Source organism: Felis catus, chromosome A1 (genome assembly GCF_018350175.1).
Source record: "Felis catus isolate Fca126 chromosome A1, F.catus_Fca126_mat1.0, whole genome shotgun sequence".
Lineage (NCBI taxonomy): Eukaryota > Metazoa > Chordata > Mammalia > Carnivora > Felidae > Felis > Felis catus.
Genome location: NC_058368.1, coordinates 238339531 through 238464668, shown reverse-complemented (window position 1 = coordinate 238464668; position 125138 = coordinate 238339531). Strand labels below are relative to the sequence as shown.

The 125138-nt window shown below is 59.3% G+C and overlaps 2 protein-coding genes and 2 long non-coding RNA genes across 7 annotated transcripts; 2 read left to right on the top strand and 2 right to left on the bottom strand.

The window, feature by feature from the left end:
* The first annotated feature begins 9397 nt into the window (after positions 1-9397).
* LOC109492418 lies at positions 9398-14768 on the top strand. The gene is made up of 2 exons (XR_002146266.3): positions 9398-9835; positions 14274-14768. It is a non-coding gene; the product is annotated as an uncharacterized LOC109492418 (long non-coding RNA).
* Positions 12419-66414, bottom strand: LPCAT1 (lysophosphatidylcholine acyltransferase 1). 4 transcript variants are annotated; one of them, XM_019813062.3, is made up of 14 exons: positions 66284-66414; positions 40256-40398; positions 34760-34974; positions 30998-31110; positions 29386-29446; positions 28780-28838; positions 26998-27032; positions 25795-25849; positions 23763-23845; positions 19850-19975; positions 19088-19241; positions 16723-16821; positions 15341-15479; positions 12419-13115 (listed from the first exon to the last, which is right to left on the bottom strand). In XM_019813062.3, exons 2-14 carry the CDS (start codon positions 40396-40398, stop codon positions 12931-12933), a joined length of 1467 nt encoding a protein of 488 aa, XP_019668621.1. In that variant the 5' UTR covers positions 66284-66414; the 3' UTR covers positions 12419-12930. The 4 variants fall into 4 exon arrangements, with proteins under 4 accessions (XP_019668621.1, XP_023095568.1, XP_019668620.1 ...); XM_023239800.2 differs by lacking the exon at positions 66284-66414 and adding an exon at positions 57899-58134; XM_019813061.3 differs by lacking the exon at positions 66284-66414 and adding an exon at positions 55667-55723.
* Positions 66415-73256: 6842 nt separating this feature from the next.
* On the top strand, positions 73257-108780 carry LOC123380599. Its single transcript, XM_045039279.1, has 3 exons — positions 73257-73388; positions 75124-75198; positions 105365-108780. Exon 3 carries the CDS (start codon positions 106811-106813, stop codon positions 107966-107968), a length of 1158 nt encoding a protein of 385 aa, XP_044895214.1. The 5' UTR covers positions 73257-73388; positions 75124-75198; positions 105365-106810; the 3' UTR covers positions 107969-108780.
* An 8986-nt stretch (positions 108781-117766) lies between these two features.
* On the bottom strand, positions 117767-121382 carry LOC123380598. Its single transcript, XR_006586607.1, has 2 exons — positions 120772-121382; positions 117767-120194 (listed from the first exon to the last, which is right to left on the bottom strand). It is a non-coding gene; the product is annotated as an uncharacterized LOC123380598 (long non-coding RNA).
* Between the last annotated feature and the right edge of the window lie 3756 nt (positions 121383-125138).

Sequence of the window (125138 nt, the reverse complement as noted above, 5' to 3'; positions counted from 1 at the left end):
TGTCACCCACTCCACAGCGCACGACATTGGTCCACATCGCCAACGGTGTGCTGAATCAACCAGGTGAGCAAGAAATAGAAAATACCAAGATGCCTCAGTGAGACACAAGCATACTAAGGATCGGGAAAAAATAGAAACATAAATATTCCAAAGCTTGCCATCTTGGTGCAATTTCTAGGGGTCCACAGTTTGGGACCGGGCAAGATACACATCCAAATAAAAGCTAGCTACATCTGGCGATCTACTTCTAAGGAAGAATCAGCATATGTGGTGAATGTCTTTGGGTTTTGGGGTTTCCAGTTGGGAATGCATCTCTGACCCATTTCCTGAGTTACCCCCAATGTGTTCAATTTCGAGGAGAGCCCAGAGCAGGAAGGGTTCCGTAAGGGTGTGATTATTCTCAGACTGTAGCATGTATTGAAATCCCCTAAATAAACTGTGTTTATGGTGCATTAAGCACAGATCTCTGGGGCTCACCCTCAGATTTAGATTCAGTAGGTCTAAGGTGGAACCTGAGAACTTTCATTTCTGACAAGTTCCCGGGTGGTACTCATGCTGTGGGTTCAGGGACCCCCTCTCAGCAGAACCAATAGGGTGGGAGGGGTTTCTAGAAGATGGAGCCTCTGGTGTGGAGCGTCTGTAGGTGACCACAGTGCAGACACGTAGAGTTTTGGAGAATAGCCAAATACTCTTCTTAAAATACGTATTCTCCTTTTGAATGGGTGTGTTCCTGAGTCATGCAGAAACTTATGGAACTCTAAGTTAGCACATAACCTCAACAGCCCATCATAAACCAACTCACAAACCCATAAAGTTTGGTATTGACAGCAACCTGCCATCATGAAATGGAAGCTATATCTACGGAATCATGCTCGAGTAGGTGCTGAAGACACACAAGGCTGCACGGACGAGGGACACACGAGGGTGCACGGACGAGGGCCCGCTCTTGTTGCACGAGTGTAGCCCCTACCTCTAGCTTCATGGCTGCCTGAGGAAGCACACGGGGATCCCATATGTTGTAGACTACACACTGACCCCACCAGGAGGTGGAGGGCTGCAGCATTGCAGGGACACTCAGAAGGCACCGGTGCAGGAAACATTCCCAGTGGGCAGAGAAGCAAGCAGTGTGTCAGGTTGTTACTTAGCCAAGACGGAGGGATGGCCAGAGAGAGGTCTCAATTGACTCATGGGCATTGGCTAATGGTTTGGTTGTATCGTAAGAGACTTCAAAGGAAATTAAGAAGTTGATGACAAAATCTTTATTGGCAGACTGCATAATTATGCAGAAAGTCTTAAGGAATCCTAAAATCAACTACTAGAATTAATAAGTGAATTTTGCAAGGTCGTGGGGTGTAACATAAGTCAATTGTATTTCTATAGACCAGCAGCAATCAACTGTAAAACACAATTTAAAATAATTTCACTTGCAGTACCACCCAAAACAAACGCCTCGGCCTAAAATATGTGCAGATCTCATAAAAAAACCTACTCTGTGTTAAAAACTAGAATACGTTGCTGAGAAACTACAAAGGCTTAAATCAGTGGACAGGTATACCATGTTCATGGTGGAAAGGCTCACTATTAAGATGTCAGTTCTCAAATTAATGTACAGATTCAACTGGATACTAACCAGAATTCGATCTTGCTGTTTTTGAAGAAATGTACCAACAGATTCTAGAAAATACATGGAGATGGAAATGACAACTGCAACCAAAACAGTCTTAAAAAAGAAGAATGAAAATGGGGGACAGAGGAACCACCATTCATAATCCCACCATCCTAAGAAAACCGATTTTACTGTTTCTGTCATTATTTTGCCACTTGTGTCCTCTTTTTAAAAACAGCGTTGTTTTTGGGGTGCTGGGTGGCTCCGTCGGTTGAGCGTATGACTTTGGTTCAGGTCATGATCTCGCGGTTTGTGAGTTCGAGCCCTGCGTCGGGCTCTGTGCTGACAGCTCAGAGCCTGGAACCTGCTTCGGATTCTGTGTGTGTGTGTCTCTCTCTCTGCCCCTCCCCCAGTCGTGCTCTGTCTCTCTGTCTCTTAAAAAATGAATAAATGTTAAAAAAGAAACAGATTTGTTGAGCTATACACAACAAACACATTTCAAGTGTAGTTTGATAGGTTATTGGTGTGGCTGTGGAAACATGAGCACAATCGGGATGATGATATGTTCGTCCTTCTCAAGCTCCCCCTTCCTTGGTGATCCATTTTGATCCCACCCCATCCCAGGCAACCTCTGATGCGGTAGCTCTAGATTATGTTCCCTAGAATCTTATATACTTGCAGCTATACAGTAAGCACTGTTTTTTAAGATGTTCTTTTCCACTCAGCATATTTGAGATGACTCTATGTCATGGTGTGAATCAGCAGTTAATTCCTTTTCTTGCTGAAATACTATATACTTCCAGCATTGCCCATGCACCCTCCACCTGTTGATGGGCGTTAGGATATTATAAATAAGATTACTATGTACATTTGTGTACAGGACTTTGTATGGACATATGCTTTCATTTCCCTTGGGTGAGCACTTAGTTGTGGGGCGGCTGAGTCATCTGGTAGATGTGTGTCTATTTTAAAAAACTGCCAGGTTGTTTTGCAAAGTGGTTATACCATTTTACTTTTCTGTGAAGCACGTATAAGAGTTTCAGTTGGTCCGCATCCTTGCAACACCTAGCATGGTCAGTCTTTTTAACTTCAGCTGTCCTAATTGCTGTGTAATAGTGTCTCCTAGTTTAAGCTGTCATGTCTCTAGCGACAGAGATGTTTCAGCAATCTCCCTGTGTGTGGCTGCCATCAAGTTCTCGTCCGTGTCTGTTCAAACATTTTGCACGTTGGATTGTTTCATTATTCTCGAGTTTTAAGAGTTCTTTACATGCTTCAGCTATAAATCCTTTATCAGATGGGTAATTTGCAAACCCTTTCCCCAGTCTTGGATTATGTTTTCATTCCCTTCGTGGAGTTTGTCAAAAAACAAGACACTAATTTTGATGAAGCCTCATTTACTTTTTTTTTTCTTTTATGGATCTTGCTTTTAAGTGCTGTATTTGGGAAATATTCGCCTAACCCAAGATCACAAAAATTTTCACCAAGTTTTTCTTTGAAATGTTTGAAATTTCAGGTCGCACATTTAGGTAGATGACCCATTTTAATTGACGTGGTCGAGATAAGGACAAAAGTTCGCTATTCTACAGGTGGGCAGCCCGTAGCTTCTGCTGAGTTTGCGGAAAAGACATCTTTTCTCCACTGACCTGCCTTTCCACTTTGGTTGAAAAATTCGTTGCCCTATATGTGGGTGTGGGGTTATTTCTCAGCTGTTTCCTTGACCTGTTCCTCCATTTTGTTGTTGGTTCCACTCTTGCTATGGACAAATCGTGTCCCCCCGCCCCCAAAATGCCCTAACCCCAGGGTGACTGTATGGGAGATGGGGTCTTTAGGAGGCAAAGTTAAATGCGGTCATCAGTCCAATTGGACTGTGGCCTCGTAACCAGGGATGACCCCTCTCCCCGCCCACCACGTGAAGACACAGCCAGACATCGGTCGGCCCTCTGCGATCAGGAAGAGAGCTCTCACCAGGAACTGAACTGCACAGACCTTGGTCTTGGACTTCCCGGCCTCTGTGCAAAAATAACTTGCTGTGGTTTGAGCCATGCAGTCTATGGTGTTTTTGTTACGGTGGCTGAGCTGACTAGTACAGCACTATCTTGGTCACTGTTGTGTTGTGGTGCATTCTTACATCAGGTAATAAAAGTCACACAACTTTGTCCTCTTTCAAAGCTGTTTTGACTATTCTGGGTCATTTTCATTTTTGTATGAATTTTAGAGGCAACATTCCAATTTCCATAAAAAAATCCTGCTGGGATTGCTTTCGGTGGAGGCTGTCACTCGTTCGTGACCTTTGTTCTTTAAAAAAATTTTTTTTTTCAACGTTTATTTATTTTTGGGACAGAGAGAGACAGAGCATGAACGGGGGAGGGGCAGAGAGAGAGGGAGACACAGAATCGGAAGCAGGCTCCAGGCTCTGAGCCATCAGCCCAGAGCCCAACGCGGGGCTCGAACTCCCGGACCGCGAGATCGTGACCTGGCTGAAGTCGGACGCTTAACCGACTGCGCCACCCAGGCGCCCCACCTTTGTTCTTTTTAAATCTAAGCATTTGATGCCATAAAGTTCGTAAAGTTTGAAATATTTTTGTTTACATTCATTTCAAAATATTTCCTAATTTCCCTTTTGACTCCCTCTTGGAACCATTGTCATTTATAGATGTGCCAAATTAGTCTCCAAATATTTGAGGATTTTCTGTGTATATTTTATTCTTTTCTGGATGTATCTCTTGTATTGGTACCTAATTTACTTACTTTCTCATTGGAGAACACACTTGGATCCTTTTAAGTTTGTTGGGACTCATCTTATATTCTAGAGTACGGACGATCTTGGTAGGTGCTTCACACGCATTTGAAAAGGTACATTCTGTGTCACTGGGTGATAGGCAAACGCAAACAGGGCAAGCTGGTTTTACGGTTTCTGTCGTCTGTATCCTTGTGCACTTCTGCACACTCGTCCAATCCGGGTTGGGAGGCGGGTGCCGAGACCCCAGGTGGATTGTGTGGACCCGCCCGTTTCTCCTGCGGCTCTGCGTGTCCCGGTCCCACCGATCATGAAGCTCTGTGTGGGTCACACACGTAGGACCGTTCTGTCCTCCTGGGGAGCTGAACCCTAATAACCTCTGCTCCGAAATGGACTTTGATGCTAGGACCATCACTCCTCCTTCTTTCCAGTAGCGTCAGCATCTGTCCTTTGCCCTTTAACCCATTATTTCAAGGGTGTTTCTTTCAGGCATCATGTAGTTAGGTCTTGCTTTTCAGCCCAATCCTTAGTTTCTCCCGTCACTGGGGTGGAGCGGGTGTTGAGATCATCTACGTTTGATGGGAATGTTGATATGGTTGGGTTCAAACCTACCATCTGCCATCTGTTTTCTATTTTTCCAAAGTGTTCTCTGTTCCCTTTTTCCTCCTTTTCTGCCTTCTTTCGGGTCGAGTCGTTTTTTTAAAATTCAACTTCCCCTCTTGTTGGGATCATCAGCTACGTCTCTTTGTTGTGTTACTTCGGCGCCTGTCCCAGTCTTCCGTTGAATGATGTGACCCCCTCCTCACACCGGGGGAGGACTCTGCAGGCACTTGCTTTCCCCTCCCGGTCGTTGTGACGTTGTGGTCAAACGTGTGGCCTCTGCACGCTGGGGACCCAAGCACGTGGAGTCGGGTTTCCTTCAGGCCGTCGATTGTCTTTTAAAAAGATTTAAATAATGAGAAAAGAAGTGTAATTCTCATCTCGGGACCTCCTTCTCTGTCGGTCCAGATTTCAAAACCGTATCATTGTCCTTCTGCTTTAAGGACTAACTTTAGTATTTCTTTGAGGTAGGGTCTGTGGGCGATGAATTCTCTCAGCTTTTTTAAGTCTAAGGACATCTCGGGGCGGTGGGTGGCTCAGGCGGTTGAGCGTCTGAATCTTGATCTTGGCTCAGGTCATGATCCCAGAGTCCTGGGATCCAGCCCCTCGAGTTGGGCTTGATTGAGATTCTCTCTCCCTCTGTCCACCTCCCGACCCCCCCCCCCCCACCGGCCCCACTCACTCGTGTGTGCTCTCGTTCTCTCTTTCTCTCTCTCTCTCTCAAAAAACATTTATTTCTCTGTTTTCTCTGATATCTTTGCTGAGTAAAGAATCCTGGGTTGGTGGTCTTCTGTTTCCCCACCCTAAAGCCCTCGCCCCACTGTCTTTTAGCCATCATGATGTGCCTGGTATAGTTTCTGTCATGGTTCCTGTGCTTAGAGCTCACCGAGCAAATGGGATCCGTGGGTTTGCAGTTTGAATCGGATTTGGAAAGTTATTTCTTTAAATATTTTTCTTTGCCCTTTTCCTCTGGGGACCCAGCTGGAGCTCCTACTGCTCACTGATGCAGGGTTCAATTCTTTCTTTTTTCTCTATTTCGTTTTGAGCTGTTCGTATGGCTTTATCTTGAAGTTTACTTGCCGCGTCTTTTGCGATGTCAAATCCACCCTTAATCCCAAACGTGCCTTCGCATCTCAAACACTGTCGTTCTCTTCTCTAGAATTTAGATTTGTGTCTTTCAGAAGATATTTTTAATTCTCCACTGAACACGTTACATGTTGGCTCCACAAGGTTTCTGAGCAGGTGATACGGTTGTGTAGTGAGACAAGCTGTCAGTGCCTGGTCCGCAAATCCGATCACCCGAGCCACTGCCAGGGCTGGTTCTGTTGACGAGAGATCTCTTTTCCGCTTTCTCGCATCCCGGTGATTTCCGACTGGATGGCAGGCATTGTGAATTTTACCGTGTCGGGTGCTGCACAATTTTGCATTCCTGAGAGTATTCTGGCACTTCTACTGGGGCTACAGGTAAGTCACTTACAAACAGCCCGCTCACTCTTCCAGGTCGTGCTTTTAAGCTGTGTTCGGCCGGGTCAGCGCAGCGTTTGTCCAGGGCTGGTGCCTCCTCAGTGTTTCCTCCGTGACGGCTTGTTCCCGGAGGGAGGGTGACCCAAGGCAGTCTTGGTTCCTCCATAGCCACTAGTTGCAAAACTGTGGACACGTTAACTTCTATTCACTTCAAAAGAATTGATCGGCCCGACCGGCCCTTGGCGGTATCACCCGGCAGGGACTGACCCCACGTTCGGGGAGGAGCCCCGCTCGGCCCCCGGGAGACACCCGGTCTCCAGTGCGGTCAGTTGGGCCGGGCTGCAGCCGGCGGAGCCCGTGTTCTGCAGCCTCGGTCCCAGGAGGCACATACTCCTCACGGTGCAAATACTTCCAAGTTTATGGAGATGCACCTCTAGCCCAGCATCGCGTCTGTTTTGTCCGTGGCTTCACACGCGCTTGAAAGAGCAATTCAGTCAATTTAGTAAATGGGGTTGTTCGAATTTCCTCCATAATTATGTCTCTTTCCCTGGTGGTTCTATTGATTACCGAGAGAGCTGTGTTAAAGCCTCCAACTAGATTTGCTGATTTCTTGATCTCTCCTTTTAATTTGGCCAGTGTTCGCTAAGTATATTTCGAGCCGCGTCGTTAGGTACATATACCTTTGGGGCTATTGTGTCTTCCGACTGAACGGGGCCCTCGATGGTCATGAAGGTGACCCCTCACCTCCACACTCACTGGGACCACAGTCTGACCACACAGACTTCCTTACGGTTATGTTTGCACACTACGTGCACCTCCCATTTAAACATTGTCAATATACCTTTAAATAGCAATGGTTAGGTTTTTAAAAAATTTGGTCTGGCAACTTATTTAGGAATTTTTTAGTCTATATTTGATATAATTATTGGGATGGTTGGATCGAAATTTACCGTTTGCTGATTTCTGTTTGTATCGTCTCTCCTTTGTTCCCTTTTCTCTTTCCTGCTTAGTTTGGATAAAGTATTATTTAAAAAGATATTTTACTTCTGCTATTGGCTTCTTAGTTCTACATTTTGGTTTCTTTGGGGGCTTAGGATGCACATCGATCCTATTCTCCTTTCAAATCCTTGCAATCCTCGTGCACACGGTCTCGACGTGCACAGTCCTCGTGCACAGGGTCTCCATGTGCATAATCCTTACGCACAGGGCCTTCACATGCACAATCTCGTGCACCGTCCTCATGCACAGGGCCTCCACGTGCACAGTCCTCGTGCACAAGGTCTCCACACGCACAGTCCTTGTGCACAGGGTCTCCATATGCACAGTCCTCGTGCACAGGGTTTCCACATGCATAATCCTCGTGCACAGGGCCTCCACGTGCACAATATCGTGCACAGTCCTCGTGCACAGTCCTCATGCACAGGGCCTCCACGTGCACAGTCCTCGTGCACAGAGCCTTCACATGCACAATCTCATGCACAGTCCTCGTGCACAGGGTCTCCACGTGCACAGTCCTTGTGCACAGGGCCTTCACATGCACAATCTCGTGCACAGTCCTCGTGCACAGGGTCTCCACGTGCACAGTCCTCATGCACAGGGCCTCCACGTGCAAGTCCTTGTTCACACAGTCTTCACGTGCATAATCCTCGTGCACACGGTCTCCACACGCATAATCCTCGTGCACAGGGCCTTCACATGCACAATCTCGTGAACAGTCCTCATGCACAGGGTCTCCCCGTGCACAGTCCTCGTGCACAAGGTCTCCACACGCACAGTCCTCGTGCACAGGGTCTCCACATGCATAATCCTCGTGCACAGGGCCTCCATGTGCACAATACCGTGCACAGTCCTCGTGCACAGTCCTTGCGCACAGGGTCTCCACGTGCACAGTCCTCGTGCACAGGGTCTCCACGTGCACAGTCCTCGTGCACACGGTCTCCATGTGCAGGCCGTGGAGGTTTCCTTTCTCTGGCTGCTTGGACAGTGGCCTCTCTGTAAGTGGCCTTTGTTTGTTTCTTACAGTGCGGCTTGCTGTATGTTACGGTTACTCTGCTTGTGGCCTCTTGTGTTTCTGGGATGCCTGAGTATATAGATTTGCAAAAACCCTGGCTGTTATTTTGTCAAGTAATTTTTTTGCTCTGATATTCCCTGTTCCAGGACTCCATCACAAGTGACAGAACACTGAATGTTTCCTTCTGTTTTGGGCCCGTGTGTCCCCGGGACCGCACACTGCTATTTTCTTGAGAATACTTTCCCCAAAGGGTCTGGTCTCTGGAACTCGGTCCAGGGCAGGACACACGGGGTGGACGGCGGCTGCCTCTTCTCCCAGCCAACGCAGCGTGTGGACACCTGCACAGGGCGGCCCTGGAAGGGGACTGAGAGGAAGCAGAGTTGGTCAACCCTAACCCCCGGGCCGATGTGGTCACGCTGGTTCCCCCTTGACAGAAGCAGGTCCCGGACGTGGCCCCCGAGGTGCTGCCGCTCCCTGGAGTTCGGCCGATCACCCTGGATCCTCCTTCACCGAGGGAGGCCGCGTCCTCATTTGAATACGCTCCTTCCAGGGATGCGTTTGTCTCCTCTACCCTGGGCACCTCTGCCAGCACCGTCCGCACACTGAACCGGGGGCTTCCTTCCGCACGGCGTGTCGTGTGCGACACTAGGGGCGGGGCTTTGCCAAAGGAAGCCCGGGCGTGCGCTTGCACCCCTGCTCTTACCGAGCTCCCCCAGCCCGGAAGCAGCTGGCCTTGCTGGACGAAGGAGCCCCGAGGCACCAGGACCCGGCCGGGGGCGGCACCCGTGATGTGGGCGTGTCCCGAGGGCTGTTTCCTAGCAGGAGACACTCCTGTGACCCAGGCAGGGCGGCGGCTCTTCTGACACCTGGTAGTAACGGGGGGGGGGGGGGGGGGGGGGGAAGGGGGCTGGTGTGGTTTTGTCTCATGGCAGGTGCCTCCTCCGGACAGACCCCCCCCCCCCACCCCCCCCCACCCCCCCCCAAGCCGATTCCAGCTGCGCGTGGTTCTCTGGCCAGGGAAGCGGGAGCAGCGCTGACGTGTTTCCTGCGCAGACTCCCCGCCCCTCCCTGTGCCGTCCGCCCGGCGGACCGGCTCGCCGCCCAGACACCGCCAGGTCTGCAAGTGGCCTGTCCCCCGGGGCGAGGGGGGGACCTGCCGGATGCCCTCGTTCCCGGGAGGCCGGTCACGCACTTCCGCTTCTCTTCGCGGCTTTGGGCTCCTTCGCTTTGAGGTCATGGTTCCTAAGGATGGAGCGCCACCGCCTGGGGACACAGCTGACCGCCCCCCTCCCCCGCACTGAGCTCAGTGGCCCCCAGGACGGGGAGGGCGGAGCCCCGTGGCCCTCTGGGCACTTTCATCACTAAGATCCTGGCTGATAAAGGCTCCAGATACCTCGGGACGGAGATGCTCGGCTAGGTAAGGACACTCACTTTCCGGGGACGGCGGGAGCCAAGGCCACGTGCGTGCGGGTGGGAAACCCCGTAAGCGGCCACGCGGACGCCTTCCTGGCCTGGTGTGTGCGCGTGCCCGGCGTGTGCTTGTGCGACGGAGCACACGCCGCAGGTGGTTGGCCGTTCACTCACTCCCCCCACTCCGTGGACTCCCCGTGCTGTGGGTGGGAACGTGAACGGCGGTGGACGTGAGCTCTGTGTTCCGTTAGACAACATTCGGGGGGTGACCGCGTCCGCGTTCACGCTGCCCAGGACTGGACGCGAAGGTCCGCGGGCGGGTTAGTCCCGGGGAGAAGGTAACGCGTCTGTTTGGAGCGGTGGCTCAGGGGCAGCACCCCGGACGGGAGGCGTGTGCGGGAGCGGACAGGGGACAGACGGGCAGTGCCCGTCGAGCGTTCGGAGCGCCGCTCCACCAGCCGAGGCCAGGGGTCTGGCGCTCTCCCACCGGCGGCTCCGGGGGGCGCAGCAGGGGCTTGGCCGGGGCCGCGGAGACGCCTCTTCTGCCCCCGGTTCCTGATGGAGACTTCCCGAGCGTGCGCGTCCCCGTCAAGCCCGTGCCCGGCGGGGACGTGAATGTGCCGAGTACCCAGAGGCCGCGGTAGGCACACCCCGTTGTCACCGCCACGGTTCCCACAGCCCATGGCGGCTGCTGCTTCCCGCCACACCCGGAAGCCCCCGGCTTCGAATGTGACTTGAACCCTTTGAGAGGCAACACCCAGTTCCGACAAGAAACAGGGCAAAGAAGTAAAAACCGTTTCACGGGTGAGTGCCACCTCGGGGCGCACCCTCCCAGCCCACCCGGCGGGGCCGGCTTCTCTGGTGCGTCACACCGAGCAGGGCCGTGGCGCATTCCCCCGTCCTTGGAGCGAGCGGCCACTTAACCGTCTTGTTGCGGTTACTTCTGGGGACTGTCGTGACCTGGCCGTTTCTCTTCTTCCACTTCTGAGCCCTTTACGGCCTTGAGAAGAGGCCCGAGCGCCGGACCCTTTCTCGTGGCTGCGCCACGCGGAGCGTTTGCGAAATCCCAGGAACCGACCCACCAGGCAGGCGGGCGGCCGCACACGTTTGGGTTCCCCGGGGTGTCAGCCGCTGCCCCCGGCCGGCAGGAGCGCGTTTGCGACAGAATTTCAATTCCGGGGCTTTCCAAACATGCCCCAGAAACCCCATCGTGACGGGTTCTCGGTCGTGGCCCAAGAACCGTCTGCGGTCGCGTTTCCAATCAAGAACGACACGTGACAAGGCGCGTCCTCAGGTACGTACGACTTTACACTTTATTCATTCCAGTGGAGACCAAAGCTGTTTCACGGAGCCCACCCCGGACCCCCGGTCCCCGCGGGGCCCCGTCGTCTCCGTCCCCACCTCCCACAAAAGGGGTCCAGCCATATCCACGTTCTGAACGCCCGCAGGTGCGAGGCCGCACGGAAGCACAGGAGGAACAAACATCCATCCCAAGTCTGCTTATCAGAGGCTTTTTTCCTGAAAACGCGCACGGCATTCCGTTCAAACAGCCCTTCATGCGCAGACGGGGAGGGGCCTCCCCTCGGGATATCTTAGTCTGTTCACCTCCTTCATCCGTCACTTGTACGTTTTCTCTCTTAAAAACAAAACTGTATGCATCTACAGTCACATAACTGATCGCCGTGAACCGCCAGGCTGTGTCTGGCCACCGCGGGCGCCCAGCTGGCACTGTCACGCTGGTGTGGTCGGGGAGGGGGCACAGCCGAGGCCGGGGGGCTTTTCCTTCACTCGTGGCCGTGGCCGTGGATGGAAATGCGCACCGAGAACTCCTGGGGAGGTTACAAACGCTTTTTCCTGTACTTCGGGCCTGGCGGTCACTTCCTACACAGAGGCCCAAGAACAAAATACAACTTACTTAGAAATTCAGAAGAACTTTCCCCCCAGGCAAACCCAGAGGCTTTGCTTCAGGGAACGGAGTGGAGACCACGGGGTTTATGTTGTGCTTTAAGGACAGGTTTCCAGCTGTGTGTCCAGGGAGTGATCCAGGCTGAGCTCCGGGGGGGGGGGGGGGGGGGGAAGGCGACAGGAACCTTCCCTTTCCTGCGTCTGCAGGCTGTGCTCCTCCCCTCGGGGTCACCAGAGGCCTGACGGCCTTCCCCAGACCTCCTGCCATCCGCACGGGCTGTCCCCCCGGCACCGGCTCCCGCGGTCTGCACACGGTTCCCTTCCCCCACAGCTCCTCCCCCTGCACACGTGGGACCCAGCACCGGGAGCAGGGACGAGGGTCGGCTTCCCAGCGGGCCCGGCCCTTCAGCCGGATGCAGCCCCCCCGGCGGCCCAGCACCACCGTTGAGGCCGCTGTGTGCACGGGGAGGCAGATCACGTCCCGTTACACGGAGACACCAGGCTGGTAACGTCTGTAGAAAAGAGGGGTCTGAAAAGGGTTAAAGAGGCAGATGGGAGCTCTGGGCCACGTGTGTGGGGGACCCAGACACGGGTGGACCTGGTGGAGAGAGGCCGGCAAGAGGCTGAAGTCAAAGCCCCACACAGCCTCGGACCTGATCACAAAACGGCCCGTAAATAAATATCCTCTAGCCCTGAAAGGAAAAATGAAGTAGAAAACAAGTTTTGTTTTTTTTTTTTTAAAAAACGCTGTGAGCTTCCCGAAGTATCTAAACGAAGTTTATAAAACGCCCGCGAGCGCCCACAGATACAGAAACGTTTAAAATTAGATGCGGCCCAGCCAGCCTGTGACCCCCAAGGTCGGCGGACGGTCTGTGCTGGGATGGAAACGCGCGTGACGCGCCCTGGTCTCAAGCGTGTGTCGCGCGTGCACGTGGAGGCCCGTCCGCCGGGCGAGCCGCCGAGAAGGGACACGAACGGGGACGTGGCAGAGACCGTGGTGGAAACGAGCCAGGATGGTCCGGGCGACGGGGACAGGCACCCGGCCACGCGGCCTCCCTCACGCGGGGCTGTCCACGGAGGAGCAGGGTGGCGAGCCCGAGTCTTGTGGATGGGCCTGAGGCCGGCGGGCGCACGGCCACGTGGAGGCGGGTGGTGACTGGGCCACGGAGACGCCTCATCTTGCCAGAAACCTTCATCCTAGTCCAGTTTCTTCCGGAAAGGTTTCCTCCCAACGCCCGAGTTTTCAGGGCTGAAGTCAGCGCAGAAGCCGTTGGGGGCTGGAGCTGGGGGCGTCTGCGGGCAGCTCTCAGGACGCGTCTGGTCAGGGTAGAGGTAGTCCTCTGCAAAGTCGGGGAACGCTTCTGCAAACCTGCGGAAGTCGGCTGAAAAGACGGGCGCCTGGGTTACAGGGGGACAGACGTCTGGAACCTGGGGCCCCCATGCCTGGTTCTGCATGGGCAACCAGCTTCCATCTCACACCCTCCCGGGAGGGCTGGGTCCATGTGTGTGGGGAGGGCTGGATCCATGTGGGGGGAGGGGGGAGGAGTGGGGCCCATGTGGGGGGAGGGGTGGGGTCCATGTGGGGGGGGGAGGGGGAGGGCTGGGGGTCCATGTGGGGGGGGGAGGGGGAGGGCTGGGTCCATGTGGGGGGGGGAGGGGGAGGGCTGGGTCCATGTGGGGGGGAGGGGGAGGGCTGGGTCCATGTGTGTGGGGAGGGCTGGATCCATGTGGGGGGAGGGGGGAGGAGTGGGGCCCATGTGGGGGGAGGGGTGGGGTCCATGTGGGGGGGGAGGGGGAGGGCTGGGGGTCCATGTGGGGGGGGAGGGGGAGGGCTGGGTCCATGTGGGGGGGGAGGGCTGGGTCCATGTGGGGGGAGGGGGGAGGAGTGGGGCCATGTGGGGGGAGGGGTGGGGTCCATGTGGGGGGGGAGGGGGAGGGCTGGGGGGTCCATGTGGGGGGGGAGGGGGAGGGCTGGGTCCATGTGGGGGGGGAGGGGGAGGGCTGGGTCCGTGGGGGGGAGGGCTGGGTCCATGTGGGGGGAGGGGGGAGGGCTGGGTCCATGTGGGGGGAGGGGGGAGGGCTGGGTCCATGTGGGGGGAGGGGGGAGGAGTGGGGCCCATGTGGGGGGGAGGGGTGGGGTCCATGTGGGGGGGGAGGGGGAGGGCTGGGGGTCCATGTGGGGGGGGGAGGGGGAGGGCTGGGTCCATGTGGGGGGGGAGGGGGAGGGCTGGGTCCGTGGGGGGGGAGGGGGAGGGCTGGGTCCGTGTGGGGGGGGGGGGAGGGCTGGGTCCGTGTGGGGGGAGGGGGGAGGGCTGGGTCCGTGTGGGGGGAGGGGGGAGGGCTGGGGTCCATGTGGGGGGGAGGGGGAGGGCTGGGGTCCATGTGGGGGGGGGAGGGGGAGGGCTGAGGGGGTCCATGTGGGGGGAGGGGGAGGGCTGGGGTCCATGGGGGGGAGGGGGGCTGCGCATGAACGGGGCTCAGAGCCATTCGGCTTTGCCGCCCTGGGGAAATCTAAGGCGAACGTGCTCTTCGAGGCGCAGGCGTACTCCGGGTGCTTGGCACGTGCAAAGGAGCCGCTGTTCACCCAGGAGTCGGCTCAGAGGCAGGACAAAGCGTCCACACCGTGACCTGATAACCTGCGAGGCAGCCGCCACTGGTGACCCGTCTACGCGCTGGAGACACCAGGGTTGCCCTCCCGGCCAATCACCTGAGTGGCTCTGAGCCCCCGCGTCGTCTACCAGGCCTGGGACCCAGTCTTGGGGTGGGGAGTGCCCCGGGGCGCCCCAACGGCTTGGAGTCGCTCTAGGCCTGGGTGTGGGAGGGCTTTTCTGGAAGGTGCTCACTTGGCACGTCATCACCACGCCTCAGTGCGCCCTGACAACACCACCTGCCCTGAGGTGGAGATGCACGCGCGCACACACACACACACACACACACACACACACACGCTCACGCTAAACCAACACACGTGTCTGACATTTGGACGCAATTTAAAAACACATCCAAACAAGACACGAACAATGACCTTTCCTGAGCAAATGTCTACTGTTTTTTTTAGCGAGGAAACATTCACTTCCAGACGTGCGCACTGGCTGGTGTGCACAGGGGGCTGCCTCCTGGGGGTCCTACTGCCCCTCCCCCTTCCTCCTTGGCCTGCAGGTGGGTTTCAGGTCTGAGTCCCCGAAGATCTTGGCTGTCCCACTTTGCGTGGTCGAAAGCGATGAGCCAACCCCCCACCCCCTCCCTGCAGCGGTCGGTCCTGATGGGGCTGGCTCCCCGCCTCCACGGAGAAGCCGGATCGCGGACCCCCGTGGGCGGCCACGGCCCGGCCTCAGCACACACCGCCCGCTGCCCTCGGGGGTGGCATGGATCTGGGGTTCCGAACCTGGGCTTGAAGTCTGGCCCTATTAATTCCCCGCAGGGATCAGATCCCAAGTGGCCTAACCCATCCCCGCCAGGTCTGGGGAAGAATCTTCCTTCGGACAATCTTGTGTAGCCCGAGACACCGCGGGGCCCTGGCGAGCATGGATGGTGTCTCCCACAGCCCGCCTCCTGGGCACACGCCTGCACAATGCAGCCGTCCTCCCCCTGCGCCCGGGCTGCTCACCAAACGTGATCCTCCCCGTCTCCTCCTCGTCGATGGCCCGGAAGAGGTCGGTCACGGTGAGCTCGGCCACGCCTAAGGCGGTCTTGAGGATGCTGGACAGGGCGCCTTCATCGACGCAGCCGTCCTGTGACCCGTACATCTGGAGGCAGAGGCAGGTGTCACCCACGATCCCCCAACTGTGCAGAGGCCCTGACCCCACGGCTCCTACCCCCAGGAGCATGGAGGTCTGCGCCACACCCAGCTGCCCTAGCAGGGGGCCTCCGGGTGGTGGGACGTGTGGGTGCTCAATGAAATGGATGTGCCACCACCGTGCTTGACCTCGAGGGGGTGGCTGACCCACTGACCTTTTCCAACAGCTTCTGCTTAGGTTCTGGCGAGTGACCGAGAGTGCCTGTGGGGCTGGCACCAGCTGTCAACCGCAGCGTGAGCACCCCAGGGCTGGTCACCGTCGGTCTGCCCGTTAGCCGGGGGCCGCCCTCTCCCAGGCTCCCCCTCCTTCAGTGGCCTGAGAAGCCTGCCTGTCCAGTGGGACCCCAGCACTGAGATACAAGCACTGCCTGGCTTATACATCAGGCTCTCACGAGTCTGGCTAATAGGAGTTGCATCTGGGGGCATCTGGGTGGCTCAGTCGGTCGAGCGTCCAACTTCGGCTCAGGTCATGATCTCACAGTCTGTGAGTTTGAGCCCCGCACTGGGCTCTGTGCTGACAGCTCAGAGCCTGGAGCCTGCTTCGGGTTCTGTGTCTCCCTCTCTCTCTGCCCCTCCCCTGCTCATGCTCTCTGTCTCAAAAACAAAAACCTTCAAAAAAAATTAAAATAGGAGGCGCATCTGTAACAAGGAGCCGTTCTCAGACCCTGACAAAACTGTGTTTCTGGGGAGTGAAGCCGGCCCAGCCCCATCCCAGCTGACAGTGTCCTGGGGAGGCGGCCGGGTGAGGGCACGTGAGCCGGGACCCCGTTATGGGTGTTTCTCAGACTCTCAGAATCCCGGGGATGTGGTGGAAGGCTCGGCGCTGGCCACACAGCCACTCTGCAGCCTGAGCCGACGCGCTGACGAAGAGGCCACGGTGGGAGAGCAGACCGGGTGCGGGCTGCGCCGGATGGATGGCGTAGGGCAGCCCTGTCCAGGCGCCCCGGAACTCACAAAGATCCTACCCCATGCCCTTCTTGTGAGTGTGGACCACGAACTGCAGGAGGAAATGGATTGAGGACCTTTTGGGCGTTTTCACAAACGACGGCTGACACGAGCTTACGTGAGAACGGCAGCTGGGCACAGAGGAAGCCCGTCCGTACCGCAAGGGCTCGTAAACGGGTGCGGCAGGCCTGATGTGATCTGCGTCTCGCCGTCCCTACAAACTAACCTCATACGCACTCCACACTTACCCTGAATGCCAGTTGGATGGTGTCCAGAGTCCGGGACGGCCGGCAGACGACGGACAGGGCGACGACATACTCCCGAGGATCCATCGTGCCGTCTCCACTCTGGGAAAGAGACACATCCTCAGGGCACAGCTCGGTCCCTCCGCGTGCGAGTGTGGGGCGGTGCTGGGGTGTTAACGCTAATCCCTGGATATTAACGGGAAGGTTAGGGGCATCCGGGTGGCTCAGTGAGTTAAGTGTTCGACTCCTGACTTCAGCTCAGGTCACGCCTCACAGTTCCTGAGATGGAGCCCTGAGTCGGCACAGAGCCCGCTTGGGATTCTCTCTCTCACTCTCTCCCGGGCCCTCCCGTGTGTGCACCCGCTCTCTCTCTCTCTCTCTCTCTCTCAAGATGAACTTAAAAAAAAAAAAAGTTCCACTTGATTTGCTATTACCTGCTTACATGAAATGCGTATTAAAAATTTTTTTGTGTGTTTATGTTTTATTGAGAGAGAGAGAGAGAGAGAGAGAGAGAGAGAGAGAAATGGACCGTGAGCAGGTGAGGGGCAGAGAGGGAGACACAGAATCCAACGCAGGGTCCAGGCTCCGAGCTGTCAGCACAGAGCCTGACGCGGGGCTCGAACCCACGGACCGTGAGCTGAAGTTGGACGCTTAGCCAAATGAGCCACGCAGGCGCCCCACGAAATGAGTATTTTGTAAGAACATTCACGGCCGACTGGCCTTTACAAGGTGATCTCAGCACACACCCTTTTAGGACATTACAACTGATTCTCAAAGTCTATGAGAGGAGCACGTGAAAGTTCACGCAATGCGGTGCCCGCTGCCTAAGGCTCTCCTAGAAAACCCCAGCAGACAGCAAGGCTCTCATCTGTGCCCGAGAACCTAGGTGAGCACGTGGAAAGGTGGGCACCCAGCCTGGCCTGCCGTGCGCCCATGTTGCACGTCCCTAGGGAGCCTGCGGGCCGGGCTGCTGTTGAGTGAGCAGGCCGCCACGGGGCGTGGGATGAGCCGGGACGGGGAGGTGGAGGCCTCGCGGGCGGGGAGATTTCTGGCACAGGGGTGGGGGCACAAGGGTCCCTTGCCGTCCCCCGAAGGGAAGGGACAGGCTTCCCTGGGATGGCACCACGCCCGTGGTCCAGGCGGGGTGGCCTCCGGAGCGAGCTCAGGGGCCGGGCAGGTGAGTTCACTTCGGGCCCCTCAGCCTCTGTGTTCCCGGCCCTTTAGCTTCTGGGTCTGAGGGTCTTTGTGTGGAACGGGGAGTGTCTGCGTCGCAGGGCCACTGGGCGCCCAGGGTGGGAAGTAAGACCTAACAGCCGCGTGCCGCGGCGGGGGGTCTGCGGGTCCCCACCCGATGCACGTGCCGGGGACGCCGCCCGCTGCTGTGTTCCAACGCGACACCGTGGCAAAGCGCCAGCGTGAAAGCAGCACCACGGCTGGGGCTCCGATGACGGGAGCGCGCGCGGCCAGGACGCAGCTGCGAGCGGCCTTTCCGCGAGGGGCACCCTCCAGGCCAGCCCGCCGGTTTGTGACGGCGGCACACGGGGCCACGCACTGCGACGCGTCGGCAGGACGCCCGTTCACCGTGACCTGTGAGTGCCTGTGGCGTCTCTGACGTGCCCGAGTCACACGCTTGCCTCTCCTCGGTCCCGCCACGGGCCAGGCCGCACGGAACGTGGCACGTCGCCACAGAGGACACGCTGTGATATTCACGTGGAACGTGCCGTGCTGTTCACACGCATTTGTGGCTGAAGGGGCTGCTCGGCACATGGCCTGCCGTGGGACTGGCCGCCACGGGGGTCCATCCCTCGGCGCCAACATCCGGGAAAGAGCGGGCGTGGCAGGCACGGCCGACCGTGGCAGCCACCGCTCCCGGCGTGTGGTCTCCCAGCTCTACTCCCGGGGCCCAGCTGGTGCGGGTGGCCGCGGACCCCCGGTCCAGCCACGACACGTGACCCGACTGTGACGCATGGCTGGCGGGGGTGAGGGACGCTGTGCTGGGGGGTCCTCTCGCGCTGGACGGGAGGTCCGTGGCGACCCCAAGTGCCGATCATCGGGAAACAGGCCCGTTATTTGGGAATTCTGGATTTCTGGGGAAGGGGACACTGATATTACTAGGTTTTTGGCGGTCCCACCGTAAAACCCCAAACCACAGGTACGTTTATCAGCAGACATTAACTTAAACGTCCGACTTCTGTGTGCGCTTAACAGCACGGGAGAAAACTCTGGGCGGGCTGGTCGGACGGGCGCGGAGGGGTCGTTCCCGCCCTGCTTCCTAAGTCTCCAAGAGATGCTTCTATCGTAACAAAACAATGTACACGGAAAAGCTGGAGGTTTTGCCTCGAAACCGCTCACAGGGCTATGGCCCCACCTCATCAAACAGGGAGAACAGGTCTCGTAGTGTGTCTGAGACGGGGACGCCCAGGTACTCGGCGAACTCGGGGAGGCCCACCCTGCGTCCCCCCTGCGTCTGGGCCCGGTCGGAGTATTTATCCAGATCTTTCTCCAGTGTTTCTGGTTTCAACCTACACAAAAAGAGAAGGAAGGACATTTTTCGGTAAACTTACAGCATGCTCAGAGCAGGAAATGTACTGTTAGAAAATTCAAGACAAGAGTGAAGTTGCTTTTACAACAAGAGGCAAGTTCATTTAAAAAAAAAAAGTGTTCTAATAATTTTGCCTCAGCGTCTACAGGAACGAGGCCCCGCCAGCTGTGGGGACTCACCCTCGGGCAAGTGGGGGCGGCCGCCGGCCGCGCTGTGACGGTCCTCCGGGTGGAGCCCACGGAGACCGCTGCCGAGCACTGGGGGTCTGCAGTGGGTGTTCGGAAACCCCCCGAAACCCTGAGCACAAGGCCTTCTATCTGCTCGACGGCCCCCGCGGACCCTCCGCGCCCACTGCCATCGGGTGAGTGAGCAGGTAGCCTGACCACCAACAACTGCAGGGGTGGGGGCCCCTGCGAGGGCCTGACAGAAGTTTCCGGAAGCTTCCTGTCTGAGAAGCGGCGTCTCGGCAGTGCCCTTCAGAGCTCTCCCCGTCGCCGAGCAGACCACTCGAGCTCCGTCAAACCCGCCGCAGCCTCGAGGGAGGGCCGTTCCGGGCTGCCGGCTCGAGTGAGAAGAAGCAAGACTCACCCCAGGCCCCTCACCAGCCGGGCGAACTCGAGAAGGCAGGTGTCCGCGGGGAGACGGAGCTGGCCTTCCGCCAGGGCCAGCTGGCAATCGTCATACGTGTAGTCGGTCACCGAGACGCCCAGGGCCCTGCGGGAGAGGAGGGCACCCCGTCAGCCCCCCCCCCAAGCGGCACAGCAAGGAGCCCGTGCAGGGCGACCCCGGGAGCCCGGCGCTGGGGAGGGCGTGGGGCGGGCTGAGGGCGAAGCTGGCACCCCTCCCCTCCCCCCGTGGGACACGGGTGACATTCCTCATGCACTCCCGGCTGCCCTAAAGCTGAGAGAAGGAAAAAGCACACGGTTACCCGATAGAGTTCACGGTCCTGCGGGACGTGAGTCTCAGTCGGTGTGCAAACATCTTAGTAAATTACAAGAAAAGGCGACCTTGTCAACAGCCCCATCTCCAGAAGCCTGTAGGCTCCGTTCCCCGCAGCCCCCACATCACCCCCCACAGCGCTGTGGGGACAAAGGCCAGGAGAAGTGGCAGGTAACGTCAAACTTCCTCGTGACCTGCGGCCCACGGACAGAGGCCTGCGGCAGGTCCAGAGGAGAACACCTGCCCAGAACCCCCTACTGTCCCAGGGGTAAGGCCTCCCCAGGGGGAAAACAGCCTTAGCTTCCCAACGGCAAGGCCTCCTCTCCTGGGATCCTCCCGGGCACGTGAGAGCCCTCCTGCCAGCCTTCCCGGGTCCTTTACAGACCGAACCTCCAGATGCAGAACCGCCCCAGCACGCTCCTCCTGCCCACGGCCCTGTCCCCGCGCTTCGGCGAAATCCCCCTCTGGCACCGAAGGTCTCAAGACTTCTTTCCTGGCCGTCGGCAACGGACCCCCCACCCCTCCAAAACCCCACCAGTGCTAAAGTCGCAGCGGCCCCACCTCACAGGCCCCTCCCCTGTGGCTCCTGCCTCGTCCACACAGCAGCAGCACCTGCCGCCCCACACGTCCCACGTGAGGCGCACGGTGGCTGGTGCGCGAAGACCTACGCTTGCGGACGGCGATCCCTGCCTCTGGGTCTAAGAGGTTTATGTGCCAGCCACGTTTCTGTGGTACTCTTGTGGCCCCGTGAAAACCTGTTTCAGTTCGACAACAGGAAGAAACTGCTATGAATACACGTGGTGTCGGGGTGGGTGTGCCCGTCAAGGACAGAACACGTTTCCCAAGAAGGGACACCCACTGGACGACCACGCGACGGCAGCTGGAGAAGAGATTCGCACCGGAAAGCCACGGCGCACCTGTGGCGCTGGGGGCTGACAAAGAACTCCCAGAAGCAGGATGAACCGTCCGCATCGGAAGTACGCCCACATCGATAAGTCTTAAAAAGTGGGGCGTCTGGTGGCTCAGTCGATGGAGCGTCCGACTTCAGCTCAGGTCACGATCTCACAGTCGGTGGGTTCGAGCCCCGTGTCGGGCTCTGGGCTGACGGCTTGGAGCCTGGAGCCTGCTTGGGATTCTGTGTCTCCCTCTCTCTGTGCCCCTCCCCTGCTCACACTCTCTCTCTCTCTCTCACAAATAAACAAGAAAAAAAACTTGTAAAAACTGGACTAAAGCACACGAATATGTGAAAATTTCTAGTAAGCAGATGAGCAGTTCTCAAGCCCGCCTCTCAGGGGCTCGTCACCCGGCCCAGCGCTCTGTCCCTTTGGATCCTGCGGGCACAGCACAGCTGTCCCTTGCGATTCCGGCACCCGGCAGCCTTTAGGCAGGTGAAGCCGGGGAAGGCCGGGTGGGAGGAACCCACTGAAAACGCCCTCTGGGCCAGGACCCTTGTGGTTTCCCGAGTGCCCCCTCCCGTCCACTCCTGCATCCCCCCAAGATGGGGGTGTCTGGTGGGGCCCCAGCAGGACAGACGGACCCCACCTGGAGGAAGGAGGGGAGGATGAGGGGGTCTGAGCAGGGGCGGCGTGGTTCCGGAGCATCAGCCCTGGCTGCAGCCCTCGCCCCAGAGCCTGCACCGGCGTTCTCACGCAAGCCCACGCAGGCACCCGCCACGTACGAGCCCGTAACCGGAGCCACGGGGTGGCGGATGCTCAGCACGCCGACGTGCACAGAAAGTTAACGTGTCAAGTCCACACGGGGCACTAAACAGAAAAGCTTATCAGCAAACCCCAAACTTCGGTTACTTGGACCCTGGGGCCCCAGGCTTCGCGGCTAGCACAGTATTACCACGGTCCCCCTGCCAGGCAGCCGGCGGGTGCCTCCAAGAGGACACCGCCCCGCGAGGGGGGGTCTCACCCGGAAGTCCCGCTGGTCTAACAGTGGCAAGGGGCCGCTCTCATCAGACTGACGGTGCCCTGAGGTCAGAGGCGGGGCTCAGCCATCCTAAAGCATTGCATCAGGCTTCTGAAAAATGTACGTCTCCCATTAAAGGAAACCTCAATGGTAGAAAACTCACCAAGTGTTGGACCCTGGGCCCCTCCCCTAATGACCGAGAGGACCTCCCACCGTTCCCACAGCCCCTCGTGGCAAGACGGTCCCACGAGAGATCGTGGGTAAGGAAGCGGGTTCTGAAGCGGCTCTCCCACAGCTACTAGGATCCCCGTGTGGGGACAGGAGCCGGAATGTACCCGGAGCGTCTTAGACTGTCCCTCAGGGACCCGGGCTGTTTCCAGGTGGGTCCGGAACCAGGAAGGGGACACCCCACATCCCTGTTTCTGGGTTCTCTGCCCTTTTCCACTCAACGTATGATGCTTGTCCTCCGTTAACAGGCAGAGTTTGTGAGATACTCATCAACATTAATGGCTAATTTATTTGAACGGGAATAAAAAAGAATTCACACCCGTCAAGCCTTCGATTCTGTAGGGATTATTTACCGAGAGGCTGAAGCAAGGTGTCACCGAACGCCCTGCCTTGAGTCACATGTATCCTGGTGGCCAGCTGCTGCCTGTGTGTCCGGGATTCTGAGAGCGGGAGGGACACGGGCTGCCAGTGGCTGGGCACCCAGGGGGACCGGAGCCATCTGCTGGGCTCTGTCCCCAGCCTAGCTTTCTGAGGGGCATGTGGACACGCGGAGTTCAAATTTACCTGTGTTCAGGTTAGGATTCTGCTTTATACAGTCCCACAGAGTATGTTGCCACAGGGGTGCGATCTGTATACAGTGAGGGGACAGGGTTGACTTCACACCCAGGCCACACCAGCTCAGCAAAAGTGCCTGTGAAAACGCCTCCAAGGCCACGCAGGACCTCCCGCCGGGGACCCCGCGGAGCCCCTGAGCTCTGAGAACCCCTCCCGGGACCTCAGTGGCCACACAGAGGCAGCCCCTGCTGCCGGGGAGTAGAAGAGAGGAGGAGAGAGGAGACGGGACACGGGGGGAGGGGGTGAGGAGGGTGCAGGCTGATGTCTCCCCCGTCCACAACCGCCTGGAAGGATATGGAAACAAAAGCGAGAAACTCCCCGAGGGCACGCATGCTCATTGTGGAAGCACTTTATCTTCCAGGATTAGACTCAGGAAGAGGGAGGAAGAGGGCTGACGGCTACTGCAGCGGGTGAACAGAGAGCTGACACACAGGACAGCCCCGTGGGCCCCCAGGCGGTGCGGCCCCTCACCCTCGGGCGCAGACCCGGCACCGGGCTGACTGGTTCCTACCCACGCATCTGAATTCACCAAGTTAAGCAACGAAGCAGAGGCAGGACCGTGACCCCACGGCCACCGGAGGTGCGAAAAGAGTGGCCACGCACGCCCCTCGCCCGTGTGCACACTCAACAGGCCCTCGCTCGCTTCTGCAGAGACCGTTTTCCTATGGCTACTGGCTAGTTTGCTCCCAGGGCTCAGGAGGAAGCGGCAGCTGAGGGGCAGCCCCGGGCCATCCTCGGGCAGTGACGGGGGCACCAGGGTGGCGGCGGGGGACTGCACCTGGGGCGTGGAAGGGACAGCACTCACTCTGCCATGACGCGCCGCACGTTGCTGGCATACAGGGCCGGGTCCTTCTTCTCCTCGTCCGAGGGGCTGTACACGGGAAGGAACTGAGCACAGAGAAGGCCGAGTTACTTCCACGGGCATCACCAGGCCACCGGAGGTGACGGTCGCAAGTCTGACACGATTAAGGTCTGTCAAAGCACTTTCCGTTAGAACCATCTTCAAAGTGGCCACGGTGCACATGCACGCACGCAGGGACACGTGTGTGAACACTCACAACCCACGACTCCTGGGCAGGAGCGCCCCCTGCCTGCAGGCGCAGTGGGTGACAATCTCACACGGAATCTTCCTCTACGGATGCAAAAAAGTTACTTGTGTGCCTTCCTCTCGAAAGGCCTCAGCTGGTGTTGGGGGTAACACGACAAACTATTTCCTCATGAAAAAGCACCAGATTTGACATCCGCTGCATTTTCAGATTATGACAAACCGTCCCACGGAAGTGTGCATTCGCGTGAGCGGCGCTTTTAATGAGTGAGTCCCACGCTCTGCTGCCGCCCCACTGTGTGCAGGCGTCACTGTGCCCTCTCTCTTTATCACAGACATCTGACAGTACAAGGACATCCCGAAACCCCACCAGTCCTCATCACGTGACTTCATTCACCCGGCACCATGAACTAGACGCCGTGGAAGTCACAACAGGTGTTCACGGACACCCGTAAGCATGGCGTGAGTAAAGACACTTAGAGCGATTTCAAAAAGTCATTGTGTCTTTTGAACTCAGAACATCAGAAACGAGGCGTGAAATGGAGTTCACACCGGAGGCACGGTCCTCTGAGGCCCCTGCACCGGCTGCTTCCGGGCCACCGGCACACGAGCCACATACAAAGTTCTAAGGGGCAGGCCCGCCACCCTCCGATGCGGGCCGGGGACCCTTTGCTTCAGCCTGTTGTGATTAAGTGGCTTCTGTTCTCCTGAAGTAACAAACCCGGAGTTCCGGCCGAAAGCCAGGCTCATCAGTAAGTTCGGTGCAACATGACAACTTTTACCGGAAGGACGTTGTCTCGTTACACCCTCCACGCCATGAACGGGCCATCCCTACTCTGCAGTGCGGGACTAGCCTATTGGTTCCCTTCTTAAAAAGGAACCCTCCTCCCTCATGCACTTGGATGAAACATGCAGGCTGCACGATTGTGACTATTTAACAGAGTGGAGGGAACAGGAGTCGTGACTCGGGGACACCCAACGGGCTGCAAGCCGGGAGGCAGGTTATGTGATCCGACCGAGCATCAAACAGAAAACAGCAGTACGAGACATGTGCCACGTGAACTCGCCAGTATCAGACCACGTAAAAACGCCAAAACATAACTCACCGCGTATGTGCCAATTTGCTAACCGTGTTAAAAGATGGTTGTGGATTTTTAAAATCCTATGTAAATGGATTAAAAATCATGCAAGAGACACAATGCGATTGATGAAAAGCCACGGGAAGTACCTCTAAGGAGCTGCAAAGCAAGACAGATGCGTATAACACTGAGACACAACGTGACACTGTATAGTATGTGCCGCGACAACACGTAACACTGTGTCTGTGGAGACCCCGACGTCGTACAACACATCCGCACAGACACAACTATGACACAGTATCCGCTAACACCACGTCCACACAGGTAACGTCACGTTGTGTTTGCACGACACCAACACGACATTACATCTGTACGGACGACGTAACAATGCTCAACTCGTATACGTAGAGTCCCCAGTCACAGACTGTGAAACGCTGTATCCGTGTAGACGTCAACATACAACTTTACCTGCAGACGCTGTATCACATCTGTTGGTACAGACGTTAATACAACATTGTATCTGTATACACCCCAGTGAAGGTTGCCTGAGCTGTATCTGCACAGAGGATAACCCTGTGCGACGCTGTATCTGTATAGAGTCCGACGTAACACCGTATCGCGGTGCATCTACGCGGACCTCTATGCCAACACTAAGGTTCCTACCTTTATAAACCCCGACGTGATATTGTAGAGGACGCCGCATCTATACAAACCTCGATTTCCACTCGATTGTGAAACTGACAGAGCGTGAGCCACAGGATTTTCAACCTTAAAACGAACAAACAGATTTACAGCATTGGTTAAAGGATTCTCGATTTTGTTTAAACTACTTTCGATTCTGGAGCAGAGCCTGCGGATGCCTTCCCCTGCAGAGGGCACCACTGTGCGGTGAATTCTTTCAGCGGACGCCGAGCCTCCCTCAGCCTGACCCGAACCTCGCAGCAGTGAGGAGGATGGGGCCACCTTTACTGAACAGGGGACTTCCCTGTCCCTACTGAATGCACCGACCCTGCAGCCCTCCTTTGCCCTGCATGCCACGTTTCCCCCGAGTGTCCTCCAGCTCGGGACACCTCGCCTACCTGACGCTGTCCCCGACCTGGCCGTCCCCAGTGACGCAGACCTCTCCGGGCCCGGCCCTAGAGCTCCTGACCGGCATCACCACCCTGTTCTTTGCAGAAGTTGGACAAGGGGAGCCATCCGAGTCCTGTCCTCGGGCCATCACTCACCCTCCACAGTGGACGAGCGCCCTCTTAACCCCGTGCGCACCCGACTTCTGCCCCGTCACGGCCACCCCCAGGCCTGACCGCCACAGCCCGGAGGAGCCCCCTCCTGCCTCTCCCAGCTTCCCTCTTGCTTCGCGCCACCCACCCTCCACACTCCAGCCCCCGCAACGCTATCCCCCCCCCCTCGCCGGCGCAGACGCTGCCCTTTAGGGAGTCTTCCCAGCATCCCGTTCCAAATGCCTTGGCGAGGCCTGGGGGCCTGGCCCCACCAGCCCCTTCCCACCGCCAGACAGCAGCTCGAATGCTGGCGTCGTGGGGAGGCCTGCTGTCCTGGAGCCCCCGGGCCTGAGACGGGGGCCGTCCCCGCAGCTCCCCTCCCTTCCTAGCAGCCACAGGCGTCCGACGTGACGCTGGTCACCGAGCCGACAGGCGCAAGTGGGAAGGAGAGCCACTCCCGGTTACCTTCCCACAACGAACTTAGGTCCTGGACGCCAGGAGGGTGAGAACGGGCCAGGTTTGTACACCTGGTGCGCACAGGGGGCAGAACTGAACTGCTGTTGAACAGCAGCGGGTCACGCGTCCAGAGTTCCCACGTGTGCACAACGCAGGCCAAAGTGCAGGCCAGTCGCTTGAGGGGCCACTGTGCTCTCTGGGGAGGACAGGACGCGTGAGAGCGCGCGGTGTCTCACTTACGCTCCAGGTCCTTGCCACGTCCACGTGATGGTGTCCTGGGGGGCAAGAAAGGAGCAGGATGAGTCACAGCTGACCCAGCGTGCGCCCGCCCTCCGTCCTGGCCTCGACCTGCCCGTCTCTCGCCAAGACGCCGGCGCCCTCTTCTTCCCCAGTCTGCTCTGGGACAAGGGGGCAGGCGGGTGGCGACCACCTCCGGGCCGCTCTAGACACACTCCTCTCCTCCCACGGCTCCAGGGCCGGTGCATCCCTCGTCCTGTCCCTTGTTCAAGCCGTCCCGCAGCTTCGGTCTACGGCCCAGGAGCCTGCCTTGTGCGGGCCCTCGGGAGCGGTCCCTACCGCGTGAGGTGCGTTCCAACCCACACCCACCTGTACCCCCACTGCGGGGCCTGTGCGTGCCCAGCACCCCGAGACTTGTGGACGCCCCCCACCCTCGGTCTTCGCTGCTGTGCCAGCACTGGGCGGGGACGGACGTCAGAGGACACGCGCCCTGTTTCTACCCTGACGCCGGTCCCCCACGTGGGCTTTCTTCTGAAGTCCTTCCCACAGGCTGCTGAACACCCTCCCCTCCCCGACCCCGACCTCGGGCTTCTCCGGCCGCCGACCCCATGGCCCTGGCCCACCCTCCTCCCCACAGGACCGGGTGCAAAGTGGTCAGTGGCGGTTTTCCGGGAAATTATGCAGCTAAAGAGGACGACACAGGCCAACGAGAAGAGACTGCAAAGCAGCCAGGCCGAATGCTTCTAGAAGAACCCAGGAGAGGCAATTTGCTTAAACTAAGTTGACAAAGCAAACTTAAGAAGTGGAAAACCTAGAATTCTACACGTCGATGACAGATTCTCTGACTCTCAGACGCCGGCTGACGCACGCACCTCTCCGGTCACGTACCGTGAGACTGTGCCACCTGTCGGTTTCCGTGGCTTCCGCTTCTGACGTTTACTCACTGGCCACCCTGGGGGCCTCTTTTGTGTCCGTCTGCACCTGAAGGCACAGACGTCACCCACAACTCTGCCCCCATCCGTGCCAGCAACTCCAGACCCCACCGTGCTGCGACTCGGGAGTTTCTGTTTCGCTGTCACAAAGACACGGTGGGACAGAGACACAGCTCGCTGTGACAAACCCACCTCCTGTGTCCTCCGTCAAGAAACAGTCCAGCGCATCCAGTGCCCAGGCAGGGCCCGAGGACACAAGTCCCTGTGGCCCGGTCTCAGCTACGAGAGCCCGACGCCTGTCGAGGTACAAGGACGTCCCCCTGGCAGGGTTCTGGCAGAAGTGAGATGCTCTTACAGAGGTGGCGGCGGAGGGCACGGGGGCCTGTGACCAGAACCCGCGAGGCTTCGTCCAGCTCCCTGCCTCCCCTGAGCTGGGGGTCCGTCGGGATCCCCCAGGCCCTCGGAGCCCCACACGCCCTTCTTTTACTCTGCTCTGTCACAAGCAGAGACCTCTGCACGGAGCCAGACGCACAACAACGGCGTATTAAATACCCAGTCACTTAGTTCCTTTCCCTCCTGCGGTCTCCAGCCTTTCAGAACTTAAGCACTCTTCATTTTAGTGTTTCCTGGTAAACAGGCAGTGAAGGCTCCTGGGGACATGGGGGCCCGTCTCACATCAAACCACCAGACCGAACAGACAGGAAGGGCCTCCGCTCACGACCCACGAAAACAGGACTTCACGCACGAATACTGAAGCGTCTGGAATGTCGGGATTGACTACAAACGGTGCCTGAAACGTCTTCAAACTCTCATTCCCAAGTAAATCACCGGAATCCCCGGGAAACACGCTCACCAGTTTGTTCGGGTACCGCAGAACCACAGGCTGGACAGGAACTCCTGGGATGAACGCACCTGCGGGGGAAAGGGCAGCGTCCTAGTTCCCGGGCCGCGGGCCCCGCGCTGGCGCCTCTCATGCTGGTCTTGGAGTTAACGTGAGCTTTTCTCCCTCGCCCTCCTGGTCAGAAGTCTTATTAAGGTGCCTGGAGGGACCCTCAACATGGCTGCCAGCTGTGAAATCTCAGGGGAACCCCAGGCTCACAGCCCGTCCCCCAGGAGCGTCTCTGGCCTGGGGTGTACTTTTGTGGGAAATCTGGGAGGCACCGGTGGGAGCAAGGGTCTCCCCTGCTTTCTCGAGGAGGAATTTCTCTGTGGAATTAAGAAAACTACAGGGGCGCCTGGGTGGCTCAGTCGGTCGAGCGTCCGACTTCAGTTCAGGTCATGATTTCACAGTTCGTGGGTTCGAGCCCCACGTCGGGCTCTGTGCTGACAGCTCGGAGCCTGGAGCCTGCTTCGGATTCTGTGTCTCCCTGTCTCTCTGCGCCTCCCTTGCTTATGCTCTGTCTTTCTCTCTCAAAAATGAATAAAACGTTAAAAAAAATAAAAAAAAAACCCTACATACCAGGCTTGAAGGTAATTAGGCATGTCCTGTTGGTACATGTTCCTTCTGGAAAAATCATGATCTTGGAATGAAAAGAAAAAAAGGTGAATCTTAGACATAATTCAGAATAGAATCTATTTTCTCTGCTGCTGACATACTTCAGATGTTTAATCTACTCCGTTGAAACGGGTCAGACACAGGACGAAGGCATACACGGACGGATTTCCTCTCCAAGCACGGGTTCTAAAGTCTGGAAGTGCAGACCTACACACAACACAGCCTCCTTCGAGTGTGCAAAGGGGAGTGCTCACGAGGGGGAGTGCTCAGGAGGGTGTGCTCACGAGGGGTGTGCTCACGAGGGAGTTTACTCACGAGGGGGAGTGCTCACAAGGGGTGTGCTCACGAGGGGGAGTGCTCACGAGGGGGAGTGCTCAGGAGGGTGTGCTCACGATGGGGAGTGCTCAGGAGGGTGTGCTCACGAGGGGTGTGCTCACGAGGGGGAGTGTTCAGGAGGGTGTGCTCACGAGGGGAGTGCTCACGTGGGGAGTGCTCACGAGGGGGTGTGCTCACGAGGGTTGTGCTCATGAGGGGGAGTGCTCACGAGGGGGAGTGCTCACAAGGGGTGTGCTCACGAGGGGGAGTGCTCAGGAGGGTGTGCTCACGATGGGGAGTGCTCACAAGGGGGAGTGCTCAGGAGGGTGTGCTCACGAGGGGAGTGCTCACGAGGGGGTGTGCTCACGAGGGTTGTGCTCATGAGGGGGAGTGCTCATGAGGGGGAGTGCTCACAAGGGTGTGCTCACAGCTGCTATGAGGCCCAGGTGCTGCCGCCCGGGGACACACTGCCAGTGTGGAGTGGGCCCCCACAGAGACACAGGCAGCAAAGGCACACAGGTGAGGGCCGTGGGCGGAAGGAACCGAGCCGGGCCAGAGCGGCAACACCACACATGTGGTTAAACTCCTCCCCAGCCGGATCTGCAATCACTCGGACTCACGCTGACCCCAGCGACATAATATAAGTCCCCCCGACGTTGGAAAATATGGCTCACGTGGCCACGCAGCCGCTCTCAATCGTGGGGCTGCCCAGGGGCACAGGGACCCGAGAGCCAGGCCTTCTGGGGTTTCCTGAACATCTAGAACCCACAGAGTCCCACAGAATCCAGCCCTTCGGCGTTGGAGGGAGGATACACAGCGTGACTGAAACCGTCCTCAGCCGACACAGGCCTGCAGCCGGGTCAGGACCTTCCCGCGGGGCTCCGTCCAGGCTCTTCACAAGGAGTGGACAGGCCTCACGGACCGACGTGCCGCTGAGACGTGGGATTGTGCCAACCACGGAGCCCAGGTTAGCCAGCTTCTGCCCGGTTCGAGCTTACGGGGAGACGCCTTTCAATACAGAGGCTTCAGCAACTTGAGACAGGCATGGCGATGCTTCCCTTGTTTGAATTTTAAAATTTCAGGACCCAAAGTACCCCAAGGTTAGCACAATCCTGAATTCACACACTCCTCAAAAATAAAATGAAACAACAAATCCGGCCCCAGGGAAGGCCAGTTCTGGCCCTTTGGTTCCCCACTACCCGGCCCCACCTGTAAGTTCACATCTCTCGGGACAGATCTGCTGAAAACGTGACTGTGCTACCTGTGGCCACTTTCCGTTCGACTGTGCCCGCCTCCTGATCTCCTCCACGGTCTTCCTGCGGGAATCCTGGTCCGACCGGGACACGAACACCGGCCGGATGTACTTTATCAGAGCTGGAAGGGAAGGAAGGCACTCGTGTGGGAACAGGCCACAGGACTGGAGGAGGGACAGCAGTGGCCCTGAGGGGCAGGCCGCAGTCGATGCGTGACCCTGAGGGAACCGAGCATCGGCAAAGCTCCCTCACACGGCAGCACGCAGCCCCACACCCTGCAAGGTCCGCAGTAACCACAGCGTCCGTGGGCCTGTCCATCAGGATAAAGTGAGAAGAATGAGGCTGACCGCACCCCTGCTAACAGAGGACGGCGGGGAAGGCTCCAGGGTCAGAAGGGCCCCAGGCATGTGGCTTAAACCCCACCCGCCCCTATTATGGGCACACCGTGTCTCTTGAAAACACAGGCTGTCATCCTAACCCCAGTGACCTAGGACCGTGACTTCATTTGGAAACAGGGCGTCTGCAGATGCAAATGTATGACGAGGTGGTCCCGGAGTGGGGAGGGCCCCAGCCCAGGCCCGGTGTCCTCACAAGACGAGGAGGAGGCCACGGGACACCAAGGACTGCGGGGAAGGGCCAGGGGCTGCAGGGGGCTGTGTGGACTCCCCTCCCCGCCCCCCCACCGCCGCCCAGGACCTGCCCTGTCCACACCTATGCTCTGCACTTCTGGCCCAGGTGGAGAAATCAACACCACCCAGCACGGGTGAGGCAGCCGCAAGCCCAGCCATGCGCCACAGGCCACATGTGCCACACGGCCCCCTGGTGAGGGGGTGGGTCAGTGCTCCCACCACCAAAGAGGATGGTTGTCGGGAAAGAGGGTCTAAACGTGGGAAGATACATCTTAGAAGAGAAACCTGGAGCCCACATGTCCTGACGTGTCCACATCTGAACCCCCAGAACCTGTGCACGAAACCTTATCAGGGAAAACGTTCTTCGCGGACGTAACTAGTTACGGATCTGAAGACGAGACCACCCTAGACCATCCAAGGACAGGCGTCCTTATAAAAGACACACACACAGAGGCGGCCTGTGACGAGGGACGCGGGGCCACCAGGAGCTGGAAGAGGCAGGAGGGATCTTTCCTGAAGGCCTCCGGAGGGAGGGCGGCCCTGGGACACCCCAGCCTTGGACTTCTGGCTCCAGAAGGGGGTAGAAGCTTCCGCTCTCTTAAGCCACCAGTTTGGTAATTTGTCACGAGGCCGAGGGACACTTGCACAGCTGGGCTTCCGGTACAGGAACCAGTGCTCTGGGACACAGCTGGGGAGCTGTCCCCAGGCATTAGAGTGCCTGTGTGATACTGAAGCTGATGACATGCTCCAACACGTCACGACATCTGGGGCCACTTGTGTGTGCACGAGATATAAAAGTTGTAACAACAGATGCTGCAAAGCAACCGTAAGAGAAGGAAAGAACAGACCCAGGACAAGTGCCTAGGTCACATGGGTGTGACCTGTGCCGCCCAGCAGGAGGGGGACTCACTCCCAGTAGGAGGTGGGGAGGACTCACTCCCAGGAGGGGGGAGGAGTCACTCCCAGTAGGAGGGGGGAGGACTTACTCCCAGTAGGAGGAGGGAGGACTTACTCCCAGTAGGAGGGGGGAGGACTTACTCCCAGTAGGAGGGGGGAAGACTCACTCCCAGGAGAGAGGAGGAGTCACTCCCAGAAAGGGGGAGGACTCCATCCCAGTAGGAGGTGGGGGGACTCACTCCCAGTAGGAGGGGGCAGGACTCACTCCCAGTAGGAGGTGGGGAGGACTCACTCCCAGGAGGTGGGAGGACTCAATCCCAGTAGGAGGTGGGGGGGACTCACTCCCAGTAGGAGGGGGGAGGACTCACTCCCAGGAGGAGCTGGGGGGACTCAGTCCCAGAAGGAGGGGAGGACTTGCTCCTAGTAGGAGGGAGGAGGAGTCACTCCCAGAAGGGGGGAGGACTCAATCTCAGTAGGAGGTGGGGAGGACTCACTCCCAGTAGAAGGGGGGAGGACTCACTCCCAGCAGGAGGTGGGGGGGTTCACTCCCAGCAGGAGGGGGGAGGACTCACTCCCAGTAGGAGGTGGGGAGGACTCACTCCCAGCAGGAGGTGGGGAGGACTCACTCCCAGGAGGTGGGGGGCTCACTCCCAGTAGAAGGGGGGAGGACTCACTCCCAGGAGGAGGGGGGAGGACTCACTCCCAGAAGGAGGTGGGGGGGGCTCACTCCCAGCAGGAGGTGGGGGGGCTCACTCCCAATAGGAGGGGGGACTCACTCCCAGTAGGAGGGGGGAGGACTCACTCCCAGGAGGAGCTGGGGGGACTCACTCCCAGAAGGAGGGGAGGACTTGCTCCTAGTAGGAGGGAGGAGGAGTCACTCCCAGAAGGGGGGAGGACTCAATCTCAGTAGGAGGTGGGGAGGATTCACTCCCAGTAGGAGGTGGGGAGGACTCACTCCCAGCAGGAGGTGGGGAGGACTCACTCCCAGGAGGTGGGGGGCTCACTCCCAGTAGAAGGGGGGAGGACTCACTCCCAGGAGGAGGGGGGAGGACTCACTCCCAGAAGGAGGTGGGGGGGCTCACTCCCAGCAGGAGGTGGGGGGGCTCACTCCCAGTAGAAGGGGGGACTCACTCCCAGTAGAAGGGGGAGGACTCACTCCCAGTAGGAGGGGGGACTCACTCCCAGTAGAAGGGAGGGAGGACTGAGTCCCAGTAGAAGGGGGGACTCACTCCCAGTAGAAGGGAGGGAGGACTCAGTCCCAGTAGAAGGGGGGAGGACTCACTCTCAGGAGGGGGGAGGACTCACTCCCAGTAGGAGGGGGGAGGACTCACTCCCAGTAGAAGGGGGGAGGACTCACTCCCAGTAGGTGGGGGGGAGGGCTCACTCCCAGTAGGAGGGGGGAGGACCCACTCCCAGTAGGAGGGGAGGACTCACTCCCAGTAGGAGGGGAGGACTCGCTCCCAGTAGGAGGGGGGAGGACTCATTCCCAGCAGGAGGTGGGGGGCTCACTCCCAGTAGGAGGGGAGGGCTCACTCCCAGTAGAAGGGGGGGGAGGACTCACTCCCAGTAGGAGGGGGGAGGGCTCACTCCCAGTAGAAGGGGGGAGACCTGCTCCCAGTAGGAGGGGAGGGCTCACTCCCAGTAGGAGGGGAGGACTCGCTCCCAGTAGGAGGGGAGGGCTCGCTCCCAGTAGGAGGGGGGAGGACTCACTCCCAGCAGGAGGTGGGGGACTCACTCCCAGAAGGGGGGAGGACTCACTCCCAGTAGGAGGGGGGAGGACTCACTCCCAGTAGGAGGGGGGAGGACTCACTCCCAGTAGGAGGTGGGGGGGGACTCACTCCCAGCAGGAGGTGGGGGGGCTCACTCCCAGGAGGGGAGGACTCAGTCCCAGTAGGAGGGGGGGAGGACTCACTCCCAGTGGGGGGGGAGGACTCACTCCCAGTAGGAGGTGGAGGGGACTCACTCCCAGCAGGAGGTGGGGGCTCACTCCCAGCAGGAGGTGGGGGGCTCACTCCCAGTAGGAGGTGGGAGGACTCACTCCCAGTAGGAGGGGGGAGGACTCATTCCCAGTAGGTGGGGGGGGACTCGCTCCCAGCAGGAGGGGGGAGGACTCACTCCCAGGAGTGGGGAGGACTCGCTCCCGGTAGGAGGGGGAGGACTCAGTCCCAGCAGGAGGTGGAGGGGACTCACTCCTAGGAGGAGGGGGGGACTCACGCCCCACCTGGGGACGGGGAGCTCACTCACTTCCCCATATTGGGATGTTCCTGCTCTCCGCCTTCATCACGATGGAGGACATCGTCATGGTGACAGCGATGGCGTCGAAGTAGGAGGAATGGGGCGCCAGAGTGAGGATGGCAGCCTCAGAGGGTGGGGCCTGCTGCCCCTTCACCACCACCCAGTGGAAGCCTCCGGCAAACCACATGGTGCGCATGATGGCCTTGAGCAGGACGTCCACGACCCTGCAAAAGAAGGTGCCGTGGTCAAACCGAGGCAGGGCAGGGGGGTCGCAGGTCGGCTCCGTCACGGCTTGTGAGCCTGAGGCCGGCCCCGTGCACACGGACCTGACCTGTCAGGCCATCCAGGGTGCCGTCCAGCCTGATCCGAAACGTGCACCGGGCGGAGGAGGGAAGAAAACAGGTGGTGTGCTTTCGTCCCTCTGTGTAGACGTGCAACATTGTGACTCTGTTAGGAAAACGGAAGTGGCTGTGCCACGCTCCACAGCAGCGTAAAGACACACAGAGCCCCGACCTCACAGACTCCGGGGCCGCAAGCATTGGAAGGTGACGGATTCGCATCCTGAGCACGGAGGTTTTAAAGAAACATCAGCCCGCTAAAACATCCAAAATGCAAGTAAAATCAGGAGTGAAGTCAGGCCGAGACCAGGAGCAGAGGCCTGTGGTGAGAAACCACGGTCCCACCTCCCTCAGGCTGCCCGTGGTCCCAGGACCAGATGCCACGCTGTTAAGCTTTTTCTAGATGAGATCAGGTGGACGATGACAGGACTGAGCGACAGAAAAGAGCCGGAAATCTCATGGGACTGATCCCCTCAAGAGAGTTCTGGAAGACGAGGCCCGACGGCTCTGAGCAGCAGTCCCTTACGGGGCCGCCTTGAGCCGCCGTCGCCTGCAGGGGATGAACAACCCCGGTGTGGTTGTACACCTGCTGGGGGCCAGGCTCACACATCCCCACATCGCCACAACCGGGTGTGATCACTTGCTTACGTGTCCAAGCGCACATCGCTAAGCGCGTTTGTGTGCGCGTCTGCTACTTTTCCTAACAGGAACACGTGCAAGAATGAAAGCCAGCTGACACCTGCTGTTGCGTGAGGAAGGGGGCGCCAGGCAGGCTGTGGTGCAAGGGGAGCCAGTCCCGGGAAGCCGGGTGCAGGAGAGGGGGCTGGTGGGAAGTGGGGACCAAATCCTGATGTTTCTGTTGGACACGCACCCACCACCCCTCAGGCCAACAGGCCAAAGGGCACTAAGCAGAAGCGGGCGGGGGGAGCGGGGGCGGGCGGATGCACCACCCCTGACGATTCTCTGAGGTCTCGGGGAATGCCATCCCCAGGACACCGCCCGCTGGGAAGAGCCGGCCTGCGGACGTGGAGCAGGCCTCCTGGCCCGACGCCTCCCGGCCAGGCTCAGGCAGCAACGACAAGCCTGAGGTGCCCGGAGCGTTTCCTGGGAAGAGAGAGGCAGGACACAGACCTACACGCACAAGGGCATTCTTGCTGCATCGCCCAGGTGGGAGCCCGAGAACCCGAGACGTGAGCACAACCAGCCCCGTGATGGAGAAGAGACCGACCAGGGGAGAGGCTGCGGTCCACACCGTCCTCGAGCTGTTAGAATCCGGAACGGGGCGCTGTGAAAGGAGCCGAGGACGAGGCAACAGTCTGGCCAATCCAGTCTCTCGCTGCAGAAGCAGCCAGTTCCCCGGGAAGCTGAGGAGTGAGCAGGATTCCCCCGGGAACAGGCAGGGAAGAAAGGACGGCACTTCGGACACGAAAAGTTTAACACGAAACCAGAGACTCCTACAACTTCCTTCGGGAATTTTTCAAATTCCCAAGGACGGACAGAAGATACCAAAACTTCCAGAAGAGCAGATGGGCGACCCGGGCACCACAGCACACTCACATCTTCGCGGCCCCGGGACGGAAGGTCTGGAACCCGTCGTCTGCGCCCTGACAAGCTACCCGTCAACACCGAGGGGAAAACAAAGACTCCCGGACATGAAACGCACCTGTTTCTCCTGCTTGTCCTCTGAGAAAAAACCCCGACGCTCCACAAAATCTTGGGAGGAAAAAAACAAGGGAAAAAAAAAAAACCCCAAACCAGGCTGAGGAGACAGACGATGCCCAAACCTGCAGAAAGTCGCTGCACCCAGCAGAAGAGGAACGTGTGAGGGGGGGCCGGGGGCTCGGGGACCCCCAGGAGGAGAGCATCATCGCAGCGTGGACACGAGGGGGCAGAAGTGCAGGCTATGCTCGGGCTCAGCATCCCATTAGCAACAGGCGAACGAGAGTCTGTCACTGGAAATGAGGTTCGATGGGGCCCTAAGAGCGGGGCTGTGGCGCAATGGGACAGGTGTCCCGTGAGAGACAGACCGGAGCTGCCCGCCAGGTGAGGACCTCGAGAGAGCACGTGCGCAGGCCAGGAGCCGGATCTGCCCGATTCCAGCCCCCGCAACCTCGCGCTGTTCCCCAGCCTGTGGCACGTGGCTGCGGTGGCCCAAGGGGACTACCACCGGCCCTTCCTAACCTCGTGAGTGGGCCCAAGAGGCAACGCCGAGGACCATCCTCCACCACTGGCCCGCTGGTCGGGTTTTGCGAGAAGATGTGCTGGTTGTTTACACGACTGTGGTTGGAAGTAAGTGTGTTGTGAGACTGTTCATTCCTCCCTTCCCTGGAGGCCCAAGGCTTTCCCTTTAGCAAGTCCGAATGGCAGGATCTTACATTCGGCAAAGACCCTCCCCGACGGAGGAGCATCAGCCCGCTCAGACCCGCACGACTCTGCAAGGTGTGAAACTGCACACCTCCCGGCCGACCCCACGACTCTTCCGCACAGGCCCGTGTGCGCTAATCCGTTTCCTCCTAACTCCTGAGTCCCTGGATCAGGCACCTTGTCTCCACCTTCTCCTTTAAGGAGTTCAGTGTTGATGGTACTCGTGTTTTCCCTCCAGCACCAGACCCAGCGCAGGGCTGTGCATGGCTCGCTCGCGCGCGCGCACACACACACACACACACACACATTTGCATATACACATGCATTCACATATATACACAGGCACGTGCTTGTATACAAATACACATGCACACATACACACTCACATACCTATACATGCATGTATACATGCACATGCTTGCACATGTGCACACACATACGCATGCACATGCTTGTACACACATGCGCATGCACACTCGTGCACACACCCACATGTGCATATACACGTGCACACATTTGCACACATGCATATACATTCACACGTATATACACACGCATATGCTTGTACACACATATACATACACACACTCACTCATGTACACACCCACACATGCATATACACGTGTGCACACATACACATCCTGCACGTGCATGTACATACACACAAATGCTCACGCACAACACATGCACACTCACATGCCCACACATGTATGCATGTGCTCACACACACATATACATTCATACATATATGCACACGCACATGCTTATACACACACATGCTTGTACACACATACACACGTGCTCACATATAGGTACACATATGCACGTGCACACGCTTGGACACACGCACACACATGCTTGCACTCCCACACAGGCATGTACTCATGGTCGCACACACATAAACGTATACACACTCATACATGTGTGCACAGTGACGTGTGGTCTCCACGGACACAGACACCTCTATTTCTCGCTGCCGAGGACACTTCTCAGGCATGCTCTGGGCACACGAGGCACCTGGGAGGCAGTGGCCCATCTGTCACCGAAGGAGCCACGTGGAGCTGCACGGGGTGGGCACGGGGAATGGAGAGCAGCCCGGAGTCCCGCACTTTGAAAAGACAGAATCTGCACTGTGTGTGTGGACAGAGGAGGGGATCCCAGCCCAGGGACAGAGCGGAAGAAGGAAGGAATTAAGACAAAAATGCCGGGAAGTCGTGTTAACCTATCACGACTCAAACCTCAAATTTTTAGTCAAATCACTTGTAGTTTGTCAAAAACTACAAAAAACTCTGCTTTCTAGCTATGGATTCTCAACCTAGCGGCACTGAAATTCTGATTTCTATTTGGTCTAGATTTTGTTTGATTACACATTTGACACTAAATCCCTATTTTAGGGCTAAAACATTGAAAAACACCCTCCAGGTTAAGTAAGCTCTTCAAAGAGAATTAAGAAACCCAAAAAGTCAGAACAAGGACCCCAGAGCCAGTGATGACCCCAGTGCACCCAGGTGACCACAGTGGACAGGAATGCCAAGCAGCTGTCCCTCCCTCGGGACCTGCTTCCTGGCGTCCCCGGGCCAGGGGCTGTGCTGGGGACAGAATGGGAACAGGTCACGGCCTGCCTTTGGGACCTCTGGGAGGGAGACAGACTGTGGCTCACTTGGTACCGATGATGGTCCAAGAACGTGAAACACGGCAGGGGGTGCACACAAAGACCCTGTGTGAGGGGTCCCCCAGGCACCTGGACCGTCCCCAAGCACGGCCACGCCTTACTCATCACTGGCTCAGCAAACGCTTGACTCGAAACTGGCCGTCTTTGCCCCGCATGTCAGTGCCCTGTGTGAGCACGACAGGTGCGTGTCGGGACCACGGGCACCGAGGACCCGCCAGCTCCCGCCTGCCGGCCGTGGGCACGGTGTTCCTGCAGAGCAGAGAGCAGACACGCTCCCGGTGCAGGAAGTCGAGCCTGTCCCTCAAACCCCTTAAGGCCCAGGAGCGAATGCCCTGGGCTCCGTCTGCCCTGGCGGCTCCACCCTCCTGGGCGGTACGCGGGTCAGCGGGTGTGGCTGGGCTCCAGCAGAGCTGTTGGTAAACCGAGTGCAGCTGGACGTGGCGTGTGCACCTTTCTGCTGACCCCTGTGCGGGCCTAGTGGTAACTCTTTCTGAACAGACCGTTCAAGGGCCCCGGATGGCTGCCGAGAGGCGTTAGGGTGTGGACAGCGGGGAAGTCTCCGGGTTTACGACAGAGACGACAACTTCCAGGGCGCTGGAAATACTTCTCGAAGTCCTCCCGACACCCGCCACCTTCATTTACTAATGCGTATACTCTGCGAACAGCTTTAGGAAGAAACAAGACAATACTGTGATTTCATTTAACTTCCTGCGGTCCACGTTGGGTCTCTGGCTGAGACGTCTACAGACGGCTCTCCTTTGTCAGTATCTGGTGAGCAAACGCAAGGGACCTTCCAGGTGTACGAAGCAGGGAGGGTCGCTGGACCCTGCGGAGACCAGACCAGCGAGAAGGACAGACGCTGGCCGACACACAGCCTCGCAGGGCTGGGGACACGGAAACCAGCGGGGAATCTCTGTGCTGAGGACACGCCAACAGCAGCCTGGCCCCAAAGGACCCCCTCAGGGCAGGGGTGCGGCGGGGGCACGGCAGGGGCGGAACCGGCCACTCCCCGAGGGGAAGGGGGCATATGTCCCGGCCGGGAGAGGGCAGCCTGGCGTGCTCCAGGCCCAGGCGGGGGAGGAAGGCCGGAGGGGCCGGGGCACGCGGTGGCCCTGCAGACGGGTGACTTACTTCCGCCACGAGGCCGGGGACGGCTCGGGCTCCCTCTCCGAGGACCCCAGCGTGGTGAAGAACGTGAAGGGCCAGGCGAGCAGCATCGCGATCAGGACGAGCAGCAGCCGGATGGGGAAGAGTGTCAGCGTCATGAAGGCCATCTGGGAAGACAGAGGCGAGGTCATTCCGGAATCGGCGGACTCCGCACGGGCAGCCAGCCCCGGAGCTGGCGTGGAAACGCCACGCCTGCCCTCACACGTGGCGGCGAGTGGCCAGGACGTCCTGCCGAGGCTCTGGGCTGCACCGCCATCCCCCAACCCCGGCACCCACAGTCCCGCACCTGAGCCCCTCTGGGGCCCGCCCCGGCACACGCCTGAGCCCCAGCACAACCCGGGGACGCCTCTGCAGCGCTGAGGTTCCCCGCGGTGAGGCGGATGCGGGAGCTCAGGGAGCACTGGGGACGCCCGTGACTCTCCAGCCCCAGGACATCACGGGCGGGAGCCCAGCAGAGAACGGGGCACAGCCAGCCCACCTCCCAACGGGCAGTCTGGTCGGGGTGACACCACGGGAGGGGCTCCGTGGGGATGGACACATGGTTCACCAGAGGGGTCAGGGCAGGAACACGGTGGACAGATGGCCATTCCTAAAACCAGGCGCCCGTGCGCACAGAACCAGGCTGTGGTTCCCGCCTGGGGGCACACGCCTGGGGACACACGCTCAGGAGCCTCGCGGTCTCAGAGGGCCAGCATCTCAGCAATCAGAGAGGAAACAGGGCAGGGGACGGATGGCAAAGCTTAAACTTACAAAGGATTGATGATCAACAGATGCAACTTACAATTATTTGCAGTAACACACGCTTCGAACGTGTAGGTTTCGGCGCAGGGAGGACAGAAAAGACAGGCCAGGAGAAAGTGCACAGCGACGTCTCCCAGCTCCCGGCCGACCGGCTGCAGGGCCCACGGCCGCCCCCCTGCTCGTCCGTTACCCGCACCGGACGGCCCCGCGGTTTCTCTGCAGGCGCTCCCGGGTCCCCTGTCAGGAGCAGCACCGCCCAGCAGGTGGGAGACAAGCCGTGTGTGTGAGTTTAAACTGTCTAGTGGCCCCACAAGGTGAGGAAGTGAACGTAGCACAGACATCACATCTGCTGTCCTGTGGTTGATGCTGGTGACGACGTTTCCCATCAAGTGCGGGCTTGCTCTGGGCTGTGGCAGATGTGCTTTGCTGACAAAAAAGTACCTTCCCGCCCCTGGGTTTCTGGGAGTTGGGTTTGTTCCACGTCACGAATGGGTGAACGCGACCTGCTGTCCTTCCTGCGTCTGGTGTTTGTTTGCTCAGCCCGTGTCCACCACATGCTGCTTTGAGACATGAGAACCTTGGTCACAGCGCTGGGGTTTCTTTTTTTTAATGTTTATTTATTTTGAGAGATAGAGAGCAGAAGCAAGGGGGGGCAGAGAGAGGGAGAGAGAACCCCAAGCAGGCTCCCCGGGCTCGACCCCACAAACCGTGAGACCGTGACCTGAGCCGAAACCAAGAGTCGGGGATTTTTTTAAGGAACTGCTGAGTCTGCTCACCGATGCGTCTCTGGGTCGAGTCGGGGGCAGGCCTGACCCACAGCTTCCCTCCGGCGGATCCCGTGGCGTGGCCCCCCCCCCGCACACCAGCGAGCTGCCGCTCGGGGGAGTTTCCACGGCGATGCACACACAAGCGCTGTTCTAATTTTATTTTCATCGCTTACCCAGGTGTCCCACTTCCTGGGATCCTTCAGTGCTTCTGCCACTGAGAAAATCCTCTCTGGGAGTCCCCGGCAGGTTTTTCCTCCCCTAACCAATCTCCCACCCCGCACGCGTCTGCAAGAGAACCGAGAAGCTGCCCGTGGCACTCTCCCGTGCCTCTCGTCACCCTGCCGTGTAATCGGCATTGTTCGTGCCCTCTGCAACTTTTCGGCCTACACTGACCGGTATTTTTCTACTCTATCAGCCTGTTTACTGAACCAGTTTTGGATGGGTTTACCGTCCCCGGGGCCAGTCGGTCGGTCGTATGAATTTTAGCTCCTACAGGCACCCCGCTCTTACTCGGACTCTAACGCCCCTCTTAACTTCTTGAGGTGAAAGCACAGAGCGGTATTTTCGGAAGCGCCCCGTTTCCCGCTGCCACACTGAGAACGCCCAGCTTTCTCCAGCCCCACGGTAAGTTCCGGACGGCTGGCTGCGGGCGCCCCGGACGGCCTTTACACCCGAGGCCCGCGCGGGACGGGCCGAGGGACGACCGGGCAGCAAAGCACGTGAACAGAGCCCGCCAGGAAGTGTTCACAGTGCGAGGGTGCAGCCGCGATGCTGTTCGCCCGCCATCAGGCCTACCCCCCGCTCTGGGTCGACAAAGATGGAACCACACGGGTTCCTGGAGGGCGTGGGAGCACCAGCCCCGCCCCATACCTCTGAGAACCACAGACGGGGACGGGGAGGCGAGGGGCCCCTGGGGGGCGGCGCCCCGCTCCCTCCAGGGATGACCCGGGCCCGCCCGGTGCCCCGAGTCAGGGCACGTGTGTCGCTCCTCACGTTGTTAATGACATGTGTTCCCGTGGGTGGCCAGCAGCTGTTGGACCCGGGACACAACACGTGAGTGACCACAACTGACTGTGACGACAATTCACGCACCTCTTACACGAATCCCGAGAACACCACCTGGTTTCCGAGTTTCACGGCGAGCGGGGAGGGGGCGTGTGAGTGCCCAGCACGGGCCGGGGTGCTCAGCTCACAGACGGGGCTCGTGCACAGTGTGGTGAGTGAGCGTCACAGGCCTGCAGTGACCGCCTGGCTGGGCCTGAAGGACGGGGAGAAGGTGGACACGGGTTTACAAGGGCCACGTGAGCGACTTGGGGAAGGCGAGCACCTTCGGGGGGCCCATGGGGTGCAGGAGGGCCCCGGCCACCTGGGCTAAGACCCCGTGTGTTTCCCGGGCTGCTCCCCAGGACCCCAGGACCCTGCCTTGACCTTGCCCCAGCGCTGGGCCCACGTGCTGTCCACTGGGCTCAGCCCTGACCCGGAGAGGCAAACGGTCCCCAGAAGGGGCAGGACTCGGAAGGCTTCCTGCAGCCTCTTCCAGAACGTTCTGTGGGCTACGGCCACTCCTCCTGAATTCCAGGCTACCGGCTGGTTGGGCCCTCCTGTCCCCTTGCATCTTCTGGCCCACCTGCGTCCTTCCCAGGCCCGGCCACCTCCCGGTGCCCTCGCTGTCCACCACGCCCTGTGCCCAGCCTGTCGGAGCACACTCAGAGTTTCCAGCCACAGGACCACAAGCAGGGCAGCCGTGTCAGCCACACGGACGTTCTCAAGTGTGCTGGGGCTGAGGAAACGCGTGCTCAGAACGTCCTGGCTGGACTGGAAAACAAACAGGGCCACAAGCAGACGAAAGGGGCCAACTGGGCTGTTTCCAGGCAGTTCCGGCTCAACGTTAGGGAGGCACTGTAATTAGCAACTAGGCTGGACACGGTATTTCCTTCCGGGAGCCAGCGGGGGGCGTCCCATTCCCCAGTGGGAGTGCGCCAGGAGGCAGAGGGGGGCCCCGGGGAGAGAGCGGGTCTCCGCTCCCCACAATCTGAGTAAGACCCAGCTCTGTGCTGGACTCCCTGGATGGGGCGTGCCCGCTCCCACCGGAGCCCCCCTCAGGGCGGCCCTGGGCCAGAGGGCGGGGTCAGCGGGGCCTCAGGGAGAGAATGCTAGCCTTGCCCCCGGCAATGGCACAGGGCGGGGGCCAGGGGCAGCAGTGGCACACGGGGAGGAACGCTGCTGACCAAGCAGGAAAAGGCTGCTAACACGGGACCCGCGTCCCCTCCAAGATGCTCAGAGGGCTGCGGCCTGTCCCTGTCAGGAGCCCCAGTCACCCTCAAAAGTGCCAGGCCGGTCCTCCCATGAGCTGAGGGTTTATAACCCAGTCCCAGGGGGCCCCGCGGTGACAGTCCCTGGCTGAGTCGGTTCACGCTCCTTGGAAGCTGGCTTAGATACACGGTCCCATCGGAAAGGGGTCCCCAGGAACAGACGCTGCCCTCCAGGTTCACGGTTGCCCTGAATCACAGAGCAGCTGTTCCGGACCGGTATGCTCTGTCTGGAGTCCCCGCTGGAGCAGACCCAGGCGCAAGGAGACCCTCACAGCCGCCTGCAGGCTCCCAGCACTATTTCCTGCCAGACGGAACCAGGGCTCCTGGGCAAAGGCACTCCCAGCAGGGGCAGAAAACGTGGAAGGGGTACCTGGAACCCAGCGACACAGCGGAGATGGGGAAGGTAGGCAGAGGTCCCTGGGCCCGGGAGCCCCCGCGGCAGACATGCCACTGTGACCACGGTAAGAGCCATCGATGAGGTAACGGAACTTCACACGTGCTCACGAGTCCATCAACCAGGCGCACATGCCCCACCTCACTGGGGGCCTCCACGGACCCCAGGAGACCAGCTCCGAGTGGCACCCGGGCCAACAAGGACGAAGAATCAGGCATCGTGCTGTCCATCCCGAGACTGTCCCTTGGGACAGCCACGGGGAGAACCCGGGAGTGTCCCCACGGGCTTCTGGAACCTCACCACTCGCACACACCCATGTGAAGGGGCCTGTGTGGACAGAGACAGACATGTGAGCCGGGCGCCGTGTGGATGAACCACGTGACAAGCCAACAGAAACAGAGCCTCCTGATTCTGGATCAGAAGACACGGGAGACACGGGGGGGGCGGGGGGCGATCGGCAAAACGCAGAGCAAGACGCTCAGGGACAAAAGCCCCAAACACACCGTAAGAAAATAAAAGCAAGGAGCTGGAAGGAGGCTCCAGGGGAGGACGTGTGTGAGGCTCCGGGGTTGACGCCCGCGGCCCTGCTCGAGACACATGCGCACCCGGGAGCATCTACAGGTCAAGTCTGGGCTTTGCTTGCGGATCAGTGAGACCGGGGAGAGAGCGGGCGTCGGCGAGACCAGAGTGGCCGGAAGTTGGCGACTGCTGAGGTGGGCGAGGGTGGGCACGGGGCTCACTACGTTTTCTCTGCTTCAGTGTTAGGGGCTGAACCATGGGGCCCCCTTAAGAACTGATGCCACAACCCCCAGCCCGCCTCCCGACGTGCCCGTGCTGAAGACAGGGCCTTGGAAAGGGCATTAAGGTACAATCAGGTCACCAGAGCAGACCCTAATTCCATAGGACAGGTGTCCTTACACGAAGAGGAGACTAGGTTACAGACACGCACAGAGGGACGGCCGGTGAGGACTCATGGAAGTCACGGCACCTCCACGCCAAGGAGAGAGGCCTCAGGAGGAACCCACTCTGCTCACGCCTGGGTCTCGGGCTCCCAGCTCCCAGGACCGGGACAGATAAATGCCTGCTCTTAAAGCTGCAGGTCTGTGGGGTCAGCACCCGAGCACACTCGCTGGCGTCCGTCTCAAACCTCCCGGAGGAAGACGGTTCTAATGTAAAACGTTCCCCGATTCTCAGTGAGCTCACCGGACCCGTGTTCTGGAGCTGTGGTCACAACACCCCCGCTCAGGCTCACCTGCAGCCACTCCCTCCTCTCTGCCAAGGCCATGAAGGCCACCAGGACCGCCGACGCATTCGTCACGCAAGCTGGTCCAAGCACCTTGTGTTTCACAATCAACACAGAACCGCCGACAGGGTGCACGAGAGACAAAGACCTCGGGTGCACACGAGGAAGGGTCCCCGGTGTCTCCACCTGTGCCGCCCTGTGGCAGGCCAGGTCACTGCAGTGACACGTGTCCTCGCAGGGCGTGCACAGGCTGGCTAGGCACCGAGATACCGTGCGCCCCCAGCGCACACCGAGGGACCCCAGCCCGCGGTGCAAGCTGCTATCGGGGGGAGGGCAGGTTGCAGGGAGAACGGGTTCCAGGGCCAGCGTGCTTCAACTGCAGAAAGGATAATCACCACCATCCAAAGGACACGAGAACGTGTTCCCAAATGCACTAGAGAAAGACGCACCCTCCGTGTGATTTGAGAAGACAGGAGACACACGCGGAGGCACCTGCCGGCCGCACACGGTGACACACGGTCCTACCCTGCACTTAGTTCCACCCAGCGGCTTAGAAAGTCTCGGGGAATGACGCTCACACACGGCGAGCACCCCATCAGCCCGCAGGCCACACACGCCCCTCCTGGAGGCTGCTGGACACACAGACGAACGAGAACGCGAACGTGGGAGACCACAGCTCGGCACCGTGGCCATGAGGCTGAACACAGGGCCCCGGGGCCCAGCGGCTGTGGCGGAGGCCAGGTGCACCTGGGGTTCTGCGAACAACCGTCCTCTCCCACGAAGCTGCGCGACAAGGCGCTACGGGTGACAGCTCAGGGAGCCTGTGTGTGCAGCTGGCGGGCCCAGCTCCCCGGGAGCCGCTCGCGCAGGTGTTGCTGCTGACAGCACAACCGGTTGGTGCCACCAGGGGACACTGAGGCGATGGTCACTGTGTGACAGGTGCTGGTGGCCAGCCAGAGGGAGGAGCTTCGGGGATGGACCAGAAGGGACCAGCTCCCGGGGGAGGAGCTTCGGGGATGGACCAGAAGGGACCGGCTCCCGGGGGAGGAGCTTCGGGGACAGACCCAAGGGGACCGGCTCCCGGGGGAGGAGACAGGGCTGCCAGCTTCACATCAGGTAGACCCCAGTGTTCGGACGGCACGTTCTTCCAGAACAACAGAGCCCAGTGAGCGCAGGGAAGGGAGACGATCACGAAGGAGCGAGGCCCGGGGGGATGGTGGAGCCTGGATTAATGGGGGTGCTACAAATACAGTGAACACGGGAGAGGGTTCGGGGGGGACCACGGGCACCCTGAGCTGGCAGTGAGGTGCCATCTGAGCGGTGGCCTGCCCACACCCAGCAGGACGGGCTCCCAGGGCCGAGCAGGGAAGTCCCAGACTTGTGGACACCGGGGGGCTCCCGGCCCAGAGACCCAGCTCACTGGCTGAAGGGACGCCTCAGGACCAAGTCCCCGAAGGGCTGCAGTTCCGGGAGCCACACTGAGAGGGAACCAGCTAGCCCCATCAGGTAGGCCCGGTGGCTCAGGGGTTAGCGGGGGCTCATCTTCTGAAAAGAGCCTGCACAGGGCTCAGGGGCTGAGGGCACCCTGGCGTCTGGGGTGGGTCTTGTAGTTTCCTCACACAGCACCCTGGGGGGCTGGCCTGGGTCGCTCCAGGCTCTTCCCACGAGGAGAGGAGAGATGAGACACATGGAGTCTGCAGAAAGATCGCCAGGGCAACGTGGGATAAACAGAGGAGAACCCTACCTGGGGAATCGCTCTCTTCTCTTTGCTGTCACTTACTTCAAAATTCGAAAGCAAGTTGTTTTTGAAAATCCTGATTTAGAACAGACAGAATATTCTGAAACTGGGAAGCCAACGCCCAATGTCCCCCCGCCCCCCGAGCCTGGTCCAGGAGGGAAGCGGTCCGCAGAGCCACGTCCCCTGGGGCCACTGTCCCCCGACGCAGCAACAAAACACATACATCTACCTTTCCTTCTAAAGAACTTAGAAAACGTACAGCAACTGTCACAGGAGAGCCATCAGCTGGCAGTCCAGTGCTTCCCTGCACAAACCCCCGGCCTCGGAGCCTCGGAAGGAGAGCGGCCACGCGGACCCAGCGCCCTACAGATGCCTGCCCAGCAAGCCAACCTCAGAAAGCACATCCCCTCTGTGTCCCCACAGGGGGACGGAGCAGGGGACGGGGAGCACGCTGTGCCCCAAACGCACACGGCAGGGGTGGGGATAACCACCTCCTTCCAGTAGCTTCCTTACTGGAAAGCAGACAGAGGGAGCCGCGCCCTGAACTGTGCTGCGATGCTCCCACGTCCTCACGCGCGGCTGCTCTCACGCAAAGACTCCCCTCCACGAAAAGACAAAACACGGAGCGAGGCTAGAAATCCGGGGCGGGGGCGGCGCAGGGATGTGGGGGTCACGTCGGAGGCACAGCTCTGTCTTCACTGGGCCTCCTGCGTCACTGTCATTGTTTACTCTGGTGTCAAATCCCCATCGGACTGACCATCCTTTCCTGGCTGATGTGTGCAGGTGACAGTCTTCTCGCCCCTGGGCTCCCACAGTCCCTCACTCTGAAGCCGTCTGTCCGGCCGTGTGACTGTCGGGCCACGCTCACCGCTACACAGAAGCTATTTTTTCTCAGCTCTCCCACTCAAACCTAAAATTAAATATAGCGTTCCTAAAACCTGCTTTTTCCCTCAACCCACAGGCAGCCCCGGTCCTGTCCGTCCGGCGCCCTGGTCCTGTCTGTCCAGGAGCTTTCAAACCTCATCTCAAGCACACTCACCCAACCCGGAGTTTCTGCAAAAGGACAGTCTTTCAGTAATTCACTTTGAGTTTACAACCTGCAACGCACTCCAACGGCAGAGCTGTTTTCCCAGACACACACACACACACACACACACACACACACACACACACACACACACTGTGCCTGACACACTGGACGGCCTGGCTCGTCGGGCAGCAGCAAACAACTGTGTGGTTCCCTGTGGGATCAGAGTTGCTCTGTCCACGGCACCCCGGGGCACGCACCCCTAACCAAGGGAATCTGCACTACTTGGTCCTCCTCACCTGCCCTTTGACGAGTGTCTGAGGGCCCGGGGGCGCAGGTCAGAGCCTTGCAGGGGCTCAGGCCCGTGTCTGGTCTGTCACCAGGCACCGGGCACTTCATGGGGCCCCGTGTGCAGGCCCCCGGCACCAGGGCCCACACACAGTCCAGCTGGCGAGAGAGGCGTGAAGCCAAGTGCATGGTCAGCGGGCAGCCAGGAGGGCAGTTCAGGGCCTCCGGTGAATGTAGCAGACGGAGGCACGGGGGGCCCCGAGGGGGCGGGCAGGGCACTCGGGGACATCAGGAGACTCCAGGTCCCCAGGAAAAACCACCAGGGGCTGGGCCCCCAGGCAGGGGAGGGACGCAGCGGCCGGTGGAGAAAGGCCTGGGAAAGCAGGGACCTTGGTGTCCCTGCTGCACAGACAAGAGAATGAAGGACCGGACGGGCCTGGGGGCAGAGAGGAAGACCCCCCGGACCCCTGCCGCACTGTCACTGTCACTGTCGCCACCTCAGCTGCCCAGGCTCCCCCGCTGGCGCTCAGCCCTGAGAGCACGCTGCTGGGCAGCGGCACGATGCCCCCTCCACTGAAGACCCGCTCCTACCTGAGCACCTCTGAGCTCCCAGGGCCCCTTGTGTGCCCCCGTCTCCCCCCCAGTCTGGGCTTCCCTGAGCTCTTGTCCGGGCCACATCAGGGTTTCAGCCCAAGTGCACCTGCAGAGAGCCCTGGGGGCGGGCAGCAGCTCGGGCTGGGAGTAGGCAGAACACATGTGCTGGAGACCAAGTTCACTGGGCCAGCGCACGCATGCCAAGTGTCTATCACGAGCCAGAGCCAGCGTGCTCCCGACGCCCACACGGAATGCACACCAGTGGGGACAGCCCTGGCTGGCTCACAGCCCTGCGGGCAGCAGCAGGCGGGGGAGAGGGCTTGCCTGCCGGCAGGGGCAGGGGTGGGGAGGGGACAGGAGAGCTCCCCGCTACCTGGTGGGGTTTAAGGAAAGACAAGGAAGTGCAGGGCCCTGCGTGGGGGGAGGGGCGGTTGTGGGTGTTCGCGGCCGGCCCCTCCCGGCTCAGATGGCCAGCAATCGCCCTTGGCCTCTGCCTCTCCTCGCCCCTCCCACCCACGGAGTTTCACGCAAAATCTCATTTCCTCAGGGTCTTCAGGACCCCTGAGCTAGAGCCAGAGCTCTGTCCCCCGGTCCCTGTGGCTCCACGATGCCAATCCTGTGCCCCCCCAGACGTGAAATTCCAGGCAGGCCAGAGGCCCTTCGCGGGTCCCGGGTCACCCTGAGAACTTAGCGCCCCGGCCTGGCTCTCTTGGCAGGTGCTCAGGAACAGACCAGCGGGACAGAAGCAGAAACACCATGAAGAGTAAGATTTCTGGGCTGGACGTTCCACTCTGGGGACGAGGCTCACATCCAGAGCAGGAATTGGCCCCAGATCCCTATTTAAAGACCGGAGGAACTCAGCGACAACTGACCCGTTTCCACAGGCGTCTCACCTGTGGGGCCAGGACACCCCGTAATTACGCGTCCTCAGAAAGGGAGCTTTCCAGGCACAGAGCTCCCACCTACAGGGTGGCGGGAGCCCTCTCCCCCACAGATGGGTACAAGCCCAGGCTGGGAGCACAGCTGGAGGGGGCGGCACATCCCGGTGAGGGAGGGACTGACTGGGAGGGGAGGGCTGCCCTGCCCCCAGAGGCACAGTGCCTCTCCCAACCTAAGGGGGCTAAGGGGACGGACCAGGACCCGACCAACCAACCAGGGAGTAGGCGGGAGCAGGGAGGGAGCACGGAGAAGGCCCCTGTCCCTGTCCGCGGAGCAAAGGAGGCTCAGAAGCAAAGCACAGGGTCAGAATGCAGCGGGGCCTTTGGGCATGAGCACCTGAGTCCCTGTGCTCCGGCCGCACCAGGAGCTGTGAGCTAACCTGCCCACGAAGCATCTGCTCCTCCCACAGCTGCTGCCCCGGGACACAGCAGGGCCTGGCCCTGAAGCTCAGTCCTGACAAGTGACGCTCAGGTCAGGTCCATCCATCCGAGGACACAGCCCGCAGCTCCTAACAGCAGTGTCTCAGGTCGGGGCGTGTCCTGGCACGGAAGGGGGCACGAGGGTCCTGGGGAGCAGCTTACCGTCGCTCGCCTCACTGTCAGGACTGCTTCAGCCACGAGCAGAGCAGAGCAGAGCGCAGTCCGAGGGGCAGAGAACATGCGAGGGGCACCAACCTGCCCTGCCCGGTGGGGGCCTCAGGGCTGGCGTGCGGCAGGGAGGCAGAAGACTGAGAAAAATAGGTAACTGTCAATCCCCCCTCCCGCCCCCCCGCCAGACGCACCTGAGAGGCACAGACCCGGTCCCCCCAGCTGCTCACCCCCACAGACACACCTGGCCTTGCGCCCCAGGAGATCCCTTATCTCTAGGGCCCTCGGCAGGATCTGAATAGAAGAATCTTGAAATTCAAGAGCTGAAGCATTTCCAGAGGCTTCCAATCATTCGGCAAATATCCACAGAGCCTGTGGGGCCCAGGGTCAAGCACATCCTCAGTCCCTCGCAAGGGGCCCCTCCTGGAGCCCTACGATGCCCCGCCTCCAGCTGCAGACACCCCTGTCCAGGCACCTCCTACCCCACTCCCCTCACAGACCGAGCACCCCCAGGACATCTCCGCTCAACCTCACCCCCAACAGCTGGCTTCCCCAAAATGATGGCTCCAGAGCACCATCTGCGGGAAGCTCCTGGGAAACCTCCAGGCCCTGTCCCCCAACTGCAGGGAGCCCCTTAACCACATGCCGCCTCCAGCCCCCAGCTGTGTGAGTCCCTCTCCAGCTGCAAGGAGACTCGAGGGTACAATCTTTCCCCCCCCAGCTGTAGGGAGCTCCCAAAGCATCCTGGCTGTCTGCCCATCCAGAGGTAGGGAGGATCCTGGCTCTGACTCCCCAGAGGTAGGGAGGATCCTGGCTCTGTCCCCCCAGGTGTAGGGACGATCCTGGCTCTGTTCCCCCAGGTGTAGGGAGCTCCCAGAGCATCCTGGCTGTTCCCCCCCACCACCCAGATGTAGGGAGGATCCTGGCTCTGGCCCCCCAGCTGCAGGGAGGATCCTGGCTCTGATCCCCCAGATGTAGGGAGCTCCCAGAGCATCCTGGCTGTTCCCCCCCCCCACCCAGATGTAGGGAGGACCCTGCCTCTGTCCCCCCAGATGTAGGGAGGATCCTGGCTCTGACCCCCCAGCTGCAGGGAGGATCCTGGCTCTGATCCCCCAGATGTAGGGAGCTCCCAGAACATCCTGGCTGTGTCCTCCCTCAGATGTAGGGAGGATCCTGCCTCTGACCCCCCAGCTGCAGGGAGCTCCAGGCCCACCGTAACACTTTCAGGGTGAGGGTGGGTCTCACACCAAGCCTGGCAGGGGTGGAGAGGGGCCTGGGAGCTCGCTACCCCAAGTACCCTGGGGAAGGGGAAGTGTGGAGTGGGCTGGTCCAAGCGCTCCTGGGCACAGCACACAAAAGCCGCCGGGACAGGATGGGAGGGCGTGGGGTGGGGGCCGGAGGCAACAGTGGCCGTGGCTGCTCTGGGGGGGCGGGAGAGGGGGACTCTGAGCTTGGGAGCTGCTGAGCTCCGTGGGCCCACGAGGACGTAGAGCTCGTGAGTCACGTGGCACAGAAGTGACTAAGGACTCAACTCCTTCCTGCTGGTGAGAGACTTAGCGCCACAGGGACGGGGTTCCGCTGTGGGCCCTACGCTGGGAACATTCAGGGCCTGATCCCAACCAGGCCCTCAGCCTGGGATTCCCGGCTGTCTTGGAGCAGGGTCACTTCTGGGCATGCTCTATGTGGAGCAGACCTGCCCTCCAGGCCTCAGGGACTCTGTCTGAGCCCGGCTCTGTGCCCCCGTCCTACGGGTTTCAAATATTAACACTGCTAAAGATGCTCTTCAGAAAGACTTTATGTGGGAAAAGACATCACCACACTGATTCTGAGATGGAAGTAGGACTGGTGGGAGTAAAAAGGCCACGGTGTCCAGGCACCTGGAACACGTCCCACGCGTGAGCACTGACGGAGCCGGCGGCTCTGCCCAGGCCGGTCCCTGGCAGCTTCGTGGGGCATCAGCAGGTGTGAGGGAACCGAGGGGACCCCGTGCTAGAAGAGGCGGGTGCCACTGCTGCGTCTGCGTTTAAGGGCAGCATTTAACAGAGGTGCCCTCACTGAAGTGTGCAAGGCTACCACACGGGGAAAACACAAAACACCAGGAACGTGCAACTCGGTCACGCTGCCGCCCATCGTGAAAGGGAGGGCTGCAGGATGACTGACTGGGCCTGAGAAGCACAAGCACCGTCCTCACGCTTCAGACACACCCTTCGCTCTGGCCTCATTTGCAAAATAATCTGCAGACTTACTAAAGGCGTGGGGAACACCAGAAATGTGGGAAACACTCCTCGTCCCGACCCACTGCAGCAAACTGTGAGGGGCGGGCTCCGGGCACGGGACGTTCGGTCCAGGACGTGAAGGTCAGAGAGGCGGAAGGCCCCGGGGGCAGGAAGGTGAAGGAGCAAAGTGCCAGCAAGGCCCCAGGTCTCTGGCAGGGTAGGGGTGAAGCTCTGGGAAACACGATTTGTGGGAGTCCTGCTCAGACTCGCAGGAACAGAGCGCTCAGGACACGTCCTCGGACTTTCTCCACCATCTGGGGCGAGGCCTCTGGTGGGCGGATGCCTGCGGGGGCAGAGGGCGGGCAAGCACCGGCTTCTGCAACAGGGCGCTTGACTGGCCAGTTTCAGGGACAAAACCTTCGTTTTCTAAAACGAGACGTAAAACCGACAGTACTTTGTTCAGTACTCTGAAATTAAGAAGAACGCAAAACACGACTGCGTGCGCGCGTCCATACTTGCGTGTGCGTCCATACTTGCGTGTGTGTGCATACACACACGTTAAGACTCTGTTTCAGGACCAGAGAGCAGGCAGGATGGAAAGTCAAGTCTCTCCAATCCCGGACCCCCTTCCGCACTCCTCGACGCTAGCCACAGTTAAGTGCAATGTGCTCGCCCTTCCGGAAAGTGAGAACCGGATTACAGGCGGCTCTTGGTGCATTCGGAGAGACAGCCAGTCCCCGAGGGCAGGGCTCATGGGCACTGAGCCTGCCTGGGCGTCCGGGGACCTCGGAGTCTACTCACCTGGGACACCAGGACGGGCGTGGGGCCTCCACCCCCTGCCTCGGGGGCTGTGCTGCCCGGCCAGCGGCAAGGACGCTGCACCTTACTGGGCTACACGTGCACCAACGGAGGCCGTGCTCTCAGGCTCCCAGGGCCCCGCTCCAGAGCCTCAGACTCCCAGGCATCTGGGGGGGCCCCGGGCCCCGCTGCAGCCGGCCCTCTGTGTCTTCCCACGCGACGCCTGCTGTCCTGGAAATCCTCATTCCCATGTTACGTTCCCCCCCGGCTTTCCATTGCCACCCGCGGCTCACGAACACCAGAGTCAAGCTGCCCTCCCCTTTACGCACCCCTTCACGCTCTTCAGCAGAGCAGTCTCGTGCGTGGAGTACCCAGACAGAGGGGCAGCGGGAGCATTGGGGTGGGTGCCCGGAAGCCTGGCAGGTCAGAGAAGCAGCTGGAAGCCACCAGGCCTGGAAGTATGCGGGGTGTGGGACCCCCGGCCCCAGGAGGGCCACACCTGACTCGGGATGCAGGCTGAAACCAGGGGCACCTGCTGCTTGCCTGCCTGACTGCCTCCCTCCCTCTTCCTTCCTTCCTTCCTCCCTCCCTCCCTCCCTCCCTTCCTTCCTTCCTTCCTTCCTTCCTTCCTTCCTTCCTTCCTCCCTCCCTCCCTCCCTCCTTCCCTTCCCTTTCCTTTCCTTTCTTTCTCTTTCCTTCCTTCCTCCCTTCCTCCCTTCCTTCATCAAAACTCATGTATTTGGACAGAACTTGGAGACAAAGATCACCTGCCTCTGGGAAATTAAAACTACACACACGCCTCCCTGCAAATGTGCTGGGTCGGAGCCTGTCCCTGCGTTCAGCCTTCATGGCAATGCTCTCTGTGGATTCAACTGGGAGAGGGTGAACCCCGCAGTGTCCTCACATGAAGGACTCCGTTCCAAGGTGTAAAGGAAGCCAGACTGCTTTCTGGGAAGTACATTCTATCCCTAACCCTGGCCCAAGTCACAGGAGTTCAGAAATGAGGAAACATCAGAGCTGGAAGTGGGGTGCACTCACACCTGGGGGTTCCAACAGGAAGTAACCCCCAACACCCAGGTGACAGACACCGCTTTGGGACTCCCAAAACAGCAAATCACCACGAGGCTAACCAATTCCGTACTATTCAGTTTTCATGTCTTAACGAGTTATTTTCTGCCCAAAGAGATACTTAAGCTCCTTGCTAAATCTGCTACTAAATGACAGATGGCCTGGTCATTAGCCTGCAGGTGACTAACAGCCCCTCCCCAGCGGCACAGGTGAGGGCAGGCGCCCTCACCGCCTTCCCTTCACTCGGAATTTAGGTGAGTCTCTGAGCAGCCCTTGGCTGTCTCAGTCACTGCTGGATCGGTTTATTTACTGATTCGGGAGGCAGGCTTTGTATGCTTGCACAGGCTAGTTTCCTCTGTGGAAACCTTTGCATAATATGGTGCAGAGAAGTAAAAAGCTTCGCAGAGAAGTAAAAAGCTTCGCAAAGCACTGCTTTGTGAAAAGCAAAATGTTTCTGCAAAGCGAAACTCGGAAGTTAGCATTTACAAGTTACATACTCCAGACCACACTGGGGACAGCTGAACAGTAACCACAGCTCTGCCACCAACGTATAAATACACCACGATGATTCTGGCGAATATTCTGACACGGCCTCTGAAAGAGCGCAACCAGGCGTATACAAAGTAACCTTCCCTTTCTGAGGGGCTGAAACAGTCCACTCACCTGTTCTTTCTTGAGTGTCTTCCAGAAGCTGTGAGCCAACATCTAAAACCAGAATCTCTGCCTGGCGCTAAAGAACAGCTCCTAGAGCTGCTCCAAAGCCCGGCGGCTCCATTATCCTGCGACCGGGGCCTGAGGGGTGTGGGGGATTTCTGGCTCGGCTCTTACATCCGGCCCCCTTCGCTCGTTCACTCACTCTACAGCTAGCTGAGTGTCTACAGTGCACCTCGCCTGAGCAGTAAGCACATAGCTTGGGACAAGACAGACCTGGCCTCTGTCCCGTCCACAGTAATGGGGGCGAGGCTGCAAAAGTGACAGGGATGCAGAGGTAGGAGGCACAGGCAGGAAGACGCAGGCTTACAGCAGCTGGCGCCCAGGGGTCAGGCTGCAGGTGGGGCAGGGCCTTGGAAGCCACCCGGAAGAAGAGTCAGGGCTCAGTCCCAGGGTCGCCCTCAGAGGGTTCAGAGCCATGGATCACAGGCGCGAAGGGGGTCGGCCGGTGGGGGGGCCATTCAGGAGCCCAGAGGAAGCTGCTGCCCTCCTAACCCCCTCACAGCTGGGTAGGGCACCGCAGGCGAGGAGTTAGAGTCCGCGAGCCAAGGAACGCAGCAGAGGGGGACCAAAGACCACACAGGCAGGCAGCGACTGGCGTCTGGCTCCAGACAGACACAGGGACAAGGCCCAGGAGCCGACTGGGATGGCCCTGCTTTCTCCCGTCACCAGAAGGGATGCCACCCGACCTTCTCTCCTCTGTCCTCAGTCTCGTGCCCACCCTTCCCTCTCCCACCACAATAACCAAGTCCACCTAGAGGATGCTTCGAGAAAAAGCAGGCAGCCCACGACAACTTCAGACTGGGTTCAAGAACTTTCCACTTTGATATTGTTCCAAGTGAATAACTTTTTGCATTAAAGAAATCTAAGTGTCACCCGAAAAAGTTCTGTCACAGCGCAAAATACACTCTCCGTCAACTGGACAACAGCTAAAGTCCTAAATCTGTACCTGTTTCTATTGCGGTTTTGGAGTTAAAGGAAAGGCTGTACTGAGAGGAGTCTTACAGAAACGCGAACACAACGAACAACCAGAGGCCCAACACTGCCAGGAAGCGCACCCCACCGGGTCAGGGTGCCAGCCCCCAGCGGGTCAGGGGGAGGCGCACCCCCACCGGATCAAGGTGGGCGTACCCCACTGGGGGGCGCACCCCACCGGGCCAGGGAAAGCGCACCCCACCGGGCCAGGGGGGGCGCACCCCCACCGGGTCAGGGAGGGCGCACCCCACCGGGCCAGGGAAAGCGCACCCCACCGGGCCAGGGGGGGCGCACCCCCACCGGGTCAGGGAGGGCGCACCCCACCGGGTCAGGGTGCCAGCCCCCAGCGGGTCAGGGGGGAGGCGCACCCCCACCGGATCAAGGTGGGCGCACCCCACTGGGGGGCGCACCCCACCGGGCCAGGGAAAGCGCACCCCACCGGGCCAGGGGGGGCGCACCCCCACCGGGTCAGGGAGGGCGCACCCCACCGGGCCAGGGAGGGCGCACCCCACCGGGCCAGGGAAAGCGCACCCCTCCGGGCCAGGAGGGGCGCACCCCCACCGGGTCAGGGAGGGCGCCCACCTTGGAAACCCTGGATCGATGTGAAGGAAAAGGACCAGTGTGGGGCCCCACTGCCTCCTGCAGGCCCCATCCTCAGCCAGGACCAGAGGGCGCCACGAACAAAACTGCACACTGTTCCCTCCCGTCACGGAACCGAGAGTACGTAAAGCCGATTCCGCTACAGACGAACCCGGAGGGACCCCCCTGCACGCTCCGCAGAACACAACTTGCAAACGCAGAGGCGGACATCCTGCCGCTCCCTTCAAGGCACCTCGCGCGGACTCGAACGAGCCACGAGGTCCCCACACAAGAAGCTCATCAAGGGACAAAGTCCCATCCCGGGGGCGGGGGGGCCGCGCCTGTCCCTCGTGGGGCCTGCGAGCGGCGGGAAGGGACGCGGGACCGGGGGACCGCGCGGCGCAGAGCGACGGGGATGCAGGGATGGCGGGAAGGGGGCGTGGGGAGAAGGGATGTGGGGCCCGGCCCGGGGGGAGGGGGGGGGGCGAGCCAGAAGGGACGCGGACGGGGTGAGCGCGGCCAGCGGCAGGGCCGCGTGGGGGTCGCGGGCCGCGGGGGGCGGCGGGGTGGCCGCGGGGCCAGGCCGGCGAGACCCCCTCCCCGGCCGCAGGGGCTCGGGAGCGCACCCACCTGGGCCTTCCGCAGGGCGCCGAGGCGCAGCTCGTGCACGAAGGGGTTCCGCCCCGGGGGCGCCAGCCGCCGCGCGTCGCCGGCCCCCGCGCCGGAGGCGGGGGCGACCCGGGGACCGCGCGCCCGCAGCCTCATGACCGCCGCCCGCCGCAGGGAGCCGGGCGCCGGGCGCAGAGCGGGCGCGGAGCGGGACGCAGAGCGAGCGCGGGGCGCGGGGCGCGGGGCGCGGGCCGAGGATGCGCGGCGGCCGGGGCGGGCGGACGCGCAGGCGCAGGCCGGCGGCGGCGTGACGCGGGGGGCGGGGCGGGCGGGCGGGGGGCGCCGGCGGGGCGAGGCCTGGGCGGACGGGGGCGGGGCGTCCCGAGAGCCCCGCCCCCGAGGGCCCGGAGGGCGGCCCCGCCCGCGCCCGCGCCCTGCGCCTGACCTCGGCTCCCGCCTTCCCCCCCCCCCACCCCCCCCCGCAGGGGTTGGCGGGGCGTCCCGGACCGTCGGTCCTGAAGGGCGCCCAGGTTCTGGCGGCGCCCCTCCCGCAGTGGCCAGACGGCGGGGACCCTCAGGCCGGGCCTGGCCCCCCCCCTCCCCCCCTCCGCCCCCCCCCCCCCACCCGCGCAGCGAGGCCCGCCACGTCGCCCCGTCCTGCGGCAGCCCCCAACCCCCAGCCCCAGGCCCAGCCCAAATCCCGAGGGACACGACGAGCCGGGCCGCACGTGCAGAGGCCCGCGCCGACTCTGTCGAAGCTCCACAGGGACGGGCCCAGACCCAGCTCTTGCCGCTTTTCTTGCTTGTCTGCCCTCGCTGGGACCTGACCTCCGTGGGCGGCGGCGGGAGGGAAAGGTTTCCGGGCGCTGCTGCTGGGTCCGTCTGTGCCGGTCCTGGTCGCGAGCTGCACCCCGAGAGCTGGCCTGCCCCGAGACGCACGGTCTCCCACCCGGGCAGTGCCATCCGCTGGAGGGGTGCACAGAGGCATTTGCTGATGGGACCCAGTGGTTCAACAGGGTCGTGAATCAAAGGATTCTTTCTGGGTGGCTCATTACTCCAGTTCATGGAATTACTCCCTTGCACGAAGGGGAGGCATTTGGGGATCCTTCATTTGTGGCACAGTATTAACTGGGCAAAAGGTATCAAAATTTATAAATTTCTAAAATTAACCGCAAACTCTACGTGGTGAGCAGGGCTAAGTTTCTGCGTGTGACTGTCCTTGTGACCCTGACGGGCAGGAGGTGACCCCTGAAGCAGGCAGCGGGCATGGGTGAGGGAGAGCAACTTGGACACAGTCCAGCAGCCCCTCGGTTCACATGATGCCTGAAATCATGAGGAAGTAGTCTAAATGCTTCCTGCATTGCTCTGGGACTAGGGGAAGGCCAGACCCTACTGTAGGACTGCCTGGCCATGGGGTCTTGGGTGTGTCCATGCCCTGTGAGGCTTCACAGCCCTGTCCCTGGCTTGGGCAGCAGGTCAGGAAGCGATCAACCCTCTGATAATCTAGCTGATACCCTGGCCAGCTGATACGGTGAAGTGTGACCTTGCTGGGGGCCCTCCTGTGTTTAGATGGAGAGAGGAACACAGGACAAAAGAGAGGCCGGTGACTCTGCGGTGGTCCATGACACCCTCCACAGCCTCACCTATACAGAGGCGAAAGAGTGGGGCGAGGTCCCCAAACTGTTTCAAAGCCTCACGCTGGACTGAGGCAGGTGACCTCTCCTCCAAACCTCGCTTGTCAAATCTGGAGAAGGAAACTGGTGCAGTGTCCACATTTCTGCTGTGCGTGATGGCAGGGTAGCCCTTGTGGGCTGCGGTGGGCGCTGTTTCCATTGCCTGCATGGCCGTGGGCACACTGCTGACCTCTGAGCATTCAATTGCCAACTGCCCTGATCACAGACACAAGAACCCAGCTGGGAGCTGGTGGAACAGTGTGAGAAGCTATCCAGGGACAGGCAACAAGGAGAGGGCTTTTCCACTCCTTCCCAACAAGCAGATCCATGGAGAAACCCCAAAGGCCAACAAGGGGAGAAAACAGCCAGGAGAGCAGGGGTAAGGAGTGGAGGGCCCAGATGGGTGGGTCTATGGACAGGAAAGGTGAGGAGTCCAGGGCCCAGAAGAGTGAGTCTGTGGAGAGCAGAGGTGAGGGGTGGAGGGCCAAGAAGTGTGAGTCTATGGAGAGCAGGGGTGAGAAGTGGAGGGCCCAGGAGGTGGGTCCATGGAGAGCAGGGGCGAGGAGTGGAGGGCCCAGGAGGGTGGGTCTATGGAGAGCAGAGGTGAGGAGTGGAGGGCCAAGAAAGGTGAGTCTATGGAGAGCAAGGGTGAGGAGTGGAGGGCCCAGAAGGGTGGGTCTATGGAGAGCAGGGGTGAGGAGTGGAGGGCCCAGGAGGGTGGGTCTATGGAGAGCAGGGGTGAGGAGTGGAGGGCCCAGAAAGGTGGGTCTATGGAGAGCAGAGGTGAGGAGTAGAGGGCCAAGAAAAGTGAGTCTATGGAGAGCAAGGGTGAGGAGTGGAGGACCCAGAAGGGTGGGTCTATGGAGAGCAGGGGTGAGGAGTGGAGGGCCCAGGAGGGTGGGTCCATGAACAGGAAGGGTGAGGAGTGGAGGGCCCAAGGGGATGAGTCCAGGGAAGTTCATTGTCTTGCACTGCTTCACACTTTTTTGCTTCAGTTTTAATCCTGTGATGGAATATTCTAGAAGTCCCAGAGTGTTCTGGAGGCTTGACTAGGAGAAGCTGGGCTTGGGCAAGGGGTTATATGCAGTTTTCTTTCAGTGAAAGGAAAAAGACATTCATCTCTGGGACTTAGTTTCTTAGTTTGGAGAAACTGCCAGCTGGGCCCTCGGACTTGGACTCGGAAGGCAAATCCCGCGGCGTTCTCCAGGAACCTTCTGGAACACACCCTGGTGCACAGAGCTGCGGGCCAGGCTCTGGGAAGCGCTAGCGGTGTCCCTGTGGCTCCTTGTTCCTACTCCGCTTCTGTCTGAGGAAGGCAGGTTCAGAGAGAAATGTTTCCACAGATGGACCGAGAGCACAGGACATGCTTGCGGGCGTGGGGCTGGGTGTTCTGGGTCTGTTTGCGGAGTTTTAGTTATTTACAGATTTCAGAGACGTTCTCCTCTGTTTCCTTCTGATACTTCTTTTCAATTCTGCCTTTCATGTTGTTTCCAACCCATCCGCACGTTTTCTCCTCTACACCGAGACCCCGTAGTCGACACCATCATCCGCTCGCCTCCCCGGTCTGTGGCTCCTTTGGGCACGAACACAAGTGCTTGTGAAGCCATTTCCGGATGCTCCATTTCACGGTTTGTTAGTTCCTGGTGGCACCACACTCTTCTAACCGCTGCGCCTCTGGAATCGTGTGCGCTGGTGACCGGTAGGGTGAGTTCCTGTTGCTCTTCTTAAGTTTGTCCTGTTTTGCTAAAAAGTCCACTGGAAGCCTTGTTCTGGAATGTGCTAAGTGCACACTTCACGAGAATGTGTTGTAAGGGTACCTGGAGTCTGTTTCAGGTTGGTGCTCTAAGACACACAGACGTGGACGTGGGACAGAGGATGAAGTTTTCCTCGTGCTTCCCTAGGCATGGGGATGGGGTGCTCCCCGGGAAGTACCAGGGGCCGTCAGGAGGCAGTGGGGCGAGGGGGCAACGCCCTTCACTGCGGCTTCCCCGGGGGGTGCAGAGGAGGGCGGGTGAGCAGGGTGGGGGGTGGGGTAGAGAGCCCACAGAGAGGAGGGGTGAGCTGGTTTGCACGTGAGAGGCGAGTTACTAGCTCCGGGAAGGGCCACCCTCCAGGGTCAGCAGGCCCGATGTCAAAACGCAGAAACGGAAAGGCCTGTGTAAGGCAGACCTTCGGGGCCTGCGTCCAGAGGGGTCCTTCCACAGGCCGGCAGGACAGACCAACTCCTTGTTCACTGGCAATGCCTCCCCCATCACGAGAAGGCGGGAGCCCCTCCGCCCGGCCCCTCGGGCGTGGCCCCTCCCGGAGCGGCCTCCCAGCCCTGCGGGCAGGTGGCCTCAGGTCTCTCCCCTCTGCTGTCCCCTGTGCCCGGACGCCTTCTTTCAAAGCTCCGCACTTCCTTCAGGTCTGGCTGGTAAGACCTGGGGGTCCTGTTAGCCCCGGCCCCTCGTGTGCGTATGGCTCTCAGTACACCAGTGCAGCCCACGCGCATTTTACGTGAAGTTCTTTTGTTTGGAACAGGATAGTTTCCAAGACACCTTCTGTGAGTGAAATAGGGCCATTTTATAGGTAGTCAAACTGAGGCGTAACAGACTGAGGGACCAAGATCATAGCCAGGGCCACAGAAGGCTCTGGCCTCATTTCCAGGGGTGTTTCTTTCTGCCCACTTGTCAGGACTCCCCGGTGGGCACTGTCCCGTGGTCATCCATTTCCACAGGCAGCTTTCCACAGAGCGGTCCTATTGTTACAACACTTGGATTCCAGATAGAACCACTTCCCTCAAATATGCAGACATCTGACATCAAATAGGGATGTAAATGCTTGATGTTATATTTTATGTGTAGGTTTTGACCATCATGGAGGTGCAGTTTTAAAGGGCCCCGGAGATTAAAAAACTCATCCACACGGCACCCTTCTTAGCCACGTCGTCTGTTTTATTTTCCTTGACGTTAAAAAAACCGATCCTCGTGTAAAACATGACCTGAAGTGATGATCTCTTCCATGGGTCTTTATCAAAATTTAAGAGGGTTTTGAAACTCAGAGGCATGGAAGCATTTTTTTTTTTTTTTTTTTTTTTTTGGTGCTTGAGCACATCTTTCTTCACACTTTGGGCTTGCAGAACAAATGTTTACATGTAATTCCGCTTCCCCAAATGTCAAAAACCCCACAAATATGAAAACAGTTATTCTCAAAGGAGCCATCCCGCATGAAAAACAATCGCTTACAGTAAATTCTTTCTAGTTGGCTTTGAAAAATGCTGTGTCGAATTATTTCTGCCAATTTGCAGAGACAGCGATCTTGTTTAGTTGGGGGGAGGGCGAGTTTCCAAGGGGGGAGATTCGCCGTGAGGCAGGGGCAGTGGTCCGGGCCCCGGGAACCCGCTGGCTCTCCTCCCTGCGATGCCTCCTTATCGATAGAGAAGCACATGGCCCCCAGGGTGAAGCCAGCCTGCCCGGCCTGCCTGGCACCTAGCCGGGGGCCTGCCACCAAGTCCTGGCGCTTTGCAGAGAGGAACAGCTCCTGCTGGTGGGACGAGAGGGGTCCCGGGCAGGGGGACCCGAGACCCGGAACGAGGCCGGGAGATAGCGATGCACGAGGAGGTGGGAAAGTCCGCCACCCCAGTGCAGGCAAGGCTCCTACAACCCAGACCCTGGCCGGTTGGGCGGGTGGCGCCTCACGTGGAGCCGGACGGCTCCCTGCCCCCTCCCATCCAGCCGCTCCTTCCCCTCCTCCCTCCTCCCCTCCCTATCTTGCCGGCTGCAGGCTCCTGGACAGAGCCTGTCACACAGCTGGGTGGTATCGTGTGCCTCAGTCGCCCTCAGAGGTGAGTGGGCACAGCAGGTGGGGGTGGGCCGGGCAGGGGAGCCACGGGTGTCCAGCCGTCACGTGCATGGGCACTGGCACGTGAATGCAAAGCTGCACCTGCGTGCACACCTGCCCTCTTCCCATCACCTCGCTTGCACCGACGCCCAAGCCGCGGTGACCCGGGCCCCAAGGAGGTGTGCTTTTCATAAGTGGCTCGTGCTTTAGCAAACAGGGAAACCATCCCGAGCGAGAGCATTTGGTCTCTCATCACAGAGGCTGGAAATCACCTGATCTGACTTCTTCACGTCAGGATATTGGCCATAAGAGGATCCTTGTACATATTTTCAACATTTGATGAGGCCAAGAACTCTCTTACTGGATCGGAGGCCTTTGATAAGCCACTCAACTTTGAAGCCTTGCGGGAGAGAGCGTATCTTAAAACAAGGAAGCCGGTGTTTGTGCTTGAGGCAGGACACGGTGGGGTGGGGGGGTGTCCTTGAGCCCTGGGCTGTTTGCTCAGTCAAAACGGACACGGGATGTGTTTTGTTCATCGTGTGGTTTTGGGGAACGATCCCCAGTTAGAACATGTGTTGATAACTTGAGGCGACCCTGGTACTTGTTCCCAGCTGGAGGGGAATATTCGATGGGGGTCCGCAGAGCGTGGGCCCCGCCACGGAGGGTGGGTCCTACCAACACGGCAAACACGTCTAACCTCAGTCTGGCTCAGTTGTCCTTTTGGACAAAACTCCACATAGGTAATGATTTCTGACAGTGTTTTCGGCGATCTTCCTTCCCTCTGTGCTCAGAATTTATAGGAATTTATAGGATTGCCCCAGAAAGCTTCTCGTAACCAGCACCGTGCTTGTGACCAGGGTTTCGCACAGGCCACAGTCTTTCTTCCCTGAGTGGGTTCCATCCTGTGACCTGAGAAGGTGGTGGCCTGGGGCCATGGGCACGGGTTCTGCTGCAGCCCTGGGGGGTGGGGGGGAGGCTGGAAGGTGGGGTCGGGTTGAACCGGTCTGGAGAGTTTTCGAAGGGCTGGGAGGGTGAGTGCAGCCGCGGTGCCCAGGATGGGGTCTGACTCACGGCACACAGGCTGAACGTGAGCCACCGTAGCAAGTACGTGGCACTCACTTCCCGCCATCGGGGGGCTTGGGGGGTGGCCAGGGCACATGCCCACATCCTCGGTGCTCTGAGTTTGACGCGGCTCGTCAGTGCGGGTGTCGATTCTTTTCTGAAGGGGAGGGACTTGGTCACACGGCTTCGAGAATTAGATCCGGGTTGCAAATGGGGTTCTTCACTTCGACTCTGGAGTCTGTTACTACTTAACAAAGGCTCTACGTCCCACTATGCGTAAATAGGCACACGGACGAGGGGCCCTCCCCGGAGGGGCGGCCTGCGTGCAGGTGGGGGTCCGGCACCATCATTTACCAGGACGGGAAATTTGGCCAGGTCGTGTCCCCTTCCCGCCTGGGTCTGTCAGGTATGAACAGGTGGCGGGCCCATGTCTGCAAAGGCAAAGCCTGCCCTCATCAGAAAAGGCTACCTCCCACCTCACTGCCGTGGGGTGCTGGGCTTCCGTGGAGCCCGCCAACCGGTCCGGAAGGTCGTCGGTTCTGAGTTCGAGTTCCATCCCGGTGTCTGTGGGAGTGGCCGCCTCCAGACCTGGCTTGTTCTGTCACCATCAGAGAGATTTAGGAAGAGAACAACCACCTGCGTGGTCCCGGGCCTGGGTCCCGAGGAGGCGGGCTGGGCGCGTGGGGGCGGGAGTCAGGGCCCCGGGTCCTCCCGCATGCACCTGCAGACATTAAATCATACTGCGGGAGGCGGTAAGGACTAAGGGAGCTCTGACTTCCCACCTTTAAAACAGAAGCCCGGGGGAGGTGCTGCACAGAGCAGAGCAGCATGACCAAGGGGAGCCGGTCTCGTGTGTGATCGCGGCTGCCCCTGCGCGCAGCGCCTGGGGAGAGGCCGCGGGGGGCGACCGCGGAGTGCGCCCCGGGGCCCTTCCAGACCCACCTCCCACCGGGATAAGTGCTCACGAAAAATTCGTGCCTGGTTCCCAACAGGTGCGCCGTGACAAGGGGTCCCGAGTCCCCCATGCACGAGCGGCTGCACACGCGGACATCTATGTGGCCCCTGCTGTTTGCAGCCACTCTGTACCTCACGGGGCGCGGGGTGGGGGTCGGGTCCTGGGAGAAGCCGACGCGGGGCAGGGGGCACATCAGGGATGCAGCAGGTATCTGCTCGTCCTGCCCGCGGATGCCGTTTCCAGGGTTGGGGCTCAGAGCGAGGGGCACTGGGGGGTGCGGGAGGACTCTCTCCACTTGGCCGGGCCCAGAGGGGAGCCTCCCGTCTTGGGGGTTCTGAGGAGCACAGTGAGCTGAACCAAGCGTGGTCCCCTTTGTCCAAAGTCACAGTAGGGGCGCCCGGTGGCTTCGTTGGGGAAGCGTCAGACTCTCGATCTCGGCCCAGGTCGTGATCTCACAGCAGGGGCTTGGAGCGTGGCCCAGATCAGCCTGTCTGTCCAGCGTGCGATCTTAGCAAGGGTCCCCATCGGCCGCAGGGGTCCAGGCTGCACTTGGCCGCACCCACAAAGAGGCTTCCGGGGCCTGCCCGCTGGCCCCCAATGGGCCAAGCCCAAGTTCTGTCCTCAGAGCCGCCCTCCAGTTGCCAGACCCCAGGGCTGGGGTGCACTGCCCATACCTCCAGAAGCCCGGCTCCCTGCTGAGCTGTGTGTCTCCCTGCCAGACGAACCCAGCACAGTGACCCACTCGTGACATGTCCGTCTGGGACCCTTCCTCGCTAGCGTGGGACAAGGGTCTCAGCTCTGCAGAAATCTTCATGGAAACTAGCCTTCCCTTCCATACACAGACCCCACCCCACCATCCACAACAACGGGGATTTGCTTCTCCACAGGGGCTCTCACCGCCTTTCCTGGGGGAACCGCCTGGATCCACAGCCGCTCCCAGTTTACGATCAGGGCTGCTGCACGTGGCTGGTATAAAGCTGCGTCACCTCCAGTTGGCGGGCGTGGTGGCCAGAGGGACAGATCCTGGCGCCCCTTGCCCGGGTCTCTCTTTCCTGACCACTTACACGTGACGCTGTTTGGCCATCAGCCTCGGAGGGCGGGTCAGCACCAGAGGACAGGGCGTTTATTTATTTCCTTTCCTGACATGAACCAGCACCTGGAAGGTGCTGGGTGGGGATCTGGAGTGGTGAAGGGGTTTTGGCTGTGGTCACACAGTCTTTTTTTTTTTTTTTTTTTTTTTAATGTTTATTCATTTATTTTTGACAGAGAGAGAGAGAGAGCGAGCGAGCACGGGCCAGGGAGGAGCAGAGAGAGGGGGAGACACAGAATCCGAAGCAGGCTCCAGGCTCTGAGCTGTCAGCACAGAGCCTGACGCGGGGCTCGAACTCACAGTGAGATCATGACCTGAGCCGAAGTCAGATGCTTAACTGACTGAGCCACCCAGGTGCCCCAGTCACACGGTCTTATTTAGCCCAGCCCCACAGTACATGAGTGATTAAATGTGGAAAGTGTAATCTTTCTTCATGAATTTATCTTCATGAATCTGGGATAGAGAAGGATTTCCTATGAAACCCACAAAGAGCACAAGTCATACAGAAAAACGTTGATACGTTTAAGTAAGACAACAGTGTAAAAGTCTTACAATAAACCACTGATGATACAAGCCACAAATTGTGCAAAAAATAGTTACAAAGGATATCATTACAAATGGATTAGCATCCACACAACATGAAGAACTTGTACACAGCTTACAGGAAAACAAACAACAGAATAATGGGCACAGCGCGCGAACAGGCAATTCCCAGAAGAGGAAGCCCCCGCGGCAGAAAACACAGATGAAAGACGCTCCTGTTTGCTGGTCTGAGAGGCGCAGGACTAGGAGGTGCACCTGCCCCTGCACTCGCTGGAGGTGCGCCCCTCCCCCCCGCCACTGCACAGTCCCGGGGGTTCTGACAAGGCCAAGCATCGGGGGCTATGAGGCGACATGGTACAAGGAGGAGGGCAGCCCCCCTGGGGTGGGGGACAGTTCGCAAACATCCAGCAAGTGATGTCCAGGCCCTGTGGCCTAGGAGCTACACCCCTGGGAGTACATCCCAGAGAAACCTCACTGAGGAGGGCACCTTTTATTGTGGAATTGAGAGAAAATGGAAACTGGGCATCAAGGAGGGAAGTGATAACCTAAGTTTGCGTGGTCACCTATGGAGCACCGAACAGAGTCAAGTTAACCACCGGGAACTAAACGCACCCGCTGGTGTGAGGAATGAATGCCCCGGCATAGCTCGAGAGCCACAGTTGAATGGAGATTTTTTTTTTTTTTTTTTTTTAGAAGCACTGAAATACAGTGTAAGCACAAATGGGAGGCAGAGTGCGGGGGTGGGGGTGGGGGTTCCCAGGCCGCACTTTGAATGGGGCCCGAGATGTTTCTAAGCGACCAAATGGACAGGCTTTGACAGGCAGAGATGGCGGACCGTGATTTGGAAAGTTTCAGCCACGGCAAACAAACCCAGTGCGGCCAAGAGCGGGGCCGGGGGATGGGGAGGGAGGGGACCACCCTGGGGTCTGCTTAGAAAAGTGGGAGGGGGGGATCCGGTGCGAGTGAGGAGGCGGGTGGTGCTGAGGAAGCTTCCGAGGGCTCAGTCATAAACTGAAGTGTTAGGGTTTTAGTTTGATTTGGTTTGATAATGAAACTATGGCTTTTGCATTTTTAATTTCGGCTTTCCAGTTTTATTGTACGTCGGAGATTGAAACTGCTTTTCCGATAGGAAGGTTTTTTTCACTGCTAACAGAATTTTCGTGGATCTGGTTTTAGACGCGGCGCCTGGGTTTTCGGAACAGCGGGAAAGAGAAGTGGCCACTCGTCTGCCCCGCCCGCGTCTAGCAGTGTCAGAGCCCGTGGGGGATGGTCTTGCGGGCGTTTACGATGTCAGCAAAGGGGTTAGTCCAGGCTGGCGTCCGGCACGACATTCTCAGCAGAATGCGTGTCTGAAAGGTAGGATTTGATCTCAATTATTCCATTCAGCTTCGTTAAAGGAGAGTAAGAGAAAAAAGAATTTATCTTAGCTTCTGATCCTATAACAACTTTATTTTAAATCCACATGCCGCAGCCCTGGCGGGCTTTCAGCGTGGACTGGCATTTTGGCTGCTTTGGAGAAAGAAACCTCATTCACACAAGTCCAAGTTTTATGAACAGCCGTCCCACTTTCCCGCCGTGGCTGTGCTGTGATGTTGACCCAACACGACACACAGATCCCTCTGTCCCCCACTGGCCGCTGGCCAGGCGTCTTCGGTCTATGGAGTGAGATCACTCAGAGCTGGAAATCTCTGGGCAACAAAAGCCTCTGTTCCGTCGATGACAGGCTTTGTACAGAAGGGTCCCTGCGTCACCACGGCCGTGGGTGACGAATCAGAGACGGGCGCCTGCTGAGAGAAAGCTCTCTAATTAGGCCATCACGTCGGGCGGGGAGGAACTGAGGGCACCCCGATTCTGGTTCAGTAGGTGAACCCGGAGGAGTCCCGTCCCACACTTTCTGGGGCGCTTGGAGTCCAGCGGCCCCTCACAGCCACCTCTTCTTGGCCTGCTCGACAGCACGAGCCCTGGGTTTAGTGCTGGGGGGTGGACATTGGCCAGCACTCTGCTGCTGTCACCGGGAGGTCAGCCCACGTGCTCAGGAGGGGGAGCCCGGTTCCAGGAAGCAGACGCCCTCCCCCTGACGCCTGGCTCGTTGCCTTTAGTTCTTGGTCCATTTTGTTTCTTTGGCTTTGACTCCTGAGCTGTTTGGATGGTTCTCTGGAATGAAGGGGGAGGGGTCGCCGATGCCCCGTGCCCCAGGGGACAGTGCGTCCAGGGAGACCCTGCGGTGGGCTGGGGCCGCTGTGATCACCACTCTGCACCCAGCTGGGGAGGGTGGGGTCCTGTCCTAAGAAGTGGCCTGAACCCGGACCCCCCCCCCACCCTGGACAGGTGAGACAGACAGTAGGTGACAAGTCACAGGTGTAGCCCCGGAGAGGGACCCCGCCTGCCACACAGGGCTACACGGCCGCCCTGGGGCACCAGGTGACCCAGCAGGGCTGCGGAAGGAGGCTGGGTCATGACAAGAGCGCAGGGCGGCCCCTGGCGGGAGGGGGCGCGGGGTGGGCCTGTTTGGACATTCTACGTCCCGGCAGCAAGTTGGACGCCATTGGCCCCCTCCCCGGGGACCCGGCCCAGGCCAGTGTTTCTGGTGAGGGCAGGGCACTCAGGGTCGGGCTGCAGATGCTGGGACGCTCTGCGATGTCACGGTGCCGTCTCAGATATTTACATTTGGATGTTTCTTCTTCCCGGCTGTCGGGTGATCTTCTGAAGGTGCTTGTTGTTCAGAGAAATGCACTCAGGTCCCGACGGAGGGATGGCACTCCTCCGTGCGGGGGGCCCTGGGCCCCTTTCGGGACTCAGCAGGAGAGGAAGAGACACGTTTCCTCCTCTTCTCGGGCACAATCCCTAAAGTGCCACTTGGCCCAGACCCCCAGGGGCAGAAACAGGGCTGACCTCAGCCCCTGGGCCTCCGCTCTCCAGGCACCTCCCCCAGGTGCTCTCCTGCCCCAGTCACGCCCCTTCCTCTCTCCCTTCAGACCTCGTGCCTCTGGGCACCACTGGAGCGTGGTGTCCAGAGGGTTGGTGCAGTGAACCCTGACCCCTGTGTGTACGGCCCCCACTCCCGTCTCTTGGTTCCCGACGAGCCCCTCCCGACACACAGAGAAAACGGGGTGCAGCGTGGGCAAGCCTGGGCGATGGCTGCGTGGGGTGGGGGGGGGGAAGCCTGGGGCTTTGCGAGGGCGCCCGCCCTCCCACGGGGCTGAGGGCCACGCGAGCCAAAGCTCGACCTCGCGGGCCTGGTCCTGCCCTGCTTGCTTTTCTCGAGTGTGTCTGGGAGCAGGTGGGGCAGCGGGTCGAACCCTGCAGCGCGAGGCAGGGAACGGGCGGGAGAGCCTGGAGGCGTCACGATGCAGGGTCTGTGTGCCAAACAGAAATTCTGCAGACCCAGCCCCGTGTGATGCAGGTGTGGGGCCGGCGAGGGCCGGGTCGCTTTGTGTCCTTGACTGAGGCCGGGCCCCCGCTCCTCAGACTTTTCCTCTGTGGGATGACGGGTTCGGTCCCTCGGCCCCACGCGCGGGCGAATTTTACTGTGTTTGTGTGGCAGCCCCTCAGAGGCCTGGCGGCCGGCATGACCCGAGGGGGCCGGGCCCTGGGAGACAGGAGCTGTCTCTGGCGCCCGTCCGCACCCTGCGTTCCCTGCGGTGGGCATCTCGGCACACAAGGCTTTCTCCCCTAACGCTTTTCTATTGAAATCAGGGTCCTCTGACCTTGGCGGCCAGTCCTTGCTCTTAAACTTTCACTCTTTAAACTGAGTGCTCCATCCGCCCCCCGAGCGAGGGGAGCACCGTCTGCCTTCTGCTCATCTCTGACGTGCCCGCGACGCGGGCGGGAGGACGCCCACGATCCCGAGCTCAGCGCACGGGGGCGGGACCCAGCGCCCACCCGCCGCGTGGACAGCGTCCTGTGGCCAGCGGGGCCACGGGCGGAAGTGAGGCCGGCGGCACCCACACCCGGCGGGCGAAGCCCTCGGGCCCAGAGGCCGCCAGGCTGCCGCGGCGGCCACTGCGGGTGCCCCGCCCCGGGGACCAGGTCCCGCTGTGCAGCCAGGTGCTGAGGGTGTGGCATGTGGAGCTAACGTTCGCTAGGCCGCCACACCCTGCAAGGACCTGCGCCTGGCCCGACGGGACCCTGCGCCTGCCGAGTCAGGATGCCCCCACCTGCCGCCCAGACGTGGGCACACGTGTCTGAGTCGGGTGCGGTCTCCGGGGCCTGCTCACTGGTGACGTCCCTCAGCGAGCAGGTCCAGGGCAGGGACAGGCCTCCGTCATGGGTCAGGGGTCAGCGAACGACCGTTCCAGGAACGCAACCCGGCCAGCTGCCGGGTGGCTACTTGAGGATGAGTGGCTGACGCGGAACAGCCTGCGAAGCCCGGAACCGTTAGGTCCCGCTGTACATACAGAGCGCGTTCGCAGGCCTCAGTCAGGCCAGGGACGAGCGGGGGCCGGGCCGACGGCCGCTGGCCGACCCCCAGCACCACCTCTGGAGGGAGCGTGCAGGGGTCCCTGAACCAGGGGGTCAGCCCCCAGGTGAGTCCAGGGGGAGGGGCCCTGGGGGGACACAGTCAGGGCTCTCCCCGAAACCGGGGTGCGCCCCCGGGATGCAACATGGCCTTCACGTGAGCAAGCGGGACCCCAGCCTCAGCCAGGCTGCCGGGGGCGGGGGGGCGGCCCCCTCCCAGGGTAGGGTCTCTGTGGCAGGAGGAGCAGCCTGGTCCCCCTTCCCTGCCTTCCCCTCTTTCCCCCTCTTCCCCCCCTTCCCCCCCTTCTGACCCTTACCCCCTTCCCCTCCTTCCCCCCTTCTCCCCCTTCCCTGCCTTCCCCTCTTTCCCCCTCTTCCCCCTTCCCCCCCTTCTGACCCTTACCCCCTTACTCTCCTTCCCCTCTTCCCCCCTTCCCCCCCTTCTGACCCTTACCCCCTTACTCTCCTTCCCCTCTTCCCCCCTTCCCCCTTCCCTCCCCTCCACGGCAAAGGCTACAGACACAGGGGACTTGCTTCCCTGAATGCTAATCAGGGGGTGCAGGGCACGTCCCCCAGCACGCAAGGGTCCCCCAGGGGCACAGGGTGCAACCCCCAGAGCACGAGGGTCCTGGGGGGGCACACGCAGGTGTCCCTGTCAGCGGTGCACCTTGTATGGAGGGTCTGGGTTCAGGTCAGGTTCTGGGCCTCGATGGGCGTGCCCAGAAGGGCTGGGTGCGGCAGGGGCCATCTCTGCCCAGCTCCTAGTGGGCAGACACTCACTCCCCTGAGTTTCTTGCTCTTCCGCAGGGTCAACAGAGCCACTCACGGACACAGCTTCCAAGTGCCCCAGACCACTGGGTGTCCAGGGCCGGGGCTGTGTCAGGACAGCCCCTTCCCCAGCAGAAGCTCCTTGTAGCCACGGCCTTTCACTTGGGGAACCTAAGCCGGGCAGGGGACGGTGCCCAGGCCACCATGGCGTGTGGGTTCCGTTTGTGAGCATCTGGGGGCCGTGGAGGGACCATGTCCCCACCGCCCCTCGAGCGACTGTGGGCCGTGAGCGCTGGCGACTGCTGCAGACAGGAACTTGTACTTGAGCGGGTCAGCTGACTCTTCAAAATCAGCAGGTCAGGGACACGTGCCGCGGACCAGAGCCAGGGCTGGGCGGCTCCCAGGACCAGGACGCGGGTGTGTCCACACGGGGCACGCTGGGGCATGGAGACGGGAGGCTGTCTCACGGCCACTTGGCTCCCCGGGTTCCCCCGTCCTGCCTGTCGGGTGGGAACATTGCTTCTCTGTTCCACTTGGAGCTCAGGCTCCTGGCCTCCCTGCCCCGGGGGGTCTGCAGGGCGCCTCAACTGTCGCTGTCTGCTTGGACACTTGGGGCTAAGGCTCTGGGGCTCCGGATGGGGCTTCATCCGAGTGGGGTTTTGGAGGACGTGGACCCCTGAGCAGAGGGGAGGTCGGGGCTGAGTCTGGGGCCCTGCTGCTGGGGGCTGACGGGGGGCGGGGTGGGCAGCCAGTGAAGGAAGGCCGTGGGGATTTGCCTGAAGGCGTCTGCTCCGGTCCGGGAGTGCTGTCATCTTGCAGTGAGAGCGAGCCTCGGAGAAGCTCTGGAACGTGGGACTTCCAGAATATTCGACGTGCCTCCTCGTGACTGCTTGCACCGGTTCTGGCCAGCAATCACCGTGAGAAGCCAGGTCCTGGGCTCTCTCCGCTTGAGTTTCTGCAGTCCTGGAGCTCGGCCAGAAGCCGTCCTTGTCTGGGATTCCCCCTCCTCTTCAGACGCCAAGCTTGACATGACGGTCAGGGCTCAGTGTTCCCGAGGGCGACCGGGACTCCGGAGCTGGGGTGCGCGCCATTCCGCCATCCCCGAGGGCCTGGGCCACAGGGCACCTGTGCCAGCGGATCGAGGTGAGTCTGCTTTCCACGGACACCAGCACCCCTGCCCAGGGCCTCTGCGGACGAGGGGAGCTCGGACGCAGCGTTCGCACCAGACCTCGAGCCCCGATTCCTCCTTCCTGCTGAGCAGAGGCGACTGGGAGCGAATGCAGTCACATCGGTTCCTTCTCCAGGGCCACAGTCAAAGTCACAAGCTGAGCCACCGTGCAGCCCTGCCTGCCCCGGGGTGACTCACTCTGCCCACCAGGATTCTGAAAAACCCCTTTGTGGGGGTTGGACTTTTCTCCAGCCTCTCCGATTCCGATGGAAGAAGAAGGCTGGGGGGCCGGCCCAGAGCGAACCCAGCCCCCGCCTCCCACGGGTCTGCCCACCTCACCTCCGTGCCGCCAGCCACGCGGGTCGGGAGGGCATCGGCGGGGGGGACCCTCCTGTCCCGGCAGCTCCGTCCTCGGGCAGTCCCCCAGACTCAGGCCCACGGCTGGCCCACTGATACCCTTCCTCCCAGAGAAGTGATTTCTGAGACCAAGTTGATTTTTGAAAGACTATAATTTACACAACCCTGGTGCCTCCGACATGGGCACCACTTTAGAGCTCGGCGTTCCGTTTCTGCGATAAAGTGCCAGCAGTCAGTCCGCTCTCACAGTTTGGCTTTGACCAGGAGCCTTATCATGACGCGGTGATCACGCCCGCGACAGCCAACTGTTATACTGCACTGTGTTTGACACAAGGATCTGGTTGGTGGCCGTGGCCGTGCAGGCTGGGGGTTATCACGTGCCTTACTCGTGAGGGACCCGGGATGGAGACACTCCAGGAGGCTGCAGCATGCCGTCCTCTGAAAGGAAAGGCCGGGGAAGGGGCTCTCCTCGGCAGGCGGACCCTCCCAGGTCCCCCCTCCGTGCCCGCTGGCGAGCCTTCCCGCAAGAGCCCTGTTGGGGCCTCTCCGCCTTTCCTTCCGGTTTCCTTGGCGGTGGGAGTGGGCCTCTGAAGGTGGGCTGTAGGCATGGCTTTCCCCAGCACCCACAGGCCAGCCATGACCCTGCTCCACGGCTCGCCTGGGCTCCACACCTCATGCACCGTCGTTGCCTGTGCGTGGGCGGCCCTGCTGGGGGGGGGGGGTGATGTGCCAGCTGGGGTGAAGGCAGGCGCTGCCCAGGACACTCTCCCCAGTGACGTCGACAGGTGTTGTCCTGTGCAGCTGGGGCTCCGGGGCCCCGCCCCCCCGCTCGACCGCAGGCTCGTCTCTCACTGTGAGGGGCAGGCGTGTCCGTGTGGCCACTGAGCGAGAAGGGTGTGGCTCTGGGGAGACTTAGCACTGGGGACAAGCCTGGATCCCCGAATCATCCACTTTTTTTTTTCAATAGATGAAATTTATTGTCACATTGGTTTCCATACAAATCATCCACTTTATAAAAACAAAACTTGTTGGGGCGCCTGGGTGGCTCAGTCGGTTGAGCGACCGACTTCGGCTCAGGTCACGATCTCACGGTTTGTGGGTTCGAGCCCCGCGTCGGGCTCTGTGCGGACAGCTCGGAGTCTGGAGCCTGCTTCGGATTCTGGGTCTCCCTCTCTCTCTCTGCCCCTCCCCCACTCATGCTCTGTCTCTCTCTGTCTCAGAAATAAATAAACATTAAAAACAATTAAAAAAACCCCAAAAAGCCAAAGTGGATAAGGGAGGATGCAGAAACTTAAAAAAAAAGAGAGAGAAAAGTAGCGAACTTGTTACTTGAGGTCTGTTTTGTGTTTACAGGAGACGGCAGCAGAGAGTTCCTGTGGACCTTCACTCGCCCCACTTCTGCCAACACCTGCTCGCTGGGGGATAGTGGTGAGCACTTTGTTCAGATTGCCTCAGTTCTTAAAACGTATTTATTTATTCTGAGAGAGAGAGAGAGAGAGAGAGAGAGAGAGAGAGAGAGAGAGACTGCGAGAGCAGGGCAGGGGCAGAGAGAGAAAGAGGGAGAGAATCCCAAGCAGGTTCCGCACTGTCAGCACAGAGCCTGACTCGGGGCTCGAACTCACACGCTGTGAGATCACGACCCGATCCGAACCAAGAGTCAGATGCTTAACCCACTGAGCCCCCCGGGGCGGCCTGAGATCTCCTCAGTTTTCACCCGGTGTCTGTCTTCTGTCCCAGAATCCTGCTCGGGGTCCCATGTGACATCCGGACATCATGTCCCCTCAGGCCCCTCTGGACGATGGCAGTTTCTCAGACTTCCCTTGTTTTGGGGACCTGGACCATCTTGAGGAGGGCTGGGCAGGTGTTTTGGAGAATGTCCCCCGATTAGGACGTGTCTAGTGGGTTTTCTCGTGGACGGTCTGGGGTTGTGGGATTTGGGAGGAAGGCCGTGGAGGACAGGTCACTGTGGATTCAGCCTTGACCTCTGGCTCAGGCGTGTTCGGGGTCCCTGCGCACGCCGACGGGGCGTGGCTATGCGCAGCCCGCGCGCAGGAGAGGACGCCGTTCGGCCCCGGGGGCCCAACGGCCTGTCTGGTCGCCTGGGGCTTCTGCCCTGGAAGCCGTCTCGCCCCGTGAGTTTGCCGATCCAACTGCTGACCCGGCGTGGACCCCAGGACAGCTCTTGTAGGCTTTGGGTCAGGAGCCCACACCACGCGGGCTATGCTGCTCAACGGTTCCCGTGGCAGGCACGGCGGGCCGAGGCGTGGCCACCCACCGAGACAACGCTCAGATGCGTGGTGGCCTCCGTCTGGCCTCCGTCTCTGGCGTCTGACGTCTGTCTGCGCGTCTCTCCCTTGTCTTCCTTTCTCCTGCTCCGTGTTATCTCGTGTCCTCTGAGCCCGTCTCCACGGCCAGCAGATTCCTCCCGGAAGCAGGCCGGGGTAGCCCCCGCCACCCCTCCCCCCTTGCCTCCCGTCCCTCCTGCACATTAACTGACCACTGGCACGTCCGCGGGGGCCCCGTCGCCCGCTGCGGGGATTCGTCTCGCCAGAAACAGGCCCCCCGAGTCCCGGAGGGCGAAGGACGGCTCCCCGAGGGGCTCCGCGTCTGTGGTCTCTCGCCTGGCCTGCCGTGCCACGGACGTCGGGGTGGCGGTGCGGGTTCAGGAGGCCCTTTGGCGTCGGGAGGGACTATTTATGCAGGTTCAGTTGGCACCAGGAACTGGCTGGGGTCAGACTTCCGTCTGGCTTGCTGGCTCCAGACGGACGTGTCTCTGGCTGGCGGACCGTGGCCCTGGGAAGAGGGGTGTCTGCTCCCGCCCTGCCTCGTAGGCACCGCTGAGCCCTCGTCCTGTGTGTATTTTGTGCCAAGTGACACGCACACCCCGGTTGGGCACGTTTTCCAGGAGGAGCTGTCCCGTCCGGGGCGAAGGCTAGGTCCCCGCCCGGAGGAGTGAGGGACGAGCCCCGTTGGTGCCCGTCACGCTCCGTGTCCGTACTTGGCAACCCGCCAGCTCACCAAGACCTCCTCGTGACCCTCAGACCAAGTCTCGTGGTGCCTTCGCGGACGTTTGCGCCAGTGCTGGCGTGACGGGAACTTGAGGCCTGGCTCTTCCGTCTCAGCTCCTTCTACAGACAGGTGGCCGTTACACAGCCGACCGAGATGCGCGATTTGGGCATTTTTTGTGCTTTTTGCTGGCGCCTCTGTTGGCTTAAAATGCTCCCGGGTGTGGAGCCGAAGTGCTTCCTGGTGGCCCCGAGCGCCGGGGGCCGTGACGCGCCCTGCACAGAAAACGCACGTCGGCCACGCGTCTCGCAGGCCTGGTTACGGGCCGCGGGCCTGGCGTCCGGGGTCGAAGAGCTGACGGCAGACGTTCCACACGGTGCCTTTCAACGGAAACACACCAACAAGGTCGGGTGTGGATGGCTGAGGGACATGGGGCCCGAGGCCGCAGGAACCCAGCCCCGTGTCTCACCCGGCAACGGTCGCGTATCCGCTGGGCCGGCGTGCGGGCTCGTGAGGGGCCAGCCGCAGAGATGCGTGTGGGCGTTAAGGGTTTCACTGCTATGTGCCCATCAAATGATACGCTTCTTCAGACTTGATGTTTTACCTGGAGGACGGCTCACACTTACGCATTTGAATATTTTCGTTTTATTCTAAACGTCTTTGAGGAGCGTATATAAAAATAAAACTCGTAAATTCTCCTTCATTTGGGGGTTTGAGTTACGGTGAAGAGTGGGGAATGGTCTCTAAGTGTGTCCCAGCTGCCACTCGCTGTCCTCTCGGGTGTATTTGTCTCGCATGGTCACTTGGATTAGTGCACTCTGACGGGTGTATACTTTATGGGAAATAATGGGTTAGGTCACAGCTGGTAAATCAGTCCCGTTTGGAAATCCAAGGCTACAGAGATTTTTAAAAGGATCATAGTTTCCTTCAACTGCAAATGCACTTGAATGATTAAGTTGAGCACCAGTTTCTAAATTTTTTTTTAACATTTATTTATTTTTGAGAGAGAGACAGAATGGGAGCAGGGGAGGGGCAGAGAGAGAGGGAGACACAGAATCCAAAGCAGGCTCCAGGCTCCGAGCCGTCAGCGCAGAGCCCGATGCGGGGCCCGAACTCACAGACCGACAGCGACTTGATGACCTGAGTGAAGTCAGACGCTCAACCGACTGAGCCCCCCAGGCGCCCAAGCACTAGTTTCTAAAGAAGACAGAACATGGGTGTTGGCTGGCTGCTTCTGGGTCTGAGCTTCCCAGGAGGTATCCAGGACCCCCCCCCCAACCCTACGAGCAGACCACCCCACCAGCAACTTGCATTTCAAAGCCTTGGACACTCTGAAAAGCCCACTCTTTCACGGACACACTGGGGGCTGCTCCTTTTTCCCTGACAGCCCTGAGGAACAAGGAAGGGGCAGCAGAGCACAGGCGACCGCGATGAGTCCACCCGAGAGAAGGCTGGTCCCTCCTGGGCAGGAAGGGGCCGCCAGGAGGCTGTGGCATTAGAGGCCCCCACACCACCCCTCAGAAAGCCCCATATCAGATTCTGGAAGCAGATACTTGGAGGGAAGCACCAAGCCGGGAAGCCAGCTGCCCTCAAAACCACATGATGTCTCAGATGTCAAAGGGCAAGTTGACGCCTGCCTGGTTCATGGCAAAGCCCCAAGCGTCCCAGCTCCTACCCCTGCCACATCCAATGGCACTTTCTCAAGACAGAAGCAGGACCATCTGTGGGAATACGCATCGGTGTGATGGTTAACCTCAAGGGCCGACTTGCCTGGATCATGGGGTGGCCGGATAGTTGGTCACACATTATCCTGGTGTGTCTGGGGGGGTGTTTCTGGATGGGGTTCAGGGAGGCAGACGGCCACCCCACCTGAACAGCCACTTGCCCATCAGCAGAGGGTCTCCTCTGCCTCGCCCCACCCGGACGGCAAGGCCGTGGTTCTGTCCCTGGACCTGTGCCCACCTGCAGTGGGAAACGTCGTACCTGTTGAGTGAGTTGTACTGGAGATAAGATACGACTCAGACGTGCCCGCCAGGCCTGGTTCGTGACTGCAGTGAGTTACGCCCGGACTTCGCTGTTGGGGGGTTACCGGGGACCTGGTTTTCATTATTGAAGAGTCCGAATTAGAGATTCTGTTGAAAACATACAGGCTGGTCTTATCCTATTGAAGAACGAAAAATCAATAATGAAGTTCCTCCCAGAAGGATTCCGACCAGGTCCGCTGTAATGAATAGATATGTCGGTCACGTATTTTATTATAAAAGTTATTCACTCGAAAACGGAAGCTTTAACAACCAGAGCTGTTTGCTCGGTCCACGCTCTTATTGATCCCGACGATTCATTTAACAGGACATTTTCAGTCTATCGTTCTCAAGGTCGGCCCCGGACCAGCAGCGTTTGAGAAACGGGTCCCAGCCCCACCGACTGGGTCCTACCGCCGGTGGTGTTGGGGGGTCTGCACTCTGACGGTCGCGCCCCGGACATTTTAGGGCCCTGACGCCTGGGGGTCACTGCCTGAGCCCAGCTCCCGGTTTTGCAGAATTTTGGGAAACACAAAGCCGGTGGGTGACAGGGGATAAGAGTGTGAGCTTGGGAGGGGCTTCCGGGCAGGGAACACAGCTGAGCACACGGGGACGTAGGTGACCGAGTCCAACAGGGTCCATGACCACGTCTTCCCTGGCAGCAGCAGAGGCCGAACCTCCTTTTGCAGCAGGCAGCGTGGCCTGATCAGAGCCCGTGACGGCCACCACCTGCTGTGTCATAACCTAGGCATGCCCACACGCTCACATGCCCGGTGACGTCTCTGGCACCGTACTTCCCCAGGGCCTACAGGCACTGAGGACTCTTGTCTGTCTTCTCTAGGTTTTTGGAAGTTTACTGAGCAGCGGAGAGCCCGCCCTGTGTCCCCTCCCCCGCCCCCTCATCCCACCCGCTGCCCAGTGGGCGAAGCTTTCGCCCTTCGCCTTCGTGTTCCCTCTCCTTCATGTGTTTCGCTGTCCTTTTGCGTGAAGAAGTCGTTAACCAAACAACAACACGACAGCAAGTTGAGGGGCGATCGTGACTCGGGAGGGTCGATGAGGCCGGCAGACAGAGAGGCCAGCTGGACTGGACGCGAGAAAGCAGCCTGACTCTTCACGAACCAGGACGGGAAAATGTTGTTACCAAACCCCCTTCGCGCAAGGCCGTTCAAGCGACCACAGGCCAGCAGAAGTGAAACAGAGTGACGAAAGTGTTTGCTTAATCTGAAGGAAGGAAAGAGGGCATAAAGCAACGAAATGCAGGTGGGGTAACAAAGAAAACAAAAGCAAAAGCGTAGATTTAGACTGAATTATACCAGTAATCATATTTTACATTATCGTTAACTGCATTAACACGAGGATCATCAGCTCGAAAAGGTTATCAAAGAAGAGAAAACAGTTATACCGTGCCCTTAACCAAAGAAAGCGGGCGTGGCTGAGATAATGTCAGACGAAGTCGGCATTGACATGAGGAACAGAGCAGACTCGAGGAACAGAGTTCCTGCGTTAGAGGGAACGGGACAATCCGCAATGGTCAGGAGCCAGTCAGGGATGACCTAACAATTTTAAATTTGACACGTCGAATAACTTAACCTCAAAGGTATGTAAAAAGCAGAAACAAAACAAAACAAAACAAAAACCCCTAAATAGACAAATGCACAATCGTAGTTGGATATTTGAATCCACCCTGACGAGGAACTGAGGGCGAGCAGAACAGTTCAGTTATCAAACTGTGTCTAATTGACATCTACGGGGTATTGCTCGCTCACCAGACTGCGGGATACACGCTCTTTTTAAGTGCCTTTACTAACATTGATCACAGGCTGGACCATGATACAAGTTTCAGTATATTTAAACTCTGAAATAATAAAATGTTTTCTGACTCTGATACAATGAAGCTAAAAATCGGTAGCAAAAACATCCCTCAAAAAACAGCCCTCCAAACGTTTGGACGTCAAGCAACACTCTTCCAAATAACCTATGCATCTCCTCCGGCAGCAGAGGAAAGAAAAATCTAAAATGATTGAAATTTAAAACTATTTGGAACTGAATGATACAGAAAAACAACAACAACAACAACAAAAAAATTGCGCGATTCACCTAACGCCGTACTTAGTGGAAAATTCATAGACTTAAATGTGTTAGAAAATAAGACAGCTTGGAAATCAATAATCTGAGTATCCATTTGGAAAAGTTAGAAAATGGAAAACAAAATTCCAAATGAGCAGAAGGAAGTAAATGATACAAGAGCAGAAATCAATGAGATAAAAGTCATGGGCACCACTCAACTTTGAGAAGCCCAGTTAACCAAACTGACGTAAGACAGAAAAGAAACAGGGATGCTCCTGTGTCTGTTAAAGAAGCTGGATGTATATTTAGAAAGGAAATGACACTCCCTTGTGAATCCACTCATGTGATCCACCGAATATTTGAGAAAGAAATAGCACAGACATTAAGCAAATTCTCTGAGAGAATAGGAAAGGAGAAAACACTTATATATATATATATTATATTTTATTATAATTTGTATATAATTTATTATTATATAATTATATATTATATATATTTATAATTTATATATAATTTATATTATATTATATATATAAAATAATATATTTATATATTATATATTTATATATAAATTATATGTAATTTATATATAATTTATATATAATTTATATTATATTATATATATTATATATTATATATATAATATAATATATATATAATATAATATATTTAATATATATTATATATATAATATATATATATATTTTTTGCCACTCACATAACCTTGATCACAAAACCTCATGAAAATGTAAGAGAGGAAAATTGCAGACCGATTTCTCTCATGAACAAAGACGCATCAAAAGTTAAAATCTTAGCCAACTGAAGGCACAGAAGAACCTTAAATTCATATCACTAAGTGAAAGAAACCAGTCTGAAAAGGGTACATACAGACTATATTTTTTTTTAACATTTATTATTGAGAGACAGAGAGACAGCACACGAGTGGGGGAGGGCCAGAGAAAGAGGGAGACACAGAATCCGAAGCAGGCTCTGGGCTCTGAGCCGTCAGCACAGAGCCCGATGCCGGGCTCGAACTCACAGACCACGAGATCGTGACCTGAGCCGAAGTCGGACGCTTAACTGACTGCACCACCCAGATGCCCCAATACATACAGATTGTATGATTCCAACTCCGTGACATTCTGGAAAAGGCAGAACCACAGAGACAGTAGAAAGATCAGCGTTTGCCAGCAGTGAGGGAGGTTGGAGGCATGAAAAGGTGGAGCACAGAGGATTTTTAGGGTTTTGTGATACTACCTGCTGGATACAAGTCATGACCCGTTTGTCCAAACCCGTGGGACCTGCGACAGGAAGAACCCTAACGCGAACTGTGCACCTTAATTACTCGTGATGTATCAGTATCGCTCACTGACTGTAGCAGTGTCGGCACAGACAAGGGAAACGCTGGTGGAGGCGGGGCCGGAGGGCCGTGTCTACAGAACTCTGTGTACTTTCTGCTCAGTTTTTCTGCAGACCTAAATAGTTCTGTTTTAAAACCTGTTGTAGTTTTTTTTTTTTAACTCCATGCCTAGCACAGAGCCCAACATGGACCTTGAACTCACAACCCTGTGATCAAGACCCGAGTTGAGATAAAGAGCTGGATGCTTAACCGACCGAGCCACCCAGGCACTCCTAAAATTTGGTGTATTTTTTTGTGTTAGCGACAATTAGAAAAACAATTTTTACACTGCACCAAAAAATAATAAAATAACCAAGAACAAAATAGAATCAAAGATGTACAAGAATCATTTATAAACGTTTACACAACATCATTCAGAAAGAATTTAGAAGTCCTAAAGGGTAGAGATATACCATGGTCATGGACAGGATGCCTCATGTTTAAAGATATTAATTCTCTCCTAGGTGTTCCAGATGAAAATCTCAGTATGTGTGTGTATGTAGACATTGACAAACCATTTTTAAAGTTTATTTACTTATTCTTAGAGAGAGAGAGCGAGAGAGAGAGAGTCTGCACCAGGGAGGGACAGAGAGAGAGAGAGAGGGAAAGAGAGAATTCCAAGCGGGCCCCGAGTTGTCTTCACAGAGCCCGACGTGGGGCTTGAACTCACCAACTGTGAGATCATGACTCAAGCTGAAATCAAGAGTCAGATCTCAACTGACTGGGCCACCCAGGTGCCCCGAGAAACCATTTCTAAAATGTATACTGAAATACAAAGAGTCAGTAGCAGACAACGTAACTTGAGGAAGAACCAGGCTGGAGTGGTATGTTACCGGAAATGTGATTATTTTCAAGTTGCCACAGGTACCGGTGTGGGCTCTTGAGGGGACACTGGAAGAAACAGGGGCTCCGGAAACAAATTTGCATGTAGAGACATTCGACTTACACCCAAATTAAGAGTTTCTGTTCCACGCCAGAATGGCCAAGGTGAAAAAGAGAAATCTTTGGTGGCAGGATCGTGGACGGCGGGTGTGCAGCTGGGCGCGGGGACACCCGGGGGCACGCAGGCGCACACATGTACTCACCAGAACACGCGGATGGGAACGTTCACAGCCTCAGCCCGGAGGCCACCGAGTGCTGCTAACAACAGGACGGACGAAGACGTGTGCCCGGTTTGCACCGCGACGCGACAATGATAGCCACAGACGCCTTGCAAACGTGCCCAGAGACAGGAGGAAACTGGGCGGCGAGGGCCCACGTCCTGCCGCGTGGTTCGGGAAGCTGAGTGGTGGCTTCCGCGTGGGGCCGGGGTCCCTCAGGGGCTGGCGACAGCTGCACGGCGGAGGCCGTCTGTGCCCTGCTTTTGATCTGAGTTCTGGTGATGGTGGTAAGGACACAAAAGGCCGCTATTTGCCGCGTGTCATGAAAGCTTTCTCAGAAATACCGTAACGTTTTGAAAACAGTTGCACTTAAATGCACCTAAATGAGCATTTCAAAACTGACCATTACCTTAAAATCGCTGTGATTTCAAACTACTCTCCATGAAGGCAGACCTGTTTCGATCGATAGTGTTATTTGCTAAGCTCTGAATCAATATTTTCTCTTTGCTCGGACAAGCTCCCCAAGTGCCGGGCAGACGGGTTGATGAGGCCGCGTGTGGCCCCCACGTGCCACGCCGGGACAGCGCTCACCCACACGGCGGCCCCTCCACCGGACCCACAGGGAGCAGGGGAGGGTGCGAGGGTGAGACCCGCCGGCCGTGCCCAGCCGGCAGCAAACGCTGGGAGTTTCTGGCAACCTCACCTACACCGCCCGGAGTTTCTGGAAATACAGCCAGCCCGTCGCACTGTTTAAACCCTCCAGCTGGCTGCTCTCACACGGACTCAGCCACGAGGCGGGTTTGTTCCAGACCAGGATGGAGTGTGCCTCTGGGTCGCCGTGGCCTTGGGGCAGAACTACAGGACGGGCGGGTGTATTTCCTCCCCTGGTTTTTGGGTTTTCAGTTATAACTGGACACGAAATCAGAGAACACGGGGCAAAGCGCTGCGTGCACGTGGGTCCTGTCCTGCCGGACGGGCCGACCCCTCCGCGGCTGCTGGTCCCGGGCGGGGGCAGGTGGGGGTGAGACAGGAACGCCGTCAGTGTCCCGGCCAGAGAGAAAGGAGGCCCGGGCCGCGAGTGGCACGCTGAGGTCACTGTCGGAGCGTGACGATAGCGCCTCCTTCCTTCTGTTGCTCAGAAAAGGAAAGCACGTCTCCAGAAGCGCTCAGAAGTTGTGTCCGCAGCGACCCAGCATCGCCGGGTGCCCGGGGCACTGCGGCGGCTACCGGGACGGCTGGGACGGCAGCCGCGCCGGCTCCGGGGGTCGCCCGTGCCCCGCCTGGCTGTCACCACCGCCCCACCTCGCCCGGAGACCCGCCCCTGCTGCTGCGTGTGGCTTCTGCGTGCGACACCCCACAGACACGCGTCGTTTGGTGTGTGAGGTTCTCGTGACCGTGTCCTCTGCCTTGCCACGAGGGAGCCACGTGGGAGCCACAACTACTGACGGCTGGTCCCTCAGAGCCCACCCGTGTCCCACGTGGGCAGACCCCTCCTCCGGCTCCCGTGGGGACGCCCTGTCTCCCAAACACTGGGGACTGTTCTGTCCCCTGAGGCGTCAGCACCCTCTGCCCTCCCTCTCCCGTGGCCTTCGCCCTCCATGGTGCCTCATCTGTGGACCGTCAGCCTCGACCACGAGACCCGGAGCTCTGTGAAGACCGAGCCGGGGCCAGGGCCGGGGCCCGGGAGGTGACGGATGAAAGAAACGGAGGAAGAACGGGAGGGAGGGTGACTCCGTCCCGGGAGAAATCCTGTGGGAGTTTCTGGTGACACCGAGGGGGGCGGGATTGGCTCAGCTCCAGGGGTCACGCAACCTGCTCACACGGGGCACTGTGGTCACCTCCACCTGCCTTCACCTCGGGGCTGGCTCTGCGTTCCCATCGGACATTGTCCTCTGTCCCAGCTTTGGCCCCCGAGCCGGTGTCTGGCCTGGCCCCATTGGGCCCAGCGCTTGATGAGGCTGGGTCACCGCAGGACTGTGCTGGCCGGGGTCCCCATGTCGGGGTTGAGCCCGGTCCCTGAGCTGTTTCATTGAGTGATTTGCTCTGTTCAGAAGAAGAGAAGATTTGAATTAGTGAATCTCTCCAGTGTCCGTTCAGTGGAAAATGATCGGGTTGTCCTGCCCGGGAGAGCGCACAGAAACCCACAACTGACCAGCCTTCCTGCCGCTCTGACGAGGAGACAAAGTGCTGGGCACCGTTGTCCAGTGTCCGCACGGGAACGAATCCCGAGATCCACGTGTCCACGCGGCTCCCTGCGGAAGGAGGCTGGGGGGTGCCGGGGACACCCCGATCCGAGGTTCATCTGCCCGAGTGGGGAGGTGCACAACCCGGCGTGGCTCCTTCACGTGGTCCCAAAGAGGCCACACGGGTGGGACGGCCCCTCGTTGCCGTCCTTCCCTGTCCCCTGCGTTGACACCATTAGCCCGTCCGCTGACCGCACGGGGCGCTGCTTTGGAGGTGACATCGGGACCCGGTGACCACAACCCAACATGATGCCCTTCATTGCCCCGACCACAACCAAACCCAGATCTTGTCTCCATCCACCAATGCCACTGCCCCGTTGGCCACGGCCATTTGGACCACGGTCAAGTCTGCTATTTTAGTGATGGTTCCAGGAGGACGTTTCTGGCGTAACAGAGGGTAGGAAAGTGGGGACACTGCTTGAGGACCAGGAGGCAGGCCACTATCCAGTTTACATTTAATTCCAAATGCCCCCCCCCCCCCCCACTGTCACTCTCAGCAACAGTGAGAGGAGGGCCTGTGGCGGTAAGGATTGCTTCAGCCGTGGTGGACGGGACATCAGAAGGAGCAAGGACTTACAGAAACGAAATCTAGAGGATGGTCCTGGCTTGGCTGCCGGGGGCTCAGGGGTCAGACGGGGCCCTGCCCCCTTCGTCTCGGGGCTCTGTCATCTCAGCCGGCGGCAGGGCCCCGTGTTCCAGATGCAGTCCTCATGTCCCCCCGGAAACCAGCCAGTGGAAAGGAAGAAGGTGTGTCCCCTTCCCTAAGGACATTCACCTGGAGACACTCCCCCCTCCCCGCACCCCCCATCACGAGCCGGTGACTGGGACCCAGCCCTGTGGCTGAGCAGGTGTGGGGAGGCCGGGACACGGACTCCCCCAGCTACACGTTGGAGAGTCTCTTATAGGACACGAGGAGGGACGCTCACACCGGACACCTGGGGGGTCACCGCAGACCCACCTCCCCTGCCCCTGGGGGAAGGCCCGATGACTGTAGTCTGAGCAGCGAAAAGTTGTGACTTTAACCTGCATTTCTTTTTTTTTTTTTTTTTCAACGTTTATTTATTTTTGGGACAGAGAGAGACAGAGCATGAACGGGGGAGGGGCAGAGAGAGAGGGAGACACAGAATCAGAAACAGGCTCCAGGCTCTGAGCCATCTACCCAGAGCCCGACTCGGGGATCGAACTCACGGGCCGCGAGATTGTGACCTGGCTGAAGTCGGGCGCTTACCGACTGCGCCACCCAGGCGCCCCTTTAACCTGCATTTCATTGCGAGGTGGGGAGTTTGAGGACTTGCTCGCTTGCCATTGGCCACGGGCACGTCCTCCGCGGAGAATTGCCTGCCTGTGACCTGTTACCTGTTGCACATCTGCCCTGTTTTCTGGGTTTCCCGAGCTCTTCGCACGTGCTGGATGGCAGTTCTGATCCCTGTGTGTGTTGCACATCTCCCCAGTCTGTTTACCTACTGTCTTTTAGAAGTTTAGCATTTCCGTGTGGTCCCCTCGGCCAGTTGTTCCGTCTGGTGGGCCTTTTTTTAGCAGCTGGTTTAAGAAGGACCGAATTCCCGAAGATCGAAGATTGTAAACCCACTGTCTTCTGTTTGCTTCTGACACATTTGTAGTGTGTCAGTGTTTAGGTCTTAAAGTATTTGGAGTTCATCTTTGGCGTATCATCCCCGCCGCCCCCCCCCCCCCCCCCCCCCCCGCCAAATGTACACTCATTTGTCAAAATATAGGTTATCGAACAATTTGTCTTTCCTCCGTGGATCTGCAAGTCTTGAAAGTCATGCGATGATCGGACCGGCTTCGTTGGCGTGACTGTGTGCACTAGCTCGCGGGCGGGTCCCCTCCCCCTTCCCGCTTTGCGGCATCAGCTAGTTCTTTGTTCCTTGGGAGTTCTTCCACGGGGATCCTGGGGCTCCGATTCTGTTGGAATTCCGATCAGGGTTACAGTGAATTCGCGGAGTGGACGCTCCACACCGCCGAGTGCCGCCCCTCGGGAACATGACACATCTGTCCAGCGATTTAGGTATTTCTTGCGTTTGGCGCTTAACCTTTCTGTGTTTCACTAACACACGGAAAAAATACAGGGTGACTCCTGGTTTACAAACAGGGGAGGGGCGGATGGTGACAGGTGCGGGGTAGCAGCCCCTTCCTGCAGAGAAGGCGACCGTCATCGGTGCTCTCAATGCTTACGGTGACTTGTGCTCTGTGACCCTGGGCTGGCCAGGGTCCTGTCCTCCCGGCTCACACGTCCACACACAGGTGTGCTTCTATTCCCCAGGCCTCAGGTGGCTGTTCGCGCAGTGCCCTGAGACGCGCAGTGACAGGGTCACGAGCTTTCAGAATTTCGCAATAAAAGAAAAGCCAACGCTAGAGGTATGTGACATAGGGGCCACAGATGAGGACACACTGCTTAGAGATCAGCTCTTATCGCCTGTGGGTTTCCTGCCACCCCTGTGGGGGCCGCACCCCAACATTTGCGGCAGATGTTTGTCATTTCAGCCTTCTTGCGTCCACCCCCCCTTCTGCGTTTGGGCAGCTCTGCCCTGAGGGCTCACGGTACAGGCGTCCCCCGGAGGGAACCAGGACGGCAGATGCTGGCTCTGCACGGCCTGGTGGCCCCGGGTTCCTGGAGCCCCACTCGGGACCCCACCACACAGATTCCGGTGGCTCAGGAGTCAGCGGAGGTGAGCCATGCGGACCTGAGCTCCAGTAGAGGTGACGCCTGGCCAGCCGGGGAAGGGACCTAGTGGTGGCCGGGCGGGTCAGGTCCCTGGAGACCTTTCCCCCTCGCCAGCTGCCTTCCTGCTGCATGGCTGGGTCCTGCAGGGGAGGGGCCCTGGGGTCTTCATATATTTTGTCTTTTATTCCCTGCATTTGCAACTTACCCCTACCTGGGCCCTTCCGTGTCCCCTGATCCAGGAAGCTCCCACCCAGGGGTACCTCCCACAAGGGGCCTGGTGGTCTGGGGCTCCCCAGGCATTAGCCCGTGGACCCTGTACACACCGAGAGCGGGGTCAGAGCAGAATCCATTCCAGGGTGGGTGGCCGGGTCACTGGGAGCCCTCAGGGCCCAGTGGCTGAGGCAGAACCCCCGCCCAGGCTACTCCTGGACCCGGTCCTTGGCTGGCCTCTGGCCTCCCGCACCCCTGTGCTCTTCTAGGCCTCGCTCTCCAGGCTTCCCGGAAAACCGGAGACCGTCTGATGTGATGCCAACGGGTCCACTGCTTCTGACTTGGGCAGATCTTTCCTCTGCTCACAGCTGGCAGAAGGCTGGCGTGGCTGTCCCGAATCCTCGCACACCCTCACTGTGGTGGGCTGTTCACAGCTGCCATGTTCACGTCCTGATCCCCGGAAACTGGGAAGGTGACCTTTCCTTAAATAGCCAAAATGTGATTCAGCAGATGTGATTAAGTTAGAGATCTTGAGATAGGAGATTATCCCGGATTAGCCGGTTGGCCCTAAATGCATCCTAAGTGTCCTTATGAGGGGGCAGGGCAGAGATCAGGTGCACACACGGGGAGGCCACCTGACGGACAACGGAGGCAGGGACCGGAGGGACGTGGCCACAGCCCAGGGATGCCTAGGGCACCAGGAGCTGGAAGAGGCAGGATTTCCATGTGCGAACTCTGGCCTCCAGGCTGGGAGAAGATACATTTCTGTGGCTTTGAGCCACCAATGTGTGGTCATTTGTTCCTGTGGCCCCAGGACACTCAAACATCACCCTTTGGAGAGCCCACCCAGCGCTTGGGAGGGTGACTGTCCCTCTGGGCTGAGTGAGCTCCCCAGGGCCCCGCACACCATCTGAAATCATGTGGCTTTATGGGACCAGCGTGCTGGGAACCTCGAGCACAGAGCCAAGTGCCGTGCTGGCCCGGGGGCCCCTCTGCTCCCGCCTAGGAGCCCTCGGCCCCGCCAGTTGCTTTCTCTCTTCCTGTGTCCTTGTCCTCGGTCTGTCCTCGGGCCCTTGCTCACGTCAGCGGCTGGGGGCTGCCTGTAAGCATCGAAACGGGCAGGGAGCCGGAGGGACACGGGCCGGCCTGGCCTCTGCGGCCAGCACGTGGGTCACGCACCGCCTGCCGCGGGACCTCTAGCTTCTCAAGACGCGGTCGGCATCTGTGACAACAACTTTAATCTGGACCTCCCAGCGCTGCTGGGGACGGGCACTGAGTGTGATCCTCACCGTCTGATTTGTTCAAACACGGTCCTGAGAGCCGCGTTGCAATGTTATCACAACACAAAAGGCCACAAGTGTCCTTGGGGTCCGGCGTGGCCGCCGGAGGAGGATGAGGTCAAAGCTCCGGGGAGCCTCCCACACGGGGTGGCTTTCAGCCACGTCACGTCACTCGTGCTCCGTGGGCCTGGGGTTCTGGAAGGTTTGGGCTGGATCTGGCTCAGGGTGTCTGCGGTGGAGGCCAGATGTCAGCCGAGCTGGAAGACGGGGAGGGGGACGGGAGCCGCGGGGGGGTTCCCTCGCGGGGTCTCCCGGGGGAGGACCTCCCAAGCCCCGCCCGCCAGGACGACCGCTGGGCTCACGGCCGGTGTCCAGTCTCCCCTCGGACGTGCACTTGCCAAACGCCCCTGCGAGCCTCCGCGCTCCCCCTGAGGCTGGCTTCCTCGGCGCCCGGTCTCCGGTCCAGTGTCCCTTCACAGGGACTCGTCACGACACGCTCCAGCCCTATGCTTTCACTCCTACGTGACGCTGAAGTGAACTGGCGTCCAGACAGTGCAGAACACAGATCGTACGTGGCCACTCACTTCCCGTGTGCGTCCGGGCCTCCGCGCTCACCCCCCGGGTCATCCCACCTCACCCCAGAGTAGTCGCCGTTGTGGCCTCGATGGCCCTAGAGCAGTGGCCGCCCACGAGCTCCACCAGCTGGAATCCCGTGGCACGCGCCTGTAGCCGCCCCCGCGGGGGCCACCGAGTCCCTGCCTCCCGCAGCCCCGAGGGCCCTGCCCCGGACGCAGGGGCGAGCCGTCCCGGTCTGTGGGCCCCCGCAGGCCTCGCGCTGACCACGCCCCTGACCAGCATCTGTCCTGCAGCCTCGCAGGGGACACCCAGCTACGGCCCACAAGGCAGGCCTCCCGGGGTCCTGGAGAGTTCAGATTGGTGGACCTGTCGACGCGTGGTGTTGTCCGCCTCGAGTCGTGGCCGATGTGCGGGGCGTGCGTGGGGAGGGGCGGTGCTTGGGAGGGGCCGAGGGGGCAGGTTCAGGAGGCTGTGGAGGCCACGCCCGGGTGCCGGAGGCACCACACCCACACAGCCACAGGGCTCCTGCTACGTTTGAACCCGAAAATCCCCCCTGGGCCGGCCAGGTCGGTGCCTTGGGAGGGTGTGGGACAGGAAAACAGTGTAGGGTCAGTGGATCGGGGGCCATGACCGAGTTGAATCAGGTGCTTGGTGGACACACAGGGTGTGACCTGGGACGTGCCTGAGGCCTCGGACCTCGTCCGGGACTGAGTGGAGTAGGGACTTGGTCCTGGGAGTCTCTTCGTGAGAATTCAGTTCTAATCACTGCACCCCCTCCTCCCGTGAGGCTGGCTGTGGGGTGCGGCTCGAAGGCAGGGGGCACGTGGAGAACGGAGCACCGGGGGCTGGGGCGTCCTTAATTCCCGGCAGCCCTGAGAACACCCGGTGACACCGTAACTGGCACCAATGGGCCAGTTAAAGACAGAATCGTCTCAGAGGAAGGAGAGGAAACATCGCATTTTAGCGAGAGTTCACAGAATCACAACAAAATTATGCTCTGGAGTATCTGGCCGTTCTCTTGATTGCTTGGACTCATTCGGTAATTATTGTGTGTAGGAAGCAGAAGGAAAATTTCTACTGAATTGTTTATGAAGCGCTGAGGTTTACTAAGTGCTAAGTACGGCGATGCTATTTCACGGTGTGCGTTTTATTACAATGCTCGGCGGGAGAGGTCGTGAGTTTTCTTCATTACTGTGAACTTGGCAATGCACGTCTTTCTGCTTGAACCCAGTGGGCACTCCCGATTACTTCCACACTAATTCAGGAGGAGGAGTTGTGAACCAGAGTGTGCAAACGTTTGGGGCTTCCGAACAGACGAGTTTCATGGTCTGTGGTTAACGACAGGAGACGGTTGGACTCATAAGGGTCCTTACGGCGACGGTTCAGCCGAGAGACCTTCCCGTCACCGTCAGCTGAGCCCCACGTGTGAGGGGCCCCTGAGGTCCCGATCCGGGGACGGTTCTTTTCCGCAGGGGGTGGACAGCAATGAGGCCGGAAGGTTCGGAAGCCGTGTCTTTGCAGAGGACGTTGTGTTGATTCTCCAGGGCTTCTCTTCCAGGAGCCAGAGGGCAGTCGTGTTAGGAGGCGTTGATGCCCACCGCCACGACCTTTCCTTCCCTCCCACTTGGCCGTCGCAGGCATCACGGAGCGCTGGATCTAACGCACAGATACAATTCCACCAAGTGGCTATTTGACGCCATTCATGCGTTTGGGCTAGAACTGTTCAGGGCATCGGAAAAGCGTAAGACTTTTAGCGTAAATTCAAAAACTGCCAGGATTCTCCCTGCAAGACAAGGGTGCCCTCGGTCCCCTGACGCGCTCACCCCCGTCTTCGGGTCCCTGACACCTGCCTGCTCTCCACAAATATCTGATGTTTCTAAGTAACAAGCATTTAGAGAGATTCAGAGCCATGTAGTGGCTTTTTGAGCAGACCTGGTCCAGGGTGATACTTTCCTGTAGAACGGGTTCATTTTAAAGGAGAGAGAGAGAGACAGTGAGAATTCCACTCCGACAGTCCCTGGGACGAAGCAGTGGTTGTGAGTGACAAGGCAGGTGACAGAAAGCAGCCTGGACGGGATGTGGGAGCCGCACCCCACCCCCACCCGCAGGGGTGAACGTTCCTGAACGTTCCTCAGGGTTACGGGCGGCCCCTTCTGCCCTGGGCTGTGCGGGTCTGTGCAAGGAGTCCCGCGTCCCGGGATGGTGGGTCCCCACAGCACAGAACCGGCTCCCGTCTCAGGGGTGAGAACGACATTTCCTCAGCCTCGACGCTGGTGAGGCGATCACGACGGGCTTTCTGCGAGATGCCTTAGAAAGGACAAATCCTGGAACTAGAGCTGAGTGGCTTTTCATCAGCCCCAAACCACGAGGGAGTCGCTGACTATGCCAAATGCTCTGTAACCCAAGTGGTCTCACTTGGGGGACAGTCCCCATTTCTTCTGAGGGAAGGATTCTCTACTTGGGGGTCATGCTGGCTGCAGGGTGGGTGGTTCCTAAGGGCAAGAGCCCACATCCCCCGCCCCCTCCCCCAGGACTCTGGGAAGGGGAGGAGCCCAGGGCACTGGCGTGTGAGAGCCCCCCTTCCCCAGCCCACTCCGTCCCCGGGAGGCCGCCCCAAGCACACGTGACCCAGAACTCCAGGGATGACTGTTCCACTGATGGGCGATTTCACACTTCTCACCCCAAACCCTATATTATAGAGACATCGCCATTGATTTGATGTTTACAGACTCTTGGCAATCAATGTGTGATATTAAAGTGTCAGAAGAGAAGCCCCTGCCCCCCCCCCCGAGAAATCCCCCCCGCGCTATTGTCTCCCAGTGAATGTAATGAGTGGAGAGAAAGCCAACAGCAGTCACATCGAGCCCTCGGCTGGCGGCTGCACGCACAGCTGGTGTCTTCCCTGCGGGACCAGGACGTTGCTCTGGCCGCGGATTCTCTTTCTAAAACCTTACAAATAGAATTTGGGGCCCAAAGTAAGAAGTTACCAGGCGCACGGGGAGATGTGCATACGCGTCAGAGAGAGAGAGGACAGGCAATGGAGCGTCTACACGCTGGGTCCAGACACAGGGGCTCCCGGAGGCAGAGTTCAACATTTGTGACATTGCTGAAGGACACAGAAGACAAAAAAAGGCGAGATTCAGAATTTCAGCAAAGAAATAGCAGTGACGATTAAGTACATCCCCCAACCATTACAAAAGCACAAATCACGGGCCCAGTGAATGGGTGTGACACAGTTTAGACACAGCCGAGCAGACAGCGCGTGGGCTGGAGATGGGCCAGCGGGAAATACCCAGAGTGAGTCACAGACACGGAAGACACACAGGCGCTCGTGGGGGCGGGGGACTCCAGAGCCACGGGGAGAGCACAGGACCGGCATCTGCAGAGACCGGGGCGGGGAACTCCCAGGTTTGGGGTGACGAGAAACATCCCGGCCCCTCAGCCCGCCTGGCGCGGGGTCGTCACGCCCCGGCACCTCCTGTGGTCTGCGCAGCTGTGGTCCTGAGCTGGTTCCAGTCCCGGCTCCCCAGTGGGAGGCCACAGGTCCGTGAACTCCTCCTGGTTGGCGTTGTCAGTGGTGGCTGCGCCCTGAATGCGGGGGTCTCCTCACAACTCGCAACCTAGCCCCCGTGGTGACGGTTTCGGGGGCTGGGGCTCCGGACGGCCAGGGGGAGCCCTTGTGGGTGGGATCGGCGATTGTGGTCCTTGTAGGGGACACGGGAGGGGACACAGCGTGCACCTGTGGCGGGACAAGCCCCTCGCTCCGTGGGCGAGCACCCCAATCTTGATGCCCCGCTCCCGGACTGCTGAAAAACGGGCCTGTTGTCCACAGGTCTGTGGTGCCTGTTTACAGTGGCCCCAGGGGTTCCGTGGTCCTCGAGAGCAGAGTGCGGGCTCCTGCACGGGGCCAGGAGGGCTGTGAGCGAGCAAAAGGCCCCTCTGCCCCTCGGAGGGCGGGTGTGAGGTGGGCGCCGTAGGGCGGGCTCACGTGGACAGCCAGCGGGGACCCCCTTCTGTCTGGCGGGCACCCAGCAGTCCAAGGCTAACCCAGAAGGGTTCCTTCTTCCTTGGGACATAGGGCCTTGGGACCCTTCAGGGACACCGGACAAAGGGACTCAGCAGAGATGCTCAGCTGGGTTCCCAAAAACTTCGGCTGTCGATGAAACAGGTTTGTGCTTTAATCACGAAGAGAAAGGGTTTGTGGCAGCGTCTTTGGGGCATCTAAAGCGTGTGAGGCACTTGGGCGTCCCGTGGGCGGCGCGTCTTCCCCGGCCACCGTCACCCTGGTGGGATCGGTGCTCCCGCAACAGCGGGCGGTGATCCTGAGGCCACACCAAGGTCACCTGTGACCAAATCCACACGGATCCCTCCACCATCTCTCAGCTTTCGTCTGACTCACACCTGTTGGGAGAAAACTATCCGAGAGCGGGAGGCGCTCGGGGCACGGGGGTTGGGGGAGGGCTCTGGGTCTCAGGGAGGTTAGCTGGAACATCGGTCAGGGTCCCTGAATGTGACCAGCTCGTAGCCGTTCTCGAGGGCCCGTAGTGGCATTTTGGGTGACGTTTAGCAGACTCCGGTCCCACCCATTGTAGGCTTGACAATTTTGGAAGTCTCCACCCTCATTATGGCTGCTTACCGCCCTCCCCCTCCAGCAATGCTGCGGGAACGAGTCTCCTGTGTCGGCCCTCCAGGTGTTGCTTCCAGGTGGATGGGGCCACCGGAGCCGTTCCTGCCTTTGGCGCCCCTAACCTGCTCCCCTGGGAGCCGCAGAGAGACTTGTCGGCCAGGAATTCGGAAAAGACGCTCTGTGCTTGTGGTCTTGGGAGGGACCTCTCTCCAGGGAACGAGAACCCCCAGACCCCTCTCGGGGGGGGGTGCTGCTGGGTCCACACAGGTGTCACTGGGAAGGTAAGTGTGTCGGACGCTGGGTCTGGTGTTAGAAAAGCCCCGCTGGCTCTCGGACTAAACTCCCTGGTCACACCGGCCTCTGTCAGTGACTCGTGTGCTGCATTGGCCCGTCTGCCACTGCGTCATTTCTAAACGTGCAGAATTGTGTGCAGAGAAGGGCGCGTTAAAACCTGTTTTAAAAAAGTGCCAAGTGTCAAAGAATTCGTTCGGCTCACCGGTCACCAAGAGAACCGATAAGGCGTTAAGATCTGGTCCAAAGGAGAACCCAGTTAGGAATAGCGAAATAAATGTATTAAAAAGTGAGCCAGTGACCCCCACCCGGAGGGCGACTGTCAAGTGCCAGTTCAGCAGACGATGTGGTTCTGCTTCTCCAGAGACGAGCGACGCGAGGCGGCTCAGAGACGCGGCCGGAAAGGTGTAGACGGCGGTCTGTTCTTCCGTTTCAGGTTCTCTCCTGACTTTTCCCGACACGTGATCGGTTTGGGCGGTCCCACACCCAGGGCGGTGGGAGCCACAGGACCATGGGCGGGGGCGGGGGGTCCTAGGTGCGCATGGGAGCCTCGGCCGCCACTGTCCCCCGACCTGCTGCTCGCCAGAGCCAGCCTCCCTGCTCCCACCTCAGGGGGGTCCCAGGACCTGCCCCCCCCCGCCCCCGGTGCTTTTCTCTTCACCCCCACCCAGCCCTCCTTGCGTGAACCCACCTGCACCCACCACCCAGGCCTGGACGGACCGACGGCTCCACTGTTCTGTGTTTAATCTGCTCAGCGGACTCCACAAGCACTCCCTTGCTGGTTCCGGGCATTTTGGACATATTTCAGGATGTGAGTCCCGGAAATGACTCCAGAGGCTGTTCCTCAGCCTGCACGGTTCCGTGGCTCTGTCAGTGCTCGGGGGCACCGCCAGGCCAGACCCCAGCCACCCGCGTCCACAGTCAACAGGGACGGGGCAGCACAGGCGACGGTCCCCGAGGGGGGACGAGGCTGCGGGGGCCAGGTGAGGCCGCGACGCGCTCGTGGTGACCATCTGACAACCGGCTGCGGGAATCCAGAATGATCCAGGACCTGTCTCAGCTTGACTTTCCAACAGTTGGTTCCACTCTGGGCGCCTGTGTCTCCGCCTGCCCTCCGCCCCCGGCCAACAGTGTCACCTCGTTCTGGTTTATCCGAGAGCAGGAGCACCATTGGCAGGTCACAAAGGTCAGGACCGTCTGGTGAGTACAGCTCTCCAGGGCCGAGGTCAGAGCCGGGACAAGGCAGAGACCTGGCCTGGGCGTGACGTTGCTCTAGTCGCACTAACACCTTTAACCGCATGGAGTGACGCGCCTGGAGTCGGGCACGGTGTGTGGCAGGAGGCCCGAGTCCCGAGCCGGCTCTGGGCCGACTGGTCAGTGACTGAGGTGCGTGGCCCTGTCCAGCCACGGACCCCGGCGCGGCGCGAGGACTTACAGCAGCGAGTACCCCGCGCGGCCCGGCGCCTGGTGGGGAGGAGGCTGTGGATCCGGACCGGCGCGCTATGCACGTACGGCGTGGTCCCTGTGGGGCTAGACAATAACCACGGAGGGGCCGGCGCTGTCCCGCCCCGGGGTCCGCCGACCTTTCTGCCCACCTGCCCTCGCTCCCTGTCGGGCCTCTGGGAGGCGCTCGCGGCCCACACTGCTGTCTGCCTTCCTCGCGGTGAAGCTGGGACAGTAACGCCCACCCCCGACTCCCCCGTGGCTCCCGTGGCCTCGGCTCATCCTGAGCCCAGGCCCCTGTCTCTGTGCTGGGTCGGTTCTGCTCACGAAGCAGAGCCCCCAAGCTGCCTCCCCCAGTTCCTCCCGTGCCGGAGTCCACGCTCGCTTTGTGAGGGTCCCGACCCCACCTAGGGGGCCGGGCGGGCGGAGAGAGGGGCGTGGACCCAGCAGAGGAGCCAGAAGCCACAGCGAGTGAACGGCGCACCTGTGCCTACGTGGCAGCTGCGGGGGCCGCCACGGAGCCGCTGGCCCCGCCCCCGGCTGCCACGGCACGGTGGCCACGCCCCCTGCTGCCGAGGAGACGGTGGGCCCGCCCCCGGCAGCCACTGAACCGTGCCCCCCCCCCCCCGCCGCCGCCGCCGCCACCGCCACCGCCACAGCGGCGCAGCCGCTGGCCCCGCCCCCAGCCGCCATGGCACAGTGGCCACGCCCCTGCTGCCAAGGAGCCGGTGGGCCCGCCCCCCGCCGCCTGCGAAGTGCCTGTCAACCGGGAGGAGCCTCTCTGCCCCCCTGTCCCGCTCAAGGTCTCCTCCAGAGGGAGAGGCCTGCTCCCTGGTCTTCCAGGAGAGACGCTGGGCCGCGACCGCACTTGACTCAGTGGACTTAATAAAGCACATTGGTCTCCCCAGTGTTGGTGGGCCTCATCCAATCAGTTGAAGGCCGACTAGAACAGAAAGGCTGTGAGGGCACCTGGAGGGCTCAGTCGGTTGCATCTGACTCCTGGTTTCAGCTCAGATCATGATCTCATGGTCATGACGTCAAGTCTCACATCAGGCTCCTCCCTGACAGCACGGAGCCTGCTTGGGATTCTCTCTCTCTCTCTCTCTCTCTCTCTCTCTCTCTCTCCCCCCTCCCCCATGCACTGTCTCTGTCTCTCTCAAAAATAAAAAAAATAAAAAAATAAAAAAAAGAACAGAAAGGCCGTGAGTCAGAGTTGCTCCCGCCTGACTGCCTGGACCTGGGACGTGGGTCCTTCTGGCTTTCGGACTTGAGCTAAGACAGCAGGTTTTCCTGGGTCTGGAGCCTGCTGGCTCTCAGACTGGCTCATCGGCTCTCCTGGCCTCCAGCCGGCCACCTGCCGATCGTGGGACTTGTCAGCTTCCACAGATGCCAGTTCTTCACCAGGAGTCTCTTCCTGGGTGTACGTCCTGATGCTCCCCTGGGGACTCTGGCTGGTACGCTCTCTCCTCTGTCCCTTGTGTGACCGCCAGAGGAAACATCAGATCTGCTTCTGGGAGGATCGGAAGCCCGCCTGCTTCGGGTCCTGGGTCTGGGAGGGGTCAGCCGTGCCAAGCCTCCTGATGTCTTGGACTCAGTCCCTCATCTGTCCCACCGGTGACACGGGTGCCCACCAGGGCGGTCGTGAGGGTTACCTGGAAGGAGGCAGGCAATCACCTGCGCGGTGGGATGTCCCGACAGCACGAAGGCTGCTGGCGTCTCCTAACGTGTGGTTGAAGAGGGCGGGAGGGCTTGCTGTCTCCCTGGGGCCCCAGAGTGGCTCTTTTGGGGACCCTCTTCCTTCCCCGCTTTCCCTGGTTGGGCTGCGTGGGTCCAGCCGGCGGGTAGACCCGGGGAGTGTCTGCTGCCCCTTGTCCCAGAGCAGTGAGCCTGCCCCGTGGGTTTGCCCAGAGACTACGCAGGAGCTGGTGTCAAAAAAGGTCCCAGAAGAAGGGCAACTTTGGAAGTTTCCACCCCTGTGCCCCAGGCTGAGGGCGTTGCCGGCGCACAAATGAATGTGAGCACGTGGTGGTGGTGTCACCGCCTAGGGCTGTGGCCCCTGAGGCGTGTTCCTCTTCTGTCAGCCTTCTTGGAGGCCCCTGCGTCTGCACCTGGACCTGGACAGCACCTGGACATATTCAGGCACCTGCACCTGTCTGTCGTCTGTGTGTCCTAGTGCCTCTGTCCCTCCGAGCTCCCAAGACGCTCACCTGAGTCACCACCCCCTGATGGGGAGCTCCCTCGCTCTCTTTTCAGAGAAAAGTTCCTGGCCTTTCCTGCCTCAGGCTGGCTCCTGGGGCGTGCACCTGTCCTGCCCGGTCCCGGGGGGCCTGGTGGGGCCTCAGACGGGCTGTGGTGCCCAGACGGGAGTTTCCTCTGGAGCTGGGTCAGCATGCTCTACAGGTGGCTCACCTTGCCTCCTGGAGGCGGCTGACCCCGGCACCCAGGACAGCATTTCACCCTGGGTCCCGCGGCCTGGAGACCGCCCCCCACGGCGACTCGTTCTTTCATGTGTGTTTCCTGGCGGCTCGCGCGGTCCAGGCAGCGTCTCGTGCTTGCGGGCCCGTCTCCTCCTTTGAGTGACTGGTTCATTCCTTCTGCCTGCCGCGCGTCCCTCATCGATCTGTGGGAGTTTTGAGAGTGGACGTCACTCCCCCAACGCTCTACGGGTTCTGTTTCCGAGCCCCCCGCGTCTTTAGTTTTGACTTCCCTGCCTGTTGTCACGCTGAACTTTTTAGATTACTCAGATGTCGATGGATAGTCCTTCAGCCGCTTAGAGAACGGACGTTGGGGACGCTCCTGACCTCGGAGACACTGCCTGGGGAACAGACAGGCGAGACAGACACCCGCTGGCAAGTCTGAGTCACGGCTGGAGCCGGCTCCGTGCTGATGAGGAGGGAGGACCGACGGGCTCAGAGGGGCTGCTCTGACATCGGCCCAGCCTGCGGACAACCACCCACACCCGCCTGCGGGACGCACAGTTTCTCTGAGCGGACGCCCACCCGCCTCCCCGTCCCCAGACCTCCTTCCATCTCGCACCTGTGGGGGTGGGGTAGCACGATTTCCACTCTGCTGCGACCATCTCAGGCCAGCAGTGACCTGGGGCCTACTCGGTGGCCGTCAGAGTGTGCGGGAAGGCGAGGGAGGGGCCGCCGGCCCCCTGGAAACCCTGCGTGTGATCATGGCTTTTCTGCTTCCCGGAAGGTCCCCTGTAGGCCTCTGGGCTCGCCCCACCTGGACCCTGAGTGTCCAGCGATATCCCAGACCTGGGGTGGGGGGCACCCCAACACGCTGCGTGCCTCCGTCCGCTCGACGGGGAGCTCGGCCCCGCCTGGATCCTGGGCCCCCAGGAGATGTCTCACCTACGAGCACCAGGGTGGACCTGAGCCCTGGCAGGCGCTCTCCACATCCTGGTGAAGCAGGCTCTGCTGGCGGTGAGTCTAAGTCTAAGCACGACTGACCCCTGATGGTCTCTGTGAGCATGAGACCAGGGACTGTCTGTTCTTGTTGCCAAGTCAACGAGGCCCCGGCCAAGAGTCCGCCCCCACGGGGCACAGCCACTGCAGGGCCGGAGCCACGGGCGGGGGGGGGGGGGGGGGGAGGGGGGGGATGAGGTGGGGCGGAGGCCCCCTGAGGGCCCAGAGCAGGGGAGCGGCTGTTGGGGAGGCTGACGGGGCCCCACCTTCACCCCTGCTGCCCACCCGCAGGTCTGGGGGTCTGGGGAGCTCTCCTGCCACCCGCACCTTGTCCCACCGCGGTTTCCTGACGTTTCAGCCGTGTCATCCGGGGCTGGAGAGGACATCTTACCTCCTCGGTTGGGGGGAGCCCCTGGGACTCACCGGACTGCCCCCCTCAGCCTCGCCCCTCTTCTGGGTGAACGAGGAGGTGACTTTAGAGCCCGCCTGCCTCTGGGCACCGGGGTGGGTCCGCCAACGACCTTCGGGGGGCCCCGCGGTCCGCTCCTGGCCTGCCTCTGCCTCGCTTGGTCCTGGCAAAGCCTCCCTGACTTGGGCAGATGTTGCACGTGGGCCGTGGCAGGCAGCCCCCCTCCCTGCCCCCCCCCCGGCCCCGCGCCCCTGCCCCGGCCCCAGCTCTGCCTCCTCTCTCCTGGGGGATCAGAATCGGGAGCAGTGGGCCGGCCGGCCCGGCAGCCTCCGACACCCCAGGCTTCCAGGCATGCAGCCCAGACGTGAGCGTGGTGGGGACAGGTAAAGGCCGAAAATGCAGCCGTGACAAATGGCTAAATGTTTAATGTGCTTTGGATCAGGATGTCTCCGCCTGGGTGTGACGTTTACCGTGGGACCGTTTGCTTTGCGCAACAGGTGAGAATTTCCGTTCCCTTTGGACCTTCAGTGGGGGGCTCAGGCTGTCCGGGCTCCCGAGCCCACCTGGAGGGTCTTTGTCAGGGATTTCTGGGGCTCCAACCATCGCTTGAAGCATAAAGTAAAAAGAAACAGGAAGATGAAAATATTTAGATTTAGCGACAGGCACTAAGACCTTTGACAGTTTAAAAACACTGCAACACAACGGCCCCAAGCCAACAGAAACTGGAAACAGCACGACCTCCGTGGCCCAGGGGCCGGTACCCTTAACAGGCGTGGTGCTCCGTGCCCGGGGAAGACGCTCGTCACCCTTTGCATCCTTCACACGGACAAGTAGAGTCACGGCCGTCGGACGAGACGCGAGACAGGATTGGCTTTTGCCTTGGAAATTAGCAACACGATAGCAAACCGGACCACTCAGGATCGCGAATACTCAGGGGTTGCGGTGAGAGTCCCCGGAACTGTGCTTTTCCTGGAAGGAATTTGGCAGTGTGGACCGAGTGCCTGAAGAGTGCCTACCTCTGGGCCTGCTGGTAATCTGCCGTTGGGACGCCCTGGGGCGGGCAGGCTGGACACACACTGGCAGCAGTCGGATGCCTCGGGGCCCAAGAACGTCTCACAGCCGTGAAGGCTGGCGGGAACAGACGACCCCGGTGTGTGACGGGGACCACATGTGGCCACAAAGCCTAAACCACGTGCCGTGTGGCCCTTTACGCAGAGCATTTCCAGTCCCTGACGGACGCGGTGAGAGGACAGGTGTCCGGACCAGGCCGCCGGTGTCACAGCAGCAGAACAGGAACTCAAATGTGTCTTTCAAACATCGTGCATCGTCTTTCAAACAGTTCAATGAATTTTGGCAAATCCGAGCCCTGCAATATTTGACAAGCATCAAAAATAGTGTTTATGAAGACATTCCAATAACTTGGATAAACACCACGTTATAATTAACGCTGAGTGTGAAAATATATTTGAATTACAGACACAGCTTTATTCCAATTTTATTCTGAAGGTTACATGGAAGTAGAAAGTTAGGAAGCAGTGTGGGAAGCTCTTAATCGTGCTGTTTATTGGGACATTTTCAACCCGATCCCGGTTTCTCGGTTATTCCTTGAGGAAAGGGCTTTCTGACCAGGTAGGTCCCCCAGGGCCATGTGCCAGGTCTGGGCACACCAGGACACGTGTGCGGGGGCGGGGGGGGGGGGGCCGGCGTGTCCTCTCCGGAGGCCGAGCCCTCTCTGACCGGCTGGCCCCGGAGCCCTTGTCGGCCGAGCCCCCGGCCCTGGCAAAGTCGGCCTCCCACAGCAGCCCGGCCGAGCGCACACGACGCCCTCTCCCTCCACCTCACTTTTCCTGCTTCTCGGCAGAAAGGACGCATTTCACGAGAACACAATTTCTCAAAAGCTTGTCGCACCCAAAAAGTGGCTTCGTGGGAAGGAGAGAAACCCCCCACGAAATGGCTAGACGTGGAGGGTTTTACCCCTTTGGACAAAGCAGGATACATTCATAAGGGACAAAGCAAAGGAAGGAGGGCAGACATGTGGGGAAGCATCAGAGGACGAGGGCAGCCCACGGGGGTTTGGTGGCTCTGGGCTCAGTGAGTCCCCCACCCCCGGTACCGAAAGGGGGCCCCTCGTGGGAGCTGGCCCGTCTGCTTCTTCCCACGGCCTCCACTCCAACAACCCTCGGGTCACAGCGGCCTGCGTGGGGTCGGCACGCTGACCTAGAAGGCCCGCCTGGCACCAGCCGTGGCCCGCGATGGCCACCGCCCAGTCGTGGACCTGCCAGCTGCTCCTAGCGTGACTCCCACTCACGTGGGTCTGCAGGCTCCTGAGGGAGGTGCTGACGCCCCAGCTTTTTCTGCAGGAGGAGAGAAGGGCCTGTGTCCCCACGGCTCCTGGTCATCTGCGGTCTGGCTGGGGCAGACACGGGCCTGGAGGCACCGGTGCAGGAGTGGGGACACCGGGCGGGGAACCTCGGCCCTTTCCTCCTCTCCACAACCGGGCCCGTGCGGCCAGTTAGACCGCTTGTCCACAGGATGAGGGGCCCTGTAGGTGGGATGTGCCGGGACAGGGAAGGCGTCCCTGTGCCCACCCCCGACCTCCCCAGGTCACCGCAGCTTCCCTGTCTCGTGCCTAAGAGGCCCCTTCGGTCAGCCTGGGCCCAGGAAGCTGTGTCCTCGAAAGGCCCGGGGTCCCTGCTGGGATGTGTGGGGACCACCTTTGAATAACAGTGAATGAGAAGGTTATGGGGGGCAGGACGTGGTTCACTGGGAGGCCAACGTGGACGGCGGGCTCCCGGCCTTCCCAGGCCTGAAAAGGCGGGCTGTGTTTCCACAGTTAGGACGTTGCCGGCCTGGCTCGGAGCCCCGTCCCTGGAGCCGCAGCCAACACTCCCCTCTAGTGGACAGTGTGGGTGCTGCATGGAGCTGGGATGCTCCGGCTCCGTCAGGAGGGACCAGGACACCGGCACAGGGCGGCCTCTTCCTCCCTCAGGCTCCAGGAGAAGGCTGCCCGAAGCAGACGTCCGCACCAAGGGGACAGGGGACAGGACACGAGTGGGGCGCCGCCTCCTCCGGCTTTCCTGACCCAGCCTTCATCCCCAGCAGAGCCCCATCCTCCACGGCGGGGTATCTGCACCTGGAGTGCGTGTGAGCAAGTGTGCACACACCTGAGCGTGCACATGTGCAAGCATGAGTGTGTGTCTGGGGTCGTGTGTGGCTGTGCGTGCATCGAGTATGTACATGCTTGTGTGTCCACGCATGCATCCACGTGCCTGTGTCTGTGCGTGCACGTGTGTGAGTGTGTTCACGGGCGTGTGCACCTGAGTGTGTTTGCAGGCATATGCACCTGTGTGAGTGTGTTCACGGGCGTGTGCACGAGAGTGTGCATGCTGGGGGGGCGAGTGTACACGAGAAGGTGTGGGGCTTCTCCGGGAGGGCCAGCCTCTGGGGTGCGGAGTGACTGAAGCCCACGCTGCCTTCTTCCCAGGCTGTTGCTGAACCCGGGCTGCAGCCCTGGCCGGTCCACGCGCAGTCCGGCGTGGTTTCTGGAATTCTGACAGCTTCTGCACGGGGCTCCGCGGGTCAAGTTCCAGGCGCTGGCCGTGATCGAGCCGGCAGCGCCCCCTGGTGACGCCTCACCTGCACACGGGCCCCGCTGAGGCGCCGGTTTGGGAAGCAGCTGATTTGTGTCTCGGAGAGGGCCAGGGAGGAGGCCGGGCCCTTTACCCCCCACCCCCAGCGTGCCTGGCCAGGTCCACGGAAGGACGAGGAACAAGCAGACCCAGCAGCAGGCAGACCACTGGCCGCAGTTTTTTACCTAAAAAGACCCTCTGTGTCCCCGAAGACTTCTTAGCCTCGGGGCCTGCCCGTCAGCCAAGCTCTCCCCTGGGAGGACCGGCCAGAGGCTGCCCGAGACCGGCGAGTCCCAAGAGAGCCGAGCGGGGGACAGGCCACCCGGCCCCCAGGAGCCGTGAGGCCCGGCAGAGAGCAGTGGGGGGCTCGGTGAGGGGCGGCTGGAGTCAGGCAGGGTCCTGTGTGCCGACAGGGGAAGGCCGGTGCTGTCCTCGGCACGACGGGACACGGCTGACAACTTTTTGGGTTTATCGTAGGAATAAACACTCACTCTGTTGCCCCCGTGAAGCCAGTGGCCAGGGGAAGACCCAGATGTCACTTGCACCCCAGGAATCCCCTGCTCCCTCCCAGTCTGGGGGTGGGGACAGCTCTTACCCTGAGCCTACCACCCTCGCTCAGCTGTCCCTCCTCTCGTATCTCAGATTCAAACACACACGTGGGGTCTTACAGCGCTTGCTCCCTTGTAGCTGGCTTTGGCGTGACACAGAGGTCGTGAGGGTCTTTCTTCGAGCCACGTGAGCACAGATTGTCCACTGCCACATGAGTGAACCATTGTCACTCCTCTGCTGTGGATGGGCATTTGGGAGTTTCTGCTCTTGGCTGAAGACAGGCGCTGCCATGAACTTTCTAGCACGTCTGTGGCTGGACACGGGGGCGTATTTGCTGGGTATATACCGTGTGGTTGTCTGAGTCACGGCCCCCAAAGGGGTCTGCGTCCTAATCCCGGAAGTCTTACGTTCCCTTACATGGTGCGGGACTTTGCAGATGGCAGTAAGTTAAAGCTGTAGAGACGGGCAGATCGCCCTGGATTGTCTAAATGGGTCCCGAATGCTAGTCCCCCCCAGATTCATATCCTTTTCCAGACCTTGGAACGTGACCTTCTTTGGGAGAAATACACCCTCACGGATGTAATTGGTTGAGATAAGGCCATCCTGGAGGGAGGTGAGCCCTAAATCCAGTGACTGGTGTCCTTACAGGAAGGGCAGAGAGCGCCACGGAAGACAGACCCAGACACAGGCAGAGATGGGGCTTCGCATCTACGAGCCGAGGGGCGGGGCCGGGCAGCAGCCGCGAGAAGCCGGAGGAGAGACACCCGGAGCAGACTCCCCTCCGAGCTCGAGGGACCAAGCCTCGACACCCTCCGATTTCAGACTCTGGCCTCCGGCACGGTGAGGGGACAAGCCTGTGTCATTTGGGGCGTCCAGGTTTGGGGTGGTTACTGCGGGGTCACGGGTGGGCGGGGCTCACTTTGGTTCCACCATGTGGCGTCCCGGTGGCCGCGAGGGTCACCCAGCCTGTGGCGGGCCGGGTGCTCCTCCTGCACGACCCTGACGGCTCCGAAGGTGAGCGGCTTGTCAGGCATCAGCCGTCTCTTTCCAAGGATCGGCTCAGTTCTTTGCCCGTTTCCCTGGCATTTTAACCCTCCTGGGATGTATATTCATTTTTTTTATACTTTGGTGACTTCTGTGAAAATTCATTTGAACTTGGCGTTTTGGAACCGCCATTAAAAAAAATGTCTATTTATTTATTTTGAGAGAGGGAAAGCGCCAGTGGGGGAGGAGCAGAGGGCGGGAGAGAGAGAATCCCAAGCGGTCTCCACGCGCAGCAGGGAGCCCAACGGCAGGGCTCAGTCCCACAACCTCGAGATCACAGCCTGAGCCAGTGTCGAGAGTTGGATGCTTCACCAACCGAGCCCCCCAGGTGCCCCTTGGAGCCACCATTTTTTAGGAGCCATCAGGAAGATCAATTTCTTGTGCGACAGGAATGCGACTCTGAAAAGTAAACGAAACCTTCACAGGGTTCCCACTGCCATTTCGGCTTAGATTTTGGCGCCTGATGCCGCTCGCGCCCAGCCGGACCCCTCCCCCCGTGCGGCTTGCACACCAGAGCCCTCGGGAAGATGCCTTCCTGTGGAGTCTGCTGACCCGGGGTGCCGGCGGCCCGCCTTGTGGCTGCGGTGAGTTGGCTCCTGTCTGCAAAATATCCAGACTGAAGCTTGCCACTTTTGGTTCACAATCGGGGGTCTCTGAGACTGTGCTCTTCCCGTGGACGCTGCTGTTCCCATGGACCGTGCTGTTCCCGTGGACCGTGCTGTTCCCATGGACGCTGCTGTTCCTGTGGACTATGCTGTTCCCCTGGATGTGGCTAACTGCTGTTCCCATGGACGCTGCTGTTCCCATGGACCGTGCTGTTCCCGTGGACCGTGCTGTTCCCGTGGACCGTGCTGTTCCCATGGACCGTGCTGTCCCCGTGGACCGTGCTGTTCCCATGGACTGTGCTGTTCCTGTGGATGCTGCTGTTCCTGTGGACCGTGCTGTTCCCATGGACCATGCTGTCCCCGTGGACGCTGCTGTTCCTGTGGACTATGCTGTTCCCCTGGATGTGGCTAACTGCTATTCCCATGGACTGTGCTGTTCCTGTGGATGCTGCTGTTCCTGTGGATTGCGCTGTTCCCGTGGACCGTGCTGTTCCCACGGACTGTGCTGTTCCTGTGGATGCTGCTGTTCCCATGGACTATGCTGTTCCCGTGGACCGTGGTGTTCCCGTGGACGCTGCTGTTCCTGTGGACGCTGCTGTTCCCATGGACCGTGGTGTTCCTGTGGACCGTGCTGTTCCCGTGGGCACTGCTGACTGTGCTGTCCCCGTGGACGCTGCTGTTCCCGTGGACTGTGCTGTTCCCATGGATGCGGCTGACTGTGCTGTTCCCGTGGACGCTGCTGTTCCCGTGGACGCTGCTGTTCCCCTGGATGCGGCTGACTGTGCTGTTCCCATGGACACTGCTGTTCCCGTGGACCGTGCTATTCCCATGGACGCTGCTGTTCCTGTGGATGCTGCTGTTCCTGTGGATTGTGCTGTTCCCGTGGACCGTGCTGTTCCCATGGGCCATGCTGTCCCCGTGGACCGTGCTGTTCCCATGGACCGTGCTATTCCCGTGGACCGTGCTGTCCCCGTGGACGCTGCTGTTCCTGTGGACTATGCTGTTCCCCTGGATGTGGCTAACTGCTGTTCCCGTGGACTGTGCTGTTCCTGTGGATGCTGCTGTTCCCGTGGACGCTGCTGTTCCCATGGACCGTGGTGTTCCCGTGGACGCTGCTGTTCCCGTGGACCATGGTGTTCCTGTGGACACTGCTGATTGTGCTGTCCCCGTGGATGCTGCTGTTCCCATGGACTGTGGTATTCCCGTGGACCGTGCTGTCCCCGTGGACTGTGCTGTTCCCACGGACTGTGCTGTTCCCGTGGACCGTGCTGTTCCTGTGGACGCTGCTGTTCCTGTGGATGCTGCTGTTCCTGTGGATTGTGCTGTTCCCGTGGACCGTGCTGTTCCCATGGGCCATGCTGTCCCCGTGGACCGTGCTGTTCCCATGGACCGTGCTATTCCCGTGGACCGTGCTGTCCCCGTGGACGCTGCTGTTCCTGTGGACTATGCTGTTCCCCTGGATGTGGCTAACTGCTGTTCCCGTGGACTGTGCTGTTCCTGTGGATGCTGCTGTTCCCGTGGACGCTGCTGTTCCCATGGACCGTGGTGTTCCCGTGGACGCTGCTGTTCCCGTGGACCATGGTGTTCCTGTGGACACTGCTGATTGTGCTGTCCCCGTGGATGCTGCTGTTCCCATGGACTGTGGTATTCCCGTGGACCGTGCTGTCCCCGTGGACTGTGCTGTTCCCACGGACTGTGCTGTTCCCGTGGACCGTGCTGTTCCTGTGGACGCTGCTGTTCCCGTGGACGCTGCTGTTCCCCTGGATGCGGCTGACTGTGCTGTTCCCATGGACACTGCTGTTCCTGTGGACGCTGCTGTTCCCATGGACCGTGGTGTTCCTGTGGACCGTGCTGTTCCCGTGGGCACTGCTGGCTGTGCTGTCCCCGTGGACGCTGCTGTTCCCGTGGACCGTGCTGTCCCTGCAGTGCTTGTGTTCGTGCGTGGGGCTGTTACTGCCCGTGTGCTCGTGTTTGTGAACAGAGACGTAAACAGTCACACGGCAAAAACACATGTCAGTGAGTGGAGCTCAAACCCTATTTTCTTTTCATTTCGGGTTGTCTGTGAGAAGACATTGAAAGACACTGAAATCGGGTAGGTAATTAATTCACACGCACCTACGAGAGAAGAAAGAACACACAAACTATTTGTAACATTTTGTAACCACTGAAATTAATGTAGTGTGAATTTGTCATTTCCACCCAAAGTTACAGATTTTCTATATTATAATTTAATCTCTTTAATGTAAAAAGAATAGGAATTTTGCCCTTTCTGGCCTCTCGGGAGGCAAGAACTGGTGTATCTAATTATCTGAACACACACGAACATAGAGGAATAGCGAGCAGTGAAATTATACCTCGGCCGGAACGACTCCGTGTTTTCTGATTAAACTCTCTTTCTGGAGCCCTTAGCGATCATGTTGCCCCCGTGTTCGTAGTAATTGCATGTGTCAAAGCAGAGGCTTTGTGTAAATGGGACCGAGCGAGTTACAATTTTAATTTAGAAGGAGGCAAGCGCGCCCCAGCTCCTGGCGGCCGGCGTGGGGGCCCTGGCGGGAGCCGAGGGCAAAGGCCCCGGGCGGCGGGTGGGTGGGTGGCGTGGATGGTGCGGGGGCCTCGTCCGGCCGCATCACAACAGAGGGATTTCTCGGGGAGAGAAATGCAATTTGCGGACACAGGGCCGGCCCCCCGCTGTCCCCCGATTACGGCCGCCTAATTTCGTCCGTGGCTCAGGGCAGTGAATTTCGACTGCGACACAGTGTTGACCTTCAAAACCGCGAGGCCTTAAATGAGATCTTTTTGACGAACGTGAGTCTTAGAAACAAAACAAAATTCCGTTTTTAGCTTTTAAAATGCTCCCGAGAGCCAGGGAGAGGGCGTTTCTCCCCTCTCTCCTCTCTCCTCCCTCAGGGAGTCCCAGCTTGCTGGTTTTTTCCCGGCTCATTGAGGATTTTTGTCTTTGAAGTGTCTTTCTCCTGGAGGACGGGCTTGATTGCTTCCAAGCGGGGGCCGTGGCTCCGGCCACCAAAGGGACGGTCCAGCAAGAGCGCTTCTCTCTCCGAGGGGGGCGGGGGTTTGTCGCGAAGCCCGGTCAGGAAGCGTGGACGTGCCCACAGACACTCGGGGACACGGCGGCCACGCGGGCACAGGGTCTCTGCCGCTTCCCCCCTGCCCCGCCGGCCGGGCAGGTGTCTGCTTCACATGGGCGGCCTTCCCGTGGGCAGAGCGACCCCGCAGCCGGGCTCCCTTCGGTGGCCGTTTTCTTGCGGCCTCCCCTCGTCGCCACCCAGGAGGCCAGAGTTCCCCACCCCCCCACCCCCCGTCTAAACAGGGGAGGCAGAGCGTGGTGGCAGGATTTGGTGGGGCTGAGACGTGACCTCCGCCTCCTTCCGCTTGGGCCGCCGGAACAGAACCCACAGACCCGACGCCTGACCAACAGACACTTCGTCCAGGTTCTGTAGCCAGACGTCCAAGATCACGGTGTCAGCAGCATCGAGCTCTGGTGAAGGCTGTTCTGGCCCTGGACGGCTGCCAGCTTGCTGGGCCCTCACCTGGCAGAGAGAGAGAGAGACGGAGAAGGAGACGGAGACACAGAGAGGGAGACAGAGAGAGGGAGGGGGAAAGAGAGTAGGAGACAGAGGGAGAGAGAGGGAGGGGGAAAGAGACAAGGAGACAGAGGGAGAGAGAGGGAGGGGGAAAGAGACAAGGAGACGGGGGGGGGAAGAGACAGAGAGTCAGGGGGAGGGGGGGAAGAGAAGGAGACAGAGGGAGAGAGAGAGAGGGAGGGGGAAAGAGACAAGGAGACAGAGGGAGAGAGAGAGAGGGAGGGGGAAAGAGAGGAGACGGGGGGGGGGGGGAAGAGACAGAGAGTCAGGGGGAGAGAGGGAGAGACGGGGAGACAGAGGGAGGGGGAGAGAGGGAGAGAGTCCAGGGGAGAGACAGGGGAGAGCCAGACGAAGAGAGACAGAGAGAGGGAGAGCGCGCGCCACGGTGCCCCTTCGTATAAGGGCACCGATCCTCTCGTGTCAGGGCCACAGCCTCAGGGCCTCATCGAACCTGGGTGACCTCCTATCTCCAAACGGGGGGACGCGGTTCAGTTCCCAGCAGCTACTTGGCAGTTAGGTGAATACTGGAGACACTTTGGCGGCCTGGGGGCTTTGGTACCAGGCCTGCTCGTCCCGCCTGGCCCTGGCTGGGTGGGGGCCGTCACCACCCAGGTCCTGCCCTCGGGCCAGGCGTCTGACGGAGGCGGGCACTGCCATCTGGGACATGGGGGCAGCGAGAGCATGCCCAGGTCAGCGGGAAAGGCCACGTGGAGCTAGGGCCGCAACCGGGGAAGGGAGTTAGAAGTTTGCGAACACAAGTGGCCCCAGTTTGAGGACAGTCCGCCATCCGTGTCCTTCCCCTGCTCACGCAGACTCTCCGGCCACAGTTGTGGCCGGGCTGTGGACGGAAGAGCCTCAGCTGGGGCCGAGCCCTGGCAGGCTTACGGCGGGGGGGGGGGGGACCCAGGGACGGGCAGGTTCACACCCAGGGCCTCGGCCACGCTCTGGACCCTGTGTGCCTGTGCACGTGTGTGCAGACGTGTGTGTGCAGGCGCATGTAAGCGTGTCCGCGCGTGCAGGTGCAGGTGTGTGCAGGTATAGGTATTGGGTGTGCACACGTGTGCAGGTGCGTGTGTATGCGTGCGTGTGCAGGCGTGTACAGGTGTGTGCGTGTGTGCGGGCGTGTACAGTCGCTTGTATCGAGGAATAGGGCGGGAAACGTTGTTACTTTTGGCAACAACCCAGGCGAAACCGAGCAAGTAGCACAAATTCAAATGCTGGAGGGGGGGGGCTGGCGCCTCCCCGGGATCATCAGGTGTAACGTTTCAGCTGTGATGTTTGCAGACTCGAGGGGGGAGGACCGGAGGACCGTGCGTATCGGGGCCTGTGACCCCCTCCCGCGCCAGCCCTCGGCCGTCACCGCCATACCGCTCCGTCTGCCAGCATCCACGCGGTGTTCTCACACACCCGGATCTCCCACCCTGCAGGGGAGCGCCAGCCCAGACGACCCGCCTTACAAAGCTGAGTGATCAGAGGGCGACGTGGGTCTGAGATTCCCGGGCCCGCGAGCTGGAGCCGGCTCCTCCCGGGTCCACACCCACAGCCCTGCCCTCCGCGGGGCTCCTGCCGTCCGGATGCCCCGCTCTGCGTGTGCAGGGAACAGCGCGTCCGTCTGGGCACTTTGCCCGTGAAGCGCGGTGCCTCGCACAGCGTCTCGGTCCGGAGCAGCTGGACGGAGGGAGATGGTCTCCCGGCAGCTCGGGCGGGCTCTCAGCCGCCACGTCTTGTGCTCAACTCTGCCCTCCGTTCCCATTTGAGGCGAGGCCTTCGCTCCGAGATTCTCTAATACGGGACCTGTGGCCCAGGCGGCCGGGACCTCAGAGGCCGGCTCCCTCGGGGCACCCCCGCGAGAGGCTGCAGCCGGCAGGGGTGCTCCATTTCAGGGAGAGCGGCCCCTGGACGCCCCCCACCGGCACCCCGGCTGGCTTCCTGTGGGCCTCCCCTGCACCGGAGCCACCCCAGGGCCTGCGGGGTAGAGGTCAGTAAGGCCCGTGACAGTCTGGCCCCATCGAAGCCCCGTAAGCTGCTGGCGACCTTCCCGCAGCCCCAGTGCCCCCCTGACGTCTCCTCCTGCCTGGGGCCATCCCCCCCCGGGCCCAATGGTGGCAGCTCACGTTCACAGGGGTGGGTGATGTCTGGCCCTGGGCTGCCCGTGCCCTGCCTGGCGGGTGGCTCTGAGGGAGGAGCAGGGCTGGTTAACCCATGTGCCCAGGGCCCCTGGGCCGGGCACGGAGCCAGCGCTCAGGGGATGAGCCGCGGCTCGGACGCCTTCCTTCCCGTCAGTCCTGCCCGTGGGACCCGGCAGCGACGAGTTTACTCATCTCCACGTGGGGGCTCCCCAGATACTTGGAAATGGCCCTTGTTCCCCACATTAGTCCCGGAGGGCGGGGGTAGGAACACCGCAGGTGGGCGCCGTCAACAGTAGGAAGTCATTGTCTGCCACCGGTGGTCCCGTGGTCCCTGGGTGGGATGTCCAGAGGCGGGCTTGGGTGGGGGGGCAGGCTGGTTCCTGAGGCTCCTCTCCTGGGGGCGTAGCCTGGCTCCTGCCCTTGTGTCCTGACCGCCTCTCCTACAAGGACACCGGTCCTGTGGGATCACGGCTGCCCTAGCGACCTCGTTTTGCCTTAATCACCTCTTTAAGGACTGTCTCCAAATAGAGCCCGTTCTGAGGTGCCGGGGGCTAGAGAGTCAACGTATGAATTTTGCGGGGACACAGGAGGGCTGATGACGTCTTCTTGAATCTTCTCATCTTGCGGTTAAACGATCGGTGATCCCTCCGTGGATCCAGCAACCCTGCGCCCAACAGCCAAGGCACCTGCCTCCTGCGGGCTCTTTAGGGGACCAAGTGGGCAGTGAAGGGGGCCGAGGTGGGGGGGCCGCCAGCACCCGAGGGGTCTGGGAGACGTGGGGAAGAGCAGGAATAAGGGGACACGGGACCCACCGCCGTGGGAAATCCCAGGCCCCGACCTCGGAGCACGAAAGGTTCGGCGGCTGAAGAAGCCGGGCTGGGTTTCGCCCGGTTGCTCCTTTGGTTTTGGTGTGGCCTCCTGCAGAGAGGGCAGGGGCGAAGCGTAGCCTTTTGGGGTCGCCCACGTGGTGTCCATCTGCCCTCCCTGTCCCTGCGGCCCCTCCCTTCCAGCCCCTATGGAGCTGGTCGGGGAGAAGGTCCCCTTCCACTGCCTAATCCTGTTCCACAGCGGCTTGCTCATCGGGTTCTGTGGGCACAGCCCTGCTCCAGGCGCCAGGGGAGGCGTGCTTACCCCTCGTTCCTGCGCGGTGGGCCCCTTGTCGCCCGGGGCACCCTCTGTGGGACAGGAGTGGTGGGCAGCCCTCGACGAGGCTACCCCAGGTCAGGGGGCTCGTCTCCAGGCCATAGTGGGGCCACCCCAGGTCAGGGGGCTCATCTCCAGCCCACAGTGGGGCCACCTCAGGTCAGGGGGCTCATCCCCAGCCCTTGATGAGGACATCACAGGTCAGGGGTCTCGTCTCCAGGTCACAGAGGGGCCACCCCAGGTCAGGGGTCTCGTCTCCAGCCCTCGGCGAGGCCACCCCAGGTCAGGGGGCTCATCCCCAGCCCTTGGCGAGGACATCCCAGGTCAGGGGGCTCATCCCCAGCCCTTGGCGAGGACATCCCAGGTCAGGGGGCTCGTCTCCAGCCCACAGTAGGGCCACCTCAGGTCAGGGGCCTCATCTCCAGCCCTTGGCGAGGACATCCCAGGTCAGGAGGCTCGTCTCCAGCCCACAGCGGGGCCACCCCAGGTCAGGGGGCTCATCCCCAGCCCTTGGTGAGGCCACCCCAGGTCAGGGAACTCGTCTCCAGACCTCGGCGAGGCCACCCCAGGTCAGGGGTCTCGTCTCCAGCCCACAGCGGGGCCACCCCAGGTCAGGGGGCTCATCCCCAGCCCTTGGCGAGGCCACCCCAGATTAGAGGCTCGTCCCCTTGCCCTCAGTGGGCTGCCTGAGCAGCCAGGGAACCCCGGGATGGAGAGTCGTAGACATTTCTGGCAGGAGCAGAATTTTGTAAATTCAGTCCCTGGCGGACGGTGCCGAGGTGGCCAGGTACCCCTCAGCATCATGCGACCTTTACCCCAAAGCACTGTGAGCACGGTGTGGCACTGCTTTGTCCAGAACGTTTAGAACGTCCTTTTCGGGGCACCGGGTGCCCCTTCGGTCGGTTGAGTGTCTGACTCCTGGTTTCGGCTCAGGTCGTGATCTTGCGGTTTGTGGGATCGAGCCCCACGCTGGGCTCTGAGTACAGTGTGGAGCCTGCTTGGGATCCTCTCTGTCTGTCTGTCTGTCTCTCTCTCTCTGCCCCTCCCCTGCTCATGCTCTCTCTCTTAAGATAAATAAACTTAAAAATCATTATAAAACCTCCTTTCAAAGTCACAGAAGGACTGTGCGTGCTCGGAAAAAGTCAATCAATAAGCAAGTGCACGCCACAGGTGGAGCCCCTCCTCACTGACACGCCGTGGGGATGAGGGCTGGGTTTGTCATATGTCATCCTGCCCCGAGTTCCCAGCAGCCCTCCCTGTCCTGTGTCCCCCTTTTCAAGGCCTCCACCTTCTCATCGGGGAAACAGATGGCCAAGGAGCCACCGTGAGGGCCCAGCTTCCTGACGCTCACACGGCCCCATGGCGGTCCCTGCACACGCCTGTGGCCTCAGGCCCCGACACCCAACTGGAACCACAGCGGGGCCTCAGCTCTAAGGCTGACAGAAGTGTGGCTCTCCCTTTATGCTCATGTTTGGCTTTGAGACAGATGCCCCCCACTCTGCCTTGTTTCATGCTTTGGGACGGCCGCTCTCTGTCCCCACCTCATCCAGCCAGCCCCACGGGCAGCTCACCGGCCCCCAGTGAGCAGCCCAGAGTCCAGGCCCTGGGCAACTTGACAGGCCCAGCACGAAGGGTCTTGACCTTCAAGCTTCCCCAAAGACTCAGGTGAGACCCCGTGGTGATTTCAGGGGCCCTGGCAGGATCCCGAGCCACCCACCCTGCCCTCCTTAGACGCCACCGGATGACACAGAAACAGACTTGAATCTTCACGAGCACCGTGGTTCTGAAATGTGTGCACGCAGATAGGACAGGAGCCCCGGGAAGGGTGGGGGCTGTGAGCGGACCCTGCCCGAGGCGGGGTGCCCTGCCCGAAGTGGGGGGATCCATGCCCGAGGTGGGGGCCATGCCCGAGGTGGGGGGACCCTGATTGAGGTGGGGGCCCTGCCTGAGGTGGAGGACCCATGCCCAAGGTGGGGGGACCCTGTCTGAAGTGGGGGGCCCTGCCCGAGGTGGGGGACCCATGCCCGAAGTGGGGGGACCCTGATTGAGGTGGGGGGCCCTGCCCATAGTGGGGGGGACCCATGCCCGAGGTGGGGGGACCCTGATTGAGGTGGGGGACCCTGCCTGAAGTGGAGGGACCCATGCCCAAGGTGGGGGGACCCTGTCTGAAGTGGGGGGCCATGCCTGAGGTGGGGGACCCATGCCCGAGGTGGGGGGACCCTGATTGAGGTGGGGGGCCCTGCCCATAGTGGGGGGGACCCATGCCCAAGGTGGGGGGGACCCTGTCTGAAGTGGGGGGGCCCTGCCTGAGGTGGGGGACCCATGCCCGAGGTGGGAGGGACCCTGATTGAGGTGGGGGGCCCTGCCCAACTGTGGGCACGGTGGTGTTCCCCATTCTCCCTCTGGGGCCAGACACAGAGGTGTCTCTTCCCCGCCAAGCCTCCCCTCCCCGCTGTCTGGACGCGACGGGGACGCTGAGCTCACGGGCTCTGCGCGTGTGCAGGCTTCGCGCAGGCAGAGCCTGGCCACCCCCCCCCCCCCCCCGCCCCCCTCCCCGTGCTGCAGGCCCGAGGCGGAGCTGGGGCGATGCCGCAGGGATTGGAACAGGGACTGGATGGAGCGTGGTCGCCCCGCCTCCACGACGGTGCTCTACTCCTGACGGACTTTGGGAAGCCACAGCCGGCGATCGGACGTTTTCAATGACCCGGCGGAGATGATGGAACATAGGTCAGGTGCCCTTCGCCTCGGGTGCCCGCTGTTCCGATCGGGTCGGCTCTGGGGCTGCTGTGTCACCGAGGCCACCACTTTGCTCCGATCGGACCGAGTCCCTGCCGCTGCCCACGGCTTCCGGGAGCAGCATTGAGGGCTCTCAGTTCTTCCATTCTTGAGATAGGGCCGCAGACGCGTGCCGTGCGAGGGCACAGGCGTGTCCCGCCGCCCGGATCGCTGTGTGGGCGGGCGCGGTCCCCGCGGGGAAACGTCCCCGCACCGCTCACAGCCGCCGCGGGGCTCCTCACACTCGGCCGTGGCTTTGTCCTGCCATCGGCGCGGCGGCCGCACACCTCTGGCCCCTTCGCCGCAACGGACTCACCTGCCCCGGGAAGCCGTCCGCGGTTGTTCGGGGACACGCGCTGACCTGACCCGTGGCTTTTGGCTGCCGCCGTTTCCCCTTAACCTCCCACCTTCTCTGCCACCTTCGCTGGAACCGCTTCAGAATGCTCGTGGCAGAAAACACTTGTCTGGCGACTGACCCGACCACGCCTGCCAGCGCCCGAGCAGAGACAGGACCCGTCCTCCACGGGCCGCGTGGCGCCACCACCGTGCGGAGCTCGGCATAGAGCCGGCTGGGCTGTCGCGGCGGCCGCTGGGCCCCGAGCCCGGGGACGGCCAGGGAGGCATCGGCAGGGGCGTCCCTTCTGCCCCGGAGAGTCCCTGTGGCTCCGGAGACACTCGGAGACCGCGGTTTCTGCCCTGTCGGCCTCGTGGGAGTTTTTAGACCAGGGAGAAGGCGGCAGGAGGCGTGGAAGACTCACAACGAGTGGGCGAGCTTTTCTCGATGCCTCCCAGCTGAAAGTTCACGGGGTGCCAGAAGCAGGCGGGGCCTGCAGCAGGGACACCCAGGCTCCTGTGCGCTGCTCCCAGGGGGGCTTCCGCAGAGCCTGATGAAGCGGCACTGGCGGCTGGGGCCAGAGTCTGAGGAAGAGCGGGCGACACACAGGGAATGTCTTCGTCCAGCGGTGCCTTGCGGTCCGGAGACAGGGGCGCACCTGCGGTCCCCTGCCCCCCAGCCCGCACCACGGCCAGCCCTGCTCCCTCCAGCGGGGCACCCAGGGGCCTCCAAGGTGGGTGCCCACGGGGCCGCCTCTTGTCTTAGCTCTTCCAGAAGGGAAACACCACCGCTCCCCTCTCAGTGTGGAAGGGCCTGTGAACGAGCAAACACACGTACGTGCGTCTATACCACCCAGATGGGGCATGCTGGGCGGAGAAATCCGCTCCGGGTGGGCCAGTGGCCATGACTGCAGGAAGCCCAGTGCAGCCTGACAGGAGGGGCAAGGCCATCCAAGCAGGGCTGAGAGGCAGGACGGCCAACTCACGTTGGTTTTCCTGCAATGCCCTGGTTTTAGCACTGAGAGTCCCATGCCTCAGGAACCCCAGACATTCCTGGACAAACTGGGAAGAAATGACCACACATTAGATAAGAATCAGCCTGTGGTTCCCAGGCCTCAGACTTTCCCCAAAGCGACTATCCCCATGACAGGACACTGTTCCCGATTCTAATCAGTCACAGTAGAGCAGGTGGGGCTGGCCTGGCTGTGAGTCCTATCACCCTGCTTCTCTCGGGGCTTGAACACAAGCTGACAGAGCCGGGCACCCACCGTCTGGGATCCTGGCAACATGTTTCAAAACCAGCCATTTCGTTTTATCTCGTGCTTGTCAGGGAACACGAATACTTTCAGACACACCTTGCAAGCATTTGATGAAAAAGAGCTGTTGTAGCTAAATCAATAGATTTTAAGGCTGGAAGTATTATAGCTATGAAAAGGAATATTTCACTATGGTAGAAAAGTCAATTCTATACAAAGACACAATGATCTTAAACTTGTATGCACCTAATAATACAACATCAAAATAGAGAAAGCTGAAGCTGACAGGACTAAAAGGAAAAGAGGCAAATCACAATCACTTTGGAGATTTTAACACACTTCTCAGTAACAAAGAGACAAAAACTCACTAAAATTAGAGAAGATCTCAACAGCATAATGAACTAAGTTGGCCCAACTGACTTATGTAGAACATTGCCCTTAACCACTGCAGAGCACACATTCTTTTTAAGTCCAAAAGAAACATTTATTGAAACAGACCATATTCAAGTAACTGAAAATATACCAGAGTTTATTCTCTGACCATCTGGAATTGAAGTAAAAACTCAGAGATAATTAAAAATTCCCTAAAATGTGGAAATTAAGCCACATACTTCTAAATATTTCATTACTATTAATAATAAAGTGATTAATATAATGAATAATGAAGTTAATAACAAAGTAAAAATATTAGAAAGCATTTTGAACAGAATGATAACAGAAATAAGACATAAAAAACCTGTGGAGAACAGCTAAGAAATTCCTAGCTCCAAATGCATATCTTGGAAAAAAAAAAAGAGTAGATATTCAACAGTATAAACTTCCATCTCAGGAAACTAGGAAAAGGATAAGATAATAAATCCATAGAGAGCAAAAGAAAGGATATAATGAAGACCAAAGGAAAAATCAATGAAATTTTAAAATATTTACACAATAGAAAAACTTAACAAACCCGAAAATTACCTCTTTACACATATTAATAAAATTGCTAACACTAACATAGCCACTGAAAACAAAATGAATGGAGAGAGAACACGAAACACCATGATTAAGAATGAAAAAGGGAACAGTGCAATAGATTTAGTCGTTAAAAAGATAGTAAGATATTATCGACAATTTTATGTCAATACATTCTATAGAGTAGAGATGAAAGGAAAAAATATCTTGAAAAACACCAACTGTCAGAAGTTACATGAGGACAAATAGGAAACATGAATAGTTCTAATCTGTTAATAAAATATGCAACTTAATATTTTACACCCGGAGAATGTAAGGCCAACTGACTTTAGTGATTTCTTCCAAATATCTAATAAATACAGGATGCCGATCTTACGCACGTGCCTTTGGAGAGCTAAGGATCCAGAGCACTTCCTAAATTGTACGACGAAGGTAGTGCCACTCTGGTACCAAGTTGCTAAGAACATTATCAGAAGCGAGAATCAGAAACCAATTTCACTCACGGACATAGGCCCCAAATTCTGAACAATTATTGCAAATCCAATTATAGCAAAATATAGAAATGACAACATGTCGGAACCAAAGTAGGGTTTATGCCATTAATCAATATAACTCACCAACTTGACCAAATAAAGGGAATACCTTATGATTATCTTACTAGTGCAAAAAAATTAAACAAAAATATTTCTCAGAATTCAATTCGTGTTCGAGGAAAACAACACAAAACGCTCAGCGAGCAGGTCCCTTCTCTCCCTCTTTCTGTCTCTGCCTCTCCCCCCTCCCCCGGGGACAGGTGTACATTATTACTGAGCCGAGTGGATGTGTGTGGGAATCATGGGAGTCTCTGCCTCTGCGCCCCCCCTCCGGCTCCCCCCCCCCCCGGGTACAGGTGCGCATTATTATTGACCTGAGGGCAGTAACATGCAAAGCTCCATCCTGAGCACCTGTCTACTTGTATTCCATTTTATTCTCACCTGTTTGTAAGACACAAATCACCAGCCCTCTCTGATGACGAGGAACTTGTGGCTTGGACGGGTTGGGTGACTTGGCCAACGGTGCCGAGCTGTAGGCCAGGTCCACTGACCCAGACTTCTGGACTCAATGGACACAGCAAGTGGACAGCCTGGCCGGCAGCTCCAAATCAACATCTTCAGGGGGTACGGTAACCATACCTACCTTTACCATTCTCAATAGCGTGATGGAAATCCATTTCCTGCCGCGGCCTTCCATTGACGTCCCCGGCCAGGCAGAAGGCGTGTTGGGGCTGCGGGCTTCCCCGGAGAACAAGCGGGGTGGCCGTGGTGACAAGAAGGGCTCGCCTGCCTCCGTGGCTTCCCGTGCTCGAAGATGCCACCCTCGACCCACAGCGGGAGCCGTCTGAGAATGTAATTTATGATTTGAGTGGTTGACAAGGGTGGTCACCATCTGATCCCATCTTGCTCCTTTGATTTATGAAGTTGGGGACCGATATTGAAGCTGTGCCATTTTACGCGTTATAGCATTGATTTAAAAGTCATTCAGCTGATGGATAGTTTGTGTCAGTGAAATATAAATCACGGTCTAATTTATAGATCATTCAATTCCCCTCTCTGCTGGCAAGTTTCTTTTCATTCTAAGGTCCGATTTTGTTTATTTATCTGTAAAGAGGAAAAATTTGAGTTGAGTAGATGACATCCCCAGTCAAAGAGCTCTTTGGAATCTCCCTAAAGATGCCAGTGTCGGTAGAGAATTGACCTCCAGGTCCTGCCTGACCTCCACTCACTCGTGCTGCGGGAACAGATTCCCGCATCTTAACCGTTTTGTGATGCGGAGACCGGAGGTCTGTCTTTTGAGTTGCCAACACTCTCCGGGACATATGGTGACGGGCGGCTGGGTGTGGTGAATCAAAGCAGACTTCTGAACAAAGTAGGCCTGGGTTCGAATCTGCATTCTGCAATTCAGCTGCCGCGAGGCTGTGAAAAGACGCTAGGTCTCCACGAGCTTCCGCCTCCACCCTTGTCACAGCAGAGCTTTCTCAGGATCGCTGTGAGGGTGGGGGCCACAGACACAAAATGTCCGTACGCAGTAGCGTGCAAATGAATAGCAGCGATAGTTGCTGGGAGAGAATAGGGGACTTCTAAAAACTTACCCCAAATAGGGTAATTTACCAAAAAGAGTCGTAAAATCCTTGGTGGCTGAAATCTCAGAACATGATTCAGGAACCCAAGTATGCACCTGTAATTCCTTCCCTTCAGGAGCAACGGAGGAACTGTCTGCGCCTGGGGTTCCCAGAGCGCCTCCTCAGGGGGTCCCGGAGCAGATTGGGTCAGTGGGAGAGGAGCGGCGAGGTTGGGCAGGGGGCTCTCCGGAGCTGCCTTTACATCAGGATCCAAGGACCCCAGGGGGCAGCTCAGGGCCAGGTGCCTGGAGGGAGGTACCCGAGGCAGGATTGAGGGAGTCAGGATCTCTTCACCCCCAAGGGGGAGAGGCCCCAAAGGCCTCCAAGAGGAGGTGAGGGACCCTGCGTCCCGGGCCAGGGGCTGCCCTGGGGACCTGGGGTGACAGGTGCCTTGTGCCCGGAGCCTTTGGAAGGGGCGGGGCTGGGCTGGAGGGGCTTCTGCTCAGCCAGGCACTGACCCCGCGCCCCCAGGTCAGGCCTTGCTGAGCCACCTCCTAGAAGGGAGCCAGCTCCCGGCCTTTCCAGGACAGAGTGGGGGGTGGGAAGGGGCGCAGCGGGTGACCCGGAGGAAGGAGGAATCCCGGAGCAGCTGCCCAGACCCCGGGAGGGGCGGAGAAGGGCCCTTCCCCTCCCCGCGCCCTCACCTTCCTTAAGACCTTCGGAGACCCCCGCCCCTCCCCCGCGACCTCTCCGCCCCTCCCCCGCGACCTCTCCGCCCCGCCCCGCACAGCTCTTCCGCGGCTGCGCAGTGGCCCTGCGCCGACCCCCACCCCCCACCCTGCGCCTCCGCGGGCTCCTCCTCCCCGCACAGTCCCGCCCCCGTGCTGCCCCCGTCCCCCCGGGTGCGCTCCTCGAGTCAGCCCAGCGGTGTCGCCGTTGCCCTTGGAACCGGGCCACCCGCGCAGCCCCACTTTGGGGGTGTCGTTTCCAGCAGAGACGGGACCCCAGGGTGGGGGAGCGTGCGGTCAGAGAGCGCGTGCGGGGAAAACGGACCTGCGGTCCAGGGCGTCCGCCTGGAGTCAGGGGTCAGGGTCAGTCCTGGGGACGGGTGGTCGTGGGGGGGGGGTCTGGTGGGGGGGGTTCCCCGGGGTTCAGGGGTCAGGGTCAGTCCCGGGGAAGCAGGGTGGGGCTCACAGCCCTTTGCTCCCCGCAGGGGATTGCGGGTCCCTGTGAGCGACGCAGTCCTGGGCAGGTGTCCGCTGGGCAGTGTGTGTCCCACAGCTGCCTCCCAGGTCAGAGCCCTGCGGGCTGGACTGTGGACCCTGCGGGCTGGCGACAGGACAGCCATCTGCCCAAGAAGACAGGAGCCACAGCCACTGTAGGGGAGACACTGCCCATCTGGAGGGGCCTGGGGTGGCTGGACGGTCAGAGCTTCAGCTAAGAAGCTGAGGGTGGCCCAGGGGAGGGAGGACGTCGTTGGGGGAGCCCTGCCGAAGGCCGTAGCCAGGTGGTTGCTGTGTGATGTTTCCAATCTTTAAAAAAGGTGTTTGGGGAAATCTTTGTTGGACGCAGTATTCTTTGCATTTGGTGCCTTCTCCCTGCCCGAATTTATTGGGCCGTGGTTGACAAATAACATTAAGCAAGTCACAGATGACGGAATTGCAAACTGGTGACCATAGTAAGGTTGCTTACCATCCACCCGCCCACATAGCCACTGTGAGTGTGTGTGTGTGTGTGTGTGTGTGTGTGTGTGTGTGTGTGTGGAGAGGACTCTTGGCAACTTCCAAATACGCAAGGCAGTTTGGCTAACCGTAGCCCCCGCAAGGATCCCTGGGTCTCCAGGGCGTAGTCAGCGTAGGCCTGGAGGGCCCGGCTCTGTGGCCAACGACCCCCAGCCCTCCCCTTGCTCGGTTTTTGGCACCTGCTGTCCCGTGTGGGGTTGTCTGTGCCTTCCTTACTCCTCTTTCGTATTTCTTTCAGTTTCTCTCCATCCCCTCACCTATTTTTATTACGAAAACGCTCCCCCTTCCAATGTGAATTGTCTTGTCATTATTTTACTCCTTTTTGTGTTCCTTGTATTTTAGCTCATTCCTCGCTTCTGGGATGTTTTCCCTTATTTCTTACGTCCTCGGCAATATGAGCTCATTTCTGAATTGTCTGATTTTGAACGCTCTCGTCCCCACGTGGCGTAACATTCATCTGTGGCATTTACTTGGTTTTGGAGTCGGGAGGTCACAGTTTATATTTGTGGTGTGGGCACGTCTTCACGCGTGTCTTCACCATGTCTAGGGACGCTGTTGTGTTCTGTGTCCTTTGTCATGTGATGACTCGGTATTCTCATGCTGATTTTACCTTGATCCTCTGCTGCCTATGTTTTGTGTGAAACTGATCTTCCTAAACTTCTGGAAGGAGGCACGCCCAGCACTCCTCACTTCACAGAATTCCGTCTCCTGTTTTCCTGCAGTTTGGAAAAACCACAGTGGCCCGAGGCTGCCTGACTCTGTCCCTCCTGTTGCCCCTGACATGGGGGCCCTGTCCTGAAGGAGGGCCCTGGGCATCTATCTGTTTTGCAGTTTGTTTTCTCAAAATGTGTAAGCAAGGAGTGGAAGCCGCCTGAAAGGGACTCTGATTCTTACGGCGTTCTTTTCCAAAAACATGTTCTGATTCTGCATCTTGAGTTCTGTGTCTGGATCGTCACATTGCAGGATCCTGTCATAGACACGTGTATTATTGTGAACGGTGCCTGCCCCGCCCCAGCACACACTAGTTTCTTCATTGCTACCTTTGGGACACAGCGCAGGACGGTGTCTCTTTTCCCGTGGCCCCTCTTGAGGAGGACTGTCTGCGCTCAGGCTGGATGATCCTCGTGCGGCCCAACAAGTGTGCACGGGAGCTGAGGCCACGGGCACATTCTGCAGGTGAACAGCGTTCTGCAGGTGAGCGAAGGCCGGCTCTCCTGGCCAACCGGGGAAGCGGTGCACCTGTTCCCCCCTCCCTTTCTGGAGCTGCCCTCTCCCGCCACGTCAGAACCCCTGTCCTGTGCATCCTGTCCCCGCCTGGCCCTCTGTGCTCAGCTGCTTTCCCGTGTGCCGGCCTGGTGAATTACGCCCCGTCACCTGTCCATGGGTCCTGTCCTCACGGATGGGATGTGTCCTAAGGATCTAGCCAACATATGCTGGCTTTTCAAGGAGGAACATTCTGGAAGGTGTTAGTAACTTCCTTAAATCTGGGTCAACATACTTAGCAAATTTCCTGAGGACCATTTCCTGGTTGTTTTACTTGTTGGATTTTAACGTGTGTGTGTGTGTGTGTGTGTGTATTTAATACTGTATTTTCAATTAGTGCATGGTGGTGATTAGGTTCCTGTGTTCAGGTAGCCAGTTAGCTGAGAAGTTGGTTTTGTGTGAATTTATTTAAAAGATGCTCTATATTATAATTAATTGTATTAAATAAATTCGTACAAAGCTTAGTGAAGCCAGGAGACTTACACAGCCATCTGTTCAGGGGAAGTACCCTGTTGATGTCGTAATCCTTTATGGAAATAAGTAATAAAGTAATTACATTGACCTTTCAGGTTAGGTTGCCTTTTTTTAAAGTAAACTTTTATTTTGGAATAGTCTTCGATATACAGAAAACTTTGAAAAAGAACAGACTTCTCATGCCTCTTCTCTCAGGGCCCCGTACACACTTATCACCACTAGGGAACCGGCCTTGGGACATCCGCTAACTGATCTCCTCTTTGTTCTGATCTTACCAGTTTTTCCAGAATATCTTTTTTCCCCCATTTTTGGCTCCAGCATCTAATCTGGAATGCCACAGTGTATTTAAAATTTTTGTTATTTTTGACGTGGAGTTCTGTGGAAGCGTGGGTGAACAGTTAGAAGAGACTTTGTAGAAGAAAGGAAAAGCCCGCTCGGGGCGCTGGCCTCACACCCGGGATGTGACTCTGCCGGTCCCTCCTGAGGCCTGGAGCTCCTGCAACAGCACGGAGATTTCTCCTTTTAGCAGAAGAGTGGGTGTGCGTACCGTAAACAGTAATCCTGAGCAAGATGTACCCGAAGGTATATCGCGTTTCCCAGGAAGCTGTTCCAGGTTTGCACTGAGGCAAATAAGTCACACACACTTAGGGCGGTCACCCTCACGGAGGGGTCTTTGGGGGTGACCTCTGCACGTCTTAGGTAATGCACGGCTCCCCTCCCCCATCCATGTGGGAGCCCCTGTGCCTTGGCCCTCGCTCGGCCTTCAGGTTTAAGGGTAAGGATTGAGTCCTATGGAGGCTTTGGCCGTGAGACGGTCTCAGCCTGAGAAAGTGATGAGCGGGGCTCCCTTTCCCTCTCCTCAAACCCCAGGTGTCTGCCTTCACCTTGAGCGAGCAGAGTCGGCGTGGCCGGAGGCTGGAACACGCAGGCTCACCGGGGACAGGTGCACGTAGCGGGGAAGCGGACAGCCTGTGGAAATCCTCAGTCTGCTTCCGTCGATCTCG

What these genes read in the sequence shown, in the direction of transcription:
- LPCAT1 (XM_023239800.2), bottom strand. Translation starts at nt 58,033, where the DNA reads ATGAGGCTGCGGGCGCGCGGTCCCCGGGTCGCCCCCGCCTCCGGCGCG. An exon ending in CCTAATTACCTTCAAGCCTG is followed by an intron (nt 28,839 to 29,385) that starts GTATGTAGGGTT and finishes TTTCCCCCGCAG; the next exon opens with GTGCGTTCATCCCAGGAGTT. An exon ending in ACAATCGAGTGGAAATCGAG is followed by an intron (nt 23,846 to 25,794) that starts GTTTGTATAGAT and finishes CTCTGTGCTCAG; the next exon opens with TTCCTTCCCGTGTACAGCCC.
- LOC123380599 (XM_045039279.1), top strand. Translation starts at nt 106,811, where the DNA reads ATGCTGCTGTTCCTGTGGATTGCGCTGTTCCCGTGGACCGTGCTGTTC.